Source organism: Mercenaria mercenaria, chromosome 11 (assembly GCF_021730395.1).
Source record: "Mercenaria mercenaria strain notata chromosome 11, MADL_Memer_1, whole genome shotgun sequence".
Taxonomy (NCBI): domain Eukaryota; kingdom Metazoa; phylum Mollusca; class Bivalvia; order Venerida; family Veneridae; genus Mercenaria; species Mercenaria mercenaria.
In genome coordinates this window covers 39,065,391-39,199,661 of record NC_069371.1, presented here as the reverse complement: position 1 = coordinate 39,199,661, position 134,271 = coordinate 39,065,391, and the positions used below count along the sequence as shown (strand labels likewise).

General features: G+C 35.0%; 2 protein-coding genes and 1 long non-coding RNA gene across 5 annotated transcripts; 1 reads left to right on the top strand and 2 right to left on the bottom strand.

Moving 5' to 3' along the window:
- Window positions 1-22,229: 22,229 nt before the first annotated feature.
- LOC123564968 (uncharacterized) lies at window positions 22,230-60,376 on the bottom strand. 3 transcript variants are annotated; one of them, XR_008366016.1, is made up of 8 exons: window positions 49,222-60,376; window positions 45,429-45,544; window positions 34,802-34,961; window positions 32,775-32,872; window positions 31,989-32,122; window positions 30,222-30,315; window positions 24,606-24,756; window positions 22,230-23,495 (listed from the first exon to the last, which is right to left on the bottom strand). It is a non-coding gene; the product is annotated as an uncharacterized LOC123564968 (long non-coding RNA). The 3 variants fall into 3 exon arrangements; XR_008366014.1 differs by lacking the exon at window positions 32,775-32,872 and having other exon boundaries at window positions 22,233-23,495; window positions 49,222-60,371; XR_008366015.1 differs by lacking the exon at window positions 32,775-32,872 and having other exon boundaries at window positions 22,233-23,495; window positions 45,454-45,544; window positions 49,222-60,371.
- Window positions 60,377-80,319: 19,943 nt separating this feature from the next.
- Window positions 80,320-112,728, top strand: LOC123531756 (uncharacterized). The gene is made up of 25 exons (XM_053517182.1): window positions 80,320-80,429; window positions 85,509-85,571; window positions 86,404-86,492; window positions 87,241-87,336; window positions 93,226-93,330; window positions 94,064-94,157; window positions 94,655-94,851; window positions 95,529-95,664; window positions 96,271-96,496; window positions 96,816-97,375; window positions 99,359-99,467; window positions 100,204-100,427; window positions 101,163-101,280; window positions 101,680-101,865; window positions 102,139-102,175; window positions 102,638-102,910; window positions 103,512-103,562; window positions 104,036-104,202; window positions 104,682-104,859; window positions 105,751-105,870; window positions 107,087-107,241; window positions 108,029-108,151; window positions 108,612-108,726; window positions 110,280-110,373; window positions 112,246-112,728. Exons 1-25 carry the CDS (start codon window positions 80,371-80,373, stop codon window positions 112,373-112,375), a joined length of 3,705 nt encoding a protein of 1,234 aa, XP_053373157.1. The 5' UTR covers window positions 80,320-80,370; the 3' UTR covers window positions 112,376-112,728.
- A 5,732-nt stretch (window positions 112,729-118,460) lies between these two features.
- LOC123531262 (glycoprotein-N-acetylgalactosamine 3-beta-galactosyltransferase 1-like) lies at window positions 118,461-133,245 on the bottom strand. The gene is made up of 5 exons (XM_045312070.2): window positions 133,070-133,245; window positions 129,481-129,573; window positions 124,396-124,554; window positions 120,731-121,389; window positions 118,461-120,069 (listed from the first exon to the last, which is right to left on the bottom strand). Exons 1-5 carry the CDS (start codon window positions 133,083-133,085, stop codon window positions 119,926-119,928), a joined length of 1,071 nt encoding a protein of 356 aa, XP_045168005.1. The 5' UTR covers window positions 133,086-133,245; the 3' UTR covers window positions 118,461-119,925.
- Window positions 133,246-134,271: the final 1,026 nt, after the last annotated feature.

The following is a 134,271-nucleotide window of genomic DNA, read 5'->3' as shown; positions in this document are numbered from 1 at the left end:
AAACTTTATTCGATTGCTGAAAATTATTCATCACTCAAACATCTGGGCATGTAGATTCGACACATTCAGATCCAGGGCAAATAGTTTTGATCATTCGATAAGTCTATAATCATGTTTGTTTAGTTAAGTTCTGTACAATAGAAAAAAAACAACACTTAATGCCCCCTAGCCCTGGCGAACTTGGCAAAATATGTATCATTAGAAACAGTACATTTACATAATTTATCGCATATTTAAAACAATCAGCTGTTTATAATTAAATTTTCAATAAAACCGGGTAATAATATGACATCGTTTTCTCCATTAAAATTTTTACGTCCTCAACTTAATTTCTAAAAGTCGCAATAATGTATATACATATCCGAAATCAATGGATTGACGAATCGATTTCACTAAGTATCTTGATAAATGCAAAACAATTCTAATATTCTGACAGCAGAAAGGAATTTAAATAATTGATATTGCACTTCTTAGCGTGTGCTGTGACGAAAAAAAAGAATGAAAATAAGTGTAACACACGAGCTGCGCATTTTAAATTCATAATCTACTCTCGGGACCCGTAGCATGTTGTTGCTTTTTAGCTCACCTGAGCACGAAGTGCTCAAAGGTGAGCTTTTGTGATTGCCCTGTGTCCGTCGTCCGTCGTCGTCCGTCGTCGGCGTCGGCGTCATAAATTTGACTGTTAACACTCTAGAGGTCACAATTTTGAGCCAATCTTAATGAAACTTGGTCAGAATGTTACCCTCAATAAAATCTTGGACGATTTCGATATTGGGTCATCTAGGGTCAAAAAATAGGTCACCAGGTCAAATCAAAGGAAAAGCTTGTTAACACTCTAGAGGTCACAATTTTGGCCCAGTCTTAATAAAACTTGGTCAGAATGTAACTTTCAATAAAATCTTGGACAAGTTTGACATTGGGTCGTCTAGGTTCAAAAACTAGGTTACCAGGTCAAATCAAAGGAAAAGCTTGTTAACACTCTAGAGGTCATAATTTTGACCCAATCTTAATGAAACTTCTTCAGAATGTTACTCTTAATAAAGTCTTGGAGGAGTTTGATATTGGGTTATCTTGGGTTAAAAACTAGGTCACCAGGTTAAATTAAAGGAAAAGCTTGTTAACACTGTAGAGGCCACATTTATGACTATATCTTCATGAAACTTGGTCAGAATGGTAATCTTGATGATTTCAAGGTCCAGTTTGAATGTGGGTTATGTAGAATAAAAAGCTAGGTCACCAGGTCAAATCAAAGGAAAAACTTGTTTACACTGAATAGGCCTCATTTATGATCATATCTTAATGAAACTTGGTCAGGATATTAATCTTGAGGCTCTATAAATTAGTTTCAAATCTGGGTCAGGTGGGATCAAAAACTACGTCACTAGGTCAAATCAAAGGAAAAGCTTGTTAACACTATAGAGGCCACATTTATGACTGTATCTTCATGAAACTTAGTCAGAATGTTAACCTTGATGATCTGTAGGATAAGTTTGAACCTGGGTCATGTCGGGTCAAAAACTAGGTCACCGGGTCAAATCAAAGGAAAAGCTTGTCAACACTGAAGAGGCCACATTTATGATGTATCTTCATGAAACTTGGTCAGAATGTTAATCTTGATGATCTCAAGGTCCAGTTTGAATGTGGATCATGTAGGGTAAAAACTAGGTCACCAGGTCAAATCAAAGGAAAAGCTTGTTTACACTGTATAGGCCTCATTTATGACCATATCTTAATGATACTTGGTCAGAATATTAATCTTGAGGCTCTATAGGTTAAGTTTAAATCTGGATCAGGTGGGGTCAAAAACTAGGTCACTAGGTCAAATCAAAGGAAAAGCTTGTTAACACTCTAGAGGCCACATTTATGACTGTATCTTCATGAAACTTAGTCAAAATGTTAACCTTGATGATCTGTAGGTTAAGTTTGAACCTGGGTCATGTCGGGTCAAAAACTAGGTCACCGGGTCAAATCAAAGGAAAAGCTTGTTAACACTGTAGAGGCCACATTTATGACTGTATCTTCATGAAACTTGGTCAGAATGGTAATCTTGATGATCTCAAGGTCCAATTTGAATCTGGATTATGTAGAGTCAAATACTAGGTCACCAGGTCAAATCAGAGGAAAAGCAAGTTTACACTGTAGAGGCCACATTTATTAACATATCTAAATGAAACTTGGTCAGAATGTTAATCTTGATAATCTGTAGGTCATGTTCAGATCTGGGTCAGGTGGGGTGAAAAATTAGGTTACCAGGTCAAATCAAAGGAAAAGCTTGTTAACAGTGTAGAGGCCACATTTATGACTGTATCTTTATGAAACTTGGTCAGAATGGTAATCTTGATGATCTCAAGGTCCAGTTTGAATCTGGGGTCAAAAACTAGGTCACCAGGTCAAATCAAAGGAAAAGCTAGTTTACACTTTAGTGGCCACATTTATGACCATATCTTAATAAAACTTGGTCAGAGTGTTAATCTTGATGATCTTTAGATCAATAGGTCAGGTGAGCGATACAGGGCCTTCATGGCCTTCTTGTTTAAGGAACGTTTCATTAGATATGCAAATTGAAAGCAAGACAAACGTACGTTTAATGCGTAATTTGCACATCCAGAATATAACTTGTTCTGTGATATTTTAGCTACGTTTTAACAATTATTACTCTTTACAGACTTTGTAACTGACTGAGAAACCAAGTGCTAACGATGAAAATGAACACAGCACAGTCGCGTTCGTGTTATATGCTCTTCGTTGCAACGGTCTTGTTCCTTCTACAGGGAATATTTTGTACCGGGGGATTCGTCGGATTCAGCCCTCTTACAATTCTTGACGGCGAATCATGCCCTCAAAGTCACATGATTGACGACACCATCGAAGACAATGAGAAGAAATGTTTTATCCTGTGCTCGAGGAAACCGTCGTGCTACGGGGTTATTTTTGGACCGGATGAAAGATGTGTGACGTGTGCAGCAAAGTTCTTTACGAAGGACGATACTCAACACACGTCAGCAGTGACTAGATTTTACAAACGGTTACCAGGTATGGTTATATCGTTACGTTACATGTTTCTTTCATTTGTTTATACTGCTTGATCCATCATTAAATCCGTAATTTCTTGAATTTCTTCCTTCTATATTTTGCAAAATCAATATAAACGTTTAAGTATTTTATAGATGACATGTATAATAGTAGGGTTCTTTTTCAAGTTTGAAGATTTCTCGAATCGTATCGATTCTATGATAAAAGTTGTTTTCTTTCAATAATGTATAGGAAAACTGTATAATTTTTTATGAAATTTTACAAATTTTTTTTCAGCTTAAATTTTAAATATACACATGCACGCTATTCTAAGCTTTAAGTTTGAAAGTTTTATGGTGAACCAATATCAGTGCATTAATGAAAGTGGTAGAAAGTATTCTTCATTTTACTCTTTTTAAATTGAAAATTGTATTTTCATGATAGTTTAGAAATATATTTTAAAATTTTAAAATGGTTTTGCTCTATATCCAATGAGAAATCTACAAAACATCTATCAAATCAAAGCCTACGCAGGTCTAATCACACAAGTATTCGAAATATAAATGAGCCGCGCCATGAGAAAACCAACATTGTGGCTTTGCGACCAGCATTGATCCAGACCAGCCTGCGCAGTCTGGTCAGGATCCATCCTGTTCACTTTCAAAGCCTATTGCAATGAGAGAAACCAATAGCGAACATCATGGATCCTGACCAGACTGCGCGGATGCACAGGCTGGTCGCAAAGCCACTATGTTGGTTTTCTCATGGCGCGGCTCATACGTATATGTACATGTAGCAAACTGGCAGCGTAAGAACTTTAAGCCATTAAAGGAGGGAAAGAGTAGATTCAGAGGATTCAATTGAATGAAGTGAAGCTCTCTTATATAAAAGTTAACATCCCGCTTTCTTTTTCCTTTTCTATTGGAGAGAAATAGCTTTTAATAGGAATTTAATTCTCTAAAAATTAGATTTTCTAAAATTTCGAAAAAACGTTATCAAGTAGTAAGTTTCGCATGAAAAAAAAGAATAGCCGGATTTAGTGGTGTTCGTCCTAAAGATTAGGCGATAAATCAGCAGACATGTAATAACTACATGAAAAATATAATAGTCCAAATATATAATGTTTTACAATAACTATTATTTTTAAGATCTGGGGTTGATGTATCACATTAAAATTCTGGTATTTGCGGATTTACATATTATACAACTCCGTTTTCAATTTTCATGATTTTTTCTGTTTTAAAATTTGTTGTTTTTTTGTGTGTGTTTTTCTTTTTTTTTCCTTTTCTCAGATGAGAACAAGGTGCTATGGTTTTGTTAATTTACATCTAATCTACATTTTTTGTTGATTTTTAAGACCTTTGGAACCTTATATGGGTGAAATGATAATACCAGTTGCTACTAGTAGACTATACACATTTACCTTGTGTTAACATTAAGTGAAGAGTCATTAATATACATACATGTATAAAGTTTATATTTTAACTTCACTGTTTTGGACCTGATTTGTCCCGTGCGTTTGAATTAACGCTGGTATTTCACAAAATGGCGAATATTAATTTTTGGAACATGGATCAGAAATGTAATGGACAGACATACTGTAATAGGAAAATCGAACAAAAAGAGGAAAATAAATCACACAAAAGATAGTTCTGCATGTTCAGATCTAAGATTATGCTACAATTTAGAATTTGATTAAACCATGTTTTGCCAAACCATTAAAATATACTATGAACATGTAACCCATAAAAAAGATGGGGTCATGTATTAGACCGATTTGAAAACTTTGTATCTCAAAAACATTACATGTACTTAAAATAAACGAACCACGTCGATGCCTTAGTTAATTTGCAGCTAGTTAAAATTCATGGTGGCAGTTCACAATGTTTGCACCATGTGAAGCGAGGCATTTGCCGTTTGTTACTGAAGCAATATTTCACTCAGTTTTGAAAAACAAATTAATTGTAACCACGTGAAGATGTTTTTTTTTTTTTTTTTTTTTTTTTTTTTTTCAAAGTTACATACATATTAGATTTATGTCTTAAGAACTTTATACTAATTTGGTTCATGCTCATACAGTCGAGACGCAGTGGCCTAATGAGTAATGGCCCCACCCGCAATCGGGAAATCGAAAGGTTCGAGACTGGTTAGTGGACCGTTAGCTAGTACAATAATGGCTACCGATTGCCCACTTGTTTGATGCCTGGCATTAATAAGAGGAATCGGGAAGTAACGTTTTTCATGATCAAATCTGTTGGTGTCTCATAAGCTAAACTCATTAGAAGATCTCCCTGTCATAATTACTACGGTAAATGAGGTTACAGATGAGCCGTTTGCTAAATACCTTTCCTAAACTGACTTAAAATTTGTGAGTGAAATTTCAAATTTCAAAACATTTCTTATCATCACAGGTTACTTATTTATACCTGTAGCCTATTACAGAAAATACAAGGGTGTCTTTGTACGTATACTATCAAAATCACCGATAAATTATTCTTGTGTAAAATAACCTTTCTTATACCTTGTGCTTGTGCGTAATTTAACCCTGCTTGAAAATCCTAACAAAGTATTAGACTTTCAAAGTTTGGTAGAGGCTTGAAATATTATATGTCTTAAAGAACTATATCGAAAGATAATTTAACTGGATTTACACTGTTTTCAAATATAGTAAAATTACTTATACACAGTCTCATGCAGAAGAGTAATTATTTGTTTGCTATTAAATCAAAGTTATTCAAAATTATTTTGTCTATAAATGCCAATCTGATACAAATTATACATTACTATCCATACCAGAGATATGCCTCATTAATTACACCTTCTAAATAATGCATATTTCCGTTCCGAAATTATGGACCAAAGACTGAACCCGCGTTATAATCAATGCATTTTATGTTTGATATTTCTGTATATTGGATGAAGCGGGGAAAATATATTAGGCGTGCTAAACCCCATGAGTATTCAACAACAAAGCTAGGTAAGGACTAAGGGATTGCTTACTAATATATATGTGACCATGACTGAGAAAATGGGTCCAGATGAGGAAATTTGACATTTTCAGGTCTTTGCATATTTAAAAAGTATACCCATTCAGAAATAAATCCTGAAAATTTCAGATGAAAATCTTCAAAACTGTCAATTTTATGACAGATTTTGTAACATAGATATTAAAAATAAAAACAGAACATTTCAGTTATTCTTTCTTTCTAGTTTATTTCTCACTTAATACTGGTAATGGCTAACAATTCTGAAATAAATTTATCTTCTGTTACAATTGCATGATATATATAAGATCCATTCTTATTACACAAAATGATAATCAACTAAAGTCTACAACAATTTCTATAAAAATATTTCTCAAATTGTGTTACCATGGCAACAAATATATTAAATTCCCTTTGCTATCATAAAACTTTAAAAAAAAAACTTGATCACTTAAAGTAATGACTTTAAAAAGTAAAATATTAGAAGGCATATGTATTTATAAAAATATTCTGAAAATTTCACATGAAAATATCAAGAATGTTTGGTTTTATGGCAAGTTTTTCTAACATGGGTAATAACCATAAGAATAAGTTAGATTTGTCATTGTTTCTTCATAACTTGTCTTTTAGATGCTGGTAATAAATGACTATTTTGGAAAAAAAGAACCTTCTATTACTATGAAATTTTATTCTTGTGATGCTTACTTAAAACAGAAAAATACAGCTAATTAAAATCTTTCATATTTTCTATGAAATCATTATTCAAATTGTGTTACCATGGCAACATATGCATTAAATTCCTTTATCTACAATAGAACTTAAAAATAAAAGCTTAATTTGAAATAATGTGTCTTATAAGTTGAATATTTCAAAGTATATGTATTCGAAAGTAAAATTTGAAAATTTTATGGGAAAAGATATAAAATGTTTGGTTTTATGACAAATTTCGTAACACGGGTAATAACCACAAGAATAAACTATTTCAGTCGTTGTTTCTTCAGTTTGTGTTTTCACTTATTGGTAATCACTGGCTTTTTTTTAAATAAATGAATCTTCTTTACAAAGAATATTTAGATATTCACCTTAAAGTGCAAACATCTAGCTGGCTAAAGTCCTTCAAATTTTCTATAAAACTTTAAATTAATTATGTTACCATGGCAACATATGCATTCGATTCTATTTTCTATAATAATACTTTAAAAAAGAGCTAAATTTGGAAAAGTGTTTCAGATAACTCCAATATTATAAAGTGGTATGTATTCAAGAATATTATCTCAAAATTCCATGATAAAAAAATTAAAATGTTTTGTTTTATGACAGCGTTTGTAACATGAGTAACAACTATAAGAATAAGACATTGTTTCTTCATAACTTGCCTTTTACCTGCTGGTAATAAATGGCTATTTTGAAATAAATGAAACATATATTACTATTGATTTTTTTATTGTTTATGCTTATTTTAAAGTAGAATACTAGAAAGTACAGCTAATTAAAAACTTTCCAGATTTTCTAAGAAAATTGTGTTACCATGGCGACATATGTTTTAAATTCCCTTTTCCTACAATAATACTTAAAAACAAAAGCTTATTTTAAAAAAGTATTTCTAATAAGTTAAATATTTGAAAGTATAAGTATTCAGGAAAAAAATCTGAAAATTTCACATAAAAAACTTTAAAATAACAAAACAAAAAAGTAACAAAAGTAGTTGTTGTAAGAATAAACATTTCAGTCATCCCTTTCCTCATAATCTGTTTATTTTCACTGGCTAGTTATAACTGACAATACTGAAGAAAGTGACCATTCTTTTATCATTACATTATATGCTGTAGATCCCTTATTGAAATACAAATCCATAATTTCAATGAAATACAATTTGAATTATGTTACTATGGCAACATACATACTAAATTCCTTTTTTCTAAAAATACTTTAATACTTAATACAATAGCTTAACTTTTGATGAAGGTTACACTGCTACAAGCTCTGGTGAAAAGTAAATATTTATTTCCAGCCAATACTTTAATGTAGGTAACTGAAACTACAACCTTCACTTGATGTTTAACCTTAACAGCTAAACACATCTATATGAACAGCAAAACAGGCTAAAGTGTTGTGTATTAAAACGTTTGAAGTCAACAACAATTTCTATCTTTTATATTCACTTCCTTTTTTCAGTTCTCAGAAAAAATCCTCGTCAGTCACAATTTCAGTTTTTAGTTCAAGTGGTCTGGGACAAACAGAATCCTTTGACTTTTCAGACAAATATTATTCTCTTAGGAGTTCATACAGGTACCATTGTCAGGCTTGTGTCATTCCATGTCAATAATATCCGTTTGGCAAGGGGTGGGGGGGGGGGTAGATTTTAGTAAGTTAACTGTCTCAACTGGACTGTCACTTTTAACAATAACAATCCAGGTGTTTCTGCAGACATGATAAAGTGGTAATACTTGGTTATCTTCTCAAAAGTTTAAAAATATTGTGATAAGATATTCTCCAATGGTAGAATGTGACAGGATTTGAATCTTGTTGACCAACTGTGCAATGTTATGGACCTTTCTTTTATGACTGACACACTGTGTCAGCATATCATGTATTATTAAAAGTCACAGCATTCACCCTCCTCCACAGATTCTTCTAAATTCAAAAGTGCAAGTCAGATTCAAACTTTGCATGGTCTGTGATCATTGTTGAATATTCAATCGATCTGTGATATCCTGTAACAAATAAGTAAAACATTTTATCTTAAATAATTAACCTCGCTTTATTTAATAAAAGCAGAGTTATCACTATTTGATAATAGATGATTCTTACAACCAATGCTCTAAAATATTGACAGACTGACAACAGCGTGCTGTCAGTATATAAAATGTACTTTGTTTGTAGATTTTGATTACTGCAAATAGGATGTTCTAAAACACATTTTTTGCATTTATTGCATTTATTGTGTTAACCCTTAACCTGCTAAATTTGCAAAATGGACTACCTTAAATAGAGACAGTACCATTTATAGCTTATAGGGGGTTCTCATAGAAAATTTGCTGACTAAATATCAAACACTGCAGATCATGATCAGACTGCACAGATGTGCAGGTTGATCTTGATCTGCACTGGTTGCGAAGGCAGACATAGCTGCCTCATTCAGCCTAAGGGTTAAAAGTATACACTGTTTTAACAGCTATCAAAAATGGTTGTTACCTAGTAAAACTCTCCACAGACCATACCACAGCAAGATGTTATTTCTATTTTAGCTAGCAGCATTGTCAAAATGGAATACCAATACAGGTAGTGATGTACCATGCTCACAAGTTGTCTGCCCCTTAACCAACTGAGCTGCTTTCATAAACAAGAGGAAACACTTCCTGAAAAAAGATTTAAAAGTCTTTGGTAAAAATATCTGTTATCTTCATGTATCTCAGGAACCTTTACAGTCTTCATTCTAATCCTTATTCTTTGTGCAATAAAACTGGTAAAAAAATTCAATCACATCACAATTTCTAAGTCAAGAATGGGTTAATTAAATTTGAAAATAATCACATTACAATTAAACTAAGTTACAATTAATTGATTTACTTCAAATAATTAATTAAAATTCCTATTATTTAGAACTCTTCTACAACTTCATGAGATATCAACTTATACACATTGACATGTAGTGTTAAGCATTCAAATTATCTATGTACTTATTGAGTGCCACAGACTTTTCTCAGGCTAATAGCCAATGTAATGAAGACTTTACACAAACTGATCCTCCTCAAAACCGGATTGTTGAAATTAAATTTCAATAATGCCAGTTTTGTCCGTTTAAGCCATTCAATAGTCACAGTACATGTACATACATTATACAAATCATTAGTGTAGAAGTAGACCTAGACACAGGTATAATTTAATAATATATTGCATTAAAATTATAATAGGAGCCATTAGTTGCATGTTACTTACCTGATTCCTCAAAGCACATCCAAAATATGTTACATTTTCTTCAGATCTTAAAGTAAACAGACCAGTTTCCTGGCTGGTGTAGGGTATATGAACCAGCTGTAGTGGAATGAACCATCAAAGGAACAAGGAATATTATCTGAAAGAAGATACATTACATGTACTGTAAACATCATTAAAAATCAAACACTGAATACTTAATTAATAATGTGATTGTGAAAGGTTTCATTAACTTACCACAAAATACTTTAAAAGTTCTTATATTATGAATCTATTTTTAAAGGATCATAAATTGTTTTACACACAGCAACTTGAGCAAGGCTCAAAAATTTTAAAAATAAAAAGATTTTCATTATATAGCATAAATTCCCACTATCCATATACAATCATCCTGTTACAAAACATTCTGAATCAACAATAATGGAAAGAGAGTAGTCACCAGGCAGAAATAACATGACTTATGAGACCCACAGCAAAAACAGTTACCATTTTATAAATGGAAGCGTCTAGACATCCGGTAACTAGAAACCTAGCCAGTGTTTTAGCCAACCGGTAACAGGACGCCTAGCCTATCCTATCCTATAGGGGTTTTCTAGGCGTCCGGTAATCAATTTTAAAATATTGTCTGAATAAGCCTTACAGGTGAATATTCAAACCTTAGTACGTCAAAAAAAATAATACAATAAATTTATTCATTACAGTATTCATATATAAAATGATCGCCGAACAGCTAGAAAAACATTTGCGGAGAGGCTAGTCGTCTTGTTGCCGGACAGCTAGAATTATGCAGGGTAGGCGTCCGTTACATCTACATATTTCCTTTTTAAAATACCTTGGCTACTACTCTGAGACGGGACTTTTCGAGAAATGATGTGACATAGGCAGGCATCTATAAGTCTGCATGGAATTTATTAATTATCATAGCTACATGTATTTTGTATTTTCCATACTAATGCTTACTATGGACAATGAAATAAGTTGATGAATCCTGGTCACCATGAGTAAGAAGCTGCCTGCCTTCAATAATCTTTGTGACAACCCAACTGGCCATTTTATATTAAATACACAGGCATAATGAAATCATCTGTGTTTAGTGGCCACAAGATAAATTTCATAAATTTCCCTCGGTATGTTTTGGATTCACTTCCGGGTAAAAGACAGACTTATTTCAATGCAAGTTTCAAATATATTAGAGAATTAACATTAACAACTGTTTATAAACGGTACTTACCAAATCAGTAAACAGTATTACAAGTCTCAGAACCCTTCATCGTTGAACAAAAGTTAGTTAAACGAAAATAAACTTCACATGCATCCCTGATAAAATCCGAAACCGGAAACATACAGTAGCGAAGGGGAAACAACTGATTTTGAACGAAATATTTTGTCTCAGGCGTTATACTACTATTTTTTTACAGGTCTGATGTCTAAATACTCTTTCTCTAGTAGGCTGTTATCAATCATGTAACAAGCAGTCGTACTTTAACGGTCAAACTTTGGCTAATTAAAACATGTGTAAGAAAGCTGCGCGCGTAAACTTGGCGCAACTTTAAACGTCGTTTCTCGATATTACGTCATGCCGCACCTGGACCGGTTTTCAAAGACGACGTCACATATATAGATCTGTATCTACTGTTATATTTCAAATAAATGGAATAAACGCTTTATTTGTACCGCGATGCATAAAAAGCTGTAAATATTCCGACAATATATAAAAATGTAAATATAAGTATACATGTCTTCCCTAGAATATAAAATACATAACAGCCAAACATGACTATTTTAACTTATTAATAATATGTTTGTTATGAATTGAAGAGTTATAAAGAATGAATTTCATATTTTTTAAATATATGATGATTAACTTAATATACTATTATAGTGTATCGACTTTTTGTAACCTTTAACGTAAATCTGTATTTCCCTCACTTTTATAATGTACTGTGATTCAGGAAATGTTGAGACAAACGCGCTTCCGTAGAAACTACAACTATTAATATCGTACAAGCACGATTTTTTCATGGAATTCTAGGGGTTTGTAATAGCCATCTACGTTGAATTTTCTACACAATTTGTTTCGTTCAGGCTGAGTTACTAGCGTTTTATCACATTACCTGCGTATACACTGGTGTTACTTTATCGTAAGCATAGAGGTTTAAGGTCCTAAATAAAGATACGCTGTTCTCTGAATATACCTGTCAAGTAGATTCTGCACGAATTAATAAAAACTGTTTACGGTCATTCTTTCCAACCCAGACCCCCTATTACTGGAAAGTTTTACAGGGACATGGTTCTAAATATTTTTAGAAAACTACGCTTTACTTCCCCAACAAAATCGTTTACGAGGCATCTGCCTTATTCATGACAATGCATCTGCATACAATAGCAATACTGTACAGCAGTAATTAAAGGACAAGCAAGTCAAGCAATAGACGCACCCATATTCGGCGGACCTAAGTCCCTGTCACGTTCTTTCTCTGTTTCCTTTGCGAAAAAAAAAGATACTGACTGGACGTCGCTACAATTCCGGAAGTGTCCTCTGTAGCGCAGTGTGTCAGTGTCTCGGGCAGACTACTCTCCGGCTTTCAGGTCATGGATACCCGGGATGGAAATGTGTGTTTCTGTTAAGAGTGATGTAAGCGGTGTGTTTAACTAAAAACAGGTTTTATGTATTTCATATGGACAGTCTCGATATTTTCTGAATTTCCATCGTATTACTGTAGACAAACAACTTATAAATGTACATATGGACTTCGTATTCCTTAAAAATTCTTGTTTTCATTCATTTTAATTGCTAATCATGTGAATCGATGCCTGGACATGTTACCCAGTTAATATATATTTACATTGCTTTTCTATTCCCAACGATGAACCTATATGTCAAATGTGCTCAAAATTTTCAATGACACCACATGACTGTGACGCCACGTAAAGGTGAACATTCCGGAGGTCACAATGTTTGATTAGCTACAATTTGTTTCATGCATCACGTAGTCATTTGTGATACGTGCATGTGACGGGACGTTACCTATGGAATGTGTACATTTAGACATTTAATATTCCAACAGCCGCCGTAAGGTACGGATATTGTCGTGAGAGAGCTATAACTGCGAACGTATGCAACAATGTATTCAATTAAGCAAGAACGAATTACGGTGGTTTGGAAACATATTTGTTGAAAATGTATATAATATTAGTTGTCTGTCGCTGGCAAGAGGAGATTCGAAAAGTCACTATTCCATATCCAGGTTTCCTTTTGGCATAAACTTCCATGCTTTTATCTTCATGAGTTGTGTTTATGGTTTGTCTCTGCAAAACGTGCAAGATCTATTATTGCCTTATGATATTAGATCATTTATTCAGCGGTCATATTTTCTTGATGAAAACTGGTCTTAATTGGACTGTTTAGATTATCCAGATCACCTACGTCTTATCATTCACTGTGCAATAAAAGACTCTGACTCTGACTCTGACTCTGCGATTTCATTCATTTTATATGTAATGAACTCTTTGAAATTAGAGACAATCTAATGGAACTACATCACTTCGCTGTGTTGTGAGGCCATTTAAGAATGAGAAATCGGGCGATAGCAAGGACTCGTCAAACGCTTCACAGCGTTTAGCCGACTCAAAAAACCTCCGGTGCACAAATTCACATGATGGCAAATACTCCCACATGGTTTCTTGACTCTTGATTAAATATTTTTGAAGATACATGCAACACAAGTTTTTGGACACTTTGTGTGTTTTTCACTAAATCAAGGACCAAAACTCTGGTCTGTTTGAGTGAAATAAACAGAACACCAGGTGTGCAACTTCACATTTTATAGAACAGACCCCTAATGTTTTACTTTTTGAGATACATGCGACACAAACATGTATGGCAATCAAATGCTTCAACTCTGGTCTAACTGACAGAAATCCAGAACAAAATCCCCAGTGCACAACTTCACATGCTGAATAATATACCTTAGTCTTATGATGTTTCATGACCCTGGGTCAAATACTTTTTGAAATAAAGGGAGACAATACAAAAATGTTAAACTGACCACTATCCACTTTTAATACAGTGGTTAAGGACTTCAGTTAGTTTATTATTGTCTTCAGTGCATTTAAATTCATCATTTTTGTTCTTAAGAGCTGGAAGGCGACAGCCAGACAAAACAGGGGAGGTAATAAAAAAAGTCCTTTCTTGATCAAAGCTGGTGATTCAAAGATTTCATCTCGATCAAAAGCATTCAAAAATGTTTTGAAATTAAATTTTCTGTTGATAATGCTAACTTTTGTGCTTGTCTATTATTGTTGTATTAACTGGCCAAGGGTAAAATATTCCGATCATGGTAAAACACCAATTTTGTGAGATGACTGCTAATCTATTTAATACAAAATCAGGCACTTTTCTCAAACTCACTCTATTTAATACAAAATCAGGCACTTTTCTCAAACTCACTCTATTTAATACAAAATCAGGCACTTTTCTCAAACTCACAGTGGAAGTCACGTTACCTTTACTTAACCTGTCACTGTTCAATGGCAATTTCAAATCTAAATTGTGTGTATAACCTGCCTGAAAAAAATCTCCGCATATCATTAGTCAAAACAGGAGCGCCGCGAACGGGTGTCATCGCTCATCTGCAAGTGCTGGTCAGTTACTAGTATGTAAGAAAAGAGTAACATTTCAGACTTTCTAAGTACAAAAAGGGCCATAATTCTGAATGAAATGCAGGTAAGAATTATGGTTCTTGGCATACCCTGTCAACTAATGATGACAAACAAGTGTACTAAGTTTCAAAGCTGTAGCTCTTATAATTTCTGAGAAATGGCGGACCTAAATAAAAAAATTTAACCAAGAAACTCAAATTTTCTAAGTACAAAACGGGCCTAAATTCTGACAAAATGCATATCAGAGTTATGGCTCTTGGCCTACACAGTCATCTAATGATGACAAACAAGTGTGCAAAGTTTCAAAGCTCTAGCTCTTAGTTTTTGAGAAAAGGTGGACCTAAAACAAAACAAGAGCACCGCCTTGCGGGTGCAGACACTCATCTGATTTTTTTGTCTCTGTATCCATAATTTTCTAAGTCCAAAAGGGGCCATAATTCTTGCAAAAGCAATGCAGAGTTATGGTACTTGCTGTGCAGTGTCAGATTTTGATGGTGAATAAGCGTTGCAAGTTTTAAAGCAATAGCTTTGACCGTAAAGTAGAAAAGTTGACCTAAACGCAAAACTTCACCAAGAATCTGATATTTTCTAAATCCAAAAGTGGCCATAATTCTTGCAAAACAGGATGGAGTTATGTTTCTTGCTGTGCAGATTTAGCTTTTGGTGGTGAATAAGTGTAGCAAGTTTGAAAGCAATAGCTTTAATAGTTTAGGAGAAAAGTTGACCTAAACATAAAACTTAACCAAGAAATCTGATATTTTCCAAGTTCAAAAGGGGCCACAATTCTTGCAAAAAGCAGGATGGAGTTAAGTTTCTTGCTGTAAAGAGTCAGCTATTGATGGTAAACAAGTGTTGCAAGTTTTAAAGCAATAGCTTTGATTGTTTAGGAGAAAAGCTGACCTAAACATAAAATTTAACCAGGCAAAGCCGACGTCTATCAAGTGATGACAATAACTAATCATTTTTTTTTTCAAAAAATCAGATGAGCCAAAAAACTAACCAAAAAACTCAAGTTTTCTTAATACAAAATCGAAAGGGCATAATTTTGACAAAATGCATAATTATGAGTTACGGTTCTTGACCTACATAGTCAAGTAATGATGTCAAACAAGTGTTTAAAGTTTCAAAGCTGTAGCTCTTTAATATAGAATGTTTTTTGAGAAAAGGTGGAACTAAACAAACATTTTAACCAATGCCGACACCACCGATCAAGTGAAGACAATACCTCTTAGATTCTAGAATTTTTTTTTAAAAAGTCAGACAAGCTAGATAGATCTACTAATAATACAGAATTTTAGGGTATAGAGGATAGGTTGATAAATTTTGGATTTATAATAGACTCGAAATATTGTATATATTTTCATAGCATTTTTTACTAGCATACGGACAGCTATTTTGTCATACATTTTAAATGTTTGCTTGTTGTGTTATTTTTCATATGTCATCAAATGAAAATCGAGGCTATCCTTTACTGACTAGATCAGTGTGTATGTAAAAAACTAAAGTGACTAATTATCTTGATTCTTCCGAGTCTTCTTAAGTAGACGACTTAATTGTATACTTCCCCTATACCAGTGTTATCATTAACTGTGCCCGGTTCATATATGAGCCGCGCCATGAGAAAACCAACATAGTGGCTTTGCGACCAGCATGAATCCAGACCAGGATCCATGCTGTTCGCTTTCAAAGCATATTGCAATTAGAGAAACCGTTAGCGAACAGCATGGATCCTGACCAGACTACGGGGATGCGCAGGCTGGTCTGGATCCATGCTGGTCGCAAACCATTATGATGGTTTTCACATGGCACGGCTCATATAATGTCAATATCAAATCTCTTATATGCCCATTCTTTGTCCAGTTTTGATTTAAAACTCACAACTGTTTCGCTGCATACTGTCTCTTCCTTCAAGCTCTTCTATGATCAGTCTATATACTTCGAGCAGGAAACAAATTCAGTTTCATGGATTTATTATATCTAATCTTTTCAACTTTGAAAATATGTCCCCGTGTTGTATCATCATTAAACTGGAAAAACTTATCGTAGCTGATGTCTTCAAAACCATTTATAATCTTATAAAGAGTATATGATGGAAATTTAGAAAGCAGAATATTTTTGAAAAGAGAATACATTATTATCCTGATTTATAGTAAAAAAATCTTGGGAAATTTGTTCAGATATATGGATCTTATAAACTATTAATGGAAACTAGATGCCCACGGGCAACATGTCGAGCCCGCCAGCTGTCGAAAGGGCTGGGAGTTGCACATGACACCCCTTGTCTCACTGAGGCAAACATTTATGCCAGATAAAAAAGAGATTGCAAAAAGTTACAATATAAGTTATTAAAAGTAACAACAAAGGGACGTAAATCCTAAAAAAAATTAAAAAATTCTAAGTCCGCATAAAAATCCTCACCAGTAGAGATAGGTCAAAATAAACCTGAAAATTGGATGTAACATGCATGTTGTACTACAGAAAAGTGGTCTTGATTTTTCCCTACGACCAGTAATAAAAAAGTTACAAAAATAAGCTATTTATAGTAACAACAAAGGGAAGTAATTCTAGGATCTTGCGCATGACACTCTGTCTCATGATGATGAACAATTGTGCCAAGTTACATCAAAATCCCTCTGTGCATCAAAAAGAAATGCTCCAGACAGTCATTCTTGTATCTGACTTTTGACCTCTAAGTGTGACCTTGACCTTAGACTTAGGGACCTGGTTCTTGCGCATGACACTCCGTCTCATGGTGGTGAACATTTGTGCCAAGTTACATCAAAATCTCTCCAAGCATGAAGAAGAAATGCTCCGGACAAAGTTGTCATTCTTGTATCCTTTGACCTCTTTGTGTGACCTTGACCTTAGACCTAGGGACCTGGTTCTTGTGCATGACACTCCGTCTCATGGTGGTGAACAATTGTGCCAAGTTACATAAAAATCCCTCTATGCAAGAAGAAGAAATGCTCCGGAAAGTCATTTTTGAATTTGACCTTTGACCTGTGTGACCTTGACCTTTAAGATAGGAACCTGAGGTTTGCGCACGACACTCCATCTCACTGAGGTTAACATTCATGCCAAATATAAACCAGATTGCTCCATGCAGGTCAAAGTTATGGTCCGGACAAACAAATCCGGACGGACGGACGCACATACACCGAACAGCCATTTAGACAACTATGTCTTCGCTTCCGCAAGCAGGCTCGAAAAAAATGACCAAAGCTATCCTGTACATGCTAAATCAGCACATATGTAAACAATGGCATGATGGAGTGGGAGACGGGGGGGATACATGAATTTCTATTAAAAGCTGAATGTTTTGAAAAGAATAGCTGTTTTCTGTCTGCTATGCTGAAAAAAACAAGAGGACCATCATGGTCCTGAATCGCTCACCTCTTCCCACATGACCCAGTTTTGAGTATGACGTAGTTTTTTCTATTATTTGACATAGTGACCTAGTTTTTGAGCTCATGTGATCCAGTTTTGAACTTGACCTAGATATTATCAAGATAACAAGAGGACCATGATGGTCCTGAATCGCTCACCTGTCCCAACATGACCCAGTTTTGAACTGAGTATGACTACATTTTTTTTCTATTATTTGACATAGTGACCTAGTTTTTGAGCTCATGTGACCCAGTTTTGAACCTGACCTAGATATCATCAAAATGAACATTCAGACCAACTTTCATACAGATCCCATGAAAAATATGGCCTCTAGAGAGGTCACAAGGCTTTTCTATTATTTGACCTACTGACCTAGTTTTTGAAGGCACGTGACCCAGTTTCGAACCTGACCTAGATATCATCAAGATAAACATTCTGACCAATTTTCATGAAGATCTTTTGAAAAATATGGCCTCTAGAGAGGTCACAAGGTTTTTCTATTTTTAGACCTACTGACCTAGTTTTTGACTGCACTTGACCCAGTTTCGAACTTGACCTAGATATCATCAAGATGAACATTCTGACCAACTTTCATAAAGATCCCATGAAAAATGTGACCTCTAGAGAGGTCACAAGCAAAAGTTTACGCATGGACGACGGACGACGGACGCTGCGCGATCACAAAAGCTCACACTGTCACTTTGTGACATGTGAGCTAAAAATTCTGACCAATTTTCATGAAGATCCATTGAAAAATATGGTCTCTAGAGAGGTCACAAGGTTTTTCTATTATTTATTGACCTAGTTTTCGAAGGTACGTGACCCTGTTTTGAACTTTACCTAGATATCATCAAGGAGAACATTCTCACTAATTTTCATGAAGATCTCATGAAAAATATGGCCTCTAGAGAGGTCACAAGGTTTTTCTATTTTTAGACCTACTGACCTAGTTTTTGACCGCACGTGACCCAGTTTCGAATTCGACCAAGATATCATCAAGATGAACATTCGGACCAACTTTCATACAGATCCCATAAAAAATATGGCCTTTAGAGAGGTCACAAGGTTTTTCTATTATTTGACCTACTGACCTAGTTTTTGAAGGCACGGGACCCAGTTTCGAATTTTACCTAGATATCATCAAGATGAACGTTCTGACCAATTTTCATGAAGATCTTGTGAAATATATGGCCTCTAGTGAGGTCACAAGGTTTTTCTATTTTTAGACCTACTGACCTAGTTTTTGATGGCACGTGACCCAGTTTCAAACTTGACCTAGATATCATCAAGATGAACATTCAGACCAATTTTCATACAGATCCCTTGAAAAATATGGCCTTCAGAGAGGTCACAAGGTTTTTCTATTATTTGACCTACTGACCTAGTTTTTGATGGCACGTGACCCACTTTCAAACTTGACCTAGATATCATCAAGATGAACATTCAGACTAACTTTCATACAGATCCCATGAAAAATATGGCCTCTAGAGAGGTCAAAAGGTTTTTCTATTATTTGACCTACTGACCTAGTTTTTGAAGGCACGTGACCCAGTTTTGAACTTGACCTAGATATCATCAGGATGAACATTCTGACCAATTTTTATGAAGATCTTTTGAAATATATACAAATCCCATGAAAAATATGGCCTCTAGAGAGGTCAAAAGGTTTTTCTATTATTTGACCTACTGGCCTACTTTTTGATGGCACGTGACCCAGTTTCAAACTTGACCTAGATATCATCAAGGTGAACATTCACACCAATTTTCATGAAGATCCCATGAAAAATATGGCCTTCAGAGAGGTCACAAGGTTTATCTATTATTTGACCTACTGACCTAGTTTTTGATGGCACGTGACCCACTTTCGAAACTGACCTAGATATCATCAAGATGAACATTCAGACCAACTTTCATACAGATCCCATGAAAAATATGGCCTCTAGAGAGGTCAAAAGGTTTTTCTATTATTTGACCTACTGGCCTACTTTTTGATGGCACGTGACCCAGTTTCGAAGTTGACCTAGATATCATCAAGGTGAACATTCTGACCAATTTTCATGAAGATCCCATGAAAAATATGGCCTTCAGAGAGGTCACAAGGTTTTTCTATTTTTAGACCTACTGACCTAGTTTTTGACCGCACGTGACCCACTTTCAAACTTGACCTAGATATCATCAAGATGAACATTCAGATCAACTTTCATATAGATCCCATGAAAAAATATGGCCTTTAGAGAGGTCACAAGGTTTTTCTATTATTTGACCTACTGACCTAGTTTTTGATGGCACGTGACCCAGTTTTGAACTTGACCTAGATATCATCAAGATAAACCTTCTGACCAATTTTTATGAAGATCTTTGAAATATATGGCCTCTAGAGAGGTCACAAGGTTTTTCTATTTTTAGACCTACTGACCTTATTTTTAAAGGCACATGACCCAGTTTCAAACTTGACCTAGATATTATCAAGATGAACTTTCTGACCAATTTTCATGAAGATCTTATGAAATATATGGCCTCTAGAGAGGTCACAAGGTTTTTCTATTTTTAGACCTACTGACCTAGTTTTTATGGCACGTGACCCAGTTTCGAACTTGACCTAGATATCATCAAGATGAACATTCTGATCAACTTTCATAAAGATCCCAAGAAAAATGTGACCTCTAGAGTGGTCACAAGCAAAAGTTTACGATCGCACATACGCACGGACGGACGACGGACACCGCACGATCACAAAAGCTCACCTTGTCACTTTGTGACAGGTGCGCTAAAAAAAAACTACTAAATTTCATTTCTTTCAATTGGCATGCAAGAAAAATAAGTTAGCTATCCGTGTAATATTATTATTTTATATTTCAAATATTATTTGTGCAGTACAGATATTACTGTCCATAAGAAAAATAATTCAGTATTTCCTAGGATTGGACAACGCATAGCACGTGCGTCTAAGTGAAAAAAAAACCTAAATGTATAAAATACTAACCTAGTGTTTTTCAACAGTCCCATTTGACCTATGGGTCACATACTAGTCAGGGCCAATCTCCATACCAAGTTTGAGGGTCCTAGGCTCAAATGCTGCATTTTTGTACAAGCATGACTATTCCTTACCCTGGAAGACTTAAATATTTAACATTTAAAACCAATCTCATTAAAAGCTGCTAACGTTTTTTCATTTACATAAAAAATAAATGGAGGTAATTTGTCATAAATTCAGTCACTATGTGTCTAAACTGATTGTCCAAGTCCGTTTGATGGCATAAATGAAATTTCAGATCTGTATCTTCATTAGTTACGGAGATATTCCCATTTTAATTTGGAACAAAGGGAGGTAATTTGACATAAAATCAGTCCATAGTTATCTACCCTGATTGTCTCAGTCCAACTAATGACAATAATGAAATTTTAAATGAGTCCTATAAATACATACTGAGATAAATCCGTTTTGATTAAAGTCTGGGGAGGTAATCAGATATCTCTCAGATTCATTATAGTATCCAAGATTTTTTGTTGTTCAAGATATTTTGCAAGTTTTTATCAAATCAAACCAATTAAATGAAGTCTCTTATGGCTGCAAAAGCCAAAATAGAAAATTTTGGACCTTTAAGGGGCCATAACTCTGGAACCCGTGACAGGATCTGGTCAGTTTTCGAAAAACCGAGATATTATGCCAATACAAGTTGTGTGCAAGTTTGATTAAAGTTGATTGCAAAATGTCTCTAGCGTGTTCACAAGCCAAAAATGGCAATTTTGGTCCTTTCAGGGGCCATAACTCTGAAACCCATGATGGGATCTGGCCAGTTTTCGAAAGGAACCGTGATATTATGCCAATACAAGTTGTGTGCAAGTTTGATTAAAGTTGATTGCAAACTGTTGTATCTATCGTGTTCACAAGTCAAAAATAACAAATTTTGGCCCTTTAAGAGGCTATAACTCTTGAACCCATGATGGGATCTGGCCAGTTTTCAAAAGGAACCAAGATATTATGCCAATACAAGTTGTGTGCAAGTTTTATTAAAGTTGACTGCAAAATGTGGTCTCTTTCTGATAAGTAGGATTTACACTAAACTAGCTTCTGTATTTTTTTTTTACATATTGTGAGGTATAACAGCCATTGAGAAATATGTCCCACTTCAAACAGCTACTATTGACCATCATCAGTCAACTATTAACCTAGACTTTGTCAGACATTTTCTGCTGAGCATGTAAAGCCATTTTCTTTGACTGAATAATTTTAACCATTGACAACTTAAGGTAGAAAGTTGTATACTATTAATGGAGGTCCAAAGGGACCAATGGTCATAGACTTTCTGAATGACTTGCTGGTCAATAGTCAAAACTAATAATACTGCTATCAGCAAACCCAGAATAAAAAAACTGATAAAATATAATAGTTTTGACTATTGACTTGCAAGCCATTAGCTTTAGTATTTTATAAGTAATCAGTTTTCATACTTTTCTTGTTAATTCTTTTATTAACTGGTAGTAGTCTAGTACAAATCTCATGAATATAGACATAGCACAAACTGTAGCATGGTGATTTATATAAAGAGTCATGTAATAACTTTGAATAATGTTCACATGCCATTCAATAAATGTTATATTACATGGCATCAGAAATAAATTTCTATCTTTCCATTATCTCCAAATTTTGACTTTAGTCAAGCAAAATTATGTGTTTAACTATAGACTGATGGGCAAAATTGTCAAAAACATAATTAGAAAAGAATCATTTCTAGTTTTATGTCAAATGTAAAACTGTAGTAGTAGATCTAATAGATATCAGTGGAAATAACTTACAGACCAATAAAAAAGTAAGAAGTATAAAAGTGTAGTAAGTCAAGTTACAACATTTTTGCAGTTATGATTTGACTGCTAAAACATCATGCAATACAGTTGTAAGTAAATGGAAGTCAAATATCTTAGATACATGTGACTCGGGACATAAATGAAGAATTTCTTTGTAAAAGTTATTTAATTTGTTCCCACATATCTTCGTATCAAAAGATCTGTTTCTTTACAAATAAGGAATTTTTAAAATTTCCTGAAAACTTTTCAAAAACAAAATTACTAATTACTGCATTCTAGCAGACAACACCCAATGTCTTAAAGACACAGTCACTTTATAAATATTCATTCCATACACCTGTAAACAATGAAAACCTACTTTTTTATTTTATGATAAAAACATATATCCAATATTGTCATTTTCCAGACCTTGAAATGTTGAAAAAAGAATACAAAAAAAAAACAACAGAAAAAGCCTTTGACTGAAAACTACTGATAATAATACATGTAGTCTTAAGTCACAATCATCTTTTAATCTTAAATCTAAATCAAAGAGTCTAAAGTCTGTCGGTGATATTTCCAGACTTGAATCTTTGGCAGAATGTCAGCACACTTTGCATGGATTTGTCATCTTGCAAACTTGTCTGATCATGTGGGTCTTTTATTCAGAATGGCCATTGGTTCTTCTTGGCTACTGACAGCTACTGCAAATCTGTAACTGGAGTATGCCTGAAAACAACAACAACAAAACAGTATGGATATGATGGAACAAAATCATAAAATACTGTCAGCATAAAAATTTGGGATTTTCTGCTGTGTTGTCGAGATTCACAAAAAAGATTCTCTCAAGAACAATAGGAATTTCACGATGGATATTTGTATGTGTAGTAAGTGTCTTGCAAAATGAAATATGAAATGTTTCACTGTGTATTTGGTTGGCAGGTATGTCAAAAAGAAATTAGCTCACAATAAATCTTTGTCAAAAAGTCTCAAAAGCCTGTAAATTTGCTGGAAAATCTTCTTAATAATTTTTTTTAATGATTTTTGTAACTTTGACAGCTTAAGGCCCACACAAACAAACTGACTCACTAATGATTGTCAGAGCACAAACAGATGGGTAGATTAAACATGACAGGGCATTTGTCAAAGAGGAACATCCAAGAAGTGAAGTGCCTTCAGCTATAACCTTGACCTTGGAGGAACAAACCCGGCTCACACCTGACACAACTACTCAACATGATTAAAATCTGTGTAAAGTTTCCAAAGAATCCCTTAAATAGTTTAAAAGTAATAGCTCAATCACAAAGTGCTAAGTATGGATGAATTAACTAAGGAGCATACATATGAGCACTGTGACTACACACCAGAATTTAAACATCATTCAGATCTTTTTTGTATGGAGAAATACCTGTAACATTAGGTTCCAACAACATGTTTTCTCACTCTCTTTTACAATTGGTTTTATTTCATTATCACAAAAAATATAACCTCTGGTAATGTGAAAAATTATAGCATTATTGAAAGTGGGAGAAACATCAAAATATTGGATATTTTTAAAATGACAGCATGGAACAATTACATTTAAGCTCATTAATCAATATTATTTAAATTGATATTCTATGACACAGAGTACAGCAACATTCCATTTACACCAAGTTACAATTTAAGACTACCTCCTATTTTCTGAAAACAATACTGGTTTATACATTAACTCCTGGTTCTCATGTTAGTGTCACACTGCTTGTGTTAGTACTGGTAAAAATGTCACAAATATTAGAACTAAAGCAGAAAACTGGGTTGTAACTGCTGGTCATCCCATATGCTAATTAAAATAATAACATAATAATCCATCTTTTTCTGTTCCTGAGAAAGCTGGACCTCAGCATCAGGAGCCATTTTGTCTTACTGGACAATCCAGTTAGGGTCATACAATTCTATGTGTACCACCAGATGTATCATTTTTATATGAGCAGAAGTAAGAAACATCACTCTGGAAAATAAAATTCTTTATTAACTTCTAAAATGGACTGGTCCGTCATTTAATATGGGCAATACCATTTATCATTGGAAGGGTGCTCACTGAAATTTTACCATCTGAATAGCGAACAGTGCAGAGCCAGATCGGCCTGCACATGATGCAGGCTAAAGCTTAATTACAATGTCATCTGGAGCAAAAAGATGACAAGTAAGTGTTTCTAAATCAAATTATTTACGATACATTAACTAGTTATATGCTATATGGTATTTCTAACTGATACACAACACTTAACGAACACTTGTGGTAAATGAAACCTTGCAGGCATCAAGTTCTTTAATGACTTTCCAAATGCATAAGAAGTGGCTAAAGGTCACAAAAGACTTTCTGCTTGAAACCAACCTATATGGTTGAGAAATATCGTCATATCAAGCCAATTATCAAACCTACTGAGCTATCTAGTCAGTGCACTGCCATGAAGCTCAATTAACTTGCTACCAGTTTTACATGTTTACTGCCTTCAAGCTCAGCGACCTTGCAACCAGATTTACATGTGTGCACACAGGTAAAGCTGGTATTGAGGTCACTGAGCTTCATGGCAGGGCACACAGGAAGGTAAAGCTGGTAGCAAGGTCAGTGAACTTCATGGCAGTGCACACGTGTAAAACTGGTAGCAAGGTCATAGTTGCATTGAAGCTCAGTGACCTTCTTGCTGCCAGATTTTCTTGTGTGTAATGCCTTGAAACTCATTGACCTTGCTACCTGTTTTACCTGTGCAGACTGCCATGAAGCTCAGTAACCTTGCTACCACTTTTACATGTGTGCCCTGCCATGAAGCTCAGTAACATTGCTACCAGTTTTACATGTGTGCCCTGCCATAAAACTCAGTGACCTTTCTACCAACTTTACTTGTGTGCACTATCATGATGGAAAGCTCAGTGACCTTGCTACCAGTTTTATATGTGTGCCCTGCCATGAAGCTCAGTAACATTGCTACCAGTTTTACATGTGTGCCCTGCCATAAAGCTCAGTGACGTTTCTACCAACTTTACTTGTGTGCACTATCATGATGGAAAGCTCAGTGACCTTGCTACCAGCTTTACCCATGTGAACTGCTATAAAGCCACTGACTTTGCTACATGTTTACCTGTGTGCACTGCCATGAAGCTTAAGTGTCTTTGCTACTAGCTTTTCTTGTGTACCCTACCATGAAGCTCAGTGCCCTTGCTAGCAGCTTACTTGTGTGCACTGACATGAAACTCAGTCATCTTGCTACCAGTTTCACCTGTGTGCACTGCCATGAAGCTAAGCGACCTTCTTGCTACCAGATTTTCTTGTGAGTATTGCACTGAAACTCATTGACCTTGCTACCTGTTTTACCTATGCAGACTGCCATGAAACTCTGTTACCAGCTTTACAAGTGTGCACTGCCATGCAACTCAGCGAATTTCTTGTTACCGGCTTTACCTTTGTGCACTGCCATGAATCTCAGTGACCTCCTTGCTACCAGTTTCACCTGTGTGCACTGCCATGAACCTCAGTGTCTTTGCTACCATCTTTACTTGTGTGCACCGTCATGAAGCTCAGTGACTTTGCTACTAGCTTTACTAGTGTGCACTGCCATGAAGCTCAGTGACCTTCTTGCTACCAGTTTCACCTGTGTGCACTGCCATGAAGCTCAGTGACTTTTCTTCCAGCCTTACTTTTGTGCACTGCTATAATTCTCAGTGACCTAGCTACCAGTTTTACCTGTGTACAATGCCATGAAGCTCAGTCATTTTGCTACCAGTTTTACCTGTATGCACTGCCATGAAGCTCAGTGACCTTGCTACCAGTTTTATCTGTGTGCACTGCAATGAAGCTCAGTGCTCTTCCTACCAGCTTTAACTGTGTGCACTGCCATGAACTCAGTGACCTTGCTACCAGTTTTCCTGTGTCCACTGCCATGAAACTCAGTGACCTTCTTGCTACCAGTTTGCCTGTGTGCACTGCCATGAAACTCAGTGACCTTGCTATGAGATTTAAATGTGTACACTGTCATAAAACTTGGTGACCATGCTACAAGCTTTATCTTTGTATACTGCCATGAAGATTAGTTATCTTGCTATCAGCTTTGTCTGTGTACACGGCCATGAAGCCTGGTGACCTTGCTACCAATTCTACATGTGTACACTGTCATGAAACTTACTGAACTTCTTGCTACCAGCTTTACCTGTGTACTCTGTCAGGAAGATTGGTAACCTTGCTATCAGCTTTACCTGTGTACACTGTCATGAAACCTAATGACCTTCTTGCTACCAGCTTTACCTGTGTACACTGTCATGAAGATTGATAACCTTGCTATCAGCTTTACCTGTGTACACTGCCATTAAATTGGTAACCTTGCTTTCAGCTTTAACTGTTTACACTGTCATGAAGATTGGTAACCTTGCTATCAGCTTTACCTGTGTACACTGTCATGAAACCTAATGACCTTCTTGCTACCAGCTTTACCTGTGTACACTGTCATGAAGATTGGTAACCTTGCTATCAGCTTTACCTGTGTATACTGCCATGAAGACTAGTGACCTTCTTGCTTTCAGTTTTACGTGTGTACACTGTCATGAAGATTGATAACCTTGCTACCAGCTTTACCTGTGTATACTGACATGAAGACTAGTGACCTTCTTGCTATCAGTACCTGTGTACTCTGTCAGGAAGATTGGTAACCTTGCTATCAGCTTTACCTGTGTACACTGCCATGAAACCTAATGACCTTTTTGCTACCAGCTTTACCTGCGTACACTGTCATGAAGATTGGTAACCTTGCTATCATTTTTGCCATGATTTTTGGTGACCTTTTTACATGCTTTACCTGTGTACATTGCCATGAAACTTGGTGACCTTCTTGCTACCAGCTTTGCCTTTATAATGAAAAATATCTATACCCTGGGTGAACAACCAGTGCACTACAATTCTCTTCCACTTAATCAAAGCTATATATGATTTGTATGTCAGGAAACAAACAAACAATTCCAGAATATATAGATTGTTAGCTATGGCATTTTGTCACACAACATGGTTAACATCACATGGCAGATTTCCAGCTTTCATGGTAGAGGACCCTAGCAGGCTTTCAAGCCAACTCTTTGTAAAAAATGTAGGAAAATGAAAGGAATATATAATGAAATAAAATATGGAACAAGTCCCTCACCTGAACCTGATTACCTGACCTTAGTTATACAATTACACACTGAAGCATAGCTGGGAACAAATGTGCTTAGCATAAAAAGACAAGGTGCAATAAATAACAGACAACAGACCAGCCCCATTACAAAAGCTTACGCTGAACCTTTGGTTCAGGTGTGCTTAATATTTGAGAGAACTATAAAAGGATGCTACAGACCAAGTTTGGTAAAGATCCATAGACATATACATAAGAAGTTGTTTTAAGGGCTTTCTAGCTCTGGCAGCCCCTTGAAAACGCCAAACAGAACCAATCGCAAAACTATGAAGGAGGACCATACATTAATACTATAGACCAAGAATGGTAATGATACATCAAATCGTTTATGAGACAAGGCAGCCACAGTAGTCCTAAGTTCCTAACCTGACACTACCTGGTAACTGTTTGACCTTCAACAAATGAATGACACAGTCAAGAATGGTAACAACTGTGTTTAGCATAAACTAGTGACCCCTAATTTAGGTGCCAAGTGCCACCATTTGAATAAATTTGGGAGAGGACCTTACACTGATACTACAGACAAAGTTTAATGAAGATCAATCTCACAGTTAATGAGAGGTATTTCAAGTTTCAGCTACAGCAGGCCAAGCACCCCAAGCACCCCCCATTTGAAGAAACTTTAGCGAGGACCTCATTATGATGCTACAGACCAAATGTGATAGAACCTCAATCAATCAGTTTTCAAGAAGGAGGTGTTTAAATGTATTTCTACTTTTAAATCTAGCAGCTCCTTAAAGGGGCTTGGTGCACCCGGGCATTTGAACAAAACTGGGAGAAGACTTTACAGTGATGCTACATCGATCATGATAAAGAACCATCAATCAGATCATGACTAGAAGTTGTCTAAAGGTTTTTTTTCTATTTTTAGCTCTAGTGGTCCCTAAAAGGGGACAGGTGTCCAATTTGAACAAGATTTTGAGAAGACCATGCATCCCAAGTTTCATGAAGATCCATCAACTGGATCATGAGAAAAAGTTAGTTAAAGATTTTAAGCTCTAGAAGCCGGTAAAAGGGGCTGGGTGCCCAGTTAAGCAAAATTTTGAGAGGACTTTACAGTGATGCTACAGACCAAGTTTGATGAAGATCCAAAGAGAAAAAATCGTTTGATGAAGATTTCACAAGAAAAAGTCATTTAATTTTTTTCTTTTTTAAGCTCTAGCAGCTCCTAAAAGGAGCCTGGTGCCCCTATCTCAACGAATTTGAGAGCAAACCTTATAATAATGTACCAGACCAAGATTGGTGAAGATCCATCAGAGGATTCGTCAGAGGAAGTTGTTTCAATGTTTTTCAAATTTAAAAAACTCTAGTGGCCAGCACCCCCATCTGGGAAAAGACATTACAGTGCTACAGATCTTTGGTACAGAACCTACAAGTGATTCATAACAAAAAATAATTTAAAGGTTTGTCTATCTTTAGCTCTAGTGGCTCCTAAAGGGGCTGAGTGCCGCATTTGAACAAATTTGAGACAGGAACTTAGAGTGATGCTACATCCCAAGTTTAATGAAGATTAAGCGGTTCATGCAAAAAAATCCTTTGAAGGTTTTTGTTATTTAAGCTCTAGCAGCCCCTGAAAAGGGCCAAGTGTCCCCATTTGAATAAATTTGGCAGTATACCTTATAACAATGTTAAATACAAAGTTTGTTGAAGATTCATCCAGCAATTCAAAAAAGAAGTCGTCAACAGGTTTTCTCACAGCTCTAGTCCTGAGGACCCCCACCCAAAGGGGAAAAGCATATCTATTTGAACAAATCTGAGAGAAGGCCTTACAGTGATACTACAAACCAAGTTTGATGAAGATCGATCAAGTGGTTCATGAAAAGTTGTTTAAAGATTTTTTTCTCATTTTAGCTCAAGTGTCCCTTTAGAGGCAAAGAGCTCCCATTTGAATAGACTTAAGAGGGCACCTTACAGTGATGCTACAGACCAAGTTTAATGAAGATCTATCAAGTTGTTCATGAAAAAATTTTGTTAAAAGGATTTCTACTATAAAGGAGGCCAAGTGCTCTCATCTAAACAAATTTGCTAGAAGACCTTGCCAGGGTGCTACAGATCAAGTTTGGTGTTATTCTGACCAGTAGCTTCATGGAGAAGAAGTAAAAATGTTGACAATGGATGCCAGATTAAGGACCATCCGCCTATACTAGTAGTTCTGCATCCTGAACCTTTAGTTAAGGTGAACTAAAAAGTAGGAGAAAGAACTGAATTTGATCAAGAAAGTAGGAAGTTTAACAAAAAAATATGAAAAATTCTTTACCTCTACATTGATGGTATAGTAGCTTATTACAGGAATCTTCTGTGTACTGTGTAGCCTTCTGCTGTAACTACCCGATACATGTGCTTCAACCAGTCTGAAATGTAATTATGTTTATTTCAAATTACAAAACAACTCTATAAAATGATCTCACCGGTAGTGTTACATAACCTTACTGCACTGCCTTTACACAAGGAAGTTTATGCAATATCAATATACAGCTATGTAATCTTACATGCATAATATTATTCTGTCTTACAAGCAGAAAAATACTAACTTATTTCTAATTATTATTATATTATTATTATACCAGATTTATACAGAGCCCTTTTCATGATAAACATGATCAAAGGCGCTTTACATATAGAAAACGCAGGCACACTGTGAGGGCGGGAAATTCATCCTCTACTAGTACAGACACAGAGAGATCTGACCAGACAGACAGAGTGAGACAAAGCCCCTAGAACAGATAGAATTTTTTTTTTCAGATACAGGCTTTTCCAGCTAATTTAGCCTAGCTCTTTGCGAATAGACAGTCTGGTTCTTTAACGTGCCTGGTGTATAGCATCCATACATGCGAAGCAGTCTTTCCTGGGAAGAACCAGTTCAGGGTTCTTGGTTAGGTGGGAGACTCAGAAATTTCCAGTGCCGTGACCAGGATTCGAACCCCGGACCTCGCTCTGGATTGACAGTCAAGTGTGTTACCACTAGACCACCGGCCCACTGAAGGCAAGTAAATACTCAGTACTTGATGAGAAAACATTCAAATTGAGTCAAAAGAAATAACATAGTAGCATTTGCTAAGGTGTACATGCAGTACGGTACTTAAATGTGACAACACAGTATTAATGTTAAGCTCTCAGCATACAATAGCCCTTTAGATGGTAAGTAGAATTTTATACATAGGTTTAACCTGACTAAATTTTGAGTTTCCAGATATGCAACAACATTTCACAGTTTTAAGGCAAATGGTGTATTTGAAAAAAAAAACAACTAAATTTTTCACTTACTACAAACTGAAACATACTTATAAAGCTTATGCTTTAAAATTCTGCCAGATTTAAAAAAAAAAAAAAAAAAAAAAAAGAACCCTCTTTTTTATATTATAACATTTAAATATCATAATTCAGCAAAGATCAGAAAACTTCTTATTCTGTCTAATACACAAGTTTCACTATACATTGTAAATAAAGTAATGCATAGTCACTCTCTTCATAAAGCTATTTGATTCAGTACATACTGATCCAAACAACCATGAAAAGAAAAGTTGAAAAATCTTTGAAGTAAACACATTTCCAAGAGGGTCATACTCCCTGGAACATAGGCTTAATACTGACTGATCCTCTTCAACATAGCTATACAAGCTTAAGGCCATATGAACGCCAACTCCTCCGAATGCAAAGCGCCAAACTTCCAAGTTGCTCCAGAGAAGAAATGGAGTATGTGCTGAAAGGTTACACTGAAATGTTTGAACTGTAATTATATTACCCCTGAGCAGAAAATGTACAAGAAAGTCATCTCTCCCAAGCCTGGACCCTATCCATCTGCTCCAAATATTATCAGGATTGGCCACTGGTCAGTAGGACATTCAGACTGGTAACACAAGGTTCCGTTATCTGGTGACATGTATGGACATACCACTACCATCCAGTTGCAGGTTAGTCTTCACAAAATGACGACATGTGTGAAAAGGTGCAGATGCTCAAAGAAGTTAGTAAATGTGGCAACAATGAGAACATTATATAGTCCTGAACAGACAATATAACTCACCAGTCATTGCCAGCCACAGGAAGCAGGGACAGAATGCCTCTCAGGCTATTGGTTTAGCATGTGAGACTATGACATCCCAACAGTTTATTATAGCTGCCTGTGTTCAGAATAAACTTTGCTGGACAGCTGCTTGGCTGAAAGGTAAAGAAATGAATGTGACTTGTCGCAAAGGACATGCAAACTGCACAACAAATTACAAGACACATGTCCCTCTGTCAGTGTATGAAATGGGGAAATCTATCAGCACCCAGTTAGCACTAAAAGGGACATTGAACAAATGCATTACAACAGATGGTGATTCCAGATCAGCCAAAGGGATGGATGCAGCACTTAAGGCACCATATTCAATGTGGAAGGTAGAATGACTTGCTGAGCAAACGTGTCCGATAAGCTCCATTTTGTCAGTGCTACAGAGCCAATTTCAGCACGGACATGTTTCTTGGCTCAACCCACAAACAGAAGCATAACTACAAAACAGACTTTAGTGCAGACATAAAAGCCCATTGTAATCTGACTCTAAAAACAATAATGGAAGTTAATGACCAGTGACATCAATTTTAGTTATAAAGAAGATTTTACCAAGTGCCTTGGATGCGACTGTGTTTTTACTCAAAGGAAATAACTTGATTCTAGAAAGTAAACTCGTAAGTGAACAACGTCTGCCAATCTTAATCCTATCCAAGGTACAGTAAAACCTGCTTTAGTGGTCACCATTATTAAGTAACTAACCTATCTTAAGCAGATACTGTCTCATTTCCCAAAATGGTCATTCATTCTATAAATTACCTGCATTAAGCAGTCACTTTTTCCTACTCACTTGGCTAGCTGGTTAAGACAGGTTTTACTGTATTTCAATGCAATGGAAAAGTAATCTATTATGTACCCTGCAAAAAACAATAACACAGTCATGCATCTCACAGTCCTCAAATTGTTCTTTTTCGTATTTCTTAACGTCTGCCCCATACTTTGATGATACATATACGTAGGCTGCGTAGAGATTTTTTCCCATCAGTAGCTATATCAACATATTTTACTTTTTTTTTTTTTAAAAAGCAAAACAAAACCCTGTTTGTTGACAAATATTACTAATGAAAATGTCAAAATTTCCTCCCTTAGAGGCCTGAAATTATCATATACTTACAAGGCAAGAATATTTTATAAGTTTCCGCTAACCTAAATACAGGTAGGTTATACATGTGTGTGTGTTTGTGTGTGCATGCATATTGCAGGGTGTAGGGTGTAGGGGGTGGGGGTGGGCAGGTGGGGTAAGACATTTGGGGAGTGATGACATAGGATACTAAGAGACAATAATAAACAGTTTCCACAGGATGCCCCCGTAACATGAGAAAGGTCACAGGCATAGTACTGCTCACAAACTAAAAGAAGGACCCTTGGCCCTATTTATTTACAAAAATATTGTAGGAAAACCAGGAAATTTAGTATTCTGTATAAGTAGTGAAAATTGGCTAAGTTCAACCAAGGACTGTGACCTTGACCTTTGATATTTGTGTCAAATTATTCTGAAATAGGACCATGCATGTCAAAGTTATGGCCCGTACACAAACACCACCCTTTTCCGAACACACAAGCAAACAAACAAACACACACAGACAGGGGTAACATTTTATGCACCTCCCCCACTCCCCCGCAACCCCAATTTATGGCGGGGGCATAAAAAGGTTTAGCATCTGAGCAACTTTGAATCCATTCCTTCAGAAAGTGTATCAGGTGTTGAACATACCTAATTTTCTTTACTATGACCTATTCTGTAAAATTAAGAACAGACTGTAATTCTAGAATAGCCACAGAAAGAAGTCCATTACTTATGATCATCTTCACCACAAGGTCCTTCATCTGTGAAACTTTCAAGCATATCCTTTCGATAGTGTTTGAGGAGGTAGACACAAGATTTTTCTCTCTATTCTTTAAAGCAAAACTATCAAAGGGCCATAACTGCAGTAAAATAATTCATAGCATAATTTCCTTCCTTTACGGTAATCTGCACATAAAACTTATTCATCTGTAAAAGTTTGAAGCACATCAGACTTTTTGTGAGTTGGACACACAAGATATTGGGACGTATGTACTCTCTGATCTATGTATAGACGTATGTATGGACAGCACCAACGTTACGTTGAGGGTATAATAACCTTGGTAAAGAGTCACCAAGGACCATTTCTGAGAAATAATTTCAGAATCAGAGCTGTGATTTAGGAGATATCACTAAAAGAATATTTCTCTTTTTTCTGTGGTGGAACCTATATTATGCAACGATGAGGAACTGTTCAAAAACTTTAGAACAGGACTACACAAGGAGCAACCAGGCCAAGTACCAACTATGGTTACAAAAGGAATGCTGTCTGAAGAAAATCTTGATAAACTGATGCACGACGGTGAGTGATCAGAATAGTTAATCTTGAGCTTAAAAGTGGGAGAGGTACCTTAGTCTTTATACACATATACAAACTAGAGTATACCCAAATACTAGAAACATTTTGTCCCAAAATCTTTATGAAGGAGTGGAAGTTGTGTCTGCAGTTTTTTTTCCCTTCTAATTAACATACATATGCAAAGTTAATTCAATTTTTACATCTCATTATCAGCATGCTATTAAGTTTAATTGATTTAAATATTGTGTTTTTTGTTGTTTTTTAATTTTGTGGGTATAAAATTCCATGGCTTTGCCTAAAATGGCTATTTCACTGGGATATGAATTCTTCATAAACTGACTTGTAAACCAATTTTAGATAGAGAAACTGAAATTAGACAGGTTTTTGCTTTCTTTGCAAGAGACAATCATTTAGATTAACTACCAGTAACAAATGTTTCCAATTCCAGCAGCAGTGGTTCCTGGTACGTCGAAGGTTCCTTATCAACCTTGTATCGCAAAATATTTTCATTGTGTCTTTATACTCCTTGTGTCTGGTTCATACATAACAACTTTTACTCAGTCCAGTTGTTCCCTGGTCTCGGCTGAAATAGAAAGAGAGATTTATGTACTACATGTAACCATTAAAACAAAGCCTGTCTGGGTTTGATATTAAAGCTTTCTTCTGTTGTTAATTCTGTGAAAAAGACTTAACTCTAATCATTTGATGCTGAGAAGTCTTTTAAAGTTTTCTTTACAGCTAAACAAGGAAAACAACTAAAGAGTGATAACTCTGACAGTAATAATGGATTCTTGGTGATACAATAAAGGCAACAAGCAACCCTGGTTGTGTAACTACTGTGTGAAACGAGAATGAAGTATTGCCATGCAATATAAATAATAATTTGATATCTGTCAATGATGTATATTAAACAATATTGTAATATACATATATAATATATCAATGTGTTATAACAAAACATTTGGATTAAAATTTGCATATACAAAAATCTACAGTTGTTGATTGTTTCATAACATTCAATTTTGATAACATGTCATTTTGAAATGAGAAAAAATGTAATAATTATCATATTAACCATAAGCCTGCTTGCGGCAAGTGATTCTGCCTTTGCGACCAGTGCAGACAAAGATCAGCCTGCACATCCATGCAGTCTGATCATGGTCTGCACTGTTTGCTATTCAGTCAGTAGATTTTCAGTGAACACCCGGCCCTTTGAATAATGAATGGTATGGCCGAAATTGAATGATGGACCAGTCCATTTTAGAATTTAAGCCGGTTAAAGGATATTGAAGAAAACTCAACATTTTTTTAATTTGTGTTCATATGACATATGAGCTTACATAAAAATATTTTACAGACTGGGCAGGAAAAGATCAATGTTGATTTTTTACTTTCAGGTGTGACTTTGACCTTTGAACTGACAGATTTAGGGGTCTGTGTATGGCATGTAACACATTATCTCATTATAGGGAACATTCGTGTCAAGTAATATTAAATTCCCTTAATTGATAACAGAGTTATCAACCAGAAAGGAAACAAGACCTGTCTATTGACAGCGCGCTAGACTATCTAATTAATTGATGGAAGTATGGGGTCAAAATATTACCAGAGAATTTCAGACAAAAGAAAACAAGAGGGCTCTGAAGGCCCTGTATCGCTCACCTGACCTGTTGACCTAAAGATCAGATCATCAAGATTAACATTCTGCCCAAGTTTCATTAAGATATGGTCATAAATGTGGCCTCTAAAGTGTTAACTAGCTTTACCTTTGATCTGACCTAGAGACCTAGTCGTCGACCCCACATGACCAAGATTGGAAATTAACCTTAAGATCATAAAGATAAACATTCTGACCAAGTTTCATGAAGGTATAATCATAAATGTGGCCTTTAGATTGTTAACAAGCTTAACCTTTGATTTGACCTGGTGACCTAGTTTTTGGTCCCACTTGACCCAGACTAGAACTTGACTTTAAGATCATTAAGATTAACATTCTGACCAAGTTTCATTAAGATATGGTCTTAAATATGGCCTCTAGAGAGTTAATTAGCTTTTCCTTTGATTTGACCTGGAGACCTGGTTTTGACCCCACATAACCCAGATTCAAACTTGACCTAAAGATTATCAAGATTAATATTCTGACCAAGATTCATGAAGATACAGTCATAAATGTGACCTCTAGAGTGTTAACAAGTTTTTCCTTTGATTTTTGACCTGGTGACCTAGTTTTGTTCCCACATGATCCAGATCCAAACTTGACCTAGAGGTCATCAAGACTAACATTCTGATTAAGTTTCATAAAGATATTGTCATGAATGTGGTCTCTTGTGTTAACAAGCTTTCCCTTTGATTTGATCTGTTGACCTAGTTTTAGACCTCAGATGAAAGAATATCGAACTTGTCCAAGATTTTATTAAGGGCAACAATCTGACCAAGTTTCATTAAGATTGGGCCAAAATTGTGACCTCTAGGGTGTTAACAAGCTTTCCCTTTGATTTAGTCTGGTGACCTAGTTTTTGATCCTAAATGACTCAAATAAATACTTGCCCTATAGATCATAAAGATCATTAAGATTAACATTCTGACCAAGTTTCATTAAGATATGGCCATAAATGCGGCCTCTAAGAGTGTTAACTAGCTTTTCCTTTGATTTAACCTGGTGACCTAGGTTTTGACCCTACATAACCCAGATTCAAACTGGACCTAAAGATCATTAAGATTAACATTCTGACTAAGTTTCATGAAGATACAGTCATAAATGTGGCCTCTGGAGTGTTAATAAGCTTTTCCTTTGATCTGACCTAGTGACCTAGTTGTCGACCCCACATGACCAAGATTGGAACTTAACCTTAAGATCATTAAGATAAACAGTCTGACCAAGTTTCATGAAGGTATAATCATAAATTTGGCCTCTAGATTGTTAACAAGTTTTACCTTTGATCTGACCTGGTGACCTAGTTTTTGATCACACTTGACCCAGATTGGAACCCGACTTTAAGATCAAGAAGATTAACATTCTGACGAAGTTTCATTAAGATATGGTCATAAATGTGGCCTCTAGAGAGTTAATTAGCTTTTCCTTTGATTTGACCTGGAGACCTGGTTTTGACCCCACATGACCCAGATTCAAACTTGACCTAAAGATCATTAAGATTAACATTCTGACTATGTTTCATGAAGATACAGTCATAAATGTGGCCTCTGGAGTGTTAATAAGCTTTTCCTTTGATCTGACCTAGTGACCTAGTTGTCGACCTCACATGACCAAGATTGGAACTTAACCTTAAGATCATTAAGATAAACAGTCTGACCAAGTTTCATGAAGGTATAATCATAAATGTGGCCTCTAGATTGTTAACAAGTTTTACCTTTGATCTGACCTGGTGACCTAGTTTTTTATCACACTTGACCCAGATTGGAACCCAACTTTAAGATCAAGAAGATTAACATTCTGACGAAGTTTCATTAAGATATGGTCACAAATGTGGCCTCTAGAGAGTTAATTAGCTTTTCCTTTGATTTGACCTGGAGACCTGGTTTTGACCCCACATGACCCCGATTCAAACTTGACCTAAAGATTATCAAGATTAACATTCTGACTGAGATTCATGAAGATACAGTCATAAATGTGACCTCTAGAGTGTTAACAAGTTTTTCCTTTGACCTGGTGACCTAGTTTTGTTCCCACATGATCCAGATTCAAACTTGACCTAGAGGTCATCAAGACTAACATTCCTTTGATTTAATCTGGTGACCTAGTTTTTGATCCCAAATGACCCAATATCAAACTCGTCCAAGATTTATTTAAGGGTAACATTCTGACCAAGTTTCATTAAGATTGGGTCAAAATTGTGACCTCTAGAGTGTTAACAAGCTTTTCCTTTGAACTGACCTGGTGACCTAGTTTTTGACCCCACCTGACTCAAATTTAAACTTGGCCTATAGATCATAAAGATCATTAAGATATTGCCATAAATGTGGCCTCTAGTGTTAACTAGCTTTTCCTTTGATTTAACCTGGTGACCTAGGTTTTGTCCCTCAGACCCAGATTCAAACTGGACCTAAAGATCATTAAGATTAACATTCTGACTAAGTTTCATGAAGATACAGTCATTAATGTGGCCTCTGGAGTGTTAATAAGCTTTTCCTTTGATCTGACCTAGTGACCTAGTTGTCGACCCCACATGACCAAGATTGGAACTTAACCTTAAGATCATTAAGATAAACATTCTGACCAAGTTTCATGAAGGTATAATCATAAATGTGGCCTCTAGATTGTTAACAAGTTTTACCTTTAATTTGACCTGGTGACCTAGTTTTTGATCCCACTCGACCCAGATTGGAACTTGACCTTTAGATCAATAAGATTAACATTCTGACCAAGTTTCATTAAGATATGGTCTTAAATGTGGCCTCTAGAGAGTTAATTAGCTTTTCCTTTGATTTGACCTGGAGACCTGGTTTTGACCCCACATGACCCAGATTCAAACTTGACCTTAAGATTATCAAGATTAACATTCTGACCGAGATTCATTAAGATACAGTCATAAATGTGACCTCTAGAGTGTTAACAAGTTTTTCCTTTGATTTTTGACCTGGTGACCTAGTTTTGTTCCCACATGATCCAGATTCAAACTTGACCTAGAGGACATCAAGACTAACATTCTGATTAAGTTTCAAAAAGATATTGTCATGAATGTGGCCTCTAGTGTTAACAAGCTTTTCCTTTGATTTGATCTGGTGACCTAGTTTTTGACCTCAGATGACCCAATATTGAACTCGTTCAAGATTTTATTGAGGGCAACAATCTGACCAAGTTTCATTAAAATTGGGCCAAAATTGTGACCTCTAGAGTGTTAACAAGCTTTTCCTTTGATTTAACCTGGTGACCTAGTTTTTGATCTAAAATGACACAATATCAAACTCGTCCAAGATTTGTTTAATGGTAACACTCTGACTAAGATTCATTAAGATTGGGCCAAAATTGTGAACTCTAGAGTGTTAACAAGCTTTTCCTTTGAATTGACCTGGTGACCTAGTTTTTGACCCCACCTGACTCAAATTTAAACTTGGCCTGTAGATCATAAAGATCATTAAGATTAACATTCTGACCAAGTTTCATTAAGACATGACCATAAATGTGGCCTCTAGAGTGTTAACTAGCTTTTCCTTTGATTTAACCTGGTGACCTAGGTTCTGACCCTACATAACCCAGATTCAAACTGGACCTAAAGATCATTAAGATTAGCATTCTGACTAAGTTTCATGAAGATACAGTCATAAATGTGGCCTCTAGAGTGTTAACAAGCTTTTCCTTTCATTTGACCTGGTGACCTAGTTTTTGACCCCAGATAACCCAATTATATCAAACTCGTCAAAGATTTTATTGAGGGTAACATTCTGACCAAGTTTCATTAAGACTTCGCCAAAATTGTGACCGCTAGAATGTTAACAAGCTTTTCCTTTGATTTTATCTGGTGACCTAGTTTTTGACCCTAGGTGACCCAATATCAAACTTGTCCAGGATTTTTTTGATGGTAACATTCTGACTTAGTTTCATTAAGATTGGGCCAAAATTGTGACATCTAGTGTGATAACAGTCAAATTGTTGACGACGGACAACTGAAAACAGACACAGGGCGATCACATCTGATCAATTTTCATAAAGACTGGACCAAAAAACGTGGCCTCTTGAGTGTAAACAAGCTTATTCGTTAATTTGACCTGGTGACCTAGTTTTGGCCTAGAAATCATCAAGATAAACATTCTGACCAAGTTTCATGAAGATAGGGTCATTAATGTGGCCTCTAGGTTGTTAACAATCTGTTCCTTTGATTTGACCTGATGACCTAGTTTTTGACTGATATGACCCAGTTTCGATCCAGGTCTAGAAATCATCAAGATAATCATTCTGCGCAAGTTTGTATCAAATAAAGCATAAATGAAACCTCTATAAGGCTGAAAAGGCCAAACTAGAAAATTTTGCCCCAGTAACTCCAGAACCCATGATGGAATCTAGCCAGTTTTCAAAAGGAACTGAATTCTTATTGTGTCTTAAGTTGTGTGTAAGTGTGGTTGAAATCAAATATAAAATGGCACTTCTATCGTGTTCACAAGGTAGTAATTAACAAATTTTGGCTCTTTCAGGGGCCAATCAGGGGCCGTAACTCCGGAACCTATGATTGGATCTGACTCATTCATCATGGAATCCAAGATTTATTGTTGTTGAAGATATTTTGCAAGTTTGTTTCAAATCAAACCATAAATGAAGTCATTATATGGCTGCAAAAGCCAAAATAGCTAATTCTGGCCCTTTAAGGGGCCATTACTCTGGAACCCATGATGGGATCTAACCAATTACTGAAAGGAACTGAGATATTATGCCATACAACTTGTGTGCAAGTTTAATTAAAGTTGATTGCAAAATGTGGTCTCTAACGTGTTCACAAGCCAAAAATAGCAAATTTTGGCCCTTTAAGGGGCCCTAACTCTGGAATCAGTTTTCGAAAGGAACCAAGATATTATGCCAATACAAGTTATGTGCAAGTTTGATTAAAACTGATTGCAAAATGTGGTCTCTATCGTGTTCAAAAGAAATTGTGAACAGACGACAGACGGACGATGGACAAAATGCGATCACAAAAGCTCACCCTTTCACTATGTGATATGTGAGCTAAAAACAAGAGTGCCAGACTGTCACAAAATAAGTCCGTCTAAATATTCAGTTACGTATCATAACGGTAATAATGTTGATTTTGTATGCCTTGTTAACCAAAACAAGAGGACCATGATGGTCCTGAATCGCTCACCTGTCTCCAGATGACCCAATTTTCATGAAGATCCATTGAAAAATATGGCTTCTAGAGAGGTCACAAGGTTTTTCTATTATTTGACCTTATGACCTAGTTAGTGAAGGCAGTTGACCCAGTTCTGAACTTGACCTAGATTTTATCAAGGTGAACACTCTCACCAATTTTCATGAAGATCCATTGAAAAGTATGGCCTCTAGAGAGGTCACAAGGTTTTTCTATTTTTAGACCTACTGACCTAGTTTTTGATCGCACGTGACCCAGTTTCGAACTTGACCTAGATATCATCAAGATAAACATTCTGACCAACTTTCATAAAGATCCCATGAAAAATGTGACCTCTAGAGTGGTCACAAGCAAAAGTTTACGGATGGACGACGGATGCCACGTGATCACAAAAACTCACCTTTGTGACAGGTGAGCTAAAAAAAGGGTAAGGAATCAAAGTATTTGTGAGGTTCCACTTGAGATGAAATTGACAATCGGAGCAAAACTATTTGAATAGACAAGGCAAATTTCACAGATTTCTAGTAATTCCAGGGCCAAAATCCAAGAGTGCCTTGGGCCATTGGGGTGGTTATCGAACTTGGCCGAGATATTATGCCCAAAAACATTGTAACAAAGTTTAGTGAAGATCGGATGAAAACTGTTCGACTTTTCTAAGAGGACAGACAAAAGCTAAATTTGCAGTTTTTCGTGTAATTCAAGGGCCATAATACAAGAGTGCCTGGGGCAATTTGGGTGGTTACTGGACTTGCCCAAGATATTATGCCCACAAGCATTGTCAGCAAGTTTGGTGAAAATAGGATGAAAACTGTTTGACTTAGAGAGCTGACGTGCTTTTGGACGCAGACCACCTGCCCGCCATAATATAATTGCCCCATTCTTTCAGAGATGGGCATATAACAAGAGGACCATGATGGTCCTGAATCGCTCACCTGTCCCCACATGAACTGAGTATGACGTCGTTTTTTTCTATTATTTGACAAAGTGACCTAGTTTTTGAGCTCATGTGACCTAATTCTGAACCTGACCTAGATATCATCAAGATAAAAATTCTGACCAATTTTCATGAAGATCCATTGAAAAATATGGCCTCTAGAGAGGTCACAAGGTTTTGCTATTATTTTATATAATGACCTAGTTTTTAAAGGCATGTGACCCAGTTTTGTACTTGACCTAGATATCATCAAGATGAACATTCTCACCAATTTTCATGAAGATCTCATGAAAAATATGGCCTCCAGAGAGGTCACAAAGTTTTTCTACTTTTAGACCTACTGACCTACTTTTTGACCGTACGTAACCCAGTTTCAAACTTGACCTAAACATCATCAAGGTGAACATTCTCACCAATTTTCATGAAGATCCATTGAAAAATATGGCCTCTAGAGAGGTCAAAAGGTTTTTCTATGTTTAGACCTAGTGACCTAGTTTTTGACCGCAGTTGACCCGGTTTCAAACTTGACCTAGATATCATCAAGATGAGCATTTAGACCAACTTTCATACAGATCTCATGAAAAATATGGCCTCTAGAGTGGTCACAAGGTTTTTCTATTATTTGACCTACTGACCTAGTTTTTGAACGCAGTTGACCCAGTTTCAAACATGACCTAGATATCATCAAGATAAACACTCTGATTAATTTTCATGCAGATCCCATGAAAAATACGGCCTCTACAGAAGTCACAAGGTTTTTCTATTATTTGACCTACTGACCTAGTTTTGGAACGTGCGTGACCCAGTTTCGAACTTGAACTAGATATCATCAAGATGAACATTCTGACCAATTTTCATGCAGATCCCAAGAAAACTATGACCTCTAGAGAGGTCACAAGGATTTTCTATTATTTGACCTACTGACCTAGTTTTTGAGCGCAGTTGACCCAGTTTCAAACCCGACCTAGATATCTTCAAGGTGAACATTCTCACAAATTTTCATGAAGATCCATTGAAAAATATGTCCTCTAGAGAGGTCACAAGGTTTCTCTATTTTTAGACCTACTGACCTAGTTTTTGATGGCACATGACCAAGTTTCAAACTTGACCTAGATATCATCAAGGTGAACATTCTGACCAACTTTCATAAAGATCCCATGAAAAATGTGACCTCTAGAGTGGTCACAAGCAAAAGTTTACACACGCACGGACGGATGACGGACGCTGCGCGATCACAAAACTCATCTTGTCACTATGTGACAGGAGCTAAAAATGAAGAAAAAAAATTATGTGGAGTGGGTGAGGGGGTGTGACCATGTCAGTGGGGGTGACCGGGTGTGAGTTCACAACTTCACATGTTGATAATAAATTCTTCCTTTGTAAGTCAATGTAAAACAAGCGACCTCTCGGGCGTGGCATATACCGACTCCAGGGTCCTGGGTGGGGCAAGTTTTAACACCAGGGGATAATTTGAGCAATCCTGGTAAAGGACTATTATACTATGCTACATACCAAATATCAAAGCTCTAGGCCATGTAGTTTTGTACAAGAAGATTTTCAAAGTTTTCCTTATATAAGTCTATATAAACCATGTGTCCCAAGGGTGGGGCCATATTTGACCCTAGGGGAATTTAATTTGAGCCCTCTAGGTAGAGGACCACTTTATGATGGTATATACAAAATAACAAAGCCCTAGGCCCTGTGGTTTTGGACAAGAAGATTTTTAAAGTTTTCCCTATACAAGTCTATATAAACCATGTGACCCCCCAGGCCGAGGCCATATTTTACCCTAGGGGAATGATTTGAAAAACCTTGGTAGAGGACCACTAGATAAGGCTACATACCAAATATAAAAGCCCTAGGACCTGTGGTTTTGGACAAGAAGATTTTTAAAGTTTCTCCTTTTGGTTGCCAAGGCAACTAGAGTTCTGTATGGAACTCAATTCTTTGAATAAATTTTAAAGACTATCCATGGAACATCCCTGAGAAGTTTCATCAAAATTGGCCTGGTGGTTTAGGAAGAGATGTTGTTTAAAGAAAAGTGTGGACGGATGTTGGCCGACTGGCCGGGCGGATGGTGAGCTACCACAATAGCTCACCCTGCTCAGGTGAGCTAAAAAAAATCCTATTGATCTTTGACCTCAGAGTGTGACATTGACCTTTTAGTTAGTGGTCTGGGTGTTGCGCATGACACATCGTCTTGTCATAGGGTAAATCTGTAATATTACAATCCCTTTAAGGATTGTTGAGTTACAGACCAGACAGGAAAAAAGTCCTGTTGGCCTTTGACTCCCAAGTGTGACCTTAACATTTCAGTTAAGGGTTGGGCTTTTGTGCATGACATGTTGTCTCATCCAGGGGAATTTTTGTCCCAAATGATATGTAAATCCTGTTTTGATTGATAAAGTTAGGGACCGGTGAGAAAAAACCCCTATTGACTTTTGACCTCCATGTGTGAAGTCGTCTGATTATGGGGAACATTTATGCCAAGCAAAATTGTAATCCCTTGAGGGATGACAGATTTTGGACCGGACACGAAACAGACCCTGTCTATGCCATTGTTAACATTTGACTGCCAAGTGTGACCTTGACCTTTGAGCTAGGGGTCTGAATGTTGTGCACGACGCATCATCTTATAATGGGGTATATCTGTGCCAAGTAATATCAAAATCCCTTCATGGATGGCAGAGTTATGGACTGGACAGGGAAAATGCCCTGTTGACCTTTTACCTCCAACTGTGACATTGACCTTTGAGCTAGGGGTCTGGGTGTTGTGTATGATCTAGTTAAATATTAAAATCCCTTGATGAGTTATGGACCTTACATGAAATTACGGCTGGACAGATGAACGAAGGATGGGCCACCGAAACAATATAGGGGGCCATTTCTTTTGTTATTTTCTTTTGTTGTATAGGGGGCCCTGACCCTATAATCTATTGTTAACGGATTGAAGCTATTGTGCTCTTTTTTTCTCTTTACAGTAAGATGACCCTCTCTATCTTTTAAGTTGCTGGGAATGACGGACGGACGACAGACAGTGAGTGATCACAATAGCTCACCCAGAGCATTTTGTGCTCAGGTAAGCTAAAAATATATATACATGTAAAAACTTTATGTCTAGTTGAATCACTGTTGTATTTATATTTTGGTTTGCACAATGTCACATCCTTGAACTGTATACCTGAAAACACACTACAGGTCAAACAAATATTATGTGACATCTATGTTAAATCTCATTTTACCTAAAGATAGAACCTAGTTTAAGAATGCAAATTTAAATCAGTAACACTTAGTCTCTTACATTATACATTCAATCTGCTACCTACATCTCACAACAAGATCCTACAAAGATCTACAACCCTGTATGTCTGGAATTCTTTGTATGTAGCTTTTTTTCTTTGTTTTCCTGTGGCTTCACTACAAAAACACAACAAAAATCATTCATACAAGACATACAAATACTTGCAGTTTAAAATATTATTCAACCTTTTAAAGTGATATTTGCAGAAAGGCAATTGTAACATTACCATAACAGAATTTAGTAGGAAAATTTTAAATTGAGTTATCTCCCTTCAATCATAGAAGTCAAATTTATACATTATATTTAAATCAGTCCCTGTCTATAAAATAGAGTTCAACCTGTATAAAGTAGCCAGTCAAATGAAAGATACAATGTGGCTGTTTTAGAGAGGATGACTGCTTAAGGAAATTAGAATAAAATGACCATTTGGGAAGTTAGCCAACCGGCTAAGGGAAGTGGCTGCTGGTAAGGTATGTTTATGTGAATAATCTCTAGGTCTTACTGGAAATAATAATTGTGAATATAAAATATTTTGTATTCAAATAAATATTTTGTGTTAACAATTTTGTTAACAAACATAACAAAAGCTGTTAGTATACTCAACGTCAAAACTAGATATATCACTTATGTCATAATTTCCTTAGCAGAGAAAACAAAATGATGTATGAGTAAAGTTTCTTAACTGACAAGACACATTTAATTAACCCTTACCCTGCTAAATTCCAGTAAGGAACTTGTCCATCTTTCAATGTGGTCAGTACAAAAACAAAAAGATAGTGACTGAATGGCAAACAGTGCAGATTGTCATCAGACTGCATGGATGTGCAGGCTGATTATGATCTGCATTGGTCGCAAAGGCAGAATCAGTTGTGTCCAGCATGATAAGAGTTAAGAAATGAAAATGAAATGACTAATACCCTCTAAGGTGAATGATGAAATTGGACAATTGTTTGAGTCTAATCCTTTTAGTAATAACAGAGGTATTTACCAGATTTTTGTAAGTATAAAAGGGACATAATTCATGGAATATTACTGCCATAGTACAGCATTTTGTGTTATGTGATATAGGTGATGGTGTGGTACAACTACTTCAAGTTTGAATCAAATACATTCAGCAATAATCCACACAGAGTTTATCTTCCTCAAAACTTCCAACATGAAATCTGAAGTAAACAAGAGCTGCCGGAGGACAGCAACGCTCGACTATTCAACAGCCTTGTCAATTGAATGAATATCAAAATCAAACAAGAGGACCATGATGGTCCTGAATCGCTCAGCTGTCCCCACATGACCCAGTTTTGAACTGAGTATGATGTTTTTTTCTATTATATGACACAGTGACCTAGTTTTCGAGCTCATGTGACCCAGTTTTGAACTTGACCTAGATATCATCAAGATAAAAATTCTAACCAATTTTCATGAAGATCCATTGAAAAATATGGCCTCTAGAGAGGTCACAAGGTTTTTTATTATTTGACCTACTGACCTAGTTATTGATGACACGTGACCCAGTTTCGAACTAGGTCTAGATATCATCAAGGTGAACATTCTGACCAATTTTCATGAAAATCCATTCAAAAGCATGGCCTCTAGAGGTCACAAGGTTTTTCTATTTTTAGACCTACTGACCTAGTTTTTGACCGCAGTTGACCCAGTTTCGAACTTGACTTAGAGATCATCAAGATGAACATTCAGACCAATATGCATACAGATCCCATGAAAAATATGGCCTCTAGAGAGGTCACAAGGTTTTTTTATTATTTGACCTACTGACCTAGTTTTTGATGGCACATGACCCAGTTTCGAATTTGACCTAGATATCATCAAGGTGAACATTCTGACCAACTTTCATGAAGATCCATTGAAAAGTATGGCCTCTAGAGAGGTCACAAGGTTTTTCTACTTTTAGACCTACTGACCTAGTTTTGGACCGCACGTGACCCAGTTTCGAACTTGACCTAGATATCATCAAGATGAACATTCTGACCAACTTTCATAAAGATCCCATGAAAAATGTGACCTCTAGAGTGGTCACAAGCAAAAGTTTACGCACTGACGGATGCTGCGCGATCACAAAAGCTCACCTTGTCACAAAGTGACATGTGAGCTAAAAAGGGGCATAATTTTGTAAAATTGCAAAACAGGGTTATGGAACCTGTAAAATACATATCAGCTCATGACAATGGACAATTGTGTGAAGTTTCAATCTATTCCAATTAGTGGGTACTGAGTTACCAGCTTACATACAAAAACTTAACCAAAAACTGCTAAATCGAAAAAGGGGCATAATTTTGTAAAAAAGCAAAATAGAGTATGAAACCTGTGCATTGTAAGTCAGTTTATCACAGTGAATAAGTGTGTGAAGTTTCAATCCATTCCCATTAGTGGTTATTGAGATACCATCTTACATACAAAAACTTAACCAAATCGGGGATGCAGACGCATGAGTGAGTCCTATAGCTCTACCTATTCTTTGAATAGTCAAGCTAAAAAAGGGGCATAATTATGGAATATTTGAGCTGGAGTAATGGACCTTGTGTCGTACAATGTCAGTGTTGATTTATGACAACTATTTCAAGTTTCATCAAATCCATTCCATTATAAGTTACAGAGACAGAGTGAAAGTATATCCAAACTTTGATCTGAAATTCAAAGGAAAAAGAGGGCATAATTCATGAAATATTGGTGCAAGAGCTACTGACTGTATTACCGTATAGCAGGTTATTTTTGCGGGGGCAATATTTCTGCGTTTCTGCGGTCTCTCGGTAGGATCGCAAAAATATTTCCAGCAGAATATTCATCCAGCAAAAATTTAAAACGCAAAAATCTGCATTTTTTTAATTGCACCAACGTTGTTTCACGCTATGTTATCCGAGGTAATCCGAAGTTCACAATTGCCTGGTCTAATTATTGAAAATTACCGTCGCCATCTAACAATTACCGATAGTGGTATAATCATGATAATTAGGTGTGATGGTCAGTCAAAGTCCTAACTGTTAATCCTTCAGAAAACGTTTTTATTTTGTGAATGAAATAAACTGAGTGAATTTCTCTTGTGTTGTTCTTATTAATCCCTTGTGGCGATCATCTAAACAATTGATACTTTAGTAACCTTTATATAAGTGTAACCGTTATGTATATATACCGTATTTTGCAGTTGCTGTTTGTGTAATGATTTATTGTTGTTGGGCTTATATTTTTTCATTTCGCAAATTATTATATCCTACAATGTATTCGTTAAATACAAAGATACTTTACTGCAGTTAACAGTAATTTAGCTTATTGTTTTCATACGCTATCATTCTCACAACGTCCGATCATGCGAGGAATTACCCCCTCCTTGGCATCGAAAACGCAGAAATTTCTCTTCCATTTTATGTGAAAACGCAGAAATAAAACACGCAGAAATTTGTTTCACATTTTTTGGGGCCAAAACGCAGAATATTTTGACCGCAGAAATAACCCGCTATACGGTACATGATGTGTGTGATGATATGGAAGAACTATTTTAAGTTTGAAGCAAAGCCATCAAGAAATAACAGACATAAAGTGAAAGTGCATCAAAAATTTAACCAAGGTATGGACGTGGATGCCGAAGCTGGGGAGAGTAGGACAGCTCTGTCTCCATATACTTTGTATAGGTGAGCTAAAAAACAAACAAACTGTTGGCAAGGAAGTTGGTGCCAGGAAGATTTGGATAGCTCTCCAGATACTTTGTGTAGTCAAGCCGAAAATGTTGATTCCTTGGTTTACACCAGTACATACCATATCCTTACACATGTATCTTTCTTACCCTTTTCCTGTAACAATCCTTCAAGCCATACATGAGGAACACAAGTATGTGAAAAACAGTCTGAACTTCTTAGTTTGGCCATGGCATACAGCAACAAGCCCCACCACATATATATCTCTACAAAAAGAAGAGATATTTCCTAAAATTATACCTTATGACATACATAAACAATAGTTTATAAAGTACAAACTAAAAGAATATAAGACAATATTTACGATGCAAAAAATATTTACTTTAATGCAAATCTACATCACTTATATACTAGTACAAGGGGTGTTGTGTTCAAAATGCTCTAATTTCTTCATATATCAGCAAAACAAAAATGGATGAAACTCTTACATAATGTATATAAGGGAATATTCAGTTTATATATTAAAATCTTATCTTTACCAGTCTGTCTGTGAAGAAAATCTGGATTTTACAATAAGAACAACAAGCAAATTCGATGAATTGGTATCCCCCGCCGAAAGGGTTTGTGGTGAGGAATGGCAAAAAAATATATCCAGCAAAAAGTTAAGGATGTTAATAAGAAGCAAATAATTTCATTAGTCAAAATCAATTTAACAGAAAACAAATGTTTAATTAAAGAGTACATGATAAATGTATGATACTTTGATCCTGACTAAAGAATTTATTTTGAATGGGATATGCTTACTGTAATAAGCTTAGCTTTTAAAATTAAATGCAGTTAATTGAAATATGAGCTTGAAGTTTAACTGGAACGAAATATTGTCTTTGAGTGGTTTGGCACCAGGTGTTAAATTGTTGTTTAACATGTACATTTGAACTTAAAAAAACAGATGTCCTTATGAGAACACTGGTAAGATATCTTGAACATGACTGAGGGCAAGGCTTGTGCAGTCACAACTTAACATATTGAAGGTCTGAACATTTAAAAAAAAAAAAAAAAAAAAGGAATGGAAATATATATATGTATATATATTTATTTTTTAAGGGTGTGGGGGTGCGGGGGAACGGGAGAGGAAACAAAATTTCACATGTTGATTATAAATATTGATGGAAAAATAAAAATGAAAAACAAGAGGGTCATGATGACCCTGGATCGCTCACCAGAGTAATATGAGCTACATGTTTCTAATGTCAAACTGATGATTTTTAGAAATTTTTTGGAAGATTTTCCGATGTACAATCAAGTAACCCCTGGGGCGGGGCCAATTTTACCCGGGGGGTCATGATTTGAACAAAGTTTGTAGAAGTCTACTAGGAAATGTTACATATCAAATATCTAAGATCTAGGCCTTCTGGTTTATTTTTAGCAAACTTATGAAGATTTCCCTATGTACAATCAAGTAATCCCTGGGGCTGGGTCAATTTGACCCTGGGGGGGGTCAAGATTTGAACCAATTTTGTAGAGGTCCACTAGGCAATGCTACATGTCAAATATCTAAGCTCTAGGCCTTCTGGTTTATTTTTAGAAAATTTTGAAGATTTTTCTATGTACAATCAAGTAACCCCATGGGGCGGGGTCAATTTGACCCCGGGGGTCATGATTTGAACAAATTTTGTAGAAGTCTACTAGGCAATGCTACAGGTCAAATATCTAAGATCTAGGCCTTCTAGTTTATTTTTAGAAATTTTTTGAAGATTTTCCTATGTAAAATCAAGTGACCCCTGGAGCGGGGTCAATTTTGACCCAGGGGTCATGATTTGAACAAATTTTGTAGAGGTCCACTAGGCAATGCTACGTGTGAAATATCTAAGCTCTAGGCCTTCTGGTTTATTTTAAGAAAATTTTTAATGATTTTCCTAAGTAAAATCAAGTGACCCCTGGGGCGGGGTCATGATTTGAACAAATTTTGTAGAGGTCCACTATAAGCAATGTTACATGTGAAATATCTAAGCTCTAGACGTTCTGGTTTATTTTTAGAAAATTTTGAAGATTTTTCTATGTACAATGAAGTAACCCCATGGGGCGGGGTCATTTTGACCCTGGGGGTCATGATTTGAAAAAAATTTGTAGAAGTTTATTAGGCAATGCTACATGTCAAATATCTAAGATCTAGGCCTTCTGGTTTATTTTTAGAACATTTTTGAAGATTTTCCTATGTAAAATCAAGTGACCCCTGAAGCGGGGTCAATTTTGACCCCGGGGGTCATGATTTGAACAAATTTTGTAGAGGTCCACTAGGCAATGCTACATGTGAAATATCTAAGCTCTAGGCCTTCTGGTTTATTTTAAGAAAAATTTTGAAAATTTTCCTATGTAAAATCAAGTGACCCCTGGGGCAGGGTCAATTTTGACCCTGGGGTCATGATTTGAAAATTTTTTGTAGAGGTCTACTAGGCAATGCTACATGTGAAATATCTAAGCTCTAGGCCTTCTGGTTTATTTTTAGAAAATTCAAGTGACCCATGGGGCGGGGTCAATTTTGACCCCGGGGTCATGATTTGAATTTAGTAGAGGTCCACTAGGCAATGCTACAATTCAAATATCTAAGCTCTAGGGCTTCTGGTTTTTGAGAAGAAGATTTTTAAAGATTTTCCTATGTAAAATCAAGTGACCCCTGGGGCGGGGTCAATTTTGACCCCGGGGTCACCCCGGGTGACCAAGGCAAGTGGGCGACCAGGTGTGGGTGCGCAACTTCACATGTTTATAATAAATGTTCACAGAAAAGAATGAAAGAAATTTAATGATATTCTGCCAAATGGCAAGTTTGTTATGTACAAATATGTGGATTTTTAGACAATTAAAGGGCAATAACTCTGCAGTTACAAAAGAAATCCATACGAAATTGTGTGTGCACAACCACATTATAGTGCTCTAAATTCTGTTAAAGTTTCATAGTTCAAGGTCGAATATATCAAAAGTTATGATGCAGAAATTGCAATATTTATAGTACCCTATACAGTTAACACTAGAAACTTCTAAGGGCCATAACTCTGGTGTTACTTGGGCAATCTGACTGAAACTTGACGGGCCGCAAGAACTCATAGTGGTGAACAAGTATATGAAGTTTTAAATAAATATTCCCAACCATTTCCTAGATATGGCTCCGGACGGACGGACGGACGGACAGAAGGACGGACAATGCCAAAACTATATCCCTCCGACTTTCGTCGGGGGATAAAAATACTCAAGATCTTCATAAACAAGAGGGTCGTGATGACCCGGGATCGCTCACCTGAGTAATTGGAGCTACATGGACAAGTGTAAGAGATCAAGAAAGAAAGTCAAATATAAGTTAGCATTGAAATCTTTTCCAAGTTGAGTGAACATGTTTCAATGAAATATTAAGGTATTTCTGCACGTTTGGATCAATTTTTTTTCTACAATGTAGAATTTGATTAAACTCTTGATTTTTCAAAACTTCAGAATATACCTAGAAAATTCAGCAAATAAAAAAGATAGGGTTGTGTGCTTGATTTTTTGCTGGACTGGTTTGAAAAATTTGGACCTCATGCAATATTTTATAATGGAAGTCTATGGGAAAATCATAACTTTCATAACATTTTCGCGCATAGAAATGTTTCTACAATGTAGATTTTGATGAAACTTCTCACAGTTGTAAATAAACATATGACCTATAATTTGGTTAAATAAAATGTATAGGTCCATGTGCTTATTTTTGAAATAATTAAAGCGAACCGGAAAATTCACGCCAATTTTAAGACATTATTTTGAATTTTTTAACGTGTCATATGTTTTAATATCATATTCTGACATTAGGAATATAGAAACAGTGCCATTGCAATAAATGTACTCACAGGTTTCGATTAATTCATAAAATGATTTTCATTTCCGTACGCCGAATCTAGGCTTTATTCTACGTTTTTCGGATAAATGACGTTACGCCATCACTTCCGGTATATCAAACGTGCAACACTACCTTTTAAAGAAAGCAGGTCAGTAGGTCACATTCATGGTCTGAAAGTCAGTTTTAAGATCCATGTGCAAAACTGTATATGTCATCAAAATTTCCAAAACATATTCTGAAATCACATGTAGATAAACTTCTCCCTAGTATCACTAAACTGGTAACTCTCTCATTACATCAAGGTATTTTTCTTGTGAAATACAAACAAGCAGTAACTGTTGTTAGACCTTTGCTAAAAAAAACAGGTCTTGAACTAGAGGTTTCCAATTATCGTCCTGTGAGTAATTTATCATTTCTATCAAAACTTATTGAGAAAGCTGTTCTTTACAGATTAAACAAACATGTAAATCAAAATAGTCTTTTGCCTAAGAACTAGTCTGCATCTGCGCTGCTTCAGTTGGTTAATGATCTTCTAAGTGGTATGGAGAAACAGGAAGTCACAGCCCTTATTGCGATTGACTTAAGTGCGGCATTTGACACTGTCGACCACAACATTCTTATAGATTTCCTGAAAGCACAGTATGGTGTCTGTGAAACAGCTCTTCAATGGGTAGACTCCTACTTAAAGGCCTCGAACTTGTAAGATTAATATCAATAATGCATATTCATTAGACCGCCATCTTGAATGCAGTGTGCCCCAAGGCAGTTGCCTTGGTCCGTGGTTGTATCTCACTTATGCTGGAACTCTTTTTCATGTTATTCCAAAATCCGTATCAATCTACGGTTTTGCTGATGATCATAATTATAGCAAATAAAAGTCTCAATCACAAGCAATAGCTCAGAACTTGAACAGGGCGCAGTTATAATCAAAGACTGGATGAATAGAAACAAATTGAAAATGAACACTTCAAAACCTGAATTTATCATATTTGGTAGCAGACCTCAATTATAACAAATGTTTTACAAATTCGATTACCATTGTGGGTGATGATATTAAAATTAATATGAAAGCAAAATTAGATATCTCGGGGCATTTCTTGATGAAACCTTGATGTAAATTGCAAATTTCGTACAGCCAGGTTGAACTACCTGAAAATTAAGAACATCCGTAAATATTTAACAAATGCGGCCACTGAAATTTTGGTTTTGTCTCTAGTTATTTCACATCTGGATTACTGCAATGTCATACTGTATGGTGTAGCTAATGGTGAGGTGCTTATGATGCAAAGTATTCAAAACATGTGCACAAAACTTGTCCTACACAGGAGGAAATTTGACAGTTCTAAACAAGAGTTGTATGACCTACCGGTATTTTGGTTGCCGGTGAAAGCAATGATTGAGTTCAAGATACTTTCTTTCATGTATAGCTGTCACACTGGCAGAGCACCAATGTATTTAACAGAATTGCTTACACGGTATAATCCTAGTAGATAAGGTTTGAGATCGTCAGAAAATTCTGAATGTCGTTATGTTGTTCCATGTTCAACAAGTGCAAAACATTCAATGATAGAAATTTCTACACTACTGGTCCAAAACTGTGGAATGAACTGCCGTTAGAACTAAGCAAAAGTAAATCACTTGACACATTAAAAAAAGACACTGTATTTCAGAGACTTTGCGTCACTGTTCTAAATTTTTTTATAACTGTTTTATATTCTTTGCACACCGGAAACGTAGTGAAATAGGTAAAATTTTTGAGTCCTTAAAAACGGGCCAATTTTTACAGTGAATGCCTATAACGCTTTTAAACGGGGTGAATTTTTCCATCCTCAAAATCTGACCCCATTTTAGCGTAGGAACCCTGAAACTTTTATTTTTTTATTTTTAATTACTGAAATTGAAACGTTTATTACTAAGATGCTTTTAAAATGCAGACTTAAAATTTTCTTTCACTATCTTAAAACAAACTGAAATTTGTTCTCTACATCATTCAAATCACACATAGATCTAGTACATTTTCTTTGACTTCTATCTACTTGTCTATGTCTTCCCTTTTCTATTTGTTGTCTTCAATATATACTATCTTGTCTAACTCAAGGGATAATGGCTTCAAATGTCAATAGAAATCAGCAATTTCACATTCCGAGCATTTGTTTAAATCAAGGTGAGGGTCACTTTCGTAAGGGGAGTTAATTCTATTTTCACGGTATAAAATCCCATACCATACCGCATCAACTGTTAAAGAATAACGCCTGCATAAACACATGAAAAGTTAAAACAAGGCACTTTTACACCCATTTTAGTCCAACTAATTTGACGCGATCCTAGGAATTACTGAGATATTTTTTTCATATGGGCAATATCCCCACTCGCATCAAACACTCGAATGACCAATATAGTTGGAGCAACTTCCAATGAAACTTTCATTGCTGCCTACACTTTACCAGAGGTGTTGCGACTAGGGCAGCAGTTGCCGCCCCAATAATTCGGCCAGTAACTGCAAGACGGTGTTTCAAATATTTTGAAAATGTCCAGATTTTGTCATCAACTTTCTACGCTTATGCAAAATTGGAGAGGCGAAACAAAAGAAAGCGATGGAGCGTTACCAGAGACACGTGTATTATCAGCGAGCAGCACGCAAAGTGTCAAAAATCAATAAGTTAATTGGGGATTATCTGTTTGGTGTGGGGTGGCCGCTCGTCATTTGTACTCGAGCAAAAGTGTAAACTTTTCGATATAATTGTCTATACTCAAACTTTGTAAAGGGTGCAGTTGTGCCTTACTTGAGGGCCGATATTGTTTGACAATAGTATGACATAACTATGAAGCAGGTAACATATCAAAAGCACGTCAGGTAAAAATATTATCTGTAGAATATATATGCAGAATATGTATGCAATTACATTTTATAGAAAAATAAACGACCAATATTTGTCTTTTACATCTCTCTTTCCTGTTTGTACCCCTTTTATAAATGGTTCGTTGCTTCAGTTTTTTTCTGACGATGATTGATGCCTGGCAAGAAAAGCTCATTGAAATATGTTATTATAAGCTTCAAACACATTAATACAGTTGCACTGTTTTATAAATAATATGAATGTCTACTGTTAGCAAGACAATGAAACGTTTTGAAACTTTAGTGATTTTCATAATTATTTCAAGCATTGCTTAAATAGAGCTTCTTGGTAAAATTGGCACAAATAATGTGTTGATATAACTTGTTATATGGAATTTAAATGCAAGGAAATCGTGTCATTTATGGTGCAATTTGCAAAATTTTTCCCACAACCTCCCATACCCACCCCATCTCACCCATGTATGTCTGAACGTCAAATTATTTTGACTAACACCCATTTATACCAGTCAATTTGGAAAATATCATAGAAGTAACTGTTCATTTACACATTCATTCACACTATACAGTAGTGTTTTTGTTTCTATTCTCGAAGTGAACATCTGTGGGCACATCTAAAAATAGAAGCCCTCCTGAGCACTTTCACTGGAGTGGAGTACAGTACCACTGTGGGGAAACGGACACCAGATATAGCTCAAAAAGTGATAAGAAAATGAACGTTTTATTTTGACTCACGGAAAGTTTTTCATCATTTTTTGTATTTTATGTTGATATATTTATCAAAATTGAAGAGTTTTGAATAGCTTAATCATATGCAATGTACGTCTATAATGGAAATGAGTCTCCTTTCTTGTATAATAGTGCACTTTTCGATGAAAGCTGCATGATCACTAACAAATGTTCAGTAAGGCGGTAGGATTTCTAACATAAAACAACAAATAGAAAATAAGAGTAAAAACTGAATCGAGCGATTTTATTGAAATTATATTGTCCCGTATTCTGTTAGATATCAATACGATACGTTATGTTGTTGCGGAGATATTTGTGCTTTCTGATGACCTGAAAGTGTACCGAGGATAGACGGAGCAAATAAAATAACTGCACAGGGGATAGCAATTAAGTGGACTGAGGATAGTAACGATCCTTTTTGAATAATGAGACTGCGATAATGATTACGGCTTTTCAGCTCTACGGTTAGTCGTGGGGATATGATTTAACCATTGTCCATATCGAGAGATGAGGGTAAAAGTGTTTTTAAAAAAAAAAAACAAATCTGTATGTACTTAAAACAGTTTCACTCTGAACTCTCGGTATGCTCGTCTTTCTTTTCGTCCACTTGTCTAACTGTTCGGCCTTCCAGAGCAATACTTGCAATGGTTGGTCGAATTGAGTAAATATTGCATTAACAAATGGGATTCAGTTACTTCCCTTAGTTTCCAATGTGCAATTTTCAACCCAAATAGATTTTGTCCACAAAAATAAGTATCCTTTTTGGTTGCGGGTATATCCCGCCACCAAAGTTACAAGTGTATTTCTGACAATCATATAGCATCTTTATTTTATTCCGAATCACATCTAAAGGATGTTCATGTGCTACACAAAATAGTCCCATTCATGAACAACGCTGATGAATTATCAATTTAATGAACAAGCAGTTCCTATTCAACCTGTATCCACTCACATTGACCATTTAGGTTATATAAGATCTATCAATGAAAAGGTATTCCAGCCCATGGTTACATCGCAGAGTTCATCTTAGATATGAGGGACATTAAATTTGTATTTGTTTCTCATTCATGTATATTCATAGACTGGTATTCAAACAAAATAAATCTACCAAAACCCGCAACCAACAGACATTTCAAGGCTTTGATTTCAAATCAGTTAAAAATTGGTAAACAATATTGAGTTCACGAGTATAGATTAGTTAACGGTAGTGTGCACAAGCCTCAACGTTTGAGTCGCAAATATTTGAATATAGTATCAAGTTTAAATCTGATTTATCGAGGGACTCAAAACATTGCGTCAACATTAAATCGCCCCTATTGGATGTACGCACGTATTGAGTGTACTATACACTGACTAAAGGTTAGGGTTAGGTTTAACATAGGTTTAACAGTGAACATTCAATATATGGCCTTAGAAATGACATGGTGTTTGCTATATATGGTATAGCTTTGTAAATCACGTAGGCACGTTTTGCACATAGAGGTCATCAGCTAGGATCTAATTTGATACACTTGATGCCTTTTCTACGACCGTGCTTTGCGTTTTGGTCTCTTGTTACTTAGAACAGAAAAATGGTATCTGCATGTTAACTACAGAGAGAAACTAAATATTGCGACCATTCTTGATATTTAAGCAGCTTGCTTATAGACGTTGATTTTGAAGAGCATGGATCAAATTCATTGTTACTTAGATTAAATTTGAAATACAATTATAGGTCATATCGCGACTTTCCAGCTTTGATGGTGGAAGAAGACACCAGGTGACCCTCTGTGCATTATTTCATCACGAACGAGCACCTGGGTAGAACAACTGTCCTTCCATAAGCCAGCTGGATGGCTTCCCCACATGAAGAATTCAATTCCCCAAATGAGGCTTGAACCCATATCGACGAGGGACAAATGATTTGATGTCGGTGACCTTAACCACTCGGCCACAGATGCCCCTCAAGATGTGTGGTTGATATCTTGATCCGAAATTCATTGAAAAATTATGTTACGGATAACACAGATCAAGCAGTTACAGTCAGCAATATATTGGATCATTACATACTAGTAGATCCATGTTTTAATTGTCTTCTCATTGTAATAAGACCTAGTAATTGAAAAGTTTGAAAAAGACAAATATTGTACATGAACAGTGTTACTAGCAATCAGAAAACAGGGTTTTTGTCCCTCATTTTATATGCTATCCTCAGTACACATTTGTCAACTTGGAAACTATCCTCAGTACATAATACGGCTATCCCCATTACAGTTCTGTAAACATTTCTAAGGGCATATCTTTAACAGTTTAAAAGTTACATTGCCAATTCTTACAATAAAAATAGTTCAGCTTATGCTCGTAAAATTGTACGATTCAGAATTTTAATATATTCGAAATATTTCTTACAAATAACAATATTTGTAGAAATTCTGTGAATTCTGAGGTGATCATCTCAGATTTTTAGTAAAAGTTTTCATGCTCTGCTAAATCGTGACCATTATACAATACACCAAAGTCTAAATTTAGCATTCAGCTATGAGTTCAAACACTGGTTTCATTTGTGGACACGGTAGATAAGCGTTATTACAGCAAGATCTTACCTCTGGTAAAGGAAAACAACTGCACATTTGCCTGTTTACTTATCACTTTCTGAGCTATATCCGGTGTTCATTTCCCCACAGTGAGTACTGTAGGTGTACCCAATGTGGACAGAAGTCACATTTGACATATGTCGGTAAATAGCTATACATAGCTAATGTTTTCCTGTTTAAATATAGATTTATGCACCGACTTCAAATAAAATTTGTATTGTATTGTATTGGTATATTTTAAATCTTTTTAAAATAATTAATTAACGACGATCACGTTTCTCTTTCCAGTCGTTAAGTTTTTTAGCCAACCTCGTGAATCTCTCTCGCTGATTGGTTCTTTGTTAAAATTATTATTATTGGTTGACTAGTTTATATAACGACGCTCACAATTTTGGCGCCACTTGTTGAAATTTCTAGTTACGTGTCACAAGTCTAAAAGACTAAAATTGGTAGTAGTTTGAAAAACTCAGAGATAAAAATTATTTGGATTTGAATAGTTATTACAGCCACAGTTAGAGAGACAACAGAAGGTATTTTCGTTCAAGTAGGCCCATTGGGCTTACTTTTAAAAATTTTGAACATTAGACTATGTTTTGAAGTGTTTTGAGAGTACTCGCTCCAAAAATGTGGAACAATAAACTATGATTAAAGAGTGTTTCGTATGTGAACAAAAGGGAAGTGTTCTTTAGAGGATACGAGAACAGATACGTTTTACCCATCTGAGACATTTGTTTCGTTTGGAAACTTAACAGTTGGAGTAATTTTCCGAGCCAATAGTCAGATCTGTAATTATCGTGGAAGACAACAGATTGTCATGCCGAAATTACGACACGGCATCAAGAAAGATTACAAAAAGATGCACGAAGGAGACGCAGAATCTGAGGGAGAGCCGTCTAGTACAGTAGGCATCGCACCACCAAATGTATCTTCAAAGGTCAAAAAACGCACGTCTTCATCCAGTTTGATATAGAGGAAATTTCGGCAGAAAGTGAAGATGACACGGAAGCGATAAAGGCAGAAATCGAGCAATTAGGCCACGAAGAAGCCAGGTTACTAAAACTTCGAGAGAAGGAAGAATTGAGTCAGAAACTGGAGGAGAAACGGGCGAAGGTCAATGCTTTGAAAGGTAAAACAGAATGTATTGTATTGTTACTGACATGCCCATCTATACTTTCGGCTTCGTTTACTTTAGCATTATTATCCCATATACCAACATATTTAAACAAGTTATCAAGAACTGAAGGAGTAATTGATTAATAATGCATTGGTGCAAAAATATCCGCATTCCCCATCAGACGACCTCAAGACTAGTGCAAATGGCGTATTTGATTAAAGGGCAGTAACTGTGCAAGTGCTATCCAAAAAACATGAGGTTAATCACTGCATACCTCCTAGGCTACTCGATAATTATGCACAGGAGTTTTCACCATATATTTATTCAAGTAGGTCTACGTTAACAAATATTCAAGTACTTAGACAAGATTTATTTCATAACAAGAACAGTTGCAGCCACATTATGAACAAAAGCATTATGAGGAAGTTTGATTATATACTCGTCTATGATGAACACCTGTGTGCAGGGCAGACCCATTTAAACTGTCACATTTTGTAGAGGTCTTCACCCCGACCCTTGTGCAAAAGGCGTTCAACGATAAGTTTGGCTACTGCATAGCTGTCAAGGCTCCACAAAGGCCACGAGTGTGATCGGGGTTCGAAGGGAAGGTTGTCCCTCGTGGGGGTCTGGAGGGCGATGATCCCTAAAAGCCGGAAACGCCCTCACATGGAAAATTTAGATTTTTAACACAAAACAGGTCTGGTTTTGAATAGTCTCCCTCCATGTTTACTTTTTGTGACGTTTATTCAATGCGTGTGTCTTGACAGGTATGACTACTGTGTATTTGATTCTGGGACAGGTAAAAAATACATGTTGCATTACCGATTACACGATAGGCGTGGTGAAAATGTCAAAATGTCATATTATCTATTTATGGATCAGAAACCTAGAGACTTTATACGTCCAAAAATAGTCGTCTGTTTAAAAAAAAATTGGAAACAATTGTGTTTTTCGTGGTATAATAAGACAAAACTAACCGAAAGCTAATTTCTTCTAATTATTTTGAATAATCTTAAATAATTGCTTTAAATCAAATAAAATGCCCACGTGAATCTCAACTATTAAATAACATAAACTTCGTTTCTATCTACTCTAAATTCTGAAACCGTATGCTTAACTTGTTGCTTAATGTATTGCTGCAAAATGGACATACCTGAAATTCCAAATCAACCTGACATTTAAATTTCCGAAACGCACCTTTGGTCAGAAAAATCCAGTGAACAGAAGTTTTCAAGCCTTCGTGGTTCACCAATAGATCGTGGTTGCGTTACGATGAAACTAATGACCTCGCTTATTGTCATGTGTGTATGGTTGCTCACCATGATAGACGGCAAGTTGTCAAGTTCGAATCTTGATAAAGCCTTCATTATTAATGCCACCGCCTGATGAGACTCACAGAGGGGTCGAAATAGTTGTTTTCTTTTGTACTCGCTGACATTCAGAAGTGAAATACATCAACATTCATTGAACAAATGTCGGATAGTTATCCTTGAAAACTGTTATAAAATTGACTGAAAATCTTAATGGAAAATGCTTTTAAGATGCAAGGAAAACGCACTTACGGGCATCCCAAATCTTAAACTTTTCTCGGGGGAGCCCCACAACCCCCCCTTACGAGACGGGTAAACCCTCTCCTGCTCTCTCCCCTCTCCTGCCTTCGGCACTCGCGGGACGCCTTCGACGTTACATGGCCGGACCACTTTTTCTAAGCCGGCGACGGCCCTGATATTACAGATTGCACTCGCACTAGTTTATTAACAGGCCAGTAACCAGTAGCTTTCGCTGAAGACACGTAACAGACGCACCACAAAATAACTCTTAAGCTATATTCTTTTGTATTTCCATGATGGTAATTACTAGTATACAGGATTTGCATGAAAAGAATGAGATACATTGTATACAAAATTTTTAATATTTAGTTACAAATTGACAGTGATATATATAAGGTCAAGACAATTTCATTGAATTGTAGCAAATTAATCTGTATAAAAATCAGTGTATTTAGTTTATTTTCAATCACACTTTGTTTCTTCAGTGTAAGATAGTTATTCATCTATATTCTTAAAACTATGCTGAAGAGAAAATGACTGAAAAAGTTTGCAGATGAAGTTGTGAAAACATATTTATTCAGGAAGGGCCTAAATTGCCTACCTGAAAACTTGTAGTATAGCTACGTATTACCTTTTTGTTGGTGAAAAAAGTAGGTCACTAAGTCGTGGTGGGTCTTTAAGGTATATTATTCCATGAAATATGATTATGAGCGTCCTAGTACCTAGACTAGCCACTAGACTGATAATTAAGATATTTCTATGATTTTTTTCTTTTTTATGTTCATAGAGACAAAAGCCAGTCTATTCTAGAGATTTTCTAAGACGACTGATGTTAAAATTATCATTATGATATTGGACATAGGATATAGACTGGCTCAGTTCACTCATAAAAATGGGAAAAAAATATATCATAGTCTAGGAGCTAGTCTACCTAGTACCACGTGTGTAAAATTGAGTTCGTATTTCTTACTACTAATTCGGATTTAGTATTAAAGTACTTTTGAGTCAGAGAAGTAACTACCTTAGATACTCCCAGTTATGACTAAGTAACTCCTTATTAGGAGATAATCAACTCATGATTAGCAGGTGCAGAGATCCATATCAAAAACGATGACTTCAGCTCCAACGATGATGTCTGCAACACACTACGGTAGTATAAAAGACAAATTTCTAACCCGGTGACAACACTAACATGGACGTTTTTAATGGCTACAAAGAAACGGATATATTATTGACGACAGTCATCCCAACGGCAAAATAATACTCTGAACGACTGCTACACTGGGTAGCGATCAAGTACGTGGTAGATCTAGGCCTGCACGTTTGATAAACCTGAAGTGATGGCGTACTGAATTGGCAGTACGGAAATGAAAATAATTTTATGAATTAATGACAACCTGTGAATAAATGTATAACAATGACACTGTTTCTATATTTTTAAAATTAAAATATGATTTTAAAACATTTGACACGTTAAATAATTCGAAATAATGCCAAAGAACTAGCGTGAAATGTGTGGGTCAAATAAGCACACGGATCTATACATTTTATTCCACCACATTATACCACCACATTAGATGTATTTCTTTCTCTTATTCTATCTCTCATTCATACACGTAAGTCAAACAAGACGATTGGACATACATGACAAGTGTTCACAAAGACTGCACGGACAAACACACGGACGAATTGCATCGGGAACCTCCGTCATTATCCGTGATAAACGTACATTACCGAGGATCTCCGATTCAATAAAACAACATAATGAATATCGGAAATTTGGCGCACGCGTGAGGGTTAAGTATTAGTTTCCCGCTCTGGAGAAGACTTAATGCACGACGCACGTTACTGTTAAGTATAAACAGTCTATAAAAGTAACAACCTGTGATACTTCCAAAGGATCTTATTCCAGACGATGTTAGAATCAACGAAAGCGAGAGCAGCCTTAAGCACTCGACCACGTGCGATGATATGAGAAAGCGTGTGCGACAGGAGAGGCGAATTACGATCGAAAAATCACTATACAGATTCCGGTCTCAGAATGCAACATTACTATTGGTACATTCAAACAACCACTCAGGATGTGAGGTTATAAAGCCCAATTCGGAGACAAGTATTAGATCTGACGCATCTGAATGCGCAGTTTCAAAACTGAACAATTTCACACGGAAGCATTTTAAGACTGGTCTCCAAATTCCCATTTAAAGGATACCAGGCCATTTACTATATATATTGTCACATTTCTATCCCTAATCCAGGCCATTTACTATAAATATTGTTATATTTTTATCCCCTCCCCCACTAAAAAAAAAAAAAAGAAGAAGAAAAAAAAAAACAAAAAAAAAACCATATTATATGTAGGTTTCGTTAAAGTGAGTTGTAGGTATATTTTGAAATTATTGCATATATTTTGATGTAAAAACCCCGATAATCATTTTAATATACTTTTTATGTGTTGTATTGACATGAATGCACACTTTATTATGACCTTGATTACAAAATAACAAAAAAAGCCCAGGGGCTAAATACATCCATAGAATGGTTTCTGCTTTTGCTTTTGTAATTTGACCACTCAAACTCGCACGAGCTTTACGTGAGTCTTCGCTCACAAGTCAAAAAGTCGGACATAAGTTTGTTGGGTGGAAAACTAAAAACAATGCTAGACTAGAAAATGGTACAGAAGAAATGCCGACGACGGGCTGGTAGCGGCATGTTTCATGAAAGAAGGTACGTTATAGCTTGATAACTTTAAACTTGGTAAAAACTAGGCTTGATTAATACATAGCCATGTCGAACTGAAGGACTGTGCAGGCTGTGCTTGACATGCTCCTGACAAAACTCGAACTCTCATTCAGTTTACCTCAGGTCCGATATCCTGGGATGATAACTTCCTTTAGCTTTGCTTTTAATTATGAATCTCTTGTTCTTTTTTGCTGGTTCATTTTTTTTTTATATCTCTCTTTCATGGCAGCTTTTAGGTCTTGACCTAGAACAGCAGCTGCCACATGATTTATTTATTCATCATTATTACATGAAAAGTTGTTGTTGCCATGTCATCTCGTGTTCTGTTATGTGCTAGAAATGTGTTTAGTTTCGACTTACAAACTAGATCTCTTAATGCTTGCAATCATTGTCTTTCTGTCACAACTGTTTTTACTTAAAAATTGTTCCTTATAAATTTGTTTATGCGTAGTCGGTTCAAAAGTGCCTGGAGTGCTTATGTTGTTACGTGTCTTGCCGACTCAAAGTAGAATTTATCTTAAATTATTCGCTCGACTGTTCGAAGAATAAGTAGAGTTATCCTACTCACCACGGCGTCAGCGTCGGCGTCACACCTTGGCAAAGTTTTTCGTACCAGTCCACATTTTGACCAAGCCTTTTGAGATCAAGCTTTGAAACTTTTAACACTTGTGTACCATCACCTTGTCCAGTTATAGGCAATACATAACTCCATCAAGGATTTTGGCTGAGTTATGGCCCATTTTAACATATAAATCTTGGTGAAGTGGTCGTACCAGTTCATATTTAGTGTAAACTATGTGCCATATGGCTTTGAAAACTTTTATCACTTATTTATTGTAACAATCTCTCTCTATCAGTAGGCAAGACTACATAACTTTGTCAACTATTTTGGCTGAATTATGGCCCTTTTCGAACTTGGAAATTGGTTCATTTTTCGTACAAGTGCACAGTTTATCACAATTGTTGAACATGTGGCTTTGAAACTTTAAACACTTGTTTATTATCATAATTTACATCTGTGGGCAAGAGTATATAACTCTGTCAACTATTTTGGCGGAATTATGGCCCTTTTTGGACTTAGAATTGGTTCACTTTTCGTACAAGTCCATGTTTTGTCAAAACTATTTGACACGTGGCTTTGAAACTTTGAACACTTGCTTATCATCATGATTTTCATCTGTAGGCATATATAGTACATAACGCTGTCAACTATTTTGACTAAATTATGACCCTTTTTAGCTTGACTTCAGAAGAAAAAGTAGAGCTATTGCACTTGCTATTGCACAGCTATTGAAGTTTTTGATCAAAGCTATTGACTTGAAACTTAATATCAAAGTCTACACCAGGAGAAACAACCCCATAACTCTGATTTGAATTTTGGCAGAGTTATGCCCCTTTTAAACTTAAAATATTTTGGTTAGATTTTTTAATAAAGTCAAGTATCTCTGTTACTATCAAAAATTTTGACTTGATACTTAAAATACTTAACACCAGGAGAAACAATCCGTATAACTCTTGTTAGAATTTTGACAAAAGTTATGCCCCTTTAGCATAGCGTTCAGTCAATAAACGTTTGTGCATGCAGTATTAGATATCATATTGCGTAGAGTTCCTTTACCCAGGTATCATTAATATAAATAATAAAATTTTTAATACATTATACATAACTTATACTTAGTCATTCCCTTATCTAATAATATGTGCTATTAACCAGTCTATGCTTCAACTTAAACATTGAGGACGAAAATGCATCCAGAGCTGTTTTTATTTCAACAGTATTTCAGTACAATTAGCCTAACAGCGTTCTTGGAATCTGTAGCAGTGCAAGTAACTGCCAAATTCTACATTCAGACACTCCGTATTTAAAAAAAAAATACAGAAAACATGAGATCCATAGATCTGCATGCACTCTCCCTACTAAGATATTACCGAAGTTTTGCAACAAAACAATTATTGACCGGCCAAACATTCAATAACTGTGTATGATTACATGATTTTCTCTATAAAGCATCGGTCCATAGTTTATGTTATATGCCCGGTTAAAGTTCAAGGGCTACAGTCAAAATTTGAAAAACTCTAACTACTCGAAATTCATTTCTCATGTCTTCTGTCGAACATCGGGCAATAGTTTTTACTATTGACCAGCAAGGCATTCCAATATATGTATACTACGGTTTGTTGATTTATATAAAAAAAGTCAGGTAAAAGTTATTTATGTAGACTAATTTGAACCTTTGACTTTCAGATGGCATCCCTGGTTGTAACCAGCATCGAATAAGCAACAGATCACGGAAGGAAGAGACTAGCAAGGCGTACCAGTTCTGACTGAGTGGTACAAGTACAACGTATGTTTAGAACGGCGGAGGTAAGTTAGCTTTAAAAACCGTATTTTATGATACAGCAATACCAAACACCTCTCTTTGGCTATTTCGAAAACTCACACTGAAATATGAATTATTGTGGTCGTGGACAACGTCTGCTTATGTCAAAATCCCAACTCCAACCTCACGTTCCTATCCTAACACTGCATTTTGGTATCTTACACGAAAACTGCTGTAAACATAAAATAAAAAATCTATTATCTATGACTCTTAGCTGCTGTTACTCAGACTTTAGCTCGACTATTCGAAAAATAATAAGTGATATTCTACTTTTGGAGCCACACCTTAGTTAAAGTTTTTTTTTTTTTATTTGTCAAAGTAGGTTACAGCATATAGCATATAGCATAAGAGATATTCTATAAGTAGGTAATTACATACTGAGTTATTTGAAAAAGTTTGTATTATATAAAACTTGTATAAAGCCCTGACCCTTGCCATGCTAGATTTCTTTAAAGAAATTGTCTGTCCTTCAATTCGAACAGTACTATGGAGATTACAAGATGTTTACCGAAAAATACTGACCAATAGGCGTAAAAACAGCACAGATCTTGATCAGATTGCACTGCAGTGCAGGCTAATCAAGATCTACACTGGTCTCAATAGCAGAAACCAATTGTGTTAAACAAAACAAGGGTCAAAGCAATACCAGAGTATCATAAGTACTATTGAGCTACATAAAGGGAAATAATTCCTACAAGTATAATAAGCTAATCAAAACACAGTTATTCATCTTTCTTGTTTGTAATACCTACTCCTTATAACCTTAATAAAGAACAAAAATAAAAGATACCAGATCGGCATGAGAGGCTATGCAAAAAAACATGAGAGAAAAAAAAAAGGTGGGGGGGGGGGGGGGGGGGGGGGGGAGGGGACAAAAACAAAGTAGGGGTTGGTGGTGCAGCATGGGGAGATTTCGAAATGAGCTGTACAAAAGAAAGATCAGTTGTCTGGTGAAAGCAGAGATAGACAATCACTCCATTTTACATTGAATTTGTTTAATTTGTTTTCTTTCTTAGCATTAAAATGTTCAAGTTTCAATAGCATTTCCATTTGTGTTTTGAATAACTGAAAGCTTGGAAATACGTTTCTAGTTCAACATTGATATATAGTAAATTTCGCATTTAGTAATTAGTAGTCCATTAATGCAATGCTAAATTTTTCATTACCTAGAATAATATCTGTCTTTGACCATTCAGTGGAAATATTCGGACAACTTTCATTTATACATCTTTTGACCTCAGTCCAGTATAAGTTAAAGTTTTACGGTAAGATCGTTACGTGTATTCACAGTCAGATGTTTGTTTCCACAACTGTGTAAGCCCAAACCTTATAAATATACGGAAACGGTAACCTAAATTGTAGAATATACGGTATTTTAATTAAAACGTCCCAGATTCTCATAACATTATATTCATTCATTAATCAATATTTCTAAATGAGAAAATGTATCTTTCATAGAGGTACTATTGTTGTTTTGGCTCGACTGATTTTTAAAAAAATATTTAGGAGGTCTTGTCGTCATTTGATCTTTGGCATCGGTTAAAGATGCTCGCTACAGTTTCGTAATTTTTTTCTCAATAATAGATTTTTTTTTATATATATATCATTTTATTATTCAGCCACACTTACAATATACATACAAGCTTTCTAGCCTTTTATCAATGGGACAAGTCCCTTAAGCACATTTTTCTTTTTAATTAATGAATACCTGTAAATGTACATAAGTGAGAACAATATATATATATAACACTGTATATACTTGTGAGCAAGAAATTTCGATCGTACTATTCAATATAAAAAGGTTGGAATAAACAAAACTTTTTTTGTGACTTTGACAAAAACAGTAAATAAATGAACGAGCTAAGAATAATTACGAGAATATCTTGCATTTATATCCATTTTACAAATCCATTTGCATACTTCTATCCGATACTTAGATATAGGATAGTCTTAAGAATTTTAATCTTAATTTCAGGATAGATAAATAATTGTGTGCCTTGCACGAAATTCAAAACGGCAAGACTCCACAATTTGGAAAGTTGAAAATGAAACACAAGATCACATCATACAAACAAGGGAATTAACTTATAGGCATTTTCAATAATGTATTTAAAGGGTTTCTCTCCCTTGCACTGATACTCTTTGCTTACTTATATCATAAGAAAACAAAACTAATATATTCAGGCTCCTTCCAATATGTTCTAAGTAAATTGTAAATGTGTTTTTTTTTGGCAAGTATAGTAATAAGTCACTATTATCTAAAATGTATGTTAAATTATAATATATAGAGGTACAAAGGTAGTCTTTGGTTAGTGTTTCAAAGACCAACATTACAAAAGGGGAAATGGTGTATAATAATAGGATTTTTTTTTTACAACAGTGTTATTAATAATATGCCTTTTTTATGTTAGTTGTCTTCTCCAAATAATACTGCATGACCGCCCCATATTTTATTAAATTTATTCATTGACATTGATTGATTTGCTTGAAACTTTTCCATGTTAAAAAGCAGTGTATTAAATCTGTTTTATAAAAACCTGAATATTTGGGTCAGAAAAATTCATTTTACTTTCATAAATATGATATTTAGCTGTTGTTATTATTTTATTTAAGGCAGTTTGGATTATTCTATTTCCTAACATGACATTTGTTTTTGACCAGTCTGATTCTGTAATGTTATATTTTCTTCTTATCCAATTTTTGACACTTTGCCAAAACAATTGTGTTGTGTTACAGTCCCAAAATAAATGAACTATAGTTTCTGGCTGTTATTTACAGAACGAACATAAATCATCCGGTTTAAGTCCCATTTTTTTAATAAATAGTTTGTCCCCAGTATTCTATGGTTGATTCTGAATTAAAACTAATGGAGTTTTGAATCCTTAGTTATTTTAAATGGCAGTTTATAAGTATTTTTCCAGTCAAAATTATTATTCAAGTTCAGATCTGCAATCCATTTACTTTTGGAAGTTGGTGCTTTTTCATTTTTTAATATTGTGTCATATATTTTACGACAACCCTTTTCGCTACTATTTATTAGCCTTAATAATAATGGCTGGATTGGGTTAGTATCTTTAACTGCTAGGTGTGTAAAATGCAATCTGTCCAGCTCGGCTCTCAATGAATGTAGCATATTCTGATATTGAAGGAAATTGGTTTGAATATCATACATGTCTAACAAATTCTCATATGTGTAAAAGTTACCATTCCTATTCATAAGATCATTTACAAATAATATTCCTGCATTAAAATAAAGTCTGTAACAGAAACTGGTCCCCCCTATTTTAAATCTATTGTTGTACCATATTGGCATAGAGAGATATTCTTCCCATTTTTCAGGATCCTTTTTATTTGAAAGGAGAATAAAACCACTAAACACATCTTTCCAAAAAAGATTGTCTACTGTGGTTAGCCTCTGTTTTATATAGTCACTACCATATATTGTAAAATAAGTTATCATTGGACACATCTCTTTAACCAATGTAAAATATTTTGTGTTCTTCTTTTGATATCTTCTTAACCATGTTATTTTCAATGAATTCATAAACTTTTCCACATCAATATTTCTTAAACCACTTTTACTGTAATCTTGTGTTATAATATTTCTTTTAATTTTGTCTGGAGCACCATTCCATAAAAACTTGTAAAAAAGGTTTTGTATTTGTTTTATGGTGTTTAAGTTAGGATTTGGTAGACTTACAGCTAAGTGATTGATCTTTGATAATGCCAGAGTTTCTATCAGTACTATTTTTCCAATCGATGTAATAATTCTTTTTGTCCATTGCGTCAATAGGTTTTTAATTTCTTCAATTTTGGGGGCATAGTTTATTTCTACAATTTCATTTAAATTTGTTGTAAAGGTCACACCTAATAGTTTAAAATTATTACTTTAATTTCCACTTGATACCTAAATCTGCACATAAAGTAGTATTACTATTTTTAGCTCGACTATTCGAAGAATAAGTAGAGCTATCCTACTCACCACGGCGTCGGCGTCGGCGTCGGCGTCACACCTTGGGTTAAGTTTTTCGTACCAGTCCACATTTTGACAAAGTCTTTTGAGATAAAGCTTTGAAACTTTCAACACTTGTTTACCATCATCATGGCCAGTTATAGGCAAGAGCACATAACTCAGTCAAGGATTTTGGCTGAATTATGGCCCCTTTTGACTTAGAAATCATGGTTAAGTTTTTCGTACCAGTTCATATTTTGACAAAGTCTTTTGAGATAAAGCTTTGAAACTTTCAATATTTGTTTACCATCACCATGTCCAGTTATAGGCAAGAGCACATAACTCCATCAAGGATTTTTGCTGAATTATGGCCCTTTTTGACTTAGAAATCTGGGTTAATATTTCGTACCAATTCATATTTTGACAGTCTTTTGAGATAAAGCTTTGAACCTTTCAACACCTGTTTACCATCACCATGTCAAATTATAGGCAAGAGTACGTAACTCCATCAAGGATTTTGGCTGAATTATGGCCCCTTTTGTCTTAGAAATCATGGTTAAGTTTTTCGTACCAGTTCATATTTTGACAAAGTCTTTTGAGATAAAGCTTTGAAACTTTCAGTACTTGTTTACCATCACCATGTCCAGTTATAGGCAAGAGTACATAACTCCATCAAGGATTTTGGCTGAATTATGGCCCTTTTTGACTTAGAAATCTGGGTTAATATTTCGTACCAGTTCATATTTTGACAAAGTCTTTTGAGATAAAGCTTTGAAACTTTCAACACCTGTTTACCATCACCATGTCCAGTTATAGGCAAGAGTACATAACTCCATCAAGGATTTTGGCTGAATTATGGCCCATTTTGACTTAGAAATCTTTGTTAAGTTTTTCGTACCAGTTCATATTTTTTGTAAAGTGTTTGACATATGGCTTTGAAACTTTTATCACTTGTTTAGTATAATAGTCTCTATCTGTAGGAAAGAGAACATAACTCTGTCATCTATTTTGGCTGAATTATGGTCCTTTTTGGATTTTGAAATTGGTTCTGTTTTCATACAAGTCCATGTTTTGTCAAAACTATTTGACATATGGCTTTTAAACTTTGAACACTTGTTTATCATTATGATTTCCATCTGTAGGCAAGAGTACATAACTATTTTGACTGAATTATGGCCCTTTTTGGACTTTGAAATTGGCTCATATATTGCCATTTAGTGCAAGACTTATCGAAATCAAAGTAATACAGGAACATTGTTTGTCTAATCTATTTATTCCTTTTGTCTGAATATCCGTGGAAATATTTTGACCCCATTCTTCAATCAATTCTTCGAATAGTCGAGTGCGCTGTCATCAGACAGCTCTTGTTCATAGATCCAATCCAAACTGCCTTTGTTTTATCAATGTTTATATTTAGCCCAGAAATATTTGCATAAAATTTTAAAACTTTCATTGTATTTCTTAATGCTTTTTCTGAACCATCTAGTAACAATGTTGTATCATCTGCATACTGAGAAACTAAAAATTCTGTATCATTTACTTTAATACCATCTATTTTCTTGTTCTGTTTGATAAGTATCGACAGTATTTCTGCGCATATTATAAAGATATAAGATAATAAGGAGACAAAGAGTCTCCTTGACGACAACCTCGATGTATGTTAAACCAGTCAGAAAGGTGACCATTAACAATAACACATGATTTAATATCTTTATAAAATAACTTTATCCATTTGATGAAGTTTTCCCCAAAGTTAAAGTATTTAAAAACTTTATACATGAATGACCATGACAAAGAATCAAAAGCTGTGGCAAAATCTATTAGCAAAAGCATTCCCGGAAGCTGATGTTTTTCCGCATAGAACATTATGTCATAAATAAGCCTAATATTATCCCCTATAAACCGGCCTTGTAGAAAACCGCTTTGGTCTTCACTGATCAAATAGGGTAACACTGTTTTAAGACGAGAAGCTATGGACGCCAAAGCTATTTTGTAAGAAACATTTAAAAGTGATATTGGGCGCCAATTTTTAAGAAACAATTTGTCTTTGTCATCTTTCGGTATGCAAGTTATCACCCCTTCCTTTTGTGTAACCAACAATTCCCCTGCATTAAAGGCTTGATTAACAGAACGTACTAGAAAATATCCAATTATTATAATCTATCCAAAAGAACTTGTAGAATGCTACAATAAAGCCGCTACTGCCTGGTGAGGAGAAATTAGACATTTTCTTTAAACTAACAAGCATTTCTTCAATTGTAAGTTCACCTTCCATATTTAATTTCTCATTTTCTGATAGTTTATGTATATTGTTATTGACTATAATGAAGTTCAAATTAACTTCACTGCTTTCTCTGTGTGAGTATAAAGTCTTATAATGGTTTTTAGTTTCATTTATTATTTCATTCCGATTGTTTAATAGTTCCCCTGTGTTAGAATATAATTTATTCATCATTTTTGAGGTAAAATTCTATTTTCTAGATTACAAAAATAATTGGAAGGTTTTTCTCCTTCAAATACCCACTTAGCTCTGGATCGAATAAGTTTACCTTCTTGTTTTCTGTTTCTTATTTCTCTTAACTCATTGTTTTTAACTTCCAATAACGTGATATCTATGTTATCTTGTAATTCAATGTTTTCTATTTCTTTAATAAGCTCTTCCTGTCTGTTAACTTCCTGTTTCTTTTTATAAGTAGCATATTTGCAATAGTTTAACCCCTGCATAATCTCCACCAACAATATTTCGAAAAAAAGTTGGTCACTTATATCTGAACGTATATCTTTATTTTCAATATTTTCCGGTGGTAAATTAATATCCTGATATTTCTGAGGCAATTTTTGAATTTTAACTTGCTTAATCAATTGTTTAATTTGATTTACATATGCCGTGTCTTTTACGAAGAATTATTAAATTTCCAGTATGACTTGCCTTTTTGGAATTTACCTATTTCTGTGGTTAAGGTAATCATAGAATGATCTGTCCTATAACCTGGAATAATAGATGAATTGTCTATGTCTGTGAACAAGGAACTAGAAATTAAGAAAAAGTCAAGTCTGGCCTGTTTATCAGGATTTTTTTTCAACCAAGTGTATCTTTTGTCTTCAATATGTTCTTCTCAACAACAGTCAACTAAGTCTGCTTCTAAAATAATAGATTTTGATGAAATGTTCTGTATTAAAAGATCTTATGTGAAACTAGATAAAATAGCAGAAGTACGAACTTAAAACTGACAAAAATATGCAAAAGTAGCCCTTGGGTCTGCTTAACAAGTATTCCTTTCTTTACAAAATCATGTTCTTTTGATTTCTCTGAGCATGTTTCAAATAGATATATTGTTTTCCATTATAAAAATGCTTAGATAATCAATCTATGCTGATTATTGTACTTTACTGAAATATATTTAGGATTACAGAAATTTTGAAAAATGTTTAAAATAGCACAATATCTAGGGGCAAATTAAATTGAAACAAAGCTGGTGACCTAGTATTTTTATTTCATTTTTCAATACATCATAACATGATCTTTTAATACAAAACATTTCATCAAAATCTATTATTGAGAAAAAAAATACGAAACTGTAGCGAGCGTCTTTAAGAAATATAGCATTATTTTTCTCATACCTATTTTTTCTTCTTCTTTTTTTTTTTGTTGTTGTTGTCGTACGATCTGGAGGCCTGTGATCTATTACAAGCCTAAGAAATATCGAGCCATGGCAAATGAATGTTTTGTCGCTCGATTGCAATGAAAATATATCTTTGTAAATATGATAGACAGCAAATTAGGGTTTGCTGTTGAATCATTTATAAGAAGTATCTTTGGCTCTTAATTTGGACAAAAATTGAAATTTACAAAGCAAATGTCAATATCAATTGCCTTTCAAGTATACATTATTCTTAACAGAACTCATCCTAATACGTCTCAACGCACCCAAAATTGAAATTTTACATCAGGCAATGTGAAAACCAAACACTATTATAAGTTTAGAAATTTGGAGCCTCGGTGGCTTAATCCTGCCGACTATGTTCAGTTATCGGGGCAAGATTACGGAAAAAAAAGAAATTTTACATTATAAAAGTTATTATACAATGCCTACGAAATATATAACTGTTTCTCATACGGCTCAATGCACTCAAAACTAAATGTTTACCCTAAACAAAGTGAGAACCACATACAATTACAATATTGAGCAATATCGGCAAAGTTAGCCGGACAGGCCTGTATCTAAAAAAAGCGATTTCTATCTATCTGTTCTGGGGGCTTTATCTCACTCTGTCCTTCTAGTCAGATCGCTCTGTTTCTGTACTAGTATAGGCTGACTTTCGCACGCTGTGTGGCTGCGTTTGCTATATGTAAAGCGCCTTTGAAGGTGTTTATCCTGAAAAGGGCGCTATATGAATCTGGTATAATAATAATAATTATTATCATCAGTAGTACTGAGCAAGGGTGATTTATGTTTAAGTCTAACAATCAGTTATGTTCAAAACGCAACTTGGATAGGATTTACTGGTAACTAACTGAAATGATATCAAAATCTATTGGAAATAAAATACATTTATCGTATTTGAGTAATATCCTTAGAGTGTCAATACAAGTATGTTTCAACCACAATAGGCCTTACATGTTGTATCCTTACTCAGTATTAGTTTTATGTCTTTAATATTCGTCATCCACTTATGCAGCGAACTGGTATATTTCATTACAACTATAGTGATCGACTTAATAAATGAATTAATATTACTTCAGGCATTGACATACTTCTAGTAAAACACTTGAACCTTCACCAGCTCCCTACCAGACTTCCTAATAGCATACCTGTCAAAACGCAATATTATCGGTCTTATTTCCTGTTTCTCAAAGAATGCATGGTATATAACAATGCAATACAATGTAATGTAATTTTATGTAATGCAATTTAAATTTACAGAGAATGATATTGAAAGTATTTTTCATTTAACATGGGAACAGTTTTGATAATACCAGTGGAAGGTTCATTCAATAAAAGCAAACTTGACCCTTTTACTTCTAAACTCAAGACAACCGCACTGGCTAAAATATTTAATTTGGTATTTACCTTTAAACTGAAGCAGGAAATATACTTTAGGTTCCCGCTTATCAGACGTAGAAAAGGGAGGGAATACCTAACCATAAGTTGAGTTGATTTTACATGAAAGATATTATCAGCCATTCATGACGCTGAAATATGTTTAAATTCGGACCGCCATAGGACAAGATATGGCAGCTGAAATTTAAGAGCATGGCTAGACACGTTATTTACACACTGCTGAATAATTTATATGGCAAATATCCTTTTAGATAGATAAATTTCTATTATATAATAGTATCTTAAATCTAAATTGTATACGTAAAACATGGTACGTGTTTTCTTTCTGGTAAGTAGTTTCTTTTTTCGGGATAAGGAAAACACATTTAAATATATATTGTAAAATAATCGGAAATTTTATTTAGTGTTGCCATGGAAACCAAAATGCAGCATTTTGATCAAGTTTTGAAACTGTCATAACTTTCTTGTTCTACCTGTATTACAATTTTTAATTATTTGAAAGATCTTGCAGCCACTAAATCATTTTTGCAATAGCCTAAACGAAGTATTAACTGACAAGTTGGTGATTCTGTTACATTTTTGCTAAGGCCTAAAAAAGAATTGTTTGTTTCCGGTAACATGCTTAAAAAATTAGGGTAGGTCGATATTTTTTGTTTTTAAATTTTTTTTATTAAGTGAGACTGTTCGGAAATTATTTTTGTGGCTGCCTCAAAAAAAACTGAATACAAATAAGGGGATATGCTTTTAGAGCATCATTAAACTGACTCTAACATCACTGACCAGGTTTAAGGTATAAGACCCGTAATTAGTTCCTCCTCTTAAAGAGTATTTAATTCCTACCATAAACCTACTTTGACTGCAATTTTCAGGGGGCGTTCAAGCCCCACTTGGGCCAAATTTTTCACCTTATTTCCCTTTTTTTCTAGTAAGTTTGTACACCTTTCAAGACTTATTATTGATTAACTGTACAAAAGTGGAAAAATTTCATTTGATATGCGATTTCTTGCTGTCCAAAGTGAATTTACCACTGAAACAGAAGTGGTAGATACTGAGTTACATGATGTAAAAGTTATCTATTTTGCCTTCGTTCTTTAGATTACATATTGTGGAAGAAATGTAGGTAGGTTTTACTTCTGCTCGAAAATTATTTTTGAATGAAGTGAGCAAAATTCAAAACAGATCAGCAGAATTCGATTTTAATTTAGAATTCTGTCTCATTAAATCCGTTTACTTGAGGCACCCTAGAAGAAATGATATTTACAGTTTTATTTTGTACTTTATAATTGTTTACCAATAGTTTGATGTTTCTTCTATCAAAATTAATGGTATAATAAATTCTCTGCAAACGTTTTGGATAGTGGCCATTACTTTGAAATATGTCTCTACTTGAGCTTGAGGAACTACCATAAATTATACAAAATTTATAAAAAAAAAAAAAAACGGCACGGTAAAAGTTGTTTAAAAATTGCAACACAGTGCGTAACACGATCAGCTTTAAGATTATACCAAGTAATGCCATTTTTTAAACATTATTATTAGGGGTCCAATACCTTAACGTATTAAAGGTGCAGTTTTGCAACCTTTTGTTAAAAAAGTCTCCAAGACATTAGAAACATTTAGGGTCGGGCAAAAAATTCAGGGTAGGTCGGGATACCGGAAACAAACAATTTTGTTAGGCCTAAAAGGTTACTATGAATAAAGAAAAAGAATACAAATGCATCAAGAACCTTGCAACTATTTTGCGACTATTTTTCTTACAGTTTAGTATGGTGACTGATTTGTGCCATTTCGCTATTTCGTTCTGTCACAGCGACACAACGACAAACGTCGTTCGACGTCAGGCGACGTTCGGTGGGGAGACATTTGTCAGGGCGATGTTTGCCGGAGCGATGTTTAGCGGGGGCGACGTTCGGCGGGGCGCCATAGCGACGTTTGTCGTTGTGTCGTTGCGACAGAGCAAAATAACGAAATGGCATAAATTAGCCACCTAGGTTTAGTACTTTATACAATGCAAATATGTGATAACGAATAAGATTTAAGGAGAGCGAGAGAGCGATTCATTTTGCCCCACCAGTTCAGTACAATGGAATTCAGCATTATCAAAAACGTTTTTTCTATAAAATGGATAACATTGCAGTGGCTTCTATTGTCAAGATAAAATATCAACGTTAAAATTTGTATACGTGTTTTATATAATCACATATACATGTATCACACGTAGCAATAAACGGGCATTTGATGCAACTTTATCATTTGAGGGTTTTACTTATATAATCCGTATGGCACGAATATATGAAGCGACAGACTCACCCTCACTTTTTAAGGCATGTTGTTTATTCCTCGATGGGAAGTAAACCATATATCAGTAAGAGTTGCCTGTCGCTTCTTACTAGTGACAATAAATAGCAAATGCTGATTGACTGGGATAAGGCCGTGACTTTATTATTATAATATCATTACAATATCATGGCATATTATATGAAATATAAGTATTACGAAATGAAGCATGAATTCATAGTTTCTAGCTAAAATACATAGAAACAAAATAGACAACGCTATGATCCCGAAGCTATTATAATAGCATACAATATACATGATATATTGATTTGCAATTGCGGAAGAAATAGGGTACAAGTAATCAACCGTTACTAACATGCAATAAAAAATTATGGCAGGTAAATAAATCAAAATAATAGACGGCACATGTTTGTCTGCTTCGAAACAAGTATTAATAAATTATTCAGAGTTTAATTTTATTATTTAGTTCTTAAGCAGGAAGATTTTTTTGTTTCTTAAGTTGGTTGAAACACTAACATGACCACACGTGGCAGAAATACATGGCTATGTTGAAATTGAACAGATAAACCAATGGAAGTAGATTTTGTAGGGGTTACTCAAAAAGTTCAGATATGAATAGAATTCATAGCTCTTTGCTTCCAAAAATATGGTAATTTAAAAGTGTAATACAAAAAAGTTAACACACACTAATAAATGCACAAAGAATTGTTCCTACATGATGCAGGGTTTTTTTTTCTAGAGAAAGATGTGTTGTTGAGTAACGTTAAAGTAATAGTAGTGTATTTTGCAATTAGGCAATGACTTTGTCTTTTAAAGTTATATATTGCTACGTTTGATACATTGTTATGACAACGAACACAAGAGTAAATTCATTTGCATTTTCAGATGACCAACCAAAACCCAACACATAATTGCTTAGATATAAACGGTTTAGTTTGATTTTGATTTTGCAGTAATACCGAGCTGTATGGGTGCATAAAATCTCCACTCATCAGCAACGGGCGGAAATACATGGTTAAGCTTTACTTTTCAGTTTGGTAGTCTACAAAGCGAATGAAAGTAGGACCCCGTTTTGGCGACTAAAAGCGGGTCTAGTTCGCCTGTGATATATTATTTATATTTTGTGGTCATGGTAATCCTAACCTTAACCCTTTATGCTGTATATTATAAATAATATTCACTTTGTGCGTGCGTTGATGATGATTTTGTGACTTAAACAGAACGACTGCACCAGATCTGTAATGATAAACATCGCCTAACTATCCGCATCATGGTAAAGATTAGCTTTTTCTACAGTCAAACAACACATGTTAATGCACAAAGGCCAATAAAAATATTGACCCCGTAGGAGGAACATTCCAGATATTAAACATGTCACATCGATACATGAGATACGCGCATTAACCGGAAGAGTGCCTTGCTATTCCTACAGTCGCCTTTGACTATTCGGATACATAAAACTTCAAAAATATGCGACACTTTGTCAATTTGAATTAATCTAATGTATTTAATGGATGATTAGAATTGCAACTGGAGTATTTCTGGGTACGAAATTTGGTCAAATATTTTGTACAAATAGGACCTGTTCTTTTAAAAAGAATATATCAACCAACAGAAACAAAATCCGTTTAGGGCATGGTGGAAATATGACATCGTTTAGACTACTTCCATTTCTATTCATAATCTGATAAATAAATAGTTCATTGTTGTATATTTTGATACCGAATTTTTTACTAGCTCTCAGTTTTAACAACATGATAGTCTACCAGGCTTCTGACTTGTACTTGGGAGAAGGGGAAGAGTTCGTAGCAATGTTTAGCTAATATCTTAACAAATATATTACTTTGATATATATAAAAGGGTATTCTTAACAGTATCTTGATTTGGGCATGTGCGCCTTGTGTAATCTAGGTCTTGCAAAATCCATCTGAGTCTTATACAACAATCCCAGATCAAGCCAATGTCACAACAACATAATAATCTGTATTCTACAAAAAGCAAAAGGGTATGAATCGCTTCCTCTCAGATTGTAGTAGTAGTTATTACCACTTGACGTGTTAAAGTTAGAACTTTATGGATACCCCATACTTTAAAGACATCCGGGTGATATTTAAATGACACAATCACAAAGTGTTATTTCTCCACTGGTATCGGTGTCTAGCGGTTATAAGTTCGGTATGATTAGACATAGCATTTATATTTTGATAGCGGCATCGTTTGTGGCTGCAGTTACATGGTAGGTGACTTCATACTATACAGATTTTTGTATAATTATTTCATTTATAAAACCTATGTTTAATTTTCTTCACTCTTATAATATTATTTCAAGGACTGTTGTTGAAAAGGGATACACAGAAATTCATAACAAATAAGAAATAAGAATAAGAAAAACATAATACCGTAAGAAATGTCAAAATTTTTAATTGTTATTTTTAAAAAGAACGTAACTCTAAATTAGCAATTCCTTCAGGGAAACCTTGTATTTTTATATCAAATGTACTGAGGTTTCATTGCAGACGTCGATCACTAAAATCAAGTTAATATTACCGAGTTATAGTAAATGTGGTTCGTAATGTTGGACACTTTTTTGCCGTACTAAAGAAATTTGGCTAATATATTTTGTTTTTTTACATGTAAATTCGGTTATTATAACAATATACTGAATAGAAATTTACTCGATTGTAAGATATATTGAAAAAAGAAATTTTTGGAAACAATAAAGTATTTAGATCAATGTTTTTGTAAATATCATATACATTGTGACTGAAGTGCACTATCATGTCACTTTTCATAAGTGATTGCCAAAGAAGCAGGAACTTCGTCAAATGGCGCGTTGTTCTACTCAATGCATATCTTTATTGGAAATTGATAAGGGGGTCGGGGTATAATTTACTCATACCAAAAAAAGCCAGCTCAATATGGAAAGCGCATATCTACGGATCGAGGGGTCGTGTGACTCTCGGGCGAGGCCTATATTCTCCGTGACGATTTGATACAAGACATCGTGTATGAAATCAATCGTCCTCCACCTCTGATTCATGTGAGGAAGTTGACTTTACTTGCGGAGATTAGGATTGTATTGGTGTAGAATCTAGGAACTGCCCGCCATTTAATAACTGATACTGTTGACAGCATTGCGTTAATCACAAAACAAACAAATACTTATACCAAAATGATATAAATAGATGAAAGACAATTCAAATAATTCCGGCATGTATATCATTTTAGCCACTGGTTTGATTGAGGATTGTCAAACTTACCTGTTGCAATAAATCTTTCTTTTTTTCAAACATATTCTAATCATGTTTTCTTTTAAAAGAAAACTATTTGAAAGTAAGAAGGGTATTTATAAAGACGTTGATAGTTACATATTCAAACTAACTACGCGTTTCTTTTTTAGTCTGGCGTGACGTCACTCTGATCGTTAATTCACTTTGTATTGCATGCAAAAAAAAACTTATTTTTAGATTTGGAGTAGTCTGTTATAGGTAGAAGTGACGCATAAAGTCCTTACACAAACTAACGCACTTAAAATCTTAAGATCTTGCAATTGTTTTGACAACAACCTTACATTCATTTGCGAACTTTTAAATATATTACTTTCTCACGGTGTTAGAAACAACGAAATAAATATCGAAGACACATTAAAGCATTAACAAACACTTAAACTGTGTCATTTTATACCCTTAAATCCAGAATATATTATAATGTTTCTTTTTCATAAAGCTAGACACTTGATAAGTACAAGCGTCAAGAGATTGCTGTTTATTTAAGCGGTAGTTACTTTGTTTCCATTTGCATTATACACAGGCACTGCAGTTTTTTTGCTGTCTTATTTAAATGTTTGCATACTCTTTTTTTATTTTTTTATAGATTATTTGGGATTTCAATGTCCTATTTTAATTTATCATAACTTCATAAAATGCATATTTTTAAGCCTAATTATTGTTCATACATAATTTGCAGGTATTGCATATTGAAGTATAGATGTAGATCGATATGTAAAAGTATTGTAAGAAGCATGCGAGCATGACTGAGTTTTACAAACTGTACCATAGTTATCCTTTTTGTATTTATATAAAACATACCAATGTAAAATTTATTTCACTGTCAAACTTATAGAAAGAGTAATATTATAGTGATTACCATGGTAACGTCACGTTACATTGTATGTACACTGATGAGCCGATAGGCGAAACTAGTTTGTATTTTTGTAATTAAATACTGTTGGAAAGGCATGTGAAGTCATTTTATTTATTTGATTTATAGACTTCCATCTTGTGCCGAGTCTTTTCATGGTCAAGTAGAGAGAGAGAGGGGGGGGGGGGAGAGAGAGAGAGAGAGAGAGAGAGAGGGGGGGGAGAGAGAGAGGGGGGGGGGATGGGGAGAGAGAGGGAGAGAGAGAGAGAACGTTTGGAAGCAGGGAACGCATCCAGGCAAAATATAGATACTGGCAAAAAAAACCCTGTTTGATTGCGATATGTTCGTGCTAGGTTGCGAAATACTGAAAACATCCATCACTTTCCTTGCACCTGTTTCAAAACGATTTGACTGACAACATTATAACGCAGAGTCCATTTATGCAGTGACATTTCGCGACCGCCAGACGTCACCTAAACATTGTCGTTGTGACAGTAAATAATAGATCTATGATAGTCTATAAGTCTAGTATAGATCTATAAGATGATTCTTTTGAAGCATACAATTCCATCAAGTAAATTAATATCAGACTCGCTTTGAATTATTCTTTTCATGAGAAAACATAAAATGTGCAATTGTTACAGGTATCTACGGTGCCCCTAAAGTGACATGTTACACACTTTTTTTCCACTTAGGTAATGTGAGACTTTTTTTATTTCGTTTAAACGAAATCATTTACGTAGAAAAAACGCTTTCGTTTTAACGAAATAACTAATTCGTTTAAACGAAATCATTTCGTTTATATAATGATAATATAATGATTTCGTAAAAACGAAATAACTAATTCGTTTAAACGAAATAACATTTCGTATAAACGAAATCATTTCGTTTAAACGAATTAGTTATTTCGTTTAAACGAATTAGTTATTTCGTTTAAACGAAAACATTATATTATCATTATATAAACGAAATGATTTCGTTTAAACGAAATAGTTATTTCGTTAAAACGAAATGATTTCGTTTAAACGAAATAAAAAAAAAGTCTCACATTACCTAAGTGGAAACAAAGTGCGTAACATGTCACTTTAGGGGCACCGTACTTTAGGGGCATTTTAAGCTTTCCTTAAGTGTTTACATTTTATGTTTGTTTACCTGTTCAAAACTGGTTCATAATTTTTTTTTGGGGGGGGGGGGGGGGGGGGGGGTTGGGGGGTTGGATTTTACGTCATGATAGGTCATATGGCGGCTTTCCAGCTTTAATGGTGGAGGAAGACCCCAGATGCCCCTCCGTGCATTATTTCATTACGGTTCATAATTCATCGTAAATAGCATGATGCATATAAATCATTTTTAAAAATCCTTATCTAGATATATAAGGAAGATTTTTGCTCTTATCGACATGAATGCTACAGAATTTATACATATATTGTAGTTTTCATACTATCTTACGGGGCTTGATTTTAAACTTAAGTACACACTTAATATGTTTTATTGCACTTTCCTTTCATTTCGTTTTCAGACTGCGTAATAAGAATTGGTAATACAAATATTTGTTTTGTCAGAAATATCTCTATATATTAAAACAAGAAAAAAACGTTTACAAATAACATGTTGTATTTTAAGATAAAATGAACAACGCAGATAGTGTGCTAGTGTCTTTAGTTTAGTGGCTGTATTTTATTTCGGCATGGTATGTAAACTATTGTCATATATTGTATTCAATATACTTGTTCAATGTGTTAACGTACTTGCACTATATCTGAATGATACTTATTCTGTCCGATAAATATATGATCGTATAAATATTGAGGTTTAATCAAATGAAAAATACAAATAAGAAAAAAAGCAATCGAAAGAAATATTTCTTATCCCCTAAATAATGCCAGTTTTGTTATTTCGCAAAAACGAAAAACAGATATCCTGTTTATATACACTTCGAAACCAAAATACATTTCATAAAGATGTTTTACGAATTATAATATCGTTTATGTGATTATGACTTCTGCCTTCGTTTCAAAGAAATAAAAAAATATATAAACGCCTTGAATGTCTCTTTAGCTCGTTTAGGAGATTTTCGTAACGTTTTTCATTTTGACGAAATTTTAAGAATTTCGTAATAACGAAATAATATTTTTAAAAAAAAAATGCATTACGTAGAAAAACGCAATAGTGACATCCGGCACTTTTATATTTGGCAATGGTACTTTTGTATAATAATTTCAAACTTGCCCTTATTTTAAGATTTTGACCCAGGCTCTAGCCAATAAGCATCTTAGTTTGGAAACTACCAACTGCTACTTAAGCAAAATGACAATACTTATCATGCGCAATATATTTTTATGCCTTTAAAACAAAATATTACTCATTTTAGAACACATGTCAAGTAAGAAAATGTTTATTTATTTCTTTCCTTGTAAAAAATACATACTAATTTAATAATACATTTTCGAAAAAGAAAAAAACTTGAAAATAGATGTTTTACTGATTTTGTTTGGGTTTGTTAGTCTGACCAACATAGCTTTGGTCCTGCAGCTATTTACAGCTGTCAATGTTTGATGGCTATAGCAAGTGATTCTGTTTGCATTATATCAGACAGAGTCTGGTATAATTGAACCACCGATCTTTTGAGGTAATGGGTAAGTGATTCAAAGAGTACAACCTTGATCAGTAGGCCACGAACCATTAGCCGAATAAGTGGCATTTAGCTGCATCTGAACGATAATGTTCTATACGTCGAATGTAAACCTGAGAGATTTTATATATATCGTGACACTGTATACAACTGAAAAGCTGTTTCCTTTGGTCTGTACACATGTTCCCTTGAAGTATACACAAAGAGGCCGACAATCAAATGATAATGATGATATTTCGTAACTTTTTTCTGGGGTTCAAAGAGGGAATGACATGATCGAGATGTAAACACGAGGTTTCCACAAAGAAAAATCATCTTGGTCGAAAACCTTGGTGAAAATTCCCTCGTGGAACGATTCAGTTTGTACCACCTGGACCATAATGTATATATGAAAATGTACTTTTTATCTTATATCTGTTAGATAGGTAGGTAGACAGGTAGGTAGATAGATAGATAATATACAAGGGGATTTAATTTCACAACGCACTAATGCAAAGGATTTTATTTTAAAACGTATTATAATTGCAAATCTTTTTTTTTCAGTTCACACTACTGCAATTATCCAAAGACATGCTATAGATACGGACACAGGAAATGTGGATTTTTGTAAGAATGTTTTCGCACAGTTAATTTGTTCTGTGATCATAAACCGTATTGCACTTATTTCTTGTGTTAATTTTAGTTTCGTTTATTTGTTTATACTAGTCACATAAATGTTTATACAAAAATTTAGTTCATAAAGAGTGCAGTGAATTTATCATATTGAGCTATATGAGAACACACACATCTAAAAATGTAAGGTAGTTCTGCACGTTCGGATTGATTTTTTACAAATGAATGTTTTTTCGTTTAAACTCTGATTTTTCAAAACTTCAGAATATGCTTCTGTAAAATTTAGCAAATAAAATGATATGGTCTTGTGCTTGATGGATTGCTACACTGGACCTCACACAGTTTTTCATATTGGGAGTCTATGGGAAAATCACAACTTTCGTAACATTTTTACGAATAGAATTTTTCAACAATGTAGATTTTGCTGAAACTTCTCACAGTCGTAAAGAAACATATTGCCTACCATGTGGATAAATAAAATGCATAACCGTGTGTTTATTTGAGAAATTTGACCATGATTTAAGTGAACCGCATATTTTAAGCTAGTTTTAATGTACATTTAACGTCTCAGATATTGTAATAAATTTACTTACAGGTTGCTATTGATTCATAAATTGATTTTCATGTCCGTAGGCTTTATTCTACGTTTTCCGGATAAATGACGTTACGCCATCACTTCCGGTTTATCAAACGTGCAGAACTACCTTAATTAAACTCCATATCTACAAATCAAAACGTTAAAACATTATGCTTATTGTTAGTGCTAAATCAAACAGAACTTTGAATAGGACGCTGTTTACTGAATAGATACATACTTCCATTGCAGGGGTTGGGGAAGATGCAGATACCGCTACTCATACACCTGTTATCCACCAGTTTGCTGCAATGGTTGGAGAGGTTCTGGTTGCAATGAACGTATGCTGATTTTACTTTTGAAGTGATGTGGGCATTGCTCTTATTCGTTTTTTAAAGATATCTTTCATGCCAGGTTCATATTTGAAAATATGGAAAATTACTTTACAGTCACGCGATAAACAGTACTGTGTTAAGTTGAAAATAGTGCGTACTAAGTATATGTACAGCTGAGTATGTACTTCCTCTTAACAACTTTGCAAGTTGCTTTAACTATTACAAATAACTGTTAACATCGTATTAAATTGTTTTTTGTAGCTCTGCAAACATTAATTGCTGTTAAATGTAGTTGCTGAGGATTTTCTGTATTCAAAGTTAGTTTCTAAATATGAATTATACTAGTTTCTTTCATTAATGAAATTGAGGCCAACGTTAACGCAGTATGTCAGTTAATCTTTTCATAATATTTTGATTATATCATACGGTCAGGTTTGATTTTTCTTGCCATAAAGACGACAGAACATTTGTCCAATTTAGGCATGATTCGTATAGATTTTATTCAAGTTAATTTGCCATCGATGTACTAATTCTTTTGCTCGGTCATTTCGCTATAAACAGAGCAGATAGTCTCTTTAAAATCATGTAATAAAGTTTTAATAAATTCTACATTTAGACGAATAACTCTGCTATTTCTTATAACACAGAGAGTATGCGCCTAGTTAGAGTCGTCGCTAAATGTACGTTTCACCTCAAGTCATGCAGAAATCAGAAAATAAGCTGCAACTTAAAATAAATCAAACTTAAATTTCAGCAATATGTCATACACCATGTTCTAATGGAGGCACCTGTATTCTGCCAGACACATGCAAATGTCCGCCATCCCATGATGGGAAGTACTGCACGACATGTAAGTGAACATTGCGTCATCATTTATCAATTTTATTTAAAAAAGCACAGAAAGAACAATTTGTCGTTTCATAAAATTGTATTTATCATTAGAATAACTGTGTCGTGTTTGCTATCATGTATGTTTTTTTAATCCCCTGTTACGAGTGATCGAGGTTATAGGAATGGTCTCCTTCCGTCTTTCCGTCCTTCTGTCTTCCGTCCTTCCGTAACATTTCGTGTACGCTATGTATCTTCTAAACCCTTGAAGGATTTTCATGAAACTTAGGTCAAATGATCACCCCATCATGACGATGTGCAGAACCTATGAGTCAGTTATGTCGGCTCAAAGTCAAGGTCGCAACTCAATGTCAAATATTTGAGCCTTCCATTTTGCGTCCGCTCTGTATCTCCTAAACCACTTGACTGATAAGCCTTGAAACTTAAGGCAAATAATCACCTTATCAAGACGATGTTCAAAACCAATGAGCCTACCATGTTGGCTCAAAGTCGAGGTCACAATTCAAGGTGAAAGGTTTGAGCCTTCCATTTTGTTTCCGCTCTGTATTTCCTAACTTCCTTAAAGGATAATCATGAAACTTGGGTAAAATAATCACCTCCTTAAGACAATGTGCAAAATTGATAAGTTAGCCAAGGCGGCTCAAGGTCAAGGTCACAACTCGAGGTCAAATTTTGAGCCTTCCATTTTGTGTCCGCTCTGTATCTCCTAAAGCCCTTGAAAGATTTTCATGAAACTTTGGTCAACTGATCACCTAATAAAGACAATGTGCAGAACTCATGAGTCAGCCATGTTCACTCAAGGTCGAGATCAAAGGTTTGAGCCTTCCATTTTATTTCTTCTCTGTATCTCCTAAACCCCTTGAAGACAATTCGCAGAATTCAAAATTCGCCCAAGCCATGTTGGCTCAAAGTCGAGGTCACAATTCGAGGTGAAAGGTTTGAGCCTTCCATTTTGTTTCCGCTCTGTATTTCCTAACTTCCTTAAAGGATAATCATGAAACTTGGGTAAAATAATCACCTCCTTAAGACAATGTGCAAAATTGATAAGTTAGCCAAGGCGGCTCAAGGTCAAGGTCACAACTCGAGGTCAAATTTTGAGCCTTCCATTTTGTGTCCGCTCTGTATCTCCTAAAGCCCTTGAAAGATTTTCATGAAACTTTGGTCAACTGATCACCTAATAAAGACAATGTGCAGAACTCATGAGTCAGCCATGTTCGCTCAAGGTCAAGGTCAAAGGTTTGAGCCTTCCATTTTATTTCTTCTCTGTATCTCCTAAACCCCTTGAAGACAATTCGCAGAATTCAAAATTCGCCCAAGCCAGCTGAAAGTAAAGGTCCCGACTCGAATGTTAAATGGTTCCAACCAGTACCATCAACCCTTTCACTATCCATACAAGTGGCTTGGGATATAGCTTTCTTTCAGACTGCCTTGTCATATTATCAACTTTAGAAGTAAAATGTCCTTTGTTATTTTTACTCTTTGGTTTGTTAAGCAATTAACAAATGCACAGACAGACAGAGAGAGAAACTAAGTAGAAAATGTTCCAGACTTCATTATGATATCCATTATCATTAGCAACAAACAGTATCACATGGTATCAACTGACTTTAGTTTTATGAAAAAAAAAATTGATTTAACTATTTACAGACATATTCTACGCCGTATCTGAGGCTAAAAAAGAAAGGATCGCGTGCCTGATTTTTTGCTAGATTGATTTGAAAAATTTGGATCTCACGCAATTTTTCATAATGGAAGTCTATGGGAAAATCATAGCTTTCATAACCTTTCCGTGAATAGAACTTTTTCTACAAGGTAGATTTTAATGAAACTCCTCACAGTCGTAAATAAACCTTTGGCCTATATTTTGGTGAAATAAAATGTATAAGTCCGTGTGCTTATTTTTGAGATATTTGACTATGATTAAGGTAAACAGCATATTTCAAGCTTATTTTAGACATTATTTTGAATTATCTAACATGTCAGATGTTTTATGTCATATTTGAAAGATGGTAACAAAGCCATTGTAATAGATTTACTCACAAGTTGCCATTAATTCATAAACTGATTTACATTTCCCTACGCCGAATCCAGACTTTAATCTACGTTTTCCGGATAAATAACGTTACGCTATCACTTCCGGCTTATCAAACGTGCAGAACTACCTTAATGCAGACATGTATTATTAATTAGAACAACATTATCAGTTAGTCATGAAAGTAAATCATACAGTTATCATGATTACATTGGTCAGTATATTTCTGTGGCGATGTATTTTAATACATTGAAAAAGCAAAGTTTTTACACCAGTCACATTTTCCTGTGATATGGCACAAGTATGTAGGTATAATCATAATTACTGGTGTATTTTGTATACTAATTTCCCGCTCGTCTGAAAATCAAATCTACTGATTACCTTGCTTTCACATTGTTAAGAATTTAAAAAAGTAAAGTCTGAATTTTGAATGGATCTTTTTTCTAGATAGATTGACATTTTGTTTAGTTAAATACATTCTTACACAAATCTTTGTTTCTTCTGCAAGTCTGTAACATATGTTTATGAATTGTTGAAGGGAGGTATTTCGATTTCTTTTTCAGACGCTGATGCTAAAAAGACTATTCAAATATTGCGGGATATGTGGCGACATCAGTGATTGTTATTTTCTAACAAACGCCTATCCCTATATTATATTATGCATTTTATATTGATTTTCTGTGTGATCGTATGTCAGTTGATGACTTTAAGTCAGTTTTCAATCAAAAAATTACAATCATATCCACGAAACTTTGCTTTCATCATAGAAGTCATTTACAATGTTAAACTGTGTTTATTTTTTTTATTTTTTTTTTTTTGTTTATTTGTTGTTTTTTAGTTACGTTTAGATCAAACTTTGTTTCTGCAGTGTAAAATAGTAATTCATTTATGTTTTTAAAACTATACTTAAAAGAAATTGACTGAATAAGCTAGCAGAGGAAGTTGTAAAAACCCATTAATTCAGGAAGTGCCTTATTTATACACCGTCGTATTGTAATTATGGTCTAATTATCAGAATGATTAGTTTATGTCGGGAGAATAAGTAGGTCACTTGGTTGTGGCGGGTCTTTAACAAATGATCATAATAGAAGTGTTACGTATACATTAACGTATATAAGAATTTTAAAGTTTATGACTATGATAAATGGGGCTACTAGAAGGTATTACTTGTTTTATGACAATCACTTCTCGATGAGGGATCCTCTGTTTAATTGACATTGAAAACATGTGGAATAGTTCAAATATTGATGTTATTTAAATATCCATCCATTACTTTTGCAAATATTTGCAGCTAGGCTTAAAGTTAAACGCAGTTATTACTAGCTATTTTTTACTTACTGCAGTACTCATTGTATTCACAACATTTCAAAATTGTTTTTTCTCCGGAATTTAACAGCGTATTTAAATGTGTCCAATACCTGCCCATTATTTGATGTTATTCGTTATCAAGGAAAAAACTATTTTAGTTAATTCTACCGTTCCATTCCTTTTTCCTTATTGTTGTGTACATGTTAATAGTTCTATTTCAGTAAATACCCATCTAATGAAATAGTGTGATACTTCCAGCACCGCACAGTCAACATATGTTGCTTTGAAAAAGAATACACTAAATTTATACTCATTTAACCAGAAATTGTTAATGATATATTAAACAATTAATTAAGTTTTGTTGTTCGTTTCTTTTACTTATGTTTAAACGTAATACACATTTGACCAGAAACCCGGTTATTATGAAAAGGACATACACGGTGGAAGACATTTATGACAAAATATACACGGATTGTGCAAAGTGACGATCATGAAGGCGTGAAAAATCTAAATCATTATAAATCTCATTTTAAAACTGAAATTGTGATTTCTTTTCTCTACATGCAAACAACATCACTTAATATGGTACTGATTAAGCTGATACGTTTTCAGCATTCACTTTAAGATATTTACGTTATACTAACGCATTTAACTGGTATTATTTATTATCTGAAACATAAGCTGCTTAAATTAGGATAAAAAGTTTTCTGAAATCTTTTTACATTAACTTCTGCAGAAGACGATGTAAAAAAAAAGCACACAACCGGCAACGATAAATTTCAAATAAAAGCTTTTACTCTTAATGTGGCTTTGTTTGTTTGTCTATTGGCTGGTTTGTTTGTTTTTGGTTGAGTGCCGTTTTTAGAAATATCTACCTTATAAGCATTCAGTACCAGTTGTAACCTGATATTTAGAAATAACTGCCAACTTCAGATCATAAATCAGATTAAGCGGACGACTGATTTGAAAGGCAATGACTTATATCTAATCTTCATGAAGAGTAATATAACACAGCTGTATAACAACATGACGGGTGGAATAGAATAGGCAGCAATAGAACTTATCATTAAGATCCGTAGATCTGCGCTTTCTATACAGGGTTCAGCGAGCGGGATTGTTAATGTTGCAAACGTTAATGTTATGCAAGACACTATGGTGCACAGCAGTCAAATGAAATTGCTATTTGCCAGAACAACTGTTATATTTTTATTAACTGGAACAAAAAAGACGTATTTTTTCTCAATTATTTTGCAAGTCACGGACCCAGTGAAAAATGAAATTAACTCAAGAGCGATTGAAGTACGACATATGGTTTGTACCATAACCGTATTAAATGGCAGATAATCACTGTTGTGTTGATAACAATTATGTTAACTTTGTGTCGTTCAACGCCGGTATTTATTGATACAAATTTATGGTGATCCTGTCCATTCGGATCATTTTTTACTACAATGGAGCTTTTAAGTAGACCACAATTTTTCAAAACTTCAGAATATACTTCAAATATTCTTCCAATAAAAAAGAAACACAGATTTGAAAATTAGAACCTCACACAAGTTTTTTTTATAATGGAAGTCTTAGGGAAAAACATTTTTGCAAACAGAAGTTTTTTTTTTCTACAATGTTAATTTAATGAAACTTCTCACAGTCGTAAATGTCTGTGTGTTTCCCAATGTTGAAAGAGGCCCGCATATTTCAAACTTATTTCAAGACATTTTGGACTTATTTAATACCTCAAACGTTTTAGTATCATGTAGTTAAAAACGTTGCCGTTTTGATAAATCTAATGGTGGGTTCGGATTAATTCATAAAATTACTTTCTATATACCGAGTCCAAGCTTTATTCTACGTTATCTGGATGAGTGACATAAGGTCAAAAGTTCTGTTTATCAAACGTGGAGATCTTATAAATGAATAAATATAAATTTTCTTTTGCTTGATTTATGACACCTCTTTCTTTTTTACATATTAAATCAGTAATGCTACATGTTCTGTTGGAAAGTCCCGCCATGGTAAAGAGAAACTAGTTCAAAAAGATAATGTTGAAGTAGTAATTCTTAAGTGTGGCCTGTCAACAAGACAAACATAAAACCAGATTTAGTCTGATTTTGTTTTATGATCGTTGAAATGTGTTTTTGCATCTGCTTAAGGGACAAATAATGATTTGAGTTGTTTATAAAATGCAATTATGTATTTGTGATCGGTGATAGGTACAAGTAAATTCATCTGGAATAGTTCACACCATGTGAGAAACAAAATATAACATGGCTTTATCGCAAGTTTATTCCTAAATCTTTAGAAAAAAATAAAACCCTTGAATATTCAAAAGTGATGCTTCAAAAGTGATGCTTTTGATTTTATTTGACAAACTACGAAAAATTATAAATATATATTTGCTTAACCTGCATGCCTTTTAATTTCCAGCAATATTCAAACACAGAAAAGCCATCAGGTGTACATGTGCATGAACAGAGTGACCTCATGCTTTTGTGCAAATAAAGCAGAGCGATATTAATAAATTAGAAGTCTTAATAACACTTTTTGTTTCAGTAAAGTGTTCTCATCTGAGACCCTGCTATCCTGGCACGTGTAGTTATCCTGACAAATGTGACTGCTTCCCCGGATTTTACCAGTCCAGTTCTGGATGTCTACGATGTAAGTGGCATCTTTACTTTAGAAATGTTACTGTACTATCAAATAGATATTATTATGTCATTTTTATATCACATGCCACCGTTTTTGTCAGCTATTTTTTCAGGATGCAATTTTGACGAAAAACGTAACATAAATGCTAAGACTCTTTTGTCTATATTGTTTTCTTGTTGCTCATTTGCCTCGTTTTTATGTTTTGCCATTAATACAGTGTGCAGTTTCAATTTTTTATCCATCCTATTTTTTGTCAAATGATGAAATGTGGTTTCATTTACGGATAATGTTATGCCTTGGTTTAAAAAGCATATTTTCGAGCTGGACTTTTAGCCTTTCGCGTTGTTCTGCATGACGGAAATTCGGTATTTCGGCGTCACATTGCGGTGGTATTCAAAAGATGATGTACTAAATTATATATAATTTTATATTATTTGTACCCTTCCGTATCTCACGACTGTTCTGAATTTAATTATATACCTCAATGCAGTTCAATGTTATCCTTAACTTTAAGCCCCAGTACGAGCGTGTAGCAATTCGGATGTGTATATAAAGCAGAGTCGAAAATAATTTTAATGGGTTAGTGGACTTGTTGTGAAATGTGCATGCTCGTTAGTAATGTTCGGCGCTTTGCCGTTATTATATTGTGATAGTGATTAGTTTGTTTAAATTATCTTTACTTATGTACAATGCGAACTAGTACCCTCGCGGATCTGTATATTCAATGTATATGTATGAATAGTTTCTGCTGCAAACAATCCTCCTGATATATCTGCATGTGAGTTAACTCTGGCCAGAATAAGAAGGACAGATAACAAAGAACAATTCTACTATAAGTAAGTAACTTTCATTATACTGGTGTTGTAATATGTGAGCAACAACCATCTTACTGATAATACGTTTTTCAAAAACGCTTAGAATCTCTTCATTTCAACACCTTTACTCTCCAGAATCAAAAATAATAATAAAATCCGTTTTTCAATTAAATGTTAGTGTAAGTTAAATTATCTTCGATAAGGATGTTGCATTTTGTATAAATTATACTTCTTTAATGACTACATGTACAGTACAATTTAAATGCATGTTTGTGACTTAAAAAACAGGTTAAACCTTATAAGTCCTTCCTATGAGAGTTTTCTTTCATTACCGAATTTTGTTTCTAAAGATAAGTCATAAACAACTAACTCTTCAATAAAAGATGAAATACTGGCAAAATGTTAAGAGTTATGTTAGAAATTTGTTCGTTTAATCATAATAAAAGAAATCTTAAACTATAATGTACGAAATCACGTGCAGTTAAAATGACATAATTATTACTATTTCATTCCATAAGCCTGCCTTGTTCCGATGGAACTGCGACAGAAACATTTTGGTCAAATCAAGAATTATTCAACTATGTCAACTTTTCCATGGAATCTATATATCAAGCTTTACCACACATGCCTCCGGCACCAAACTATGTTACTGCTGAAGGGTTTGGAATCGTCGACAGCAGAGTTCGTGTAATACATACGAAACATCCACGTAAAGGTATGTTGTCAGTCTTGCAGATAGCCGGGACCATGACCCTCTGCCACATCTCACTGTGTACTGCTAACCAGAATATGTCACCATATTAGTAAATGAACAGCCTAGACACTGATTTGTTACGACTTCCAGAAAGTGTCGATTTCATACCTGCTATTTATATAATCTAAGACAATTTAAGAATATTGACGGTAAAAGTGCATTTTAAACATGCTGTATGGTCTATGATATCCGTCTATGCTAAGTTCGCTTTGAAATGTTAAAAGGTAGTGGCGAACAGTTAACAGGGACTGAAGAGTGAGGAGCTCGTGATCCTAAGTGTCTGTAGTACGCCTCACTGACGCAATTTTATTCATGTGGTGATTTGTTAGCTTTAAATAGCTGAAGATGATGGAGGAAGTGTCCCTCGTAGTATTGTAGTATGTGGGATCTCCTAAGAACAACTCTTAACCTGTCATAAAAATGTTAGATTCAATTTCATAGTTGTAAATGGCAAATGAACTGAGTTATATTAACTATTTGGTCACGAAGGTTCAAATAAGTAGACGTTGAATTTGACTGTAAACATACGAAAAGTGTTATATATTTGTTGAACTAAAATAATTGTATGCACAATGTTCAGTATGTTGTAATCAATCTTCCAATCAGCTTTGTTGTTTACCTTACAGATTTTATTTCAGGAAGTACACACCGTTTTGTTGCCTTTAATAAAACATATCCTTGCCCTGGTTTGTCAGACACCAAACCAGAAAAAGAAACAGCGGTTTGTAAGATAGTCGAAAAGAACTACAAAATCAGCATAGAACACAATGATATGTATGTAGTTTACCAATTAAACCGAATATATTATGATGTTTTTCATGCTTCATGGTTGATTAAAGATTACAAAGTTTTGATAAATGTCATGAATATGTGTAAAATGCAAGTCTTAAAGTTTACATATACAGCTAACATTCAAGAAAGAAATTACCAATTAATCTTACTAGGAAAGGTCGTAGTGAATTCATTTAGAAGACACTTGTGTTGCTTTAATTGATTGATTGAATGATAATTGAGCCGCGCCATGAGAAAACCAACATAGTACATTTGCGACCAGCATGGATACAGACCAACCTGCGCATCCGCGAAGTCTGGTCAGGATTCATACTGTTCGCTTTCAAAGCCTTTCAAAGCGGATGCGCAAGCTGGTCTGGATCCATGCTGGTCGCAAATGCACTATGTTTGTTTTTCATGGTGCGGCTCAATTTATGTAGGTGCCCTTTGATTTAGTTTGTTACTCATACATTCTTCTCGTTTCATATCCTGATTTTATATTACATTCAAAACATTTAGAAAAATAATTTGTAGGAGAGACTTGTCCTTTCGTTGAAGAATGGCATAAGAAAAAATGCATGTTTTGAAAATTTTGATGTTTTGATTAAGCTTTAAGGTGACGTATTCTACGAAGAATGGTGGCTTTCGAAACCTGTATGACTTGAATTACCACCGTCCGTTTAAGACTGACAAATACACGGGGCAATTAAGCACAAAAATATTAGAGTTTAAATTCGATTTTATTGTCCCTTTCCATTGCTCTGAACGAACTGCTACTGCCAAATGCGGCCCGGGAAAAGAAGAACCGGTATATATATCAGAAGATATAACAAAGGTATGTATGTTTAAATTAACATCGACATAATGCAACGAGATTTCAGGTTCCCATCAAGGTATTATTTCAAGAACGGTTGGAAATCTGGGTATTTCAAATACCTCCTGTAAACAATCCGTATGGAATGTTAGCCACATTTTTCATTAAAAAAATATCTTATCCATGTTCAGGCCAAATGAAATAAGACGATGGTTAAAGAGAAGTACACAGCAATAAGAATTATACATGTTATATCATGAAAGTTTTGTGTTATATTCTAACCTATAATCTTCAGTTTTATAAAGGTCATGTTTTTTTCTATCTATTTTCCGTGCTCTAGAGCCCGATTTACATTACATGGAATGGTTGGTCAGATACTTTATCTGGTATATCTTATTACAACTTGGAAGTGTTTGAACTGAAGCCTAATGTCCATGGTGACCTGATAGAGCTAAAACCTTTACATCCAGTATTCAACTATAGAACAAATGAAACAAATCCAGTCAATTTCCCTACATATACACCGAAACAGCCCGGAATGTATTCTATACTTCTCCAAGCGGCAGACCGCGCGAACAACTCTAAAATTGCACGCCGTTTGGTTCTGTTTGACAATCATTCAAATATAACTCTTACGAAACCGGGCTTTCTGTCTGGCAAACCAATTAACGTCTCTGATATTTCTGTCGGTGACGGAGGGATGCATGTGATTAGTGCAATACGAGAAACAGGATATATGTGGCAGACGTCAACGAATGGAACAAAAACAAGAATAATTCTAGACTGGCAAAATCATTTCGTCAATAAAAAGCACGAAGACGGAAAATTTCTGAATCGCGTGCTTGAATACCCGATACAGTTTGCCGATCTTGAAGATGATGGAGTTCTGAGAAGTAAAAAGTAATTAGATCATTTATTAACATATATCTATTACTTTTATGGTGATTTCTTGAGATTTCTTTTGCTTTTATTATTGTAAGAGCCTTCTGTAACGGATAAGATTAACTATTTTTGTGTAACAGCGCCAAACAGTTATCTGGCGAAATAGAAAAGGTGGAAACATCACAGGTCGCTCAACATGACAGAAACGAAAATGTTGCAGGGTCGGTTTGATTGAGCCTGTTCATGGACGGTAGTGGAAATGCATGCTACCGTCCACGCCCTCTAGCCCAGGGCTGAGCAGAACTCAACATTTACACATGCTAAAAGTACAAAAAGCAATTTAGAGACATCCGAAGATGTATTCAAATGGCGGTGAACATTATAAGTCATTACTCATTACATTCTTAGTACGACAGTTCAGCTTGCTACATAATGTAATATGGTTAAACTTCGATTTTTGCATTTCACTGAATTGGATGAATACCCAACGTTTTTGACGCAGAATTTGGACATTTGGAACATGTTCTGGAAACAGTTTCATTTCTTAATGGTAGTCGTTTGTTTGACTTTATGTATTGGACCCCTAATAGAAATGTTTCAAGAATGGTATTTTCTAGGTATTCTTAAAGCTGACCGTGTTCTGCATTGTGTTGCATTAAACAACCTTTCTATAAATTTTGTATCATTTATGGTATTTCCCCAAACTCATGTAGAGACAAATTGCAAAGTGATGGTCACTGTCCAAAAGAGAACTCATTATACCATCAATTTGATAAAAGAAACTCCAAACTATTGGTAAACAATAATAAAACACAACATAAAACTTTAAACATCATTTATTTTACTAGGTAGCCGCAAGTAAACGGATTTGATATGACAGAAGTCTAACTCCAACATTGAAAAATTTTGGTCGAGTCCTATGTGACTGTTTCAAATTTTGTTCACATCATTCAAAAATAATCTTGGGGCAGAAACCTACCTACATTTCTTCCACAATATGTAATATAAAGAGTAAAGGCAAAATAGAGAACTTTTACCGCATGCTACTCAGTATTTCTAAAAATGTCTACTGCCCCCTTCTATTTCAGAGGTAAACTCACTATAAATAGCAAGAAATTGCTTATCAAGTGAAATATATTACTTTTGTACAAATAAATTCAATAATAAGTTAAGAAAAAAAGTAAAAACTTACTAGATAGAAGGAAACTAGGAGAAAAAATGTTGGTCCCAGTGGGGTTTGAACCTACGACCCCGAAAATCTTTAGTCAAGGTAGGTTTATTGTAGGAATTGAATACTCTTTAAAAAGGGGCTATTACTCTATAACGGGTCTAATACCTTAACTCTTAGTTCTGATAAATCAGTTGTGGTGTAAGAAAGCATTGGCAATATTTAATGGGGTATCTGGCACTTTAGTCATTATTTAGAAACCTCATGTCCATAGTGAGCTGAAAGAGTTTTTAAAGAATAGGGTCGGGCATTAAAATAACACTCTGGATTGAATGGGTAAAAATCAAGCCAGTCAGGACTTTTAAAGAAAAATGAAAAATAGTTCGTACCATGGATACATATGCATTGTTTTAAACCTAAGTATAAATCAGTAGATAGAACGGACTTGAAACTGATTAAAACAACCTCATATAAGGATGAGATAACACGTAGCTTGACCTTACAATATGAAGAAGAACACTGTCGTCGTTCAGCAGCAACGTCAACATGAATCTTAAAAGTTTTCTGAATTTTTTGTCAGATATAGCTAAAATTTGATTGGAAATAAAGGAGACAAAATATTGACATTGATACGTCTCAGCCTGGAGAAAATTTGAAAAAAATATATGCAAAGATGAAAATGCGAGATACAAAACTGTCAATAAACGGCTGTTCTCCTGTAGAAAACACCTAGCTTCATAATTACCGTCGAGAAAAATGACACTAGGTGTATCAATGTTTCTAGAAGATACCCCTTAGCTGTATTTAACCTATTTTAAATACATGCATTACAGGTTCGTGACTTTAGATGACCATGAAGGAAAGAGAACTATGAGTGCTATACCAAACGTCCATGGTATCGTGAAATTTGAAACAAAGAGAGTTCTGACTGATGATAGAGAGGTGGGTATTACAAATATGAGTATAATTGGATATAACCATCCGTAGTCATTACCGATAGACTATTATGATCCTGGAATGTTCATTGTGACCGGGTAAAGTTTAGTGTTCGCTGATTTTTTCATCTTCAAGTCACAAGTAATGTGTATATCATTTAACAAACGTGAACAGCTGCATTAACTCATTAAAAAGTTTTGTCTGGTCTCAATTAGGGGGTAGGGCGTAAATGGTGTCTTTTGATGGATTAAGAAGTGTGAAAATTGTGTCTCACGGGTAATAACAACACCTTTGTATTGTATCACCTATGTTGAGATAATTCATATAAATCATATACTTTGTTTGGTTGTGAAGTTTTTGCCCTGAGAACATGGTTATAGTTAGTAAAACTTATTTCGAAACATTATGAGTGTATATTGATATGTTAACGCAGCTGTGTAGGATCGAAGTACAGAATCATTTTACTTAAACAAAGATTCATTTTTTTTCTCTTTCATACACTTCATTTAATATGCAGTATTGTGAAGCTGTAAATCTCTGAAAAGACAATAGCGATAATTATCTACGATATGACTAATTTCATCAATTATAATGAAAACGCTTTGACAAACTCTCTAATACAATGATTTATCCAGATATCGATCGTTTGACTTGATGTCATAGTTCTGAAGTCAGTTACTAGTATGAAGTGATGCTATGAACGCGGTGTTGGTTTAAAATGATCACTGAATTTATCGCAAAGGTTCCTGTTACCGGATGGGTGTCACATCCCTTGATTGAGCAATATGAAATAATGGAAGATCTTGCCGATGGAAGCCATGTTCGACTTTGGGTACGAGCAACAGATGTTATGAACAATACCCTAGCAGACTATACTGAAGTTCACATTGACAACACGCCACCTAGACTTGCTGATACAAAGTTACAGAAGAATATTATAAACGGATCGTACACATATACATCTAGGTTATATTGCATTGTGTTTTATGTTATTATATAACCTCGATTTATAATTTGAAATGTCGCTCATAATTTCAGTATTTCGGTATCTTTTAATGTATACCATTTTTAGACAAGAGTGCTTCTTTTACTATTAACAGTTGACCATTTTTGATAACTTCACATTACGGTTTAGTTTGCTATAGTAAAAGGATTTCTGTTTTTGTTTTAGGAAATGCTACAACTTTAATGATTTGATTTTGTATAGGAAAATAAATGTACAGTTTTCATTATGCCAGAAAACATTGGGCTTAATGTGATCTAATGTGATTACTCACTGTTCGTCAGTCCGTTTTCCTTCGGCATCCTTCCTCAAGTGCCATTCTGCTAAAATTGCTAAAAGTATCTTCATTTGTCTGAAAAGAGACATGCAGGCTGCTAGAAGCAGGTCTAATGTTTCTTATATGGCCCTATAGGATCTGCAGGTCAGTTCCAAAGGAGTGTAGCAGAAATGTTTATATTTAAATTACATCTTTTTGAAGTGAGCTATATAAGGTCATCATAGCAGTCTGGTCGGGATCCATGCTGTTCTCTTTAAAAGCCTACTGCAGGTAGAGAAACCGTTAGCGAACAGCATGTTTCCTGACCAGACTGCGCGGAAGCACAGGCTGGTCTGGATTCATGCTGGTCGCAAAGCCACTATGTTGGTTTTCTCATGGCACGGCTTATATGCTGTATTTTTGGTTGTTTTGGTATGTTCAGAATAACATTTACGGCATCAGATGACGGAAGTGGTGTTCACAAGCTGGGATACAAACTGACTGTAGGAAACAGTACAAAACCTAACAAACATGGAATTGTCACAGCTAACAGAAATAACGTAAGCATTTTTAAACAAAATATGACTAGAAGGTGTGTTGCAACTAACCATCATTTATATAGCGGTATTTTCAATAAAACGGTCGTATCTGTTTATAGAAATACACAATGCTATATATATGTTGATAACAAATGATGAAACGATGAAGAAACACAATCATATATTGAATGAACAATAAACACATTTTGATTTCATGTTTTAGAAGTTACTAACAGTTGCATAAGCATTTGAATATTTCACACTTTTGAGTGTGTAGATAGGAAGACACACCTCCACTCCTCTCCTTCCAGTGAAACTTTATCAAAGGGATAACTCATGCAATGTCAACATTTTGTTTGTCATGTCTAACCTCCTAGTCTAATATTTTGAGATTATCAAGTTTTCCTACTGTTATTCCAGGCAACTGATGCTTGTGGAAAAGATCCAACTTGTCACTGCGTTTTGGACACCTGTTTCCTGATAGAACAAACAATTGACATCGATAACTGTTGGTTTCTCGTGCCGAAAAATGACTTGAATGAATCTGCAATGATTACAGCTACGGTCTACAACCAGGCTTTGCTTTCTAGAGAATTTTCTGTCAATGTAATAACCAATATTTTCAATATTTTAATTTCTTCTAACCAAGAAATGTCAATTAGATTTTCTGCAGCCTACTGGTATATAACAATATTTGCAAATGGCATTAAATACATCGTCTTTAATATGTTATCAACTCTATATGCCGACTTGATTATTATAATTTATTAAGGTATTCTTGTAATTAGATTTACGGTAATTCAAGACAGTTTTACATCTTATCTTAATCTCATTTACTAACGACTGTTATCAAAAAAAATAAATTGTATTTGTTTTCAGATATCGCGTCTTACTGAGTTAAGAGGTTTGGAAGAATGTAAGTGTTTTGCTTGAGTCATTCATAAAACGTATTTGGTCACACGTCCTTGAAAACACATTTGGATAACTATCGTTGTTTAATATAGTTAATCATTATAATCCATTGCATATATTGAAGAAATGAGTGTCTCTTCAAATTTGTTTTTATTGAATTAATTAAACGAGTTTTATAAAATGCGAGGCTCTGTTGAGCATCTTATGAATTTTATTCAACGAGAATAATATATTTTATCCGGAAAGACACAAAATTTTAATGTAGTATTCTATTATATGTATTCCTGCTAACGTATCAAAATGTCTTCTTTCTTTACCCATTTTTAGACAATGTTATTTTCGTCAGTATCTCTAAAAGATTAAACGACGTTGGTCAAAGTGTTTTTACGCAAGTGTTATACCAAAGTTACGTTATTTGTTTATTTTACTCTCATAACGTGAAACATGTGATGAACAATTTTTACAGATTCTGGCCCTACAAACATTCGAATAGAGAGGAATCTGGCTACTGGTGTTCGTCTGGTCTGGGATTTGCCTGAAAAGGCGTCATGTTACGGCCGCGCTGATATCGAAATTATTTTGATAAATCCTGATGGAACACTTCGAGTAATTAATGTTTACAATGAGGAAACTTCAGTAGATTTAGTTGGACTTGACCCAGATAAAGAATACAGTATATCATTGAAACTTGGATACCAAGGGACAGAGTTGGCCGCCTTGCCTTACTCTTTTAGGACAGGTAATAAGTAATATGTGGAGCAACGTTTTATACTAAAATGCATTTCAGACACGATCTTCACTCAGTAAGAAAGCAACCAATTTTATACGTTATAACATTTGCAGCAGGCGTGTTTATAGCTATTTAGGGTTTCTTGTATATATTTGACTTTAGCGGTAGGCTGCCCTTGTAAAACGTTTATTCTAACACGACCCGATTTGTTTTGTTTTTTTGTTTCTATTAAACAAAGAAGGCTGAAAATTGTGTGTTATTATTCAAAACTCAATTCATATTTCTGCTTCCTTCGCATTTAAACTCCAAACAACTATTTTATTCAACGACAAATCACTGTTTGGGATATATTATTTTCTAAATACAAACTGCGGATTAGCAATGTCCAAAATATAAGATTCTTATTTATCAGTATCTATTTACTTAATTATATCTTTCAAATTTAGTTTTCATTAGGCCTTATAGTATAATTAGTAACAATGCGTGCATGTTCATACGAGTTTATCAAATGTTTCATTTTATGTTGACGGGTAAAATGTACTAAGTAATGGAAGTGTGTTATAATTGAGTGTATATCACGAAAAACATAGAGCTCAAACTTATATTTCAGCACCACAGGAGAATTACCTTTCTGGTGGTATTATAGCCGGAATCATTGTCAGTAAGAAATTTATTCTATTTAATCTTGCATGGGATAGTTATATCAACATAAAGAGGTTAAATCTGGTCATATCAGCGCCAAATCGTAACCTTCATCATATATTTTCATCGATTGAAAACTGTAAAACCTAATACAGTTTTATATGAGTTGTGTTGGTTGCGTAACCGAGCTACTGATTTGAATACCGAACAGTGACTCTAGTAAGTCTCATGGACGTATACTGGCAATGTTGCCAACATAGTTTGTCCTTCACCCCTTTGGTTCAAGACTCGCGTTGATTTAAATATTTCTTATCAAAATTTTATAATCTTGTGTGCTGAAGTTAAGGGTTCTATATAGGTGCCTAACAGTGTTGAAGAGTTAATTACTTTGAATCCTGTTATAACTTTTAAGCAGGACTTTTAGCATACTGGTATGTCCTTAGTTTCCACTGTGCCTTTAGACCTTGCAGTCAATGGTTCAGCTTGTTTCAGGCGTATTACTGATTATCGGACTGCTCATTGCAATAGTTGTGGTGCTATTGCGACGAGGACATATGCAGCCTGTGCGGCGTGGATTCAATGCTTTGTCTGTGAAATACCGGAAGTCAATTGCTGGCATACGTACAAGAGCAAGAAGCAATCAATACGGAAGGGGATATGTAAGATTTTAGTGAATGCACTTTGTAATTATATTTTGACTATCGTATATAAATGCTTCTTGAGCAATAAACGCGGTATTTGTATTGAAGAGAAGGAATATGTTGCTATAGTAGCTCCGACAGTTTTGTGGTTTTGCTATTCAATATAATCTTGATTGTATTATTCTATCTTCTAAAACTAAATATTATAACAGATAGCTTCAAATTCATGTTTTCTGAAGTTACAAGAAAACATAATAGTTACAGCACTATAAGTTTACTGTAAGTTTTTTTTTAAATGTTGTCTTTTGTCGTAGCCTTTTGTAAAGACACTTCCACTTTTATACAAGTAAACTTTCTCATTTACATCTATGAGCACAGTAGAGCATAAGAAAACATGTAAATGTTTATTCACGTGCATTCTGAATAAGCTACAGCTATTGCTGTCATGTATAATAGGATATACCTCTATTTAATATGTTATGATATTTATTCTGCAGAGTAATGCTGAGTCACTGTACATGTATGGGGAGATGAACTTCAATGATATACAGGCATGGCAACTAAATCGTGACAATATTGTTCTAGAGTCTTTGCTCACATCGGGCCATTTTGCCGACATATTTCTCGCAACTCTTAGGACCTCAAAGGAAAACGTTATAGCGAAAGCATTGAAACGTATGTAATAATTGTATTGAAATACCCTTCTCATCCAGTGGGGTCATGTAAATTTACAAGAAGTATGAATCTTATACGCATCGACATGAGACAGCAACAGGACACTTGACCACTGTATCACTGTTGCCAAATCATTTACATAGATTGCCCTTTTGTGAATAAGATTTATTAAATTACTTGATCCGACTACCTATTAAATATCACCCTTTATACATTGGATTAAAGAGAAGAAATATGCATTTATAAACCAATTTCATTGGCTCATTCAGTCTCTTAGACATTTAAGTTATTGACGAATTTATTTACAAAATATTGTAGCAATTATAGCATTTCTTTAAAGGATTTACTGGTAATTCAAAATTAATTCAGTTTAGGAGACATTTTTTCTTATTAGATTTAAACGAAAAGTCAGAATAAACAATTAACGGAGCACTTTTAGAATCTGTCCGTAGGTAAAATCTGCATAATTTGCAATATCCAGTACCTGTATGGTTTAAATAAAGGTAAGGCTTTTTTAGTTTGTATATTTCATAATTGGGGGGCTGCTGCCCCCCACACCCCCCGCATTTTCTAAACCTGGCGAGGAAAATATATCCATGCTACCATATCGATAAATAAAAGAATGCCCAAATAACGAGAATAGCTACGGACAGATTCTAAAGTCTAGCCCAATTAACGTATGTCCCTTCCCTTTAATGATTACATCTTTTTGCTGTTGTTGTTGTTGAGAGTTTTGGTGCTGGATTTAGAGTCACGCCGACATAATTTAGGTCATATGACGACTTTCTCAGGTTTTGGTGGTGGAGAAAATATGCGTTCTTTCGGATATAAAAAGTATATATTACTTTATTATAACTATACATGAATTCTACATATATTTTTCATAACTAGAGGGGTATACAGAGCATGAAGAATTCCTGATGAAAGCGAAGATTAACTTTAATGCCATTGAGGTGGGAAAGCATGAGAACATCTTACATTTCGTCGGTGCTGTTGTTTCTGATTCTGAGAGTAAGTTCTTATGAAAAATATTTATATATGTTGGTGAAAGTTTTCTTATAATTCATAATTATACATTTTCTGTATATATTATATTGACATTAACACAGGTCGTTATTTTCGAGAGAAAATCTTTTCTAACATGTATATCATCTTTTAAAAAAGAGTTGGTTTAATGATAAGAATGGTTTTATTAGCACTTTTGTATCTAACCCATTATGGAATTATGTTTGACAGTTCCGTAAAGGTGATACAAAAAGACATATAGTCTGTCAGTAATTAAGTTACAAAGCGTCCGTAAGAAATATTGCATTAATTTTCAGATATCTAATAAAAAATATTTTTTCTTTTATTGCTGTCGAACGTTCAGGAGGCCAGTGTCTTTTTTACAATGGCTTTGATAAGGGTTTATTTCTCTGCAGCAAGATTACATTGAGTTATAATTTTCTGATTTGTGAATATGTGTTTCACCTCCATACACTTAACGAAACGTCTAGCCACGTCTCGATATTTTAAACATATCTTTCAAATTACAAACAGTACAAATTTATAAATAATAAAATGTATAAGATGATCTTCTGGAATAAACATTGTTAAAACATGGAATAAACATGTATAAACATGTATAAACATTCACAACATTTAGAAAAATATGTGCTAATAACATTATCAAAATTGCATCAGAATCTGGTAAACGACTTTTTGAAGATATGAAGAAGTCATTAAATGATGTCATTGCATTACTCATCTTTCAAATTTCTGAATAACCGTTAGCAGCTTATTTTTGACACATGTGAAACTACTTCATACCTATATTATTTGTGATATAAAAAATATTGCCAATAATCTATATAACAGCAAAATATACGATAGTGATATTCTGGAATCGTGGACATTAGAAATATACTAAGTTGTTCTTTAAAAATATATTTAACAGTGGTTTGAAGTCGGTATCAAAACAGCGACAAACTGCCCTACAAGTTTTTTTCTGGATTTTACTGACCCGACCTCTTGTTTCATTGAGGTTTCATTAATCTGTAAAATCGTCCTTGAAGCCTGGATGAATTTTCTGTGCTCTTCTTGTACATGTAGATAATAGTTTATATGCAAGCCATATAAATCCGTACAACTTATTTTGAAACTGTATTTGCAATAGATAGCTTCATAAAATATCAATGTCATCAAGACTATATACTTGTCCTAAAATATCTTTATATCTGCCTTCAAGTTGGTCCATTTATCATCTATGAATACTGTTCAAACGGAAAATTAAGCGACTATTTGCAAACGTTGAAAACCAACCTGACCATCGAAACTCAAGAAAGACTTCAGAGGTTTGGACTGGGTGTAGCGCGTGGCATGGAACACCTTGCACAAAGGAGGGTAAGTTTGTACCCTGAAATAATTTTTTGCAAATTGAACGAATTTGTTCCCGAAATAAATTTGCCTTTTTTGTTACTACATTCACAGGTATTTATTATTTATTTTTGCTAGTGTTTATACATGTATTGTTTCTGTCCAATGATACAAAACGTAAGGTAAGTTCATGTTAAATGTGCATGTGAATAGACTGAATATTCACAAATGGATAACAAGCATTTATCTAAGATAAAGTCCCCTTTCCCCGCACCCACTCAAGAAAAAACATTTTTGGAAGTGTATTCCAAAGTGAAGTCTCTTAAGATATTTTTTTACTTTCAAAGTGAATTCAGATAAGATATATTTTAACACTTGAAGACCTGTATATGTACAGATATGCAAGTTTCAATTCCAAACTCAGAATTTTTTGGCTCTTCGCTGCTTAATATTTTCTCTTTTGAAACATTTTTAAAAGGACAAGTGTATCTACTATACGACATATTTCATCACACAGACCATGCCAAGACCAAATTTCTCAAGCATACTGATCCTTACTGTAATATAAATCAAAACTATTATAATTAAAAATATTTTGCTACAGCATTTTAAATACTTAGCACTTATGAAATGGAAGGTTTTAATCTTTAATTTTAAGTATCTGCTTCATCATAAAATGGCTGTTATTTTGGTATTTATTATTCACATAGGCTAGTAAAGCTTTTGAGCTTTTCGTGTTATCTGATATATTTGTAAAATTCCTGTACCAAATTTCATACAAAATTGGTCAAAAACTGGAATCATATTATTTCAGATTGTACATAGACGACTGGCTGCACGGAATATACTAGTGCATACATCTCTTGAAGTGAAAATCGCGGGATTTGGACCGCAGCCTGATGAAAATAAGGATGCCGACGGGCAAGCAAATAAAAGGGTAATAACGTTAACTTTTAGGCAAAAAAAAATCAGACAGTTGGCATCATATAAACAATATATAAAGTCACTATAATAGTTTTTAGATAATAATTCGTAAGATAGTTTCAGGTTGATAATTTGACAGTGAAGAAATAGTTTCTGGACTCTGTTATCAGCAGTATGAAAATGATTTCAGGATCATTCGACATTATAAAAGTAGTTCCTTGATGATAATTCGACATAGTAATACACAGCGAAAATCCAGAACTAACAAAAGACATTTTCCATTACCTGTCCGTTTAAAAAGTTTTAAAAGATTTGTTTAACTTATTTCCATTTGCCACTGACTGCAGTATTAATCCTATATATGTACTTACTACTTTGCAAATTACTTTAATATCATATGTTGAAATCGTATAAATATCTGATATGCGCGAAAGAATTGTAACGAAAGAAACTAGTGTTTTTTACGATTGTAGGAACGTATTCCGATCAAATGGATGGCCCCGGAATGCCTGAAGTCCACGACGGGTGCAACAGAAAAGAGCGACGTCTGGTCTTACGGTGTAGTTGTATGGGAAATATTTTCTTTAGGTAGAACTTTATAATTACTGTACCCACTCTGTCGCCTCTATAACACCGAAAACCTTAAAACTCTTGCGTCTGCACGGGTTAAACTTCATCGGAAGGTTGTCTGTGATCAGTTTATGACCAATTTTGGGGTCATTACCTTAAAGTTTAAGGTGAAAACGATCTTAAAAGTCAGAACGACTCTCGATTAAAACCTAGACAACAATCGTGTTTATGACCACACAACTTCCTAGAATTATCGTCAATGGTCGGTAGATGAATCCTACCGTTTTAAGGGTCACTTGATAAAATATCAAGGTCAGGATATTCTTGAAACTGAAAGTGTTTCAACTAAAAAAAACTGGAAAATGCTTAGGCGGTGACAAAATAACTGTATTTGATAATTTGTCTGTGGTCAATAGACGACCTACGTTGATTTTGAGGCCAGTACGTCAAACATCAAGACAATCTTGAGATTGAAAGAAGTTTCCGTTTAATAACTTGTGAACGGCTTGGACTTGCTTTAGTCAGTAAGTGACCATACTGATATAAGATATATATGGTCAAAGGTCAAATTCACAACGTACTTAAGGTTTAGAAGTATATCATCAAAACAAAGAAAAATTTGATAAACGAACAACATCTTTACCAATATTTTACCTAACCATTACATGCTCTGCTATACTGTCCTGTACGACGGATACTAAAGATATTCTGAAAAAATTATCCCCCTTTGAAAATGAATGTCATTTGTAAGGAAATGAAAATAAACAATTGCTGAAAACTGTGTTAGTTATGTGAAATTTCAACACTCGTACGCTGTTGCAAATACATTAAAACGAACATATGTATCAGTTCTTTGAAAATGGTGAGTTTTTAAAGGCGTTTAACTTTCCGGAAGTGGGGCCTCTTTAGGCAGTCCATTTCCGGAATTCAATGATTATATAATTGTACTGACACTTGTTTCCAAGAGGTATATACATGTACATGTTTTACATGCTGTCCATTGGTGTTGTTTGATTTTTTTCTCAAAACGTAAGGCTAAGCGTTAATACAGAAAATTACAAATCTGGTTGGGAATAATTGTTTTACAAACAGCGCTTGTAATACAACAGTTGTTTTTCTATATCATGGATTGGTCCACTATATATAAGATCTTTCTATATGATATAATTTATATCTCTTTCTATTTTATTCTTTTACTGCTTATGCTGATCAAAACTATATGCTGGCGAAATGACTAAAAATGCGACAATTTTTCAAAATTGTTTATTTCATATTCTTTTCTTATGTTTAGGAGATGATATAAGCTATAAAAACGTCATTTTGAAACATAGAATGCAACTAAGCAAAACAATAACAAACTCGGTTTGAGTGAGTCTGTTCCTTAATGGTGATGGTATGTGCAACCCCCTCACGCCCACTAGCAACGGCTAAAGAATGGTTATTATTATTTATTTGCAGCTTGGTACAGCATGCGTTTTTTATATTCCAAATTAACAGCATGCAAAGTAATGACTTTTTAGCTTGTTAATCACCAGATATTGTATATTGTATTATAACTTGTATTGTTTCAGGAGAAAGTCCCTATGGAAACACTAAAGGCCGTGACATTCCAGCTAAGTTGAAGGGAGGCTACAGGCTTCACAAACCTGAACAATGCGATGACAAGTTAGTTACATGTAGTTCAGTTAATGTTGCAAAGCAAAGTCTTTTTCAAAACACTACTTACAATGGATTTTGTATGTCATATGACCCATTTGACGAAGATTATATTTACGTATCTCTATTCTACCTTTTTGGAGATGCTTCTTTCTTTTGGCGATATCGTATTTCGTAGAGTTGTGGGTCTATATCGCCGCGACCATTTCAGCTTCATATATTAGGCTGTGTAACTAAAACTACAAACTTCAACTAGGAACTATCTATTTTAGATATACGTATAATTTACTGCATCATAGTACGTAAACTGAAAAAAAAATATTAAAATACCATTTTCTGAAAAAGAGTTATTTGAGCTGAAAAAAATGACCCTGGGTAACATATTCGGAAGAAAATGGAGATAACTCCGCTAAGAATTTATGGTAGGCTTAGATGGCTACTGACCTAGAACCTCCTGCAAACTATGCACTTTTTATACTCGTCCGTTAGCAATTTCGTGTCCGCTCTGTAACTCTTGAACCCCTTGAAGGATTTCAAAGAAACTTGACACAAATGTTCACCACACCGAGACGACGTGCAGAGTGCATGTTTTGGATGTCTCATTTCAAGGTCAAGGTCACACTTAGGGGTCAAATGTCATATGAGTGGGTTTCGTGTCAGCTCTGTAACTCTTGAACTGCTTAAAGGATTTAAGGATTTCAAAGAATTTTGGCACAAATGTTCACCACACCGGGACGACGTGCAGAGCGCTTGTTTCGGATGACTAGCTTCAAGGTCAAGGTCACACTTAGGAGTGAAAGGTCATATATGGCTTTCCTGTAACCGCTCTGTAACTCTTGAAATGCTTGAAGGATTTCAAAGTAACTTGGCACAAATGTTCACCACACTGAGGCGACATGCAGAGCGCATGTTTTGGATGACTCGCTTTAAGGTCAAGATCACACTTAGGGGTCAAAGGTCATATATGACTTTGCTTTGTGTACATTGCTATGCATTGCAGTGCTCTTGTTTTTATTTGTCAGATCCCTTTTTGTTCTCTTACAATAAAATTTTTTTGAATTACTTCCCTTTTGTGTTACTATAAATAGCTTATTTTGAAACTTTTTAATTATTGGCAGTAGGGAATAACCGAGACCAACTTTCTGTGGTACAACATGGATGGTACATCCAATTTTTAGATGTATTTTGACATAACTTTACCAGGTAAGAATTTTTTGGTGGACTTTGAAAATCATTTTTTTTGGAATTTCTTCTTTTTTTGTTCCTGTCCTTTGGGCTTCAACAGTCAAGTTCTTTAAATTTTGCTCCCATCCTCTGATGTAACCCTTCGGGCGTATATTTACCCGCTTGGCGGCACTCTTGTCATTCTTGTTACCTCCAGGCAGGGAAAAAAACATGCATAATTGCCACATGGATTAATAGCAACCTGAATAGAAAACTATGTAAAGATCAAATAAAATAATGCCCTGGGGAAAGTGTGACATTTTCTGTGGTGAAATCTGTCAACAGACAATATTTTTTTCTAAAAAGTCAAAACCCACAGAATTTCACAAGGTAAAACATGTTGTAAGGCTACTGCTGGAAAGAGAACTATCTCTACTTCCCACATATATGCGTCAAAGTATGGGAAAATATCTAGAAATATGAGAAAATCAAAGAAAGGACTGTTAGATGCATGACTGTTACCATGCATAGCATTTAACATAGATAGTTTACTTTTCCTTTGCACTGGTATAACATGGACAGGATTAGGATTAACAAACGGTGTTCACTCAACAATTTCACAATATAAACAGATTGTTTCCGTTCTGTAAAGAAAGCTTAGGGTAGGTCTCTACATATATCTTTAGGAAATATTTAGATTTTACTTAATATCTTCAGATGGTATGGTGTAATGAAGCGAACATGGGCTGAACACGCAAACGAAAGACCAACATTCAAAGAGATCCGGAGCGAGTTGGATGAGATGTTTGTACCAGCTCCAGTTGATGATTATTACTACAGTCAGTAGAGTAGAGAGCGTTACAGACTATATGATCGTTGATTTCCAGAAATATAATCAAAATTTACTCTTCTTGACATAGTCACGTTCACAAATTCATGGGAATATTACGCACGTTCTATTTTCAATCTGTTACTGTCTGTTCTGATTGATTTGCTACTAAAATGAAAAATAATATCGTTGCAGTGGCTGCTGAAAGTTGTACATAGTGAAGGATGGAATAAATTTCACATAATCTTGCTTTCTATTTACTGAGAAGGATTTCATATTCCCAATTTTATAAACTTTTCTTTTTAGTATATTGAACTTAACCAGAACTTACGTCTGTTAACTATATATATGTATCTATATGTACACTTAAATGCCCCGTCGATATTACATCTTGGTTACGAATAATGATTATATAACAGATATGATGTATTTTTATCTGGGTTAATTTCATATTGAAACAGTTATGTAGAAAAAAGAATTTGAATATCGTACTTTTGCATCTAGTTTAGTGCAGAAACAATATAAACGCATTTATCTTTATTTTGTCCCTGCAATTTTACCGCAAATACAGATCAGCTTCTGTTTCCTTATTTTTCTCAATGACTGACATATCATTTTTGTTCTTTTTTAGTTATGTGAGAGATAATGCTGAAGAGTCATGGTCACCTTTTTGTGCTATGTTCCAATTTTCTTAACAATAAGATTTAAACGTCCTGCCTTGTTTACAATCATGGGAAGAGGGAATTTAATCAAATTTTACTCAAAATAAGATATACTATCTATACTATTCTTCGGTATGTCTCTGATATGTATTTTATGCAAAAACGGCCATTTTCCATATGGCTTTTTTATCTTATTGGAATAATGTTGCTTTGAAATATCGTTTCAGTCAGTCCCTAATGTAACATTGAAAGTAGCTATGTAGAAAAGTCTTTGTCATATTTTTTCTCAATGAACTTGCTTTATATTTTATAATATAAAAAGATAAGAAGATAAGAATAGATCCCCTAGGAAGTATTGAGCACAGAGCTACAATCCAACAAATTGACACTGTTTTGAAAAGATACACCAGCTTGAGTACATATAATTTATATGAATAGGGGCAAGGTATCTGGGAAAAAGAGGTTATGAAATACTAGAATTACTCATAGCTGTATTGCCACCGCCCTGTATCTGATGTTGTTATAAGTACGAATATCATCAATTACTAAGGTAACATTTTCAATCATATATTATCACTGGGTCACTGCCTATGTTTCGACTGACTTGCATTTTCAAATGGTATCTTAAACTTTCTTTGTAACCACTGAAAACTTCAATAATTGCCGGAAAGTCGTCACTGATCAGAATTAGGATTTGACAATAATTGTAATTTTATTCCTGGATCATAGATATTTTGGTTGTTGTTGAGAAGTAAATAAGAAGCAATTATAAATATTTCTTTGCTATAAATCATTACCTGAAATTTTCAGAAATTATCAATTAATTCTTTATTTAGACTTACCTAAGTTATATTCAGATCAGTTTTCAACATTCATTTATCAAACAAAGAACTATATTCAAGGAAGTGAATATTAATACTGTGTATATGCTTAAATAGTGTTAATTTTCTTATTCGCACAACTAATTTTGCAAAAGGCATTTTGTATTTATAACTTAGACACTTTTAACTATGAGAAAGAGTGAGACACAGTTTTTCATATATGGAGAAGTTTTTAATATATTTGAGACTGGAATTCTAATTCCATAGTGTTCATTTTGGTGAATGACCTCAAAGTTAATTTTATATCATCTCCACCAAATTGATTGTTTTAACTTAATCCAGTCTTGAAAACCACCGATGACAAACACTGGGTGCTGATCATTTGAAACTTGCAACTTGATCATTGTCTCCTCACAACTAGCTTCCATGCATTTATGATAAATACTTTAATAATACCTTCGTAAAATTAAATTTGTCAATATTTTAAATGTTGTGTATGTATTGTTTTCTTATTTTGCGGAGATACGTTTTTCTTTTGCGTTTTTAAAGTAATGCTTACCCATAAATTATTAAGTCTCTCGTATATCATTCTGCTAAAATTTCTGATATTTCACGACCACATTATTATCATTATGTAATGCTTGATCAAATATGCTTAAATATCCAAATTGTTGTTTGTATAGAAAAAAAAACAGTTATTCTTTTTTGGCATTAAGGTTTTCTTATAACTTTGATAGAAATTTCAGTGCAAAAAAAAGCAGAATTGTACTGTTATCTAGTATTTCCACCAAACATTCTGTGTTGACTTTATATCATGCTTTGTAGTTGTAACAAAATCTTCGAAAAAATAATTAAAAGTGAATAGGATAATTTAACAGCGCACTTATATCATTATTTTGAGCCAATCAATTTCTGAACAGGTTTCAGTTACCTAGATTTAGCACTCGGGGTGACAATATCAGTGAAAAACCATTGTCTGCATCCCTGTATTTTATAAAATGACATTTGCTCGATTTGTGAAACATTATCAATTTGTGTATTTCTGTGACTATAAAACAACGAACAGAAGTCGCAAAACGAATGAAATTATAACTTTGCATTATTCAATTTTGTTAAAGTTTAGAGATGTGTGAAAAGTTGAAAAAAAGTTACTTTAGAATCCTGAAAGATCATTTCAAAACAATATCAGTTCCGAGTAACATGTTTATATACTTAGATTTACTATGTAGTTTTTTTTCCCCACCAAACATGTTTGGAGGGGGAAATATAGGAGTCAGTTTTGTCGCGTCGCGTCCCGCCCCGTCGCGTCGCGTCCCGAAATCTATTATCTCTGTTATTACTAAATGGATTTGATTCAAACTTGAAATAGATGTTCCACCTTATCACCCACATCATGTGATACAAGGTGCATAACTCTGACACCAAGTTTTCATGAATTATGCCCCTTTTTACTTAGAATTTAAGGTTAATTTTGATGTATATTCACTGCATCTCAGTTACTACTAAATGGATTTGATTCAAACTTAAAATAGTTTTTCCACCTCATCACCCACATCATGTGACATAAGGTGCTTAACTCTGACATCAAATTTTTATGAATTATGTCCCCTTTTTACTTTAAATTTAAGGTTGATTTTGATGTATTTTCACTATATCTCAGTTATTACAAAATGGATTTGATTCAAACTTAAAATAGACGTTCCACCTCATCACCAACGTCATGTGACACAATGTGCATAACTCTGACACCAATTTTTCATGAATTATGCCCCTTTTTACTTAGAATTTAAGGTTAATTTTGATGTATATTCACTTATCTCAGTTACTACTAAATGGATTTGATTTAAACTTAAAATAGATGTTCCACCTCATCACCCACATCATGTCACACAAGGTGCATAACTTTGGCACCAATTTTCTTGAATTATGTCCCCTTTTACTTAGAATTTAATGTTAATTTTGATGTATTTTCACTATATCTCATTCTGATTGGCTTAGAGCCAAAGGGAAGTAACCTTTTTTAACTTTTGTACTGAGTTTCTTCCCCTTAAATTCCAGGAATTAGTCTATTTTAGAAATCCTATTTTTAGATTTTCAATATTTATGGTAATTTTCTAACTTTTTTATTATCAGTCCTTTTTAAGTATTAAGCTTTTTTGACATTTTTATATTATTCTAAGTATTTTTAAGATTACTTATAGTTGCCATTCTTCTGTGACAAGACCGTATGGTGGGGGTATGAGTCATTCCTGTGACAGTTCTAGTTAAGATTGTGTAAATAGATTACGTTATCTAGTTACAATTCCAAATTTGCCTCTAACTTATAGAAAATGACAAGTGATATTTAATCACTTAACTATTTCTGTCAGCCATTAAAACTACAGATGAATTGAAACAAGCCCTTATATTACAGTTGTCTATGATTTCCTTTGATATGCAGCAGTTTCTTCTAATCTCAAAATTTCATTATGTTTTAGTGCAAAGAATGTCTTTGTAATATACTGGAATAAATTTATAATGCTTTACATCCCTCTAATTTTATGAATACACGTATTATATCTAGAGACAAGTGTTGACTTGTTTTTACAATTCTATCAACTTAATAGATTTTTTCGGATTATTTATACAGACAACATAATCATCGGAGTAACTGATCATTTTCCCTTGCATAGAAAGAAAATAACTTTCTCCACATACATGCTGAGTGGGACAGCAAATGTCCCCCACCCCACCCCCCACCCCGACACACACACACTTTTGATCCTAAAAACTGATTTTTCTCAGAAAAAAAATGGATAAAGGGAAAAAAGCCAATTTGTGAGAACCTTTAGACCTACCGATATGGATTTGATGTGATGTCTTTTGTCACTAAGGGAGTGGGGGTGAGAACTTTTTTTGGTTGTCCAAAATTTTTCAGGGAAAATCTGGGTAGGTTAAGTTGTTAAGCTAGCTGCCCCACTATTGGCCCCCAACTTTGAGTTTGCTCCTACACCACCGACTTAGTAAACGTCTAATGTCCTTTCGATATTATGGTAATATCTTCCATATCACTAATAGTACATTTCATTTTCTTCCAAGGTTAGTCATATATGTAACTTGTTAATTTCAACAAAATTTATGTATGTAATGATACAAATATATCCATTTTACGACTTCACAAAAATACGCATTATTAAGCGATTAATTATCTTTTATATAGAAGCCGAGGATGTAATACAATTTCACTGATATATGGTTTAATATCAAATTAAGATATGGTATGATAATGAAATCTTTTTTTCGTCGTTATTTTCCAGCTTTGCTCAGGAAGTTGATCACTTAATAATATAATTTCTTAACTTTGGTTGAGGCTGTAAATTGAATGACAATCCTCGATTTTATTTTAAAAATGTTATACTTAATTGCATAAATGCACTACTGTTGAAATGAAAGATATTACCATAACATTGAGGAGCGTTGGAAGTTTGTTAAGTATAAAACGCTTTTCTAATTTTCACAGAAGCGGCAAGTACCTCGAGCTGCAAGACCATATTATAATTATAGTTTAAATTCATAAACATTTGTTTTCCTTTTTTCCAATTTAAAACTTCTAAACAAAGCTACTTAAAATCAGTATATTTCTTGTCAAGGTAGATTTTTTGTCAAAACTCTTTTGATAAAGAATTCTTGACGAAAATAACCTTTACGACAATCGTTAAAATTGAATAAAACATTAACATTGTCCATGCACGCATTATTAGTTCAATCATTGGTCAAGCAATTTCGCACTTTTAGTAGAGAGACTTACTATGACAAGAAAGTCACGGAATGTTATGTCAAATAGAAATCTAGATATGGAACAGTGACCTTTCGTACTCTCAGGGATTATTCATATTAAACAAATGCTAGTTTATCGTTCATCGTGCACCAGTCACTTCTCAATATTATTTTAAGTTATCGAAGACACACCGCGTATCTTATGTTACGTCAACGTTATAGAAAAACCAGTTTACACTTCCCTAGGGAAGGAAAGGACATAACGTGAATAATTGCATATTTTTTTGTGGTTTGTCAATAAAAATGTGTCTACTTTTTTATATCAAATAAATGATATTGCGAGATAATTTTCCCATCGCACATTGTGATGAGCATTAGTTTACAACATAGGTTTATGTAAATGCACTCCATGATTATGTTGCAACCAGATATGAGATATACACTTCTGCTCAATCCATATCCAGCTCATGTTTCGCTGTCGTCTGATATGGATTTCCTCAACAGCGTATATATCCGGTATCAGACTCGTGAGGCGCAGCCCTCGTGAAATTATTACGCCTGACGTATAACCGCCCATCGTGCATAAACAGTGTTAAAAAACTCTTTTGCTATAAATTATTTCTGAAGTAAATATAGTCGAATAGGCAATGCTTTACAGAGACAGGAAATATGGATATCAAACAAAAACTATGTCTCATATATATTTTTAAATTATCTACTCATTTGTAGTCTCCGGTATGGAGACGGCGCCTGACACTTCAGTACTTTTCCATATGAACGTTCAAATGCCTGGCATCATTTTAGTCAAGTGTGTAGTCCCAATCTAACGTCCTTTAATGTGGATAATTTAAATTGAACTCGGGCTAGATAATAAATTTATTATACTCATATAAAAATTCTAAGCATATGTAACAAAAATATCGTTGTTACTCGTTCTTTCGCGAAAATTATATTGCGCTTCTGATGTTGTACAATATTTCCGCTGCAGTGCTCGTGCATATTTCTCAATACAAATCAAATAACCTGTACTTATGGCTTATTCACTATGGCAGTTACGATGTTATAGTACTTAACGTAAGGAAAATATCCCACTGACTTGCATATGTTTGGTGGTCCTACACAGGTGCCTGCCGGTACCTGATACATGTATATGGATCGTCTGTGTGTGCACCGTATCCTAGCACAAAATGCATGTTCATCCATAAATCAACATCTTTAGTTAGTCAACCCGTAAACACAATCGGCAATTTCCGTGTAATTACGTCAACGATCGGCAATTTCCTAGTAATTACGTCAACTAGTACTATTCCAGCATCTTTCGGCAGTCACAAAACTTTTTCATCGTGATTTACGAGAAAGAAGACATTTTAAATAGCAGTATAGTTTTAGGTTAAATCCAAGGAATATGAAATACCTTTAGAGGGTCATGTTTTTCAAACCTGGATAAAAAATGAATTTGAAGAGACAGAGACAAACGAAATTGAGATTGTAGCAGGTAAAACTTCATATTACACGAAATACAAACAAATCGAAGAATGTATTGATTGTTTTTTTGTGAAGCGAGCCCGGGCATTCTGTTGCGATCTTTGTACCATTTGCACGTAATTTATGAAATTTGTACAATACGATAAATTAATCATGTGCAACTCAAGACTTATTTTAATACAAGTCTGTTTTGAGGCAAATACTTTCAATTTCTACAAGACAGTAGATATTTCAGTTTGATACCGTCAGTGATGTAATAAGTGCTAAACGTATACAAAGTATTTCGTTTCTGCTGGATCTCAAGTCACACTGACCCGTTCTGGTAGTAGAGCAAGTCCCCAGGTGTACCTACACAGCAATTATTTCAGACACAGCGGGTAGAACCATCGGCCTTCCGCAAGTCAATCGAATATTTTTTACATGAATGATTTCTACACCCTAAGAAAGGTGTTTAACCCATAACTATGAGACCCAAGTGCTCCGAAGCCAGTGACCTTAACCACTTTGCCATAGAGGCCCCTTTGTTATTTAAAGGCAAACGTTCGGCTGCATAAAACTTACTCGAAAACATGTCCAAGACCATCATGGCCAATGTTTAAGAAATATTGCCATCAATTTCAATAAAAGATCAAGCAATAATGATTCTATCTTAAAGCTAAATAGTCTCGTATTGGCAGTACCTGATACAAATAAATAAGTTCTAAAGACGTTTAACAGCCGAAACAAAATCTTGTACAGTTATATATAAAGTACAGTAACACATAATACAATAATAGCATCATCTTGTAACAGATATTCAGGATTAATTTAAGATATTTAAAATTATCACAAATTAAAAAATGCGCTATGATATGTCCTGATTTAAATCCTGGTGTCCGGAATTGATCCCGTACGGTCGAAGATGGTATACATAGAACTCTAAGCCGTACATTTTTCCTGGTGGTACATAATGAAATGAGATTGCGTAATCGCTAATACTTTCTTTTCCCTGAAATGGAAAAACACACAAGTTACATAAATCACTGGTATTAAAAGATTTAGAGCAATAATGGAAATGTTAAGCTGCGGCTGCCTTACATGTATGTTAAGCTGCGGCTGCCTTACATGTAAAACAAACCTCATGTAATGTTAAAGTATACATTTCTGCTCAAAATGCAAACTTAAAACGTAGCAACTTTTTTACATAATTTTTACTTATTTTTATATCTACGCACTTTTTATAACATTTATGACAAAGTATGCCACATTTTAGTGACAGCTGCTAAATGGTGTTACATATAAGGTTTTGCTACACTTTTGACATGTATTGAATTAATTGAATTTGACCATGGGTGTAAAAACTGTTGCGGTTTCGAAACTGTTTCTGATTTTTATGCAGTATATACAATTTTCTTGTGTATAATATTTTTATAGGACGCTTACTCCGGTTAAATGTCTGAATGTGGAACAGATAAATTACAAAGCTCACGCTCTTAAGCAAGAGGTCGTACGTTTCTTTTACGCTGGAAGCAGCAATTGTCCGTATTTTCCACCATTCCGTTTTGAGCATAAAAGTAAAAGCTAAAACGGTTTAGAATACCCTAAAAGCGACTGTACCGAAATTGTCATCGTAACGTATTATCAAATAAAGTTTATTGCATACAATGTACCTTTTTAGCACCGTGGGCATCGTATTTATAATACCAGTCGGGATATCCTCCTCTTAAATGCGCTTCTGCTCCAAAACAATGGAATCTACTTCTTCCCAGTTTATCTGTAGAATTTCCAACTTTAACTCCTAAATTTTGCATACATTTTCCAAATTCTGCGTCTTCTGAACCGCCATCTTGGCGACAAACTTTGGAGTCATTCCCACTCGCCCCGAATCGCCGCATTGCCTCTTTGCTCAAAACATACCCAGCACCGCCACTGAAATACCCTTGCTTTACAATAGTTTTAAAATGATGCCCAAAATAAATAGGGTCATCTTTATTTTGACTAGTAAGAAAATAACGTAAGTTTTCTAAAATGACATAAGTATCATCGTCTGCTTTCATAAACCAGTCTGCGTCTTCTAAATGATTGTCGTAAATGTATCTAAACGCTTTCATTGTTTTACCAGTCAAGTGTTCTCTCCCTTCGGGAACATCGACCCCGACTGTTGGAAAGCTTGTATTCGTCTCGGAGCTGATGAAAATCACTTTATTACATCGATGAGCCCAGGTATTCCTGACATGGACAGCTTTCTTCTGCAAGTTCTGTGGGCTGGTCATAATCCAACACAATACACGAATATTTTTCTTAAGTTCCGCTGCTTCCTTGTCGTCATCTTAAAGAAGTCATTTCAAAGTGCATGTATAATACCAATTTCAACAGCCTTTTCATGAACATGCAAGTGGTCGGAACATTATATTGTATAACATGATATCTTATTTCACCCTTATCCTGCTAAATTTCTATAAAGAACTTGTCCATCTTTCAATTTGGACAGTACTATAAACTGTTTAAAGGGGTGCCTACCTAAAAGATACTGAATGAATGGCAAATAGTGTAGATCATGATCAGACTGCACGGGTGTGGAGGCTGATCATGATTCTTCACTGAATCAATCGTGTCCAGCATGATAAGGGTGAAATAAATCGGCGTTTGTGCAATACGACTGGATTAATGTATATCCAACACCCTTACTGGATTAATAAGACAAAACTTTTAAGTTAAAAATTGTGAATATAATTTCTGATGACATGTAATAACTTACTTACTGAATGGCTTGCCGGTCACTAGTCAAAATTATAGACTTGATTGGGCATCTGGCAATAGTTTTGACTACTAACCGGCAAGACATTCAATAATCGTATACGTTCACCTGCTACAATCATTCTCTTTATATTAATAGGAATAAAAATTTATTATGTCAACCGATTTTAAATGAATAACAAAATTAATTAAATAAATCTGAACTAGTGGCTGAAATGGGAACACATGTAGGACTAGTATTTTATAAACTAGGCATACCATGTTGCCCAAGTAGTCTTTACACATTTCGAGTACAATCTGGGTACTCCGAATTGCTGAATAAATCTACAAGAAGTCCCGTTTAAAGCATAGAAAACAGCCAAATAAGTCTATGAAAAGCTACCTGGCTCCTTCTTCAGCGGAACTTTATCATAACAGAAGGCTGACTTGACTCTATAATCCCGAAGGACCTCACACTTGACTTCAAAGCACAAAGAGACATTTACGGCTGCCATATGCTATTTAAGCAATATCATTAAACATTTTTAAAAAATACGTACGTGGGTGCGTACGTGCGTATTTGGGATAAAGTATTTTAAGACAGTTGTTGTGATATTAAAGGAAAAGGCAATGTTGTTCTCATGTTCATTCCATCTTCTAGGATTTCTAAAATCATTTAAGGAAGTGAAATAATTTTCAAAATCGGCTTAAAAATGAAAAACCTATGAGCATTTAAATATTTGATCAGAATAGCGGCCATTTTGTTTCCATGGCAACAAAAAAGAACAAAATGGCGGATTTATTTAATTTCTAGATACATATTTGAACTGTATTTACTTACTTCTGTAAAATAATGCCTCTACTTTTTCCAGCAATAACGAAAGAAACTAGAAAATGCTTTTGTAAAAAAGCGCATGTCTCCCCCAATGCAAAGTCCTATAGGCAAGAAGTCAATAGGGGGTCAGGAGCGAAAGTCAAAGAGACACTGATGGTTGGCTGCAATAGGGATCATCTACTTGGCATGTCCAGCCATCCCGCTAAATTTCAACACTCTTGGCCTAGTGGTTCTCAAGTCACTGTTCAGGCTCCTGTGACCTTGACCTTTGATCAAGTGACCTCAAAATAAATAGGGGTCATCTACTCTGCATGTCCAATCATCCTATTAAGTTTCAACATTGTAGGTCAAGTGGTTCTCAAGTTATTTCCAAAAAATGATTTTACATGAACAGGCCACTGTGACCTTGACCTTTAATAGACTGACCCCAAAATCAATAGGGATCATCTACTCTGCATGTTCAATCATCCTATGAAGTTTCAACATTCTGGGTCAAGTGGTTCTCAAGTTATTGATCGGAGCTGGTTATCAATGTTCAGGCCTCTGTGACCTTGACCTTTAACGGAGTGACCCCAAAAACAATAGGGGTCATTTACTCTGCATTAACAATCATCCTATGAAGTTTCAACATTCTGGGTCGAGAGGTTCTCAAGTTATTGATTGGAAATGGTTTTCCATGTTCAGGCCCCTGTGGCCTTGACCTTTAACAGAGTCACCCTAAAATCGTTAGGAGTCATCTACTCTGCATGACCAATCATCCTATGAAGTTTCATCATTCTGGGTCAAGTGGTTCTCAAGTTACTGACCGGAAATGGTTTTCAATGTTTAGGCCCCTGTGACCTTGACCTTTCATAGAGTGACCCTAAAATCGTTAGGGGTCATCTACTCTGCATGAGCAATCATCCTATGAAGTTTCAACATTCTGGGTCAAGTGGTTCTCCAGTTATTGATCGGAAATGGTTTTCAATGTTCAGGCCCCTGTGACCTTGACCTTTGACGGAGTGACCCCAAAATCAATAGAGGTCATCTACTCTTCATGACCAATCATCCTATGAAGTTTCAACATTCTGGGTCGAGAGGTTCTCAAGTTATTGATTGGAAATGGTTTTCAATGTTCAGGTCCCTGTAACCTTGACCTTTGACAGAGTGACCCCAAAATCAGTAGCGGTCATCTACTCTTCATAAGCAATCATCCTGTGAAGTTTCAATATTCTGGGTCAAGTGGTTCTCTAGTTATTGATCGGAAATTGTTTTCAATTTTCAGGCCCCTGTGACCTTGACCTTTGACGGAGTAACCCCCAAAAACAATAGGGGTCGTCTACTATAGCAGCTCTACAATCCTATGAAGTTTGAAGGTTCTAGGTCAAACGGTTCTCCAGTTATTGCTCGGAAATGAAGTGTGACGTACGGACGGACGGACGGACGGACTGGGCAAAAACAATATGTCTCCTGGGGGAGACATAATTACCATATTTTACCTCTTACATTCAAGGAACATATTAAATTAATCTATTTAAAAGGTTATTTGCTAAATAAAAAATTCAGCAGTGTGTAAATTACGACATAAACACACTATAATGGCTGCGTCTGTGATCAGCAATTTTCTTTAAATTCAAACTACCATATCTTTTTCAAAAGTTGTCCGATTTTAAAAATTATTTCTGCGTTATGAAAGGTTTGAGGATGGCGCTCATGTCAAATTAACTTTCTGTCAGGCATTCCTTGCCCTTTAACGAAGCATTTTGGCCGAAAGTATCAACTTACCATGGTGAGCATGTGCGTCTTGGAATTGTACAGGTCTTACTATTTGTTGGATTTTATCTAGGTCATCATGTGTCAATGCAGATCCGTGGGATGCGTCATGTTTGCCATCTTCATCAATTGGAACAAGCCGGATTGTTTGCAGGGAAATCCCCGAAGGTCCTAGAAGATAATAATAGGCGACATTTGATAATAATGCTAAAATGTGAATTATTTTCCGAATATATACCAATATTAATAAAATCTGTAAAAAGATCCTTAAAACATTTTTTCATGTCAGATAAATTGGAGCCCGCATCGCCTGGTGGCATAGTGGTAAGGCGACATAGCTTGTATCACTGTGATACACAGAGCACGTAAAAGATCTAAGCTGTATTTCACAGAGCAAGGCAAAGGTAACCGGACGTGCCTCTATCTAAAAAAAACTCCTCCATCACTTTTCTTGGGACTTTCTCTCGCTCTGTCCCTCTGGTCAGATCGCTCTTAATCTGAACTGGCGGAGGATGTATTTGACGCTCACATTGGCTGACTTTGTATGTTAAGCGCTTTTGAATGAGTTCCTCGTGAAAAGTGTGCTTTATACATCTTTGTAAATAATCTTGACATACTGACACAATAGTAATTAATTTGTATCAAAACAAAGCTATTGCTTGCATTAGACTCCTGAAAATGATATTATTAAATTCAAACCTTATAAGACCCTCCAAAGGGAGTCGTACCCGGGGTGTCAAACTACATCTGATCTTTTAAACATACGAAAAATAGGGAGTCGATCCTTTAAAAAAAGTCTAACTGTGCTGCAGAGGTTTGAGTAACATCCGGAATATAGGACAACGCAAAGAATGCCAAAGAATAACTTACCTGACACAAAGGACACGGCAAGGAAAGCAAACACAAGACCAACAGAAACAAACTACATACCAGACTTAAAGGACACAGAAAGGAAAGAAAACTTGAGACCAACAGACAAAAACAACTTACCTGACATATATAGGAAACGGCAAGGAAAGCAAACATGAGACCAACAGACAAAAACAACTTACCTGATATAAAGGATACGGCATGGAAAGCAAACACGAGACCAACAGACAAGAACAACTTACCTCACTATAGGATACGGCAAGGATGGCAAACATGAGACCAACAGACAAAAACAAATTACCTGACATATAGGACACGGCAAGGAAAGCAAACACGAATCCAACAGACAAAAAAAACATCACGTGATATTAAGGACACGACAAAGAAAGCGAACACGAGACCAACAGACAAGAACAACTCACCTGACATATAGAAAACGGAAAGGAAAGCAAAAACGAATCCAACAGACAAAAACAAATCACGTGATATTTAGGACACGACAAAGAAAGCGATCACGAGACCAACAGACAGGAAGAACTTACCTGACATATATAGGAAACGGCAAGAAAAGCAAATACGAGACCAGAAGACAAGAACAACTTACCTGATATATTGGACACGGCAAGAAAAGCAAACACGAGACCAACAGAGAAAAACAACATACCTGACATAAAGGACACGGCAAGGAAAACAAACATGAAACCAATAGACAAGAACAACTTACCTGACATATAGAACATGCCAAGAAAAGCAAACATGAGACCAGCAGACATAAACAACTTTTCTGACAAATAGGACACGGCAAGGAAAACAAACACGAAATCAACATACAAAAACAACCTACCTGACATAAAGGACACGGCAAGGAAAGCGAACACGAAACCAACAGACAAAAACAACTGACCTGACTTATAGAACACGGCAAGAAAAGCAAATACGAGACCAGAAGACAAGAACATTTTTCCTGGAATATAGGACACGGCAAGAAAAGCAAACACGAGACCAAAAGAGAAAAACAACATACCTAACATAAAGGACATGGCAAGGGAAACAAACATTAAACCAACAGACAAGAACAACTCACCTGACATATAGAACATGGCAAGGAAAGTGAACATGAGATCAGCAGACATAAACAACTTTTCTGACAAATAGGGCACATAGGTGAACAAACACGAGACCAACATACAAAAACAACTTACCTGACATATAGGACACGGCAAGGAAAGTGAACACGAAACCAACAGACAAAAACTACTGACCTGACTTATCGGACACGGCAAGGAAAGCAAATACGAAACCAGAAGACAGGAATTACATTCCTTGAATATAGGACACGGCAAGAAAAGCAAACACGAGACCAACAGAGAAAAACAACATACCTGACATAAAGGACACGGCAAGGAAAACAAACACGAAACCAACAGACAAGAACAATTCACCTGACATATAGAAGATGCCAAGGATGCAAACATGAGATCAACGGACACAAAACAACTTTCCTGACATATAGGACACGGCAAAGAAAACAAACATGAAACCAACAGACACAAAACAAATTTCCTGACATATAGGACACGGCACAAAATGCGAACATGAGACCAGCAGACATAAACAACTTTTCTGACAAATACCTAGGACACGGAAAGGAAAACAAACACGAAACCAACATACAAAAACAACATACCTGACATAAAGGACACGGCAAGGAAAGCGAACACGAAACCAACAGACAAAAACAACTGACCTGACTTATAGAACACGGCAAGAAAAGCAAATACGAGACCAGAAGACAAGAACATCTTTCCTGGAATATAGGACACGGCAAGAAAAGCAAACACGAGACCAAAAGAGAAAAACAACATACCTAACATAAAGGACATGGCAAGGGAAACAAACATGAAACTAACAGACAAGAACAACTCACCTGACATATAGAACATGGCAAGGAAAGTGAACATGAGATCAGCAGACATAAACAACTTTTCTGACAAATAGGGCACATAGGTAAACAAACACGAGACCAACATACAAAAACAACTTACCTGACATATAGGACACGGCAAGGAAAGTGAACACGAAACCAACAGACAAAAACTACTGACCTGACTTATCGGACACGGCAAGGAAAGCAAATACGAAACCAGAAGACAGAAATTACATTCCTTGAATATAGGACACGGCAAGAAAAGCAAACACGAGACCAACAGAGAAAAACAACATACCTGACATAAAGGACACGGCAAGGAAAACAAACACGAAACCAACAGACAAGAACAATTCACCTGACATATAGAAGATGGCAAGGATGCAAACATGAGATCAACAGACACAAAACAACTTTCCTGACATATAGGACACGGCAAAGAAAACAAACATGAAACCAACAGACACAAAACAACTTTCCTGACATATAGGACACGGCAAAAAAAGCGAACATGAGACCAGCAGACATAAACAACTGACCTGACTTATAGAACACGGCATGAAAAGCAAACACGAGACAAACAGACACAAACAAACATGACACAAACAGACATAAACAACATTCCTGACATATAAAATATGGCAAGAAAAGCGAACATAAGACTAACAGACACAAACAACTTTCCTGACATATAGGACATGGCAAGAAAAGCAAACATAAGACCAACTGACACAAACAACTTTCATGGCATATAGGACATTGCAAAAAAGCTAACATGAGACGAACAGACACAAACAACTTTCCTGACATACAGAACACGGCAAGGAAAGCGAACATGAGACCAGCAGACATAAACAACTTTCCGAACATATAGGACACGGCAAGGACAGCACACATGAAACCAGCAGACATAAACAACTTTCCTGACATACAACACAAGACAAGGAAAGCGAACAGGAGACCAAGAGACACAAACAACTTTCATGGTATACAGAACATGGCAAGGACAGCAATCAGCAGACCAATAGACACAAACAACTTTCCTGACATATAGGACACGGCAAGGAAGGTGAACATGAGACCAGCAGACATAAACAACTTTCCTGATATACAGAAAATGACAAGAAAAGCGAACAGGAGACCAACAGACAAAAACAACTTTCATGGTATATAGGACATGGCATGAAAAGCAAACAAGACACCAACAGACACAATCAATTTTCCTGACATATAGGATATGGCAAGGAAAGCAAACATGGGACCAACAGACAAAACCAACTTTTATGGCATACAGGACACGACAAGGAAAGTAAACATGAGACCAACAGACATAAACAACACTCCTGGCATATAGGGTATGGCACGGAAAGCGAACATGAGACCAACAGACACAAACATTTTTCATGACATATAGGACATGACATGAAAAGCAAACATGACAGCATCAGACACAAACAACTTCATGGCATAAAGGACTAGCCACGAAAAGCGAACATGAGACCAACAGACAGGAACAACTTATCTGACATGTAGGACATGGCAAGAAAAGCGAACACGAGACCAGCAGACATTTACAACTTACCTGACATATAGGACACGGCAGGGAAAGCAAACACGAGACCAACAGACAAAAACAATTTACCTGACATAAAGGATACAACAAGGAAAGAAAACATGACAGCAAATAACAAAAACAACATCCTTGACATATAGGACACGGCAAGGAAAGCAAACACGAGACCTAGACACACAATCAACTTTCATGGCATATAGGACACGGTAAGAAAAGCAAGCATGAGACCAACAGAAACAAACAACTTTCCTGAAATACAGGACATGACAAGGAAAGCAAACATGAGACCAACAGACCCAAAACAACTTTCCTGACATGTAGGACACGGCAAGGAAAGCAAAAACGAGACCAACAGACAAAAACAACATACCTGACATACAGGACACGGCATGAAAAAACGAATACGGGACCAACAGAGAAGAACAACTTACTTGTCATAAAGGACACGGCAAGGAAAGCGAACACGAGACCAACAGGCAAGAACAACTTACCTGACATATAGGACACGGCAGGGAAAGCAAACACGAGACCAACACACAATAACAACTTACCTGACATAAAGGACATGGCAAGGAAATAAAACATGGGGCCAACAGACAAAAACAACTTACCTGACATAGACACGGCAAGCAAAGCAAACACGAGACCAACAGACATTTACAACTTACCGGACATAAAAGACACGGCAAGGAAAGCAAACACGAGATAAACAGACAAAACAATTTACCTGACATATACATGTAGGAGACGGTAAGGAAAGCAAACACGAGGCCAACAGACAATCCCAGCACGAAGTTGATTGTTGCATTCTGAACTGGAACTGAAAATATAACAGCAGTATGATAATTGCATTAAAAATATCAATACACATTTAGGCACATCAGTTTTATTTAGAAAATATGCCTGACCCCCGTCCCCTCTTCACATACAAACACACACAAATACAGCCTCGTGTGAAAGGCGGTCTACAAAGTAAATCTGCAGTATTGTTTGTACAAATTTTGTATTTGCGTTTATGTAAAATCATCTCAAAGATATACAGTAAATCTTTGACAGACAATTTTAAGTCTTTTTCCGGGCAAACACGTTGGCTTTCCGACGAGCGATACAAGGGAAACAATGAAAGAGGAATATGTCTTCTAGAATGTTCTGCGAAAAGATGCAAATTTTGTAAAAGTAAACATTCAGTTACCATAGTGTTTTCAATATTATTTCTGTTACACTATTGGACCTAATCAATACTGCTCTCAGACCACAACTCAAGGTCGTATAACTGTAGACAAATATCGGGAGAGACGGACAGAAGGACAAAGCGGCAAGCATATGCCCCGCGAAACTTTTCGGGTGCATCAAAGGGGAGATCATTCAAAGTTAAATAATGGTAGACTTATGGTTCTTGTATACTGCACTTCTTCTCAAAGCTCTCTGTCGTTGTGTGAAGACTTGACAACATCAATTAAATAGGTTCGGAGGTATTCACCGGACAAAGGAATTATAAGTAAATCATAGAAAAGGAGATAATTCAAAATTCAAAAAGAAAGCGATGTAGAGTTATGGTTCTTGCATTTCCTCTTAATAGTCTATGCAATTGTAGGCTGTTCTTACGATACTTTTGGTGTTGTGATACGGACAAAGTATGCACAGACGGACACGCTGATAGACAGATGTAAGGATACCGTTATCATATCCCACTATGTCTTTCAACGTGGGAAATCCAGTCACTTGCCCCTCATTGCTGTAGGTTCGAGCCTCAATCGGAAATGGAATTCTTCATGTGATGAAGCAATGCAGCTGACTTACGGAAGGTCGATGGTTCTACTCAGTGCCCGCTCGTGATGAAATAATGCACGGAGGGGCACGTGGGGTGTTCCTCCACCATCAAAGCTGGAAAATCGCCATATGACCTATAATTGTGTCGGTGCGACGTTAAATCCAACAAAGTAAAGAAACGTGGGAAATGCTAACAAGCAATATAAAACCGCAGCGGCCTCCTAGCAGTCGTCACCTTTTCTGCGTGGCATCTAATTGTGTTACAAATACTTATTCACGATGTCATGGTAATCAAAATGATACAGGAAACCAGAATCAATAAAGTGTATTGTATTACAAGGAAATATTAATATATAAACACACGCTGAGTTCTCATTTGATACAGAAATTTGCCTAGTTAATATAGTTAGATTATCCAGTTTTTCACTCTCTCTTCTTCCTTTTTAAGTTGATGCAAACAGCTAATGATTTAGTATTTTTATTTGTCTGCCAGTACATTGTTATCCTTATCGCAAAATAATCCAAATATCCTGTGAAATCTGTCCAATCTGTGACGAGAAAACAAATATTTACATTTCTTATCTTGACCATTGTAACAATAAAGTTTAACCCGAGACTGTTATGGAAACGTCATGTTTCGCTGAAATATATTATCATCAATATTACACGACCACTAGCCAGCCGTTACCTCTATCTACACAATGCTTAAATGTGAACTGTTAAACAATTTGAGACATACCCCTTGAAGATATAATCATTGAAATGTATTAGACAAAACATATGAAATATCATTCAAAAGTTGGTTTAACAATGGATCAATGACGTTATCCCCGATGCGGATGAAAACGTTTAAAGACGATACGCACAATGTCGCGACCGGCTAGTGTAACGTCAAAACATTTCAACAAAATGATGAGAACTTAAATCCGAATACACTTGCAATTTTTCTACTTATTTGTGTTTGTTTCTTCGGCGATCAATTATTCAGTTTTAACATGCTTTATACAAACAACTGAAAACTTCTACACACGCAAGCATCTGTTATATAAAGATGTACAAAAGGCACAGCTGTCGCAAAGTTGTATTAGTTTTATTACATTCTCCCTTGTACTAATGTTTCTACAACTTTTATCTAATGGTCAATGATGTGCAGAGGACTACATATTAACTATTATATATATTACAGAGAACGTGTATGCCACAATCGGCAAGATTGGAGTTAAAGGTATATGGCAGTGGTGACGTCGAACGCACAACTAGAAACCTTAACTTATGTAAAGATATAAGTCCATGCTTCGCTAAACTGAAACAGAAAATATTACATGCCCAACGAAAACATGACACTGGAAGGATGCGTGCTTATGTGTTGCCGAACTGTTGCGCTGTTAGGGGCAGTAAGTATATTTGCGTTGACTGTCTGTAAACATTTTTTCATATGACCAATCTTGGATTCATTTTATTAGATACTAATCACATTGTAGTAATACAGTAAAGTACATACTGTGGGATGATATAGGTAAATATATAAGTTAAGAACCTGACAAAAGTGATATTCACTGGTCTATAAACTTGGATACAATACTCACCTCACCATCGTACAATATCTGTTGAGAAGTACTCGCGAAGTTATGATAGTTGTAAACTGAGACATTTATTTGTGCTATCTGATAATATTGTGTTAAAAAAAATACCTTTTGTTGACAAAAATGATATTTTTTGGGTATGCGGGATATAAAGGTATATATTTAAATTCGCTATATTTCTTGTTCATTTTCGTATAAACAATATTGCTGTAATAATATTACGGATGGCCCTTTCTGCGAAATTGCACACGAAATCTGATGTCATTCACTGGCAGAAAACATGAACAAATTGGAGATTAGATTTGTTACAAAACAAAATAAAAAAGAACATTAAATTATAGATAAAACTAATTTTTCTGACGGTAAAGATCAAAACTGAATTCGTCTGTTTTACTGAGATGTTGAAAAGAACGATATTCTGACTTCTGATCCTCACGAAAATATAACCACATACTGGGACTCATGGATTTGCAAAAAGCCTGTGCATTTAATTCTTAAAAATAGTTAACATGCGTGATAAGAAAAAAAGCGTTCAAAGAAACTATTAATTCATTTTCTCGATACTTTATTTGGCATGAAAACTGTTCATACCTTTTAAAACTGTGTATTATTTTTGTGTGCGAAAAAATATATTGTGGCTATCATGGATTATCTTATACATATTTGGTACAAGGAATTTTAGTTTTTCTCAAACTGTTCACTCCTGGAAAACCGAAAATCATATCTTTTTTATAACGACGTAGTATGTGTGTAAAGTACATCCCCAAATATGACCGTTTTTCGTTTAGCATCAGGTCCTTACGATTTATTAGGCTGACTGATGGCAGAATTTACAGAAAATAAGAAAAAACTGCAAAGTTATGTAAATCAGTAAGAAACCAATTATAAAATTGCAAATCTATCAGTTTCAGGTGATCTTATATAGAGTTCTTAAGTATTTTGTAAATTCTCTGCAACACTTACCCTTTCTACATCGCATTTTCAGTATTCCTGGAAATTTCCTCCCTAAAAGTTTACAAAAAATAAAATAAAATCCATCCGAAGTTATATTTCTGTAACTTCATTTAGCAGAGCATAATGCACACTATTTTTCTCTACCTTTACAATGACTGTAGTTATTGTTTGCACCAGCTATTATACGTATAGATATTGGCTAGAAAGTCATACTCGAGCTATTTAAGTATTCAATCTAATATTACGATCATTAACGAGTAAGCTTTTAACTGCATTTTAAAATACAAAAAGAATGTATATCGCCCCGACCATGCATTTCAACTTCTTATCTTTAAGAAACATTTACTGAATATCTTCAGATGATATGGTGTAATGAAGCGAACATGGGCTGAACATGCAAACGAAAGGCCAACATTCAAAGAGATCCGGAACGGGTTGGACGAGATGTTTGTACCAGCTCCAGTTGATGATTATTACTACAGTCAGTAAAGTAGAGAGCGCTACAGACCACATAATCCTTGATTTCCAGAAATATAATCATAACTTACTCTTCTTGACATAGTCTCGTTAACAAATTCATGGGAATATCATGTTCTATTTTTAAATCGGGGGCCTCCGTGGCCGAGTGGTTAAAGTCGCTGACTTCAAATCACTTGCCCCTCATCGATGTGGGTTCGAGCCTCACTCGGGGCGTTGAATTCTTCATGTGAGAAAGCCATCCAGCTGGCTTACGGAAGGTCGGTAGTTCTACCCAGGTACCCGTTCGTGATGGAATAATGCACAGAGGGGAACCTGGGGACTTCCTCCACCATCAAAGCTTGAAAGTCGCCATATGACCTATAATTGTGTCGGTGTGACGTTAAACCCAACAACCTCAAACTATTTTTAAATCTGTTACTGTCTGGTCTGATTGATTTGCTATTAAAAAGAAACATAATATCGCTGCAACGGTTGCTGAAAGTTCTAAATAGCGAAGGATGGAATTATTTTCACATACCTTACTATTTACTAAACAAGATTTCATATTCCAAATGCTTTTACTCATATTTTTTCTTGTTAATAGTATATTTAACTTAACCAGAACTTATGTCTGTTAATTATATACATGTATCTATATGTACACTTAAACGCCCCGTCGATATTACATCTTGGCAATGTCTTTCATATTACGAAAAATAATTATAGAACAGGTATGGTGTATTTTTATCTGG

Excerpts from the sequence above, each read along its gene's own strand:
- LOC123531756 (XM_053517182.1), top strand. The coding sequence starts at position 80,371 with ATGATTAGACATAGCATTTATATTTTGATAGCGGCATCGTTTGTGGCT. Across the intron at positions 103,563-104,035 it reads TATAGCCGGAATCATTGTCA|GCGTATTACTGATTATCGGA; the intron begins GTAAGAAATTTA and ends AGCTTGTTTCAG. Across the intron at positions 108,152-108,611 it reads ACGGGCAAGCAAATAAAAGG|GAACGTATTCCGATCAAATG; the intron begins GTAATAACGTTA and ends TTACGATTGTAG.
- LOC123531262 (XM_045312070.2), bottom strand. Across the intron at positions 124,555-129,480 it reads CTCCTACATGTATATGTCAG|GACCTTCGGGGATTTCCCTG; the intron begins GTAAATTGTTTT and ends ATTATCTTCTAG. Across the intron at positions 120,070-120,730 it reads ATGCCCACGGTGCTAAAAAG|GGAAAAGAAAGTATTAGCGA; the intron begins GTACATTGTATG and ends TTTCCATTTCAG.